This window comes from Hemicordylus capensis, chromosome 2 (genome assembly GCF_027244095.1).
Source record: "Hemicordylus capensis ecotype Gifberg chromosome 2, rHemCap1.1.pri, whole genome shotgun sequence".
Taxonomy (NCBI): domain Eukaryota; kingdom Metazoa; phylum Chordata; class Lepidosauria; order Squamata; family Cordylidae; genus Hemicordylus; species Hemicordylus capensis.
The window spans coordinates 229,026,659-229,153,094 of NC_069658.1; the positions used below are offsets into that span (position 1 = coordinate 229,026,659).

The following is a 126,436-nucleotide window of genomic DNA, read 5'->3' on the forward strand; positions in this document are numbered from 1 at the left end:
TTTGGTAGTGTGCAAATGTTTGTATAATCAATCGTTCAAACAGAATGTTTGACCCACTAGATTGTATTTCCCCCTGAGGTTTTATAACTTTCCCCCACTAACAATCCGCTGCCCATTGGCATGGAATCAAAATACACGCCCTGAAGAGTAAACAGCTGAGGTATGTTTCTTTGTTTCCCTAACATCCTTGTTCAACCTGCTCGAACGTTTCTCAGAAATGGCTCAGTGGGGCTATTTTCGTCCTGGTGAGATCTGCCCAGCAACCATCAGTGAGCCCGTGTCAGGGCTGTCCTTAGAAAGCTAGAGTGCCGGGAGACCTGAGTTCAAATCCCCATCCAGCCATGATACTAGCTGGGTGTCTCTGGGCCAGTCACTTCTCTCTCAGCCTAACCTACTTCACAGGGTTGTTGTTGTGAGGAGAAACTCAAGTATGTAGTACACCGCTCTGAGCTCCTTGGAGGAAGAGCGGGATATAAAATGTAAAAAAATAAAAAATCAGCCAGTGTGGGGCTCCCTTGCCAGGCTCTAAGGACAGCCCTGGCCAGAGCACATTGGTTTCCCCCCCTATTGGTCAAAGGTTTCCCACTCAGCCAATCCTGGTTCCTTTTCTGCCTTTCTCAGTGGCTTCCCACCACTTTAGCCTTTTGATTGAGAGCAAGATGGGATTTTTTTTTTCTGCCCTGAGGTTGCCTCTTGCCCCTGGGGACAGCTGCCTTCCTAATGGGGGTGCTGTTCTGCTGGGGAGTACTTCTAAAAAGGGCAAATTTCCCACCTGTAACTGTAGTCAGCAACGTCTGGGAATCCCTGTTACAGGGAACACTGGTCCAGAGGTGCTAGCTTCTGGACATGGGATCCTGTGTGCAGTAAGACTAGTGACTGTTAAGGGACACCAACAGGCTTGTGCCCCTTTTCATTTCCGACAGCACTGAAAGCAGCTATTCTGGCTAGCATCTTTGCAGGCTCCTTAGAATTCACTTTCCCTTGGCTCAACTCCAGTCTAAAGACTTTGGGTTGATCATACAAAAAGAAGGGCAGTAAATGCAGAACACCCCAAACAAATACATCTTAAGATCCTTCATTAGCCGTCTTACAGTGAATGAGACCTACGAAACACAGAAATCTGTATCACTACTACTACTACTACTACTTATATACCGCTTTTCAACAAAAGTTTCCAAAGCGGTTTACATTGGTAAATAAATAAAAAATAAATAATAAATGAGATGGTTCCCTGACCCAAAAGGCTCACAATCTAAAAGGAATCATAAGGTAGACACCGATGACAGCCACTGGAGGGATGCTGTACTGGGGTTGGAGAGGGCCAGTGTTCCCTCTAACAGGCATTCCCTGATGTTGTTGACTACAACTCCCAGAATCTCCATCTGCAATGGCTTTTGCTTGGGGATTCTGGGAGTTGTAGTCAACACCATCTGGGAATCCCTGTTAGAGGGAACACGGGGGGGGGGGCTAGTTGCTCCCCCCTCCCCCCCCGCTAAATATAAGAGAATCACCACTTTGAAAGGTGCCTCTTTGCTCAGTTAGCAGGAGTTAACATATTACTGTGCTACCATCACTTCATCTCCTCCCGAGACCAGGAGTAGATCAAGGAGGGCATACATCATCAGAGGCCCTTTGGAAACTGATGAGCCTCCCATAATGTCGATCTCCACAAGCTCTTTTAACTTTGTGCTCCTCTCCAACGCAGGAAGCAAAATGGACCATCTTGCAGCCTTAGATCAGGCGACTGTCAAAGGAGGGGTGCATGACGTGGAGAGGAAGGGCCGAGGTCTCCAGAGGCAGAATCCAGCACACAGTTGCTACATCTGAGCAGGAATCCCTATGCAAAGGGGAGAAAATAATTCAACTGAAAATATGTCTCTTTCATCCATCTTCTGTGTCTTTTGATAAGTAGTTGACATGGTACGCGCACGGGTACATCAGCCCAGTAACACTGCGTGCACCAGGAGCAGCCCCTACAGGTGGGCGACGGCAGCGGGGTGGGAGGGATAAGTGAGACACAGGTGCAGCTCGTTCCCACACTCCTCTCACTGACCCAACTGCCCTGCCATCAGGTTAACCCTAGACATATGGGCTGATTATTCACCCAGTTGGGGGAAAGGGCAAAGAGGCAGCAGGTGAAATGAGGCAGCTGGGGTGGGGAGAGAAAAGCGGGAACAAGCCACACCTGTGGCTCGTTTACCACCACCACCTTGCCCCGCCCAGATGAGCCACACAAGTTGCATAAAACTTACACAAGAATAAGCCCATTGGAAATTATGGGTTTATTCTTTTGCAACATCATTTGCGCCAGTTTGCATCTGCCCCATTTGCGCAACATTTTTCAGATTTGCCCCATTTGCATGCAGCATTGCTGGGCTGACATATTCTTGCACAGTACATCAGCCAGTAAGATTGGCGGGCAGGGATTGTTTGGCTTTTATGCTGCCAACTGGTTATTTAATGCATGGCTTTTATTGATTTTTTTAATTCTATGTTTTGGTTTTAAATTGTTGACTTAAAGAAAAAACAACCCTGAGAAGGAGTCATAAATAAATAAATAAATAAATAAATAAATAAATAAAACTACATAACTGGGTTTTCTCCCCATAAGACAAATGAATGCCAAGAACACTAGAGACCTGGGGAAGCAGAAGGCGGCACAGACCAGTACCTTCCCATTTGATATCCCCACATCTACATACAGCCCCTCTAGTAGGGATGTGCACGGAACCGCAGCGGGGAGGCTCGAAGGAGGCGGGGGTGCTGCTTTAAGAGCAGGGGAGGGTGCACTTACCCCTCCCGCCACTTTCCCCCCGCCGGCGTCCGTTTTTTTAAAGCCCATCTGGGCGGCAGCATACCTCCCTGCTGCCCCGTTGCTCCCATTTTCCGGATATGACCAGAAGTCTGATGCGCCTGTATGTGCCAACACGTGTGTGCCAACATGGGTGTGTGCTCATCATGCGCACGCCCATGCACGTGCTAGTTAAGAATAACCAGTCCTTGCCACAAAAGTGATAATGAAAAGAGGCAGGTTCTTCTTGTATTGTATTGCTATATTGAAGTTTGTTGGCCCAAATTCTTCCCTTACTGAACTCCAGATATCAGACTACCTCCTTAGGATCAAATGGAAAACAGAGGTAAGTAACATTTGCTTTATTTTATACTTGGCTTAGGTCCAAGTTATTTCATAAAGCGCCTTCTTCTGCATGCTCCCCACCGCACGTTAAGGTCATCAGAGGAGGTCCGTCTCCAGTTACCACTGGTTCATCTGGTGGCGACTCAGAGGCAGGCCTTCTCTGTAGCTGCCCTGGGGCTGTGGAATGCATTCCTGGCAGAAATCCGTAATCTGAGTTCATTACTGGCCTTCAGGAGAGCCCTTAAAACTACTGTAGCTGCTTGGCCCGGCCTTCCAGGGTTCTTAAATTGTTTATTTATTTATTTTATTTATTTATTTTTGCATTTTTATACCGCCTTTCGTTAAAATATAGCCCCAAGGTGGTTTACAAAAGTTAAAAACATACAATAAAAACACAATAAAAACAACATGCTAAGAGTATAAAAACATATAAAAACAGGCATAAAACAATACAACAAATAAAAACACCCAGAAGCAGCAGTAAAAACGATTATGTAAAAGCCTGGGTAAAAAGCCAAGTCTTTACAAGCTTTCTAAAAGCCATGATGGAGTCCGAGGAACGAATGGCCACTGGGAGAGCATTCCAGAGTCTGGGGGCAGCAACAGAGAAGGCCCTGTCCCGAGTGCACGACAGCCGGGCCTCTCTCATTGTCGGCACCCGGAGCAGGGCCCCCTCAGATGTCCTCGTCAAGCGGGCAGCAACCCTTGGGAGCAGGCGGTCCCTCAAATACCCCGGGCCCAAACCGTTTAGGGCTTTAAAGGTCAAAACCAGCACCTTGAATTGGACCCGGAAACGAACCGGTAGCCAGTGCAGCTCTTTCAAAATGGGGGTGATATGTTCCCAACGGGCAGCTCTGGATAAAACCCTCGCTGCCGCATTTTGCACTAGCTGCAGTTTCCAGATATTCTTCAAGGGCAGCCCCACGTAGAGCGTGTTACAGTAATCCAGCCGTGACGTGACTAAGGCGTGGGTAACCGTGGCCAGATCTGCCTTCTCGAGAAAGGGACGCAGCTGGCGCACCAGCCGAAGCCGTGCAAAGGCACCCCTGGCCACCGCCTCCACCTGAGCTTCCAAAAGCAGAGCCGGGTCCAGTAGTACCCCCAAGCTGCTTACGTGCTCCTTCAAGGGGAGTGCAACCCCATCTAGAATCGGTAAAATCTCCTCATCCCGATTGGCTCTCCTACTGACCAACAGTACCTCCGTCTTATCCGGATTCAATTTCAGTTTGTTAGCCCACATCCAACCCATCACGGCCTCCAGCCCCCGGTTCAGGACATCCACCGCCTCCCTAGGATCAGATGACAAGGAGAGATAGAGCTGAGGGTCATCCGCATATTGCTGACCACTCAGTCCAAATCCCCGGATGACCTCTCCCAGCGGCTTCATGTAGATGTTAAACAGCATGGGGGACAAGACCGAACCCTGTGGGACCCCACAGGCCAACGGCCACGGGTCCGAGCAGTAGTCCCCCAGCACCACCTTCTGGACCCTCCCCTCAAGAAAGGACCGAAACCACTGCAACGCAGTGCCTCCGATTCCCATACTCGAGAGGTGGCCCAGAAGGATACCTTGGTCGATGGTATCGAACGCTGCCGAGAGGTCCAGCAAAACCAACAGGGACGCACTCCCCCTGTCTAGTTCCCGGCGTAGGTCATCCACTAGAGCAACCAAGGCAGTCTCAGTCCCATACCCGGGGCAGAAGCCAGATTGAAAAGGGTCCAGATAATCCGTATCATCCAAGACCCTCTGCAGCTGGGACGCCACCACACGTTCCATCACCTTGCCCAAGAAGGGAAGGTTAGAGACAGGTCTATAGTTGTCCAGGTTGGAGGGATCAAGGGAGGGCTTTTTAAATAGAGGTCTTACCACCGCCTCCTTAAGGCACGATGGCATCCTGCCCTCCCTTAATGAAGCATTAACGATCACCTCCAGCCATCTGCCTGTCCCCTCCCTGGCAGCTTTTATTAGCCATGAAGGGCAAGGGTCAAGAGCACATGAAGTCGCCCGCACACTGCCCAGGATCTTGTCCACATCCTCAGGCCACACCAACCGAAAAGAATCCAACACAACGGGACCAGATGGTACCAAAGGCACGTCTGCCGGAACTGCCAAAACTCTGGAGTCCAGGTCAGCACAGATGCAAGCGACTTTATCTGCAAAGTGACAGGCAAACCAATCACAAAGAGCTGTAGATGGCTCCTCCCCCATTGTCCGGGGGGATGTCTGGAGCAATGTTTTCACCACACGAAACAGCTCTGTTTGCCTGCACTGAGCAGACACAATGGAGGCGGAGAAAAAACGTTTCTTCGCCGCCCCCACCGCCACGGAGTAGTCCCTAAAATGGGTTCTAGCCCGTGTTCGATCGGATTCGTGACGACTCTTCCTCCAGCGTCGCTCCAGCCGTCGCCCGAGTTGCTTCATCGCCCTAAGCTCCGAGGAAAACCAAGGAGCAGAACGGGCTCCACCAAGACGGAGAGGGCGCTTGGGGGCAACCGTGTCAACAGCCCGGGCCATCTCTCCATTCCAGAGATCAACCAAGGCGTCGACAGGGTCACCAGCTCTGGACACTGGAAACTCCCCGAGGGCCGTCTGAAATCCAAGCGGATCCATAAGCCTCCGGGGGCGGACCATCTTAATCGGCCCAACAGTTTGTTGCAAACTGTTTTAAGTGTTGTAACTGTTTGGTATGGTTCTCCAGGTTTTTTAACTGTTTAAATGTTTTAACTGTTAATTAGTTTTATGCTGTTTTTATTGTGTCGATTTTAATGGTTAATGGATTTTTATGGTTTTTATTTTGTTGTAAACGGCCCTGAGCCATTTTTGGAAAGGTGGTATATAAATCTAATAAATAAATAAATAATCATCTCAAAGGGAGGATGGGGGTCACTCACTTGATGCTGCTTTGTAGCCATCTCGCCGTTTTTCTGGAGAGAGAAAATCAGATCATCAGAAGTGGGAAGAACATGGTGCTTGCAGCCTCCAGGAAACACAATCCCACAGAGACCCTGGGCATCTTCTATAAGAGTGGTTTGACAGTGGAGAGGTCTGCCTCATGCCATGGTGGGCCTCTGTTCACTAGAGGTTTCCACACAGGCTGGACTGGCATCTGTCAGACATGCCTGAGTAGTTTCCTACATTGAGCAAGGAGTTTGACTAGAAAACCTCTTAATTCCCTTCTAACTCCATGGTTCTATGAGTCTATTATTGGGCTAATGATAAGGGAGTATCTCTGGGTATGAAGCCATCACTTTTTAGTTCTTTGATCACAGTGCCAAAAGATGCCATTTTCACAGAGGTGTCTGAAGATGGGGTCACAGCTCCATGGTAGAGTAGCTGCAGGGGCGTAGCAAGGTTGGAGTGGGTCCAGAGACAAGATTTTAAGATGGGGCCTCCGCTGATATACACACACAAACACACTTCACAATATATAGTGTACTCACACTCACATCCCCATTATGAATACGGCGAATCCTTAGTTCACATTGAATTGAGTTTCTTTTACTCTCTGCTCCTGCCGATCTCCAAGAGACGCAACATAATTCATAGGGGGTGCAACACGGGTGGGCGGGGAGTCATGTGGTGTGCCTCTGGGGCCCCCCTCAAGGCAGTGGGGCCCCAAGACGACTGCCTCCCCTTGCCTAATGGTAGTTACGCCCCTGAGTAGCTGCTTGGCATGCAGAACGTCCCAGGTTCTGAACGTCCCTGGTAGCATCTCCAGGTAGGGCTGGGAAAGATGTGATTCCTGTCTGTAACCTTGGAGAATTGCTACCAGTCAGCCAGCAACAGTGAGTCAGATGGACCAATGGTCTTGTGCAGTCGAAGGCAGCTTCCTGTTTTTGGGGAAGGACCATAGCTCAGAACATCTGCTTTGCATGCAGAAGGTCCTTGGTTTCTCCAGGTAGGGCTGGGAGAAACCCTTTCCTGAAACTCTCCTGACAGAGCTCCTGACAGAGCTCCTGACAGTCAGTGTAAAGAATACTGAGCTAGATGGATCAATGGTCTGACTCGGTAAAAGGCAGCTTCCTATGTTCCTAAGCCTCACTGGGACACCAGATTAGGGATGTGCACAAAATGGATTTTGCGTTCTGTTCTGAGCTCGGAATGGAACACCAAATCCCCAGATCATTCAATCAGAAGAACCGGGTGAGCAGGATGTTCCGACAGAATGACCCCAGCTCAGAATGTTCCAAGTTTTGGTTTTTAAAAAATTTATTAACATTTTATATCCCACTCTTCAAAATGGCACTCGGAACACTCAGAATGTTCCAACTCGAAGCAAGGTTGTTCCGTTCCGAGTTCAGAACAGGCCCGTCATTTGAAGGGTGTTCTGTTCCAAACTCAGAATGTTCAAAATGGTCCATTGCAAGTTGGAACATTCTACAGTCGCAACGTTCTGTACCTCCCTACACTGGATGGGCATGGGGCATGTTGCAAAGGCATGCATGGGTAGCTGGGAACTGTAATTCTTTCTAGCACTATAGCTCTGGGAAGAACTATAGCTCTCAGATGTCCACATGAGCCTATGCAGCAACGCAATGCACCTTCCTGGCCAGCTCCATGTGATCTGGTTCCCATAGATGCCCACCCACCCCCTGGCACTAGAAAGGAGTGGCCTTGGTGGGAATGGCCTCCTCTGCATGGCAGCATGGGGGTGCCGTAAATTCATTGGCATAGGGGTGTCAGCCCTATTGCTTATCACATGTAGGATAAGCAAAAGAGCAAAGGCAGTAAGTAGTGGCACACATTGCATTGAAAGATGTACAGGTGAATGATCCCTTTTGGAACGGTTGGTTTTGCTGCAACAACAGACAAGCAAGGCTACCCCACTGGAAAAAACGTTCCAAGGGAATTATTCCACCCCAAAGCATCTGCGGTTTACTTACTGAGGTACAAGAAGATTCCACCAATCAGCAAGATGACCGAAACCCCCAAGACAACTCCCACTATCAGTCCCACGTGGGACGAGGCTGAAATGAGAAAAATGATGGAAGGGAACTAAAAAACAAAACAATACAACACCACCTCCCTTAATTATACAGGAGTTCTGTATGTGTACAAAGAGTTGAGGGTCCTAGGATAAGGAAGGGGGACCACAGCTGAGTAGAAAGGTTTCAAGAGTCCTTGCAGAGCTGGTGTGTGTTGTGGGGTGTCTTTTACCAAAAAGGAGGCCATACAAAGAATTGATCCCAGATATTAAAGGGATGAGGATGAAAAGCTGGGACTCTTCTGTGGAAGCCCTGATCTTAGGGAATTCCTTCCACAAAGAAGTCAGCTTGAGACTTTATGCAAGACTGCATAAGACGTCAATCTCCAAAACGATCTTTAGTGACCATTGTTTTCCTGGATGCTCAGATAGATTTTATTGCTGTATATTATTGCTGTGTATGGACAATTCTGTTTTTATATTTTGTTGCATTTTCTTTGTTATGACCCTATTTTTATACAGCTGACTTCATTCTGAGTAGAAAGGGAGGTATGTGGCTCTTCTCATGCATTATGCTCAATGCATGTACATTCCATGTACATACAGATCTGCACACACATACAGTTATTCACACATTATGCTCAATACACATACAGTGATACATTTCCTATGTGTACCTTGCATTTGAGGGAGCAGGCACATAGTTTCATTTTTTAAGGTGAACCTGTTCTCTTGACCGTTGCCCAACTTGGCTTATCTCACGTGATAAATCTGGGAGAGATAATCAGGAGGTCTGGTGCTGGATGTTATCAATATGCTGATGACACCCAGATTTACTTTTCCATGTCAACCTCATCAGGAAATGACATATCTTCCCTAAATGCCTGCTTGGAGGCGGTAATGGGCTGGATGAGGGAGAACAAGCTGAAGCTGAATCCAAATAAGATGGAAGTACTGACTGCGGAAGGTCAGGACCCGAGAGATGGTTTAGATCTGCCTGTTCTGGATGTGGTTACATGCCCCTTGAAAGATCAGGTACGTAGCCTGGGAGTGCTCCTGGAGCCAATGGTTTCCCTGGTTTCTCAGGCTGAGGCGGTGACCAGGAGCGCTTTTTATCAGCTTCAGCTGATATGTCCACTACATCCATTTCTAGAAATGAATGACCGTAAAACAGTGGTACATATGCTGGTAACCTCCAGACTTGACTACTGTAATGTGCTCTATATGGGGCTGCCTTTGTACGTAGTCTGGAAACTACGATTGGTACAGAATGCGGCAGCCAGATTGGTCTCTGGGACAACACAAAAGGACCATATCACATCAGTTTTGAAAGAACTGCACTGGTTGCTGATATGTTTCCAGGTGAAATAGAAAGTGCTGGTTATTACCTATAAAGACCTTCGCTGCTTGGGACCAGGCTATTTAAGAGAGCGCCTCCTCTGTCATGAACCCGCCCACCTTTTACAATCTTCTGGAGAGGTCTGGTTGCTGTTGCCACCAGCTCATCTGGTGGCGACTCAGGACCGGGCTTTCTCTGTGGCTGCCCTAGGGCTTTGGAATATGCTCCCTGTTGAACTAAGAGCATCTCCTTCTCTGTTTGTTTTCAGGAAGACTCTCAAGACTTTCCTATTCTCGCAAGCTCTTAATTAGAATTTTAATAATTTTGATAATTTGTTTTATATTGTTTTTATCATGTTTTATGAACTTTATTTATTGCAACTGTTTCTTATACTTTTTTTTGGTAACTTCTTGCAATTTTTAAAATAACTTTATCTACTGTAACTTTAGTAACATCTTCCAACTTTGTGTAACTTGGAACCGACTGACAAGTCAGGCTGTGGTTTGTGGGGAAGGGCAGCCCTTGTAGGAATAGACTTCTTTCTGAGGACACCTGTCTGTGGCCTGACATTTCCAGAAATCCTCTCCAGGGGACTATTTCTAGAATTTCTAGAAATTGCTCTCCAGGGGACTATTCAAAGCAAGCCTGGAGATGTTAATGGTTTGATATTATTCAAAAATTTAGGCGCTGGTTTAACCAATCTAAACTGATCCAATCTAATCTAAACTGATCCAGTTAACTGGACTGCCAGATTAATTTTTACTCACTACACTTATCTGTCAAAGTCGAAGTAGCCAATTCCAAAGTCAATTCCAGTTCCAAGTAGCCAATTCAAAAGTCCAAGTAGCCAAAATATGTCTCATAACTGAACATGCACCACCTTCATATCTGGTCGAGCCAAACTCTCTTTTGGTTCCTTATCTTCCCTTAGCATACATAGCCTCAACTTCGTTAAAACAATTTACGTAATCTTCTAATTTTGATTGCATCTCATCTTAATTTCTTGATTAGCAACACATTCACTCAACCATGCAATATGCAGGAATTCATTTCAAAGCAAAGGATGTGTATTTCAAAGCAGTATTGCACCATAAGCATTTCAAAGCATCTCACTTCATTCTGGCTCCATCAGGTGTCTATTTTGCTGGAAATCTCTTTATGATATTAATAGTTTAATAGCCTGTTTCCAAAACTTGCCAAAGTGGTTTACATAGATATAAATAAAATAAAATGGCTCCCTGTCCCCAAAGGGCTCACAATCTAGAACATAAGAACAGCCCTGCTGGATCAGGCCCAAGGCCCATCTAGTCCAGCATCCCGTTTCGCACAGTGGCCCACCAGATGCTGCTGGAAGCCACAGACAGGAGTTGAGGGCATGCCCTCTCACCTGCCATTACTCCCCTGCAACTGGTACTCAGAGGCATCCTGCCTTTGAGGTTGGAGGTGGCCCACAGCCCTCCGACTAGTAGCCACTGATAGACCTCTCCTCCATGAAGTCATCCAAACCCCCTCTTAAAGCCATCCAGGTTGTTGGCTGTCACCATATCCTGTGGCAGAGAGTTCCACAAGTGGAGTACGCGTTGTGTGAAAAAGTACTTCCGTTCGTTGGTCCTAGACCTCCTGGCAATCAATTTCATGGAGTGACCCCTGGTTCTAGTGTTGTGTGAGAGGGAACAGAATTTCTCTCTCTCCACTTTCTCCACACCATGCATGATTTTATATGCTTCTAAAAAAGAAGAAGCATGAGATAGCATGAGATAGGCAACAGCAACAGCCACTGGAGGGATGCTGTGCTGGGGATGGATAGGGCCAGTTGCTCTCCCCCTGCTAAATAAAGAAAATCGCCACTTTACAAGGTGCCTCTTTGCTCATTTAGCAAGGGATTACTGCATTGTCCCTTGAATTGATTTAATTTATAAACCACCTAATGAACCTGGTTGGGCGGTGGGCTGCCCCCTTTCAGAACCAATCCTTGCAAGCTTTAACAGTACATGGGTGGGGAGCAAGGAGGAGAGATGGTTCCCAGCAGCCTCCTGGTCTCTCCTTGCACTTTTTGCAAACTTTGTAAGGAGTGTGAGAAGAGGTGCTCCTTGCAAAGTCTGCAAGGGTCAAATCAGTCCCAAAGATGGCCGCGGCAGTGGGGGCGGATATTGCAGTCCTGCTAGTGCCCCAGTAATCCTCCATCTGAGGCTACTTGCCCACCTTGCCTCATGAAAGGGTTGCCCCTGCCTGTAATATATGGTAACAGAAGGTGGATTATGGTAGGAAACATGAATTATTCCCTTTGCTAAGCAGGGTCCACTCTGGTTTGCGTTTGAATTTTGTTATTCCCCTTGCATCAAGGGGAATAACAAAAACTTCTTTAAATACATCAGAAGCAGGAAAACTGCCAGGGAGGTGGTTGGACTATTAGACAATGAGGGTGTGAAAGGAATTATTAAGGAGGAGGTGGAGGTTGCAGAAAAGCTAAATGAGTTCTTTGCGTCTGTCTTCATGGCAGAGGATACTGAGCATATACCTGTTCAGAACCAGGCTTTTTGGGGATGGAGGCTAAAGAACTGAGTCAGATAGAAGCGACGAGAAATGTTCTAAACTGTCTTGAAAAACGGAAAACTAGCAAATTGCCAGGTCCGGATGGCATCCATGCAGGAGTCCTCAAAGAACTCAAATGTGAAATTGCCGACCTCTTTGCTAAAATATATAGCTTATTCCTGCAATCAGGCTCTGTACCAGAGGACCGGAATGTAGCAAATGTAACACCGATTTTCAAAAAGGGATCCAGGGGCGATCTGGGAAATTACAGGCCAATTAGCTTAACGTCCATTCCAGGCAAATTGATGGAAAGCTGCCTGTTGCCTGTTCCCCGTGCCCAGCAGAGGAGCAAGACCATCCACCAGCAAGAGGCACAGGGTGAGAGCCTGTGCTGGGTGTGGCTCCTCTGCTGTTTGTCATCTGTTGCCATCTGCTGCTGTTGCTGTCTGCCTGTGGGACTTCTGCCTGCCAGCTTTGGTACAGCTTTGGTACAGCTGAGTGTTGGCAGGACTGGGGTCCTAGGCTTCCATCTGCCCGCCCCTGGGCTACTTAAGAGACTGCCAGTGGCGGCGGGACTGCCACTGGCGGGGCAGTCACCGAAGGGGCAGTCACCGAAGGGGCGGCACCAAAGGGGGTCGCCACTTTGGGGAGCCACTTCGGGGAGCAATGAGGGCGAGGGCCATCCCCCCTGCTTCAGTATTGCTTGGGTTGGGGGGGGGGCAGCAACTGAGATAAGGCTTGGGTAAGATTTGTTTTGAATATTTTGGAGCCTGTCTGGAGATGGGGAGATCGGAGAGCGTGTCCATTGGTCTTGGTGCAGCAATCCCAGTAGTGGTGGGGAATAGAAGAAGTTACGTTGGTAGGTCAGCAGGCCGTTGCAGGGGAAGGGAAATCAGAAACTTAATAGCTGTTTCCCCTTCTGGCTGTCCTGCCAGCTCTTTGACCTTGGGGCATAGTGCCAACAACCCACAGAACCTTGCCTTGCTCCTTTGTAACGCCAGGTCAGTACAAAATAAATCTGAAGTAATCTATGATTTGATCAGGGATGAAGGGGCTGACCTGGCGTGTATCACAGAGACTCGGTTGGGGGAGGCTGGGGGCCCAGTTTGGGCCCAGCTTCTTCCTCCAGGGTACTCTGTAGAGGAGCAGGTAAGGGAATGTGGGTGGGGAGGTGGAGTAGCTGTGGTCTTTAAGGATAATATCTCCCTTACCAGGATCCCTATCAGAGTGTCTGATCATATTGAATGTGTGTATGTACATTTGGGGACCAGGGATAGATTGGGACTTCTGTTGGTGTACCGATCACCCCACTGCCCAACAGAGTCCCTAACTGAGCTCGCGGATTTGGTCTCGGGTTTGGTGTTGGAGTCCCCCAGGCTTATGGTGCTGGGGGACTTCAATATCCACTTTGGGACTGGGTTGTCTGGTGCAGCTCAGGAGTTCATAGCGGCCATGACAACTATGGGCCTATCCCAAGTGGTCTCTGGACCGACACATGTTGCTGGTCATACTCTTGATTTGATCTTTCATTCTGATCAGGGTGGTGTTCCGTGGGTGGGGACTCCTGTGATCTCCCCATTGTCATGGACGGACCACCATCTGGTTAAGGTCGGACTCACAGTTGCGTCCCACCTCTGCAGTGGTGAGGGACCTATTAGAATGGTCCGTCCAAAAAGGTTATTGGATCCAATAGGATTCCAAGAAGCTTTGGAAAGATTTAATGTTGGCCCTGCCGGCGATCCAGTTGATGCCCTGGTGGAGAATTGGAATAATCAGCTCACCAGGGCAGTAGACATGATCGCTCCTAAGCGTCCTCTCCAACCCGCTTCAAAAATGGCTCCTTGGTATACGGAAGATCTACGGGAGCTGAAGCGGTAAGGTAGGCGACTAGAGCGCAAGTGGAGGAAGACTCTACTCGAATCCGACAGATTACGACATAGAGCACATTTAAAGATCTATGCTCTGGCTATACGTTCGGCAAAGAAGTGTTTCTTTTCTGCCCGTATTGCTTCCGCAGGCTCTCGTCCGGCGGAGCTATTCAGAGTTGTGAGGGGTCTAGTAGGGCCCCCTACTCCCCTGAATCCATCTTTGGAACCATCAGTTGCCCGCTGTGATGCTTTTAATGAGTTTTTTGTGGACAAAGTCTCTCGTATTCGGGTCGATTTATACTCCACAGTTATCGCAGTGTCAGATGCAGAGGTATCCAGCAACTCCTCTTGTGTGGTTAGACTGGATCAATTTCAGTTTGTGACTCCTGAGGATGTGGACAAGCTGCTCGGAACGGTACGTTCTACCACCTGTCTGCTTGATCCTTGCCTGACGTGGCTTATACTATCTGGCAAGGGGGTTGTTGTGGAGAGCCTGGTGGCAATTATAAATGCCTCTCTGAGGGAGGGCAGGATGCCTCCTTGTTTAAAGGAGGCAATTATTAGACCTATTCTTAAGAAGCCTGCCTTGGACCCCTCAGAGTTTAATAGCTACAGGCCTATCTCCAACCTCCCATGGTTGGGCAAGGTGATTGAGAGGGTGGTGGCCTCCCAGCTCCAGGCGGTCTTGGAGGAAACTGATTATCTAGACCCATTTCAAACTGGTTTTCGGGCGGGCTCTGGGGTGGAGACTGCCTTGGTCAGCCTGATGAGCCTGATGGATGATCTCCAATTGGGAATTGACAGAGGAAGTGTGACTCTGTTGGTCCTTTTGGATCTCTCGGCGGCTTTCGATACTATCGACCATAGTATCCTTCTGGAACGTCTGAGAGTGTTGGGGGTGGGAGGCACTGCTTTGCAGTGGTTCCGCTCCTACCTTTCTGGCAGATTCCAGATGGTGTCGCTTGAGACTGTTGCTCTTCAAAATCTGAGCTTTTATATGGAGTCCCTCAGGGCTCCATATTGTCTCCAATGCTCTTTAATATCTACATGAAACCGTTGGGAGAGATCATCCGGAGATTTGGTGCTGGGTGTTATCAGTATGCTGATGACACCCAAATCTATTTATCCATGTCAACATCATCAGGAGAAGGCATATCCTCCCTGAATGCCTGCTTGGAAGCAGTAATGGGATGGATGAGGGATAACAAACTGAGACTGAATCCAGACAAGACGGAGGTACTTATTGTGCGCGGTCGTCACTCGGGAAGCGATATTGATCTACCTGTTCTAGATGGGGTCACACTTCCTCAGAAGGAACAGGTACGTAGTCTGGGAGTGCTTCTGGATCCACACCTCTCCCTGGTTTCCCAAGTTGAGGCAGTGGCCAGAAGCGCTTTCTATCAGCTTCGGTTGATACGCCAGCTGCGTCCGTTTCTTGAAGTTCATGATCTCAAAACAGTAGTACACTTGCTGGTAACCTCCAGACTTGATTACTGCAATGGGGCTGTGTGGGGCTGCCTTTGTACGTAGTCCAGAAACTACAATTAGTACAAAATGCGGCAGCCAGGTTGGTCTCCGGGTCATCTCGAAGAGACCATATTACTCCTATATTACAGGAGTTGCACTGGCTGCCGATAGGTTTCCGGGCAAAATACAAAGTGCTGGTTATAACCTATAAAGCCCTAAACAGCTTAGGCCCACGGTATTTAAGAGAGCGTCTTCTTCTGCATGATCCCCATCGTCCACTACGTTCATCAGGGGAGGCTCGTCTGTGGCTACCTTCATGTCGTTTGGTGGCCACCCAGGGACGGGCCTTCTCTGTTGTCGCCCCGAGACTTTGGAACGCACTTCCCGTGAGAATAAGAGTCTCCCCATCTCTAGTGGCTTTTAAAAGGGATTTAAAGACTCATCTTTTTACCCAAGCTTTTTAACTTTTTAACTTTTTAATTTTTAAACTTTTGATTGTTTATTATTTGTTTTAAATTGTTTTTAGTATTTGTTGTTGTGAACCGCCCTGAGACCTTATGTTAGGGCATTATAGAAATGTGTTAAATAAAGCATCCTCAAGGATAAAATTGTAAAGCACTAACAGACCCTGCTGGGAGCTTCTAACAGGCTCTGCTGGGAGAGAACCAGCATGGCTTCTGCAAAGGTAAATCTTGCCTGATAACCTTTTTGGAGTTTTTGAGAATGTCAACAAGTGTGTGGATCAAGGTAATCTAGTTGACATAGTACACCTGGACTTCCAAAGAGCTTTTGACAAAGTTTCTCATCTCATCTCAGTTTCTCTTGAGGAAAGTTAGCAGTCATGGGATAAGGGGACAATTACATGTTTAGATTGCTAACTGGTTGAAGGACAGGAACATAAGAACAGCCCTGCTGGAACAGGCCCAAGGCCTATCTAGTCCAGCATCCTGTTTTGTACAGTGGCCCACCAGATGCCGCTGGAAGCCACAGACAGGAGTTGAGGGCGTGCCCTCTCCCCTGCCATTACTCCCCTGCAACTGGTACTCAGAGGCATCCCACCTTTGAGGCTGGAGGTGGCCCACAGCCCTCTGACTAGTAGCCACTGATAGACCTCTCCTCCATGAAGTCATCCAAACCCCTCTTAAAGCCATCCAGGTTGTTGGCTGTCACCACGTCCTGTGGCAGAGAGTTCCACAAGTGGATCATGCATTGTGTGAAAAGTACTTCCGTTTGTTGGTCCTAGACCTCCTGGCAATCAATTTCATGGAGTGACCCCTGGTTCTAGTGTTGTGTGAGAGGGAAAAGAATTTCTCTCTCTCCACTTTCTCCACCCCATGCATGATTTTATAGACCTCTATCATGTCTCCCCGCAGTCATCTTTTTTCTAAACTAAAAAGCCCCAGGTGTTGTAGTCTTGCCTCATAAGAAAGGTGTTCTAGGCCCCTGATCATCTTGGTTGCCCTCTTCTGCACCTTCTCCAGTTCAACAATGTCCTTTTTAAGATGTGGTGAGCAGAATTGTACGCAGTACTCCAAATGTGGTTGCACCATAGGTTTGTATAAGGGCACATCGCTGCTTACCTCTGCTTCTAGATCGTTTATGAATAAATTAAACATTCATACAGAGGAAACGGAGAGTAGGTATAAATGGAGAGTTTTCACAATGGAAGTAAGTAAGAAGTGGGGTCCCCCAGGGATCTGTACTGGCACCAGTGCTTTTTAATTTATCCATAAATGATCTAGAAGTAAGGGTAAGCAGCAAGGTGGCCAAATTTGCAGATGATACCAAACTCTTTCAGGTAGTTAAATCCATACCAGATTGTAAAGAGCTCCAAAAGGATCTCTCCAAACTGGGTGAGTGGGCTACAAAAGGGCAAATGCGGTTCAGTGTTGTCAAGTGCAAAGTGATGCACATTGGGACGAAAAACCCCAACTTCAAATCTACGCTGATGGGAACAGAGCTGTCGCTGACTGACCAGAAGAAGGATCTTGGGGTCGTGGTGGACAGCTTGTTGAAAGTGTTGACTCAATGTGCGGCAGCTGTGAAAAAGGCCAATTCCATGATAGGGATCATTGGGAAGGGGACTGAAAATAAAATTGCTCATATTGTAATGCCCTTATAAAAAACAATGGTGCAGCTACACCTGGAGTACTAATGGTGTGCATGGTTCGGTTCGGAGGCCATTGTCAAGGCCTCCGAACCGGTCCGGAATTCCGGGAGTTCGGTTCGGCCCGGGCGGGGGTTGTGTCTTTAAGGGGGTGGTGGTAGTACTTAACCCCCACCCCCGCCGCTCTTCCCCCTCTGGCGCAGGCGCTTTTCCAAACATTCTTGGGGCAGCAGAGTTCCTCCCTGCCGCCTAGCTAATGAGATTTTAAATGAATCACCATGAATCCACTCTAATTTGCTATCATAGAATCCACACTCAGAATACCTCTGAAACAACAGAACCCTGTACCCCATGGGTTAGAAACCCATGGGGGTGGTTGGCACCCTATGTGCACTACACTACCACTCGCTCTGGGCTACCCCAGCACCCCCCAAGTGCACTTATGGGGCTGCTGAAAGCTCCATGTATACCCTATGAGGAAAAACCTTAAAGACGCGTAAACTTTAACAATTCCCCAAAAATCAGCCCTCTGCCCAAATCCTTTGAAAAAATTCAGGTAGTTTCCTTGACCCTACCTGGCACTACCACCAACCCCACACTGCTCTAGGCCACCCTTTTGCCCCCCACGTGAAGCTATACATTTGCTGACACCTCAATGCTTCTCTATGGGGAAAAACCTTAAAGATGCGTAAACTTCAACAATTCCCCAAAAATCAGCCCTCTGCCCAATCACTCTGAAATTGGGGTGGTAGCCTCCACCCATTAGGCACTACCACGCCACCCCACTCTTTTCCCCCAGATCCCACGCTATGCCCCCGATCTGCCCCAAAGACACTAAAACTTCAAAAATTCCCCCAAAATCAGCCCTTTGCCCAATTCCCTTGAAATTTGGGTGGTAGCCTCCAACCATTTGGCACTACCACCCCACCCCACTATTTTGCCCCTGGGACCCGTTTTTCTTACCTGAATCGATTCGGGTTCAGATTCGGATTTAATCCGAATCCGAACCAAATTGGGGGTGATTCGGGTAGCCCAGATTCGGGCACAGAACAGAACGGGGATGATTTGGTTCAGGTCCCGAACTGAATCACCGAAAACCCAAATTGCACACCCCTAGCTGAAATGTGAACTCGCACCCTCCATTCCAGAGGAGATGTGAGCTAAAAGCCATGTGTGTAAAAGTCCTGGGGCTTTTAGGCTTGCTTCTCCTCCAGAATGGAGACTGTGCATTCACATATCAGCCAGATCTACCCCGAAGTCCCTGCAAGCTATTGGGGAGCACGTCACACATGATTCGAGTTTTTCATTGCTCATTAGAGTGTAGCCCGATTTATGTCGGGAGTTTAAAAATCCAATTTTTCCATTGGACTTGCAGTAAACCCTCGCAGTAAACCCTTGGTAAATCCTGCTGCCTGGAAATAGTCCAGGGGATCGGACCAAAAGACCTCCAAGGTCCCTTCCAATTCTGTTGAGCTGCTGTTTGCTTTAGGAAGGGGAGTTCAGGGGCAGGGAGTGAGTAACAAACTCACTCTGATTTTTTTTTTTCAACCCCTCTGAAAATATATCTGAACTAGGCTGAGACATTTGTCAGTAGGAAAGCCATTCTGGAAATGGATGGGGGCTCATATTTCCCCTTTCCAATCTTGCAAACTTAGCAAAGAGGCACCATTGAAAGTGATAGGGCTGTTCCCATAGTCCTCAATTGGGTAGGACAAGTGTCCTACCCATGTTCGGGAGCTGCGCATGCTCCCAATTTTTTATGATTTGCAAAGGAAAAGCAGGTTAGGATGGGGAAGAAATGATCATGTGTGAGGCTCATGCTGGGTAGGAGGGCTTTTTGTCCTGCCTCATTCAACATCTGAGTACAGCTCCTGGGTAGGACAGAGCCCTTGTATCAGTTTGTGAGCATCAACACGTTCACTTCCTCCGCCTCAAAAACCTTGCTTTTCCCTTGCAGATGATAAAATCGGGAACATGCACAGCTCCTGAACTTTGGTAGGACACCTGTGAATCTTTAGACACACATTGACATATATTTGGAGAGCAGGTCATTTGGGTAGGGATGGAGATCAGAGAATAACTCTTTCCCTGGTGAGGTACAAAACACCAACCTCTTTCTTTCGTAAGCAGCACTATGATGGAGGAAGATCACTTGGGCCCCCCCTTTTCATCTTGAGTCTGAAAAATCTCCACAGGAAAAGGAGATGGCCGAATAACTCTTGAAAGATGTCCAGTGCATATATTTTCCTCCATGTCAGTTTTCTCTTTCCAGAGGATGAAGAATCAGAGTTCCCCCAATGTGTTGAAAACCAGAGCAGGAGATATGAAAGGCCCAATGGGATCACACCTTTCAGGAAGGGGATCTGCAGTAGAAAAGAATGTCACACTAGGATGCTTTCCACACCTGAGCTGGAGGAAGTGGTGTAATATCCTAGTTGACCCTTATGTTTTGAAGCCAGTTGGCCATGTCAGATTTACACTACTGAGGCTTTGAGGGGAGAAAGCATAAAGGAGGAAGAGAAGCAGCAAAGCACCCCGCCCCCTCTGTGGCTGCCCCCATGGCTTTGGAATATGCTCCCTGCTGAAATAAGAACATCTCCTTCTCTGTTTGTTTTTAGGAGGACCCTGAAGGTGTACCTTTCCCAGACTTTTAATTGAAATCTAAATTTGAATGTGTTTTTATTTATTGAAATCTATCTGTTTTATGAATTTTAACTGTTTTATATTTTCTGTTTTAATTTGTACACCACCTGGAAATTTCTATATCTGGCATTATAGAAATACATTCAATCAATCAATCAATACTTGCTTTTGTGTCAGGCAGGCACAGAGGCAAACTGTTTTCAGACTTCAGATAAAATCTAATGCTGTGCGAACAGCACCTTATGCAAGACAGTGTCCAAACCCAGATCATGCGAACACACGCTAAGCCTACACATTGTGAAGCAATGTTAAGAAGCTGTCTGGAAACCACCCTGCAGCCTCTGACACTTTTTCTTGTATGTGTGTGTTTCCTGCAGGGCTTCACACCTGGCAGCTCATGTTCGGCTGTGAGCTGCACAAGGATGGGCAGAAGGAAGGGTATGACAAATACGGCTATGACGGGAAGGACTTTCTCATCTTCAACAAGGAGAACCTCACCTGGACAGCAGCTGATCAAGCTGATTCTGTAGCCCCAAACAACAAGAAGCAGTGGGATACTGATCCAAGAAGGACAGAGGAGAGAAAGTGGTTCTTGGAGGAGACCTGCATTAAGAGGCTGCAGTCATACCTGGGCTATGGGAATGAGACTTTGCTGAGGAAAGGTAAGGATGGGAAAGGGGCATGGAGCTTTTTTCAGATGGCAACTTCACCATGATTTTACTTTGGGAGTGTGGGTGTGCGTCCACGTATTGGCCAGATTTACCCCAAAGTCCGTGCAATATTTCAGAAAGCACCCCCCCCCCCGCTCCATATCACCTAGTCTGATTTTTGGCTGGGGTTAAAAAATCCTTACTGCGTTGGAATATCCATTATGTGCCGAACTCGCAGTAAACCCACAGTAAAGCCTGCTGACTGAAAAGCCTCATGGTAGGGGCGTAGCAAGGTTGGGGTGGGCCCAGAGACAAGATTTTAAAATGCCCCCCCACCGCCGCAGCTCAGCTCATGAAGTAAAGAAATCTTATATGAGGCTGAATAGTGGTAACAAAAAGCAAAGTAAAGTGTGTGTGTGTGTGCCACAACAGAACATCACCCTAAATTATTTTTTTAAAGGTTTTGTCAATTGTGGACCATGCAAGTCATTTCATGGTACTAGAGAAAGACATGCTGTTCTGGTAGCTCCAGGTCTTAACACTCACATCAATTTCGGAGGATGAATCCAACTGAAGGAAGCCCGGGTGTGTGTGCGGCTGGGGGAGTCTCTGACCCCTGACCTAGGGTCTTTTCACCAAACATCTGGCCAATCAGTTCAGACCCAGATGTAGACTTGGTACATGCCTGGCCCTCCCACCATCCCTGTCTGACTCCATCCATGTCCCTTAAATGACTTAAAGCAAATAATCAGACTTGAACCAATGGGGAACAAAAAGAAAGTGGGGGAAGGAGGCTGGGAGGAACTGAATGAACCACCCATCCCACCAGGGCTGTCCTTAGAGAGCCCTGGCAGGGAGCAGGGCCTGGGTCAAATCAGCCAATGCAGGGTCTCTTTCCAGTTAATTTTCATGGGGGCGAAAAGGACAGGTTCTTGGGTGGTCGCCCTGCTTGCCCTGCCCTAAGGACACCCTTACATCTCACAGTCCACCCAGCGACAGACTCAGCTGGCTTTCAAAGTCAGAACTTGAGCAGGAGATGCATATGTCTATACTAGTTTGGGAGCAGCGCATGATCCCATTTTCTCATCATGTGGGAGTTTAAAACAAGGTCAATGTTGAGAACCTTGATCCTTGGCTAAGCTCTAGCTGGATAGGACCAGCATACCCTACCCATATTCTGTCCCCAGCTTCAAAACAGGTAGGAGGAAAAACCATCCCACTGAGCTGGGGATTAGCACATGATAAAGCTCCCCACCTCCTATCTTGTTGCACATGATTGGAAAATGGAAGTGGGTATAGCTTCCAAAGGATGCTTTGGTAAGGTAGGATGCTTGTCCTACCATAATAATAATTGTCTGAATGAGCCTACTAATTTTATTTATTATTCAATTTCTATACCACCTTTTATAAAACTTATCCCAAGGCGGCTTCCAAAAGTGACCAGCAAAATGTCAGTCTTCCAGGGATGAGTGTCTGGGAGTCTATAGGTAATTTTAAAGGTCAGATTGCTTCTTGGCTGTATGTGATTGACTCACTTTTTTGAGTATCACCTGTGCTCTGAAGGACCTCTCTGTTGTACATTTTCTAAATCCTTGTAGTGCACTTGGGTTTGGGTTGTGTGACTTGATCTGTGATGGGTTGATGGAGGGTGTGTATAGTCCTATCTTAGAAGAGGGGTTGGCTTAAATAAATTTACTTATTTATTTAAAATACTGTAATTTTGCTTGGAGCAGCTCCCCAATATAATACATCACAATAAAATAATATAAAATAAAAATTTTTTTAAAAAGCCAAAACAGGAACCCAATTAAAACCAAACCACCATCACCCCCGATACAAATGGCAGATAAAAACACTAAAAACAAAACCCTCTTTAAAGAGAATAAAGGTTTTTAAATCTATATTATTAATTCTCCAAGATGGGCCATGCCTGGGGACATGTAGAAAGGAGGCGATTGGCTGACAGAGTTTGCAAGCAGAAGCACCTGATTGGGCTGTGGGGATTCCATATGCAGATAGGGAGAAAGAGCCTGTGAGAGCAGAAGCACCATGGTGATTGGGCAGTGGGGATTCCATGTGCAGATAAGGAGGAGGAGCCTATGATGGTTAAGGGCAGTTGGAATGCAGCTGTTACTGGTCGGAAAATGTTCTTGATTGTAGAGGAGAGGAATCGTGAGGGAGGAAAGAGCCCCTTTAGAAGAAGGAGGCTGCCGCTGTGTGAATTAGATGAGGAAACAAGATGAACAAAATCTGTTAACTCAGGGAGGGGAGGGAGAGAGAGAAAAAATATGAAGGGAGGGGGAAGAACGGGTGGAGGAGAGAGAAAGAGGGAAGAGAGACAGAAGGAAGGGCAAGGGACGGACCCGAGCCTGTCAGCAGCCTGAGGGGAATGAGCGGCCATGACAGCACTATTTTTTTTTAATATCCCGCTCTTCCTCCAAGGACCCCAGAGCAGTACTACATACTTAAGTTTCTTCTCACAACAACCCTGTGAAGTAGGTTAGGCTGAGAGAACTGACTGGCCCAGAGTCACCCAGCAAGTCTCATGGCTGAATGGGGATTGGAACTCGGGGCTCCCCGGTCCTAGTCCAGGACTCTAAACACTACACTACACTGGGTCTCTAGCAGCAAGGAAGGGCCCAGTCAACCACTGCTGCTGTTTCAGGCTACCGAGGCCATTGTCAGAGGGAAGCAGGCAGGCAAGGGACGGGCCCAGGCCTGACAGCGGCCTGAGGGGAATGAGTGGCCATGGTGGTGGCAGTAGTGAGGAACGGCCCAGTCAACCACTGCTGCTCCTCCTGGGAGGAGGAGCAGGAGTGGGGCTCGGGTGAGGAGGTCTCTGGGGATGGGGGCTGCAGTTTGGCCAACAGGCGGCAGCAATGCTGCAGCCATGACCAGGAAGGGTGAGGGGGATGGAAGCAACAGGTTAGAGGAGCAGGAGTGCAGCTCAGGTGAGGGTGGGGAGATCTCTGAGGTGAGGGGAGCAATCAAGTACTAACGTGCGGATGCTCTAAAGCATGCGAGAGTTCCATCATTGAAGTGGAGAGAAATAATGGCGGCGGTCATGATGCAGAGGTGGAGGGCCGGCGGGTGAAGCCCCACCGGCCAGGAAGAGGAGGCGGAGGTGGGCGGGTGGTTGGTGGGCAAAGCCCCATCAGCCGGGAGGAGGAGGTGGGAAGCGGCGGGATTTCCTAGCCCTGGCCCACCTACTGGGGTGAGGTGGCGGCAGCAGTGGGCCCTGGTCTGGCTGCATGGAGGAAGCGGCGGAGGGCAGGCCAGCTTAGCCTGGCCGGCGGCAGCAGGACGGCCTGGCCCAGGGGGACAGCAGTGGGGGGGAGTGGCCGGTCAGCCAGCCAGAAAGCCGGGCATGCCGGCATGGTGGGGGATGGCTGGGCCCAACTAGAGGCGCAGATGCTCTGCACCCGGGTCCACTAGTACTTTTTTAAAACCCTAAGACAGGGAGTGTGGCAAAGCTTATCCAGGAGGGCATTACAAAGCCAGGGAGCCGCAACTGCAAAAGCCCAGTCTCTTGTCTCCACTAATCGAATTTCAGTCAGTGGTGGGGCTGTGAGTGTTGGAAATTCTCTGTGGTGAGAGAATCCCTTTCTCATTATAGCAGAGTGCACAGAGGCACAACACACAGCGGTAGATTAGTTAGGCATGCGTGTATCCTGAGAGTAAAGTAACTTGGAGCCATTCATAGTTTCAAATCAATATAAAAGGCATTTATTAAGGAACTCCATTCTAGATAGGAAAGTGAGGAGTTAGGATCTCTAATCTATCTATCTAGCTGGATGCAGATGGATTCTGCATCCTCTCTGCACATATGGTGCAGGGAGAGAGGCTTGCCATGTTGCAAGGTAGGAGGCCAGGTAGGGAAGAGAGAGAGAAGGAAGAAAGTTGAATCCCCTAAAAGTAGCAATCTACATTTCAAAGGGATAGCATCAGAGCAGTGGAGAAGGGATGACCAATGTCTTGACTCTCTAGCCCTCTGATTTACTAATCTGTCCTCCACTGTCTGAAGCAAAGAGACAGCGCAAAGTCCTTTAACTTCCAACAGTGAGCAGGGCCTACACAGATAGAGAATGGAGGCCTCTTGCAGATTCAGATGTGCCTTTGCCTAGCTTTATCATTCCAATGTTCTCACAATTGTAGTTCCCACATAATTTGCTTCACTGTAGACTCTTTCTTAACAAAAAAAAATTCTGCAGAATGACATCAGTTTGGTGTGAGATGTCAGAGGGAATCTCCTCAGGTCTTGCTACAAGTCATCCATCATCCTCAAAAGCTCCTGCCATTTTAAAAATAATGTATATTTTATTGCCTGGTCCTGGTGCTGGCCCAGCAGCACCATCACCACATCTTCAGCTGGCACAGACTGTCTTGGATCTTGGTGGGAAACAGCTTTTTGATTCAGATTTGATCAGGTTTTGTTTTTCTGCTGATTTTCACACAAGCAATTTACCCAGAAATCTCTTGGGCCTACCTGTAATAAACATGCTAGCTATAGCAAGATGGGAGTCTCTGATAAACCCTGAGGAGGCAAAATCAGGCCATGTTGTGTGTGAGAAATCAGCTTTTATAATTGGGAGAATTATGGTTGCCTTCTTATCCCAGATAATATTAAAATGAGGATGGATAGTTGAGCTGAGGTTTGTTGTATTATGTTTTGCCATTTGTGATCAGATTAATTTTGTTTTGCATTGTAAATTTTCTTCTAATAAAATTTAAAAAGAAGTAAGAAAGAAATCAGCTTTCTTGGGGCAAAGCCAAGGGTGTATACCAGGGCTGCTCAACTTCGGCCCTCCTGCAGATGTTGACCTACAATTCCCATAATCCCAGGCTACTGGCCACTGTGGCTGGGGATTATGGGAGTTGTAATTCAAAAACAGCTGGGGGGGGCCTAAATTGAGCAGGCCTGGTGTATACAGACATGCATACAGATGTAAGGAGTTGCTGCATCTTTTTGGCTTCCTATCACCTTCACTCCTCAAATAACAGATTTCTTCTTTGCTCCTTCAAGTGGGCTAGCCACTTGTATAATTTTTTTTGAAGTACCTTGATAAAAAGAAGATAGCCAAACAATAGAGTGAATCATATTTTTTAAAAAAATCTCAAACTTCTAATCAAATTAACTTGTCTGTACTTTGTAAATGTGCCTCCAGCAGTAAGTCAGGCCTGTGATGGAAGCCTTCAAGTTCTGTCAATTAAAATAGAAATTAGGAACTAACTTCATTCTTATGTTATTCATATGATATTCATTCTTATGTTATTCATATGTCAGGGGTTCTCAGACTTGGGTCCTCAGCAGTGTTCCCTCTAACAGGGATTCCCAGATGTTGTTGACTACAACTCCCATAATCCCCAAGCAAAGGCTATTGCACCTGGGGATGCTGGGAGTTGTAGTCAACAACATTTGGGAATCCCTGTTAGAGGGAACACTGGTCCTCAGATGTTGTTGGACTACAACTCCCATCTGGAGTTGTAACCTACATCTTGTAGATGTAGTTGGACTACATCTCCATCACTTGGCTATGATGGCTGAGGATAGGAATCATAGTCCAACAATGAAGCTGCTTTTAATTTGCCCCCAGCCTTGGGGGATGGAGTTTCAGCCTCACAACAACCCTGCAGAGTTGCTCCGGAATGAGAGCAACCACCCCACCTACACCTCTTGCAGGAGAGGGACCTTATCTGGATCCAGCAGGGACTGAAGACTGCCCAAGCTCCACAAGTCTATTAATGGCTACTAGTCCGGTACTGGTACTACCTCCAGCCTCAGAGGCAAGTTGCCTCTAAAGTACATGGGGTGGGGGACCCTTTCAGGGGTAAGGAGCAGCCGGGCGGGGGCGGCAAGTGAGTAAGTAAGCTGCTTACCTGGCTGGTGCGGCTGCTGGTGCCACCACTTGCCCTCCCGATGGCCCCAAGCATGCAAAAGGGGGGAGTGAGTGTGCTCCTTGGGGCCACCGGGAGGGCGAGATGCAGCACCAGCAGCCATGCCAGCCAGGTAAGCAGCTTGCTTACTTACTCACCGCCCCTACCTGGCCCCCTTATCATACCAAACCAATTTGCCTGAGCCGGGCATGGTTTGGATCATTCACAGACCTAACCACCACAGGTTTGGTCCACGATCGAACCGACCTCGGTTTGAGGCAAACCAGTTCAGCATGAATAGTTCGTGCACACTCCAATGACAGATTTCGTATTGATGTGCGACTAATGGGAAAAGAGGGGGGAGGAGATGGTCAGATGATCTGTTCATGGAGAGCCCTTTTACAGTTGTGTAGCAGAGGCACTGAACAGAACCTTCAGTTAACTGGCACAGAACTCAGATTGCATTCCAACATCCTTTGCAAGAAGCACTAAGATGACTATGGGCCAGTCACTTATCTCTCAGCCTAACTTACCTTGTAGGGTTGTTGTGAGAAATATGATGAGAGATTATTTTCTAGAAGATTCCTAGTTGTAGCAAGTTGCATTTGTATGATGTGCAGGGTTCTTTCCTTTTTAAAATTAAATAATGTGTGTGGACAAGAATTTGGCATTTCTGTTGACTCAAATAAAATAATCTCAGGAAACGAGGCTGGAAAGGCTCTCTCGAGTCTAAGAGCTGCTGCCAGTCAGAGTTCTGCACTTGATGGACCAGATTAGGCTCCACATACGGCAGCTTCAGATATTCATATCTCAATTTGTTTAAGCAGATTTTGTGGACATGCTTTCCCCCTCCCTCTCTGTTCTGTTTGGCTTTAAGACTATTTTTAATTGGTCTTAGTTCTATTGCGGGGGTTCCCAAATTGTGGTACTCCCCATGTCGCTGAACTACAACTCCCATAATCCCCAGACACCATAAACTGTACCAGGGGACGGACGATGGAAGTTGTAGTTCAGCACAAGCTTGGGATTCACCCACTCTCACAGCTGTTTTTATCCCTCCTAGTGAGCAACACTAACCCCACCAAACTCTCTTCCTGAACCCCATGTTATTCCCCCTTTTCCTCCAAACGCACGAACCAGAGGCCCTGGGAGTCTCCCATCATGTAGGCAACGACCAAAGCCAGCCCTCGTGAGCTTCGGTCAGACCGCAGTATCGCCTCCCAGGCTATAGCTCGGAACATTGGCTCCTCCCACTGCCCAAACGAGGCTGGCCTAAGTTCGCTTTCGCTTTCTCTTATGCGGAGTCTCAACCCGCCCAGCAACCAGTGACGAAAGCAGGGCTCCCTTTTCCCTATTGGTCGGATATTGCCTTCTGCTGCTCCGGGAAGGCTAGTTCTCCCAGACTGTCCCAGCTTAGCACTGTTCAGCCTGCAGGTAGCACGCGGAGCCTCTGTCTGTCCGGGTCGTCGCTGGCTTCTTACCTGCGGGAGCTGCTCTGGTGAGTACCTGTGGCAGGGGCTGAGTTTCCGATTTGTGGTGGGAGGAAGGAAGGAGTCTGAGGCTGAGCAGAGCCCAGTTTTCCCCGCGGAGCGTCTGTGCGACGCATGGCAAAAAAGAGAGACAGGTTTGATGCCCCATCCGGAGCCTCTTGCAAAAAGGAAAGAGGCGTGCCTTTGAAATTCATTGATTAATGGAGGAAAAGGCGATTAATCGACGGAGATGTCTTCCAAAGGATGCGTGTCAGCCCAGATGCACGAGTGGTCACCCTCCCTAGGAAACCGATATCAGGTTTCCCCCACTATGTCTTTGGGGTCCTCGGCGTCCTGGAGACTCCACATTTTCCTTTGCTCAAAACGAGGGCGGGGGGAGAACATATGCCTTGAAGGAGTATGGCGGCCGTCTCCCTTCTCCTGGCTTACTTTTTGAAAAGTAGCCATTGGTTTCCGTTTCCCCCCTCCCCATTTCCCTTTGCTGTCCCTCGCTCTTTCTGGCTTTTCCCTTCTTGGCTGCCTCCCCGCTTCCCAGGGGGGACCCATCCCTACATATGCACATAAACACAATCCAAAGCCTCACTTTGGTGGAGTGGAAGAAATAGATCAGTAAATAATAAGAAAAATATGGGGGTCTGCTGCATTAGTGTTGAGGAGTGGGGATGAAAAGAGGAACTTGGAGGACAGGTAAGGGGATTTGGGAAAGGTGGGCAGCTGGATGGTTAGAGAAAGATCATCAGAAAAGGACTCAGGAATTCTCAGAGCATGATCAGAGGACACTGGTGGAGTTCTGGGGGAATCCAGAAGAAAATGATCCATGATCCACCTCCCTGTCCACCCAAGAATCAATTGTTCTCTCTTTTCTGTGAAAGTTCTCCTGCCCTCGGTACTTTCTGGTAAGATTCCCTCTAAGGCAGGCCTGCTCAACTTAGGCCCCCCAGCTGTTTTTGAACTACAACTCACATAATCCCCAGTCACAGTGGACAATAGCCAGGAATTATGGGAGTTGTAGGCCAACATCTGCAGGAGGGCCGAAGTTGAGCAGCCCTGCTCTAAGGGTTAAAGGAAGTGAGTCTGGATTTCTCCAGAGAAGACCTGAGAACTGGGACCCTGTCTTCCCATCTTGCCTCCTCTGATGGGAAAGTAGCTTTTGATATCCCCACCTACAGCATCTGTGGTCTCCAAAGGGGTCTGTGAAGTCAAAAGGGAGTCCCAGCCAGGGATGCAGGCAGAATGTAGTGGGGGGAATAGAAGGGAAGGGGGGCAGGGAGAGGCAATTGGAAGTGCTGGTGGGGTTGTTTAGCCAAAAGGATGAGAGGCCATTCTGGGTTGGTTGAGCAGAAAAGGTGAGGAAACCCCCCCCCACACACACACACCATCCATCTCTCCCCAAAGGGAGGGGTCCCATACATTCAGAGACCTTCCACAACACCCACATGAGGGAGGCTCTTTCCTCCTCCCTGCTGAGGGTGCCAGACAGTAAACTTCTGGAACAGAACACAATATTATATACCATGTGAGTTTGGGCATATTGGAACTGGTTTCAAACTAGTTTTAATGTGTAGACCAATAAGAAGAAAAGGAGAGCTCTGGGTGAGTGTTTAGGGGGACACCTATTCATGGGAAGTCTGAGAGTGAGTGCTTGTTTAAGTTGATGGGAAGGGTTTGTTGGGGTTAGTCAAGTAGGGCAGGGGTACTGTTTCATGAAAGTTTCCCTCTGTAGACTCAGCTGGCTGTTTTTCTTCCAATATTCGTGTTTCATGAGTCTTTGCATCAATCTGGTTTCCCAGTGAACAGAGTCATCCGGCTTTGTTTCTAAAAATCTGTCCTGTCCCTAGCATGCAAAGTGATAATTCAGCCCTGTTTGAACTTGCCTAGAACAATTTGTCCAGGTTGAAGATGGAAACGCTAGATTCATCTGGCCCTGAAGCAGGAGGAGGCCATGTGGGAACTGGGAGAAGAGAGGAATTCTGGGGGGAAACAGTACTGAAGATCTTGGGAGAGGACACCACCAGCTCAGATGCCCAGCGCCAGCACTTCAGGCAGTTCTGCTACCAGGAGGCCGAGGGGCCCCGAGAGGTTTGCAGCCAACTCCGCAGACTTTGCCACCAGTGGCTGAAGCCGGAAAGTCACACAAAAGCTCAGATCCTGGACCTGGTGATCCTGGAGCAGTTCCTGGCCGTCCTCCCCCCAGAGATGGAGAACTGGGTCAGAGAATGTGGAGCAGAGACCAGTTCCCAGGCAGTGGCCCTGGCAGAAGGCTTCCTCCTGAGCCAGGCAGAAGCCAAGAGGCAGGAAGAGAAAGAGGTGAGTGTCTCTCTTTCATACTGGTAGCTCCAAGGGGCTGAGAAAATGTGGAGAAGACTCTCCCAGAAATCCTAATGGTAGCCCTCAGTTATGACTCTTCTAACCTTTCCCAGCTATTTGTCTTCATGATTCCTTTACTTAGTAGTAGTAACATTAATTTAAATGTTTATATTTCTCCTTTTGATTAAGAAAATACAAAATAGCTAGCAAAATATATAAAGGACCTAGTTAGAGAACAAAACCCCTCAGTGAATACAGATTAAAACCCAGCAGCCATAGCTAACAATGCAGCAAAACCTAATGACGTCAGATGTTTTAACTTTTCATACCTGCAGAAGTCCTCTGCAATAAAACTACTTTGCAAATTTTCAGACACAACCCAAAAGGCCCCCTTGCTGAGAAGATTCTAAGGTGGGTCTCACGATCCGTGAGACTTGCTCTTACAAAAACTGCAGGGAGAATGGGCTAAGCCTGCTCTTCCTGCAGACAAGCAGGCAGGGAGCCCTTGGCAGCCAGATTGGCCGCCCACATGGTTGCCGGCTCCGTGACAGAGCCGGTGGGGGGAGTGGGGGCCGCACGGCCCCCACAAGCCCCAGTATGCCCTGTGCGAGCACGCAGGGCACACTGGGGAGACCCCCGGAGCCGGGAGGCGGCTTTTCACCTCCCGGCCAGGGGTCTACTCATGAGTAGGCGTGGCGCGAAGGTGCGCCACGGCTACTCACAATTGTAAAAAGCAGGTTTGCTGGAGCGCTCGCTCCGCAAACCTGCTTTTTAACAGGGGTTCCACAGCGGGTTACCCGCTCTAGAACCACCGGGCTTGCAGCCGAGCCCGGTGGTTCTGACGATCAGCAAAAATCGGGCTAGCCTCCGCTAGCCTGATTTTTGCTGATAGTCAGAATAGCCCCCATGACTCTCCTTCCTGATACAGTGGGGAAGACTGAGCAGTGACCCCAAGAAATATCTTAATGTCATGTTGATATGGGAGAAGGTGGCCCTTGTTTTACCCTTTTCCTAATCCCACTTTTCTTTCCATCTTCATTCGATTCTATCTCCATTAGGAGAGGAGAGCTGGTCTCGTGGTAGCAAGAATGACTTAGCTAAGCAGAGTCTGTCCTGGTTGCATATGAATGAGAGACTAGAAGTGTGAGCACTGGAAGATACTCCCCTCAGGGGATTAAGCTGCTCTGGGAAAAGCAGAAGGTTCTAGATTCCGTTCCTGGCAGCATCTCCAAGATAGGGCTGAGAGAGATTCCTGCCTACAACCTTGGAGAAGCCACTGCCAGTCTGTGGAGACAGGACTGAGCTAGATAGACCAATGGTCTGACTCAGTATATGGCAGCTTCTTATGTTCCTCTTTCAGAAGTTGACAGGTGAAGTGGACACTGATTTCCCTCAGGCAGAGAAGGCTCCATTGGACATTAGACTGAGGCCGCTTCCCAGGTGGATCATGCAGGATGGTGAAGAAGGGACCACCTCACTGGGTAAGAAGTAACATGGTGCATGCCAGCTTGGTCTCACTTTCTTGCATGGGGCTGAAACCCATCTGGTGCTTTGATTTTCCCCTTGAGCCTATATGAGGGAGACACTTGTCTACAAACCGCCCTGAGACCTTTGGTTAGGGTGGTATAAAAATGTGCTAAATAAATAAATAAAATAATAAATACAGCCTCTCCTACAACTTTAAAATGTGTTTGGTTTCCATCCTTGAAGACTTTAGATGTCCAAAGAAAACCAAAGAAGCCAGGAGTCAGTCATAGAAAATGAAGAATGTGTTTTTATTACAGGTGGACCTCATTATCTGTCGGGGTTCTATTACTGTGGGTAACAAAACCAGGGATGATGAGTCATTGAGTCTGTGGGAACGTGGCGGTTAGGTCCCCAGACTTTAAAAACTCACACACAGAATACAAAAACAGGCCAAATAAAGTGCCCTATCATGCTCCGTGGGTTGCTTGGCATCCGGCAATACCTCCCACCATCTCAGATGGTCCCCAAAATCACGGATTTTTCCTTCTTACTTTTCTTCTTCTTTTTTGCCAAAATGAGCCACAAAGTGGCTCTCATGGACAAAATGGTGGCCATAAATGATCTTCACGGTCATTTCTGACCTACTAGGAACCACGGATATGTGGGTTTGGATATGTGGGTTATCTGCGGATAAGGAGGTCAGGTGTCTATTTGACACCCGCGGATACACGAAGCCACGAATAGCGGTTCGGCATATGAGGTTTGTACACTGTTTGTTTATACAGCAATGTTATGGAAAGTAAAATATACAAAGTTACAGACTGGTGCAATAACCCCCACCCCACCCCCTAAAAGAAACAGACACTGAACCATGGCCTCATCTCTTCTGCAAGAGCTTCTGAAAGGTTAGGGACTGAATTGGAGAGGCCGTTCTCTGCACACGCTCAGCTCTGAACACAGACGTTGGAGAGGTGCGAATGAAGGACTCTTCAGGGGGACCAAATGAGGTGGGGAGATGCTTGGGTGAGAACGTGCTTTCTGAAGTATGCAAGTCCCAGGTGCGTTCAAGCTTTGAAGGGAAGAACCAACACCGTGACTCCTTGGAGCTGCCATCTACTGACCCGTAGTGCATTTTACTGCGTATTGTGTTCACCATCTGGGAATAGGTCTCCAGGGTTTCAGGAAGGGGTGGTTCATCTCCTACCTGGAGATGTTGCCAGAGACTGAATTGGGGACCTTCTAGGAACTCTGCTCCTAAGCTATGGATGCTCCTCTTGAATTTAGAGGAGGCCATGAACGGGATATTTAAGAATTGCTACTTCCTTTATCTCCCTCACAGGTAATGGAATAACACTGGAGATTCATCCCAGGCCTTCCCCTCTTTGTGGTGAAGTGGAAACGGTTTCTCTGCAGCAAACGGATCAGGTAGGAGGAGTATGACTGGGGAGATGGGCAGGAATCGCCCTTGTGTGCCCCTCTCCACTGAATATCTCCCCAGGAGTGTAGCTGTAATTGAACAAATATTCCTTGTAGAGTTATAGCTACAATTGTAGAGTGTAGAGCAGGACTGCTCAGCTTCTGCCCTCCTGCAAATGTTGGCCTACAACTCCCATAAACCCTGGCTATTGGTCATTGTGGCTGTGGTTTATGGGAGTTGTAGTCCCCAAAACAGTTGCGGGGCCAAAGTTGAGCAGGCCTGGTATAGAGCTATACTAGAGTATAGCTACAACTGAACAAATATTCTTGGGCCCCTAAGGGGCGGGGGGCAACTGACCGGGTGACAGCTTGTTCTACACTCTCCATGGTTGATGTTGAATGAATATATGAGGTGATTTTAGTCAGTATATATGTTTTTTAAATGTCACTTAGCCAAGGGAATGTCTGTCAGAAATGTGTGAGAGAAAGGGAGGAGAGCTCTTATAAGAACAGCCCTGCTGGATCAGGCCCAAGGCCTATCTAGTCCAGCATCCTGTTTCACACAGCGGCCCACCAGATGTCTCTAAGGAGCCCACAGACAAGAGATCTGTGCATGCCCTCTCTCTTGCTGTTGCTCCCCTGAAACTGGTATTGAGAGGCATCGTGCCTCTGAGGCTGGAGGTGGCCCACAGCCACCAGACTAGTAGTCATTGAAAGACCTGTTCACCATGAATTTGTCTAAGCCCATTTTAAAGCCATCCAAGCTGGTGGCCATCACCACATCCCATGGCAAGGAATTCCATAGATGCATTATGCACTGTGTGAAAAAGTACTTCCTCTTGTAGGTCCTAAATTTCCCGACCTTCAGTTTCATGGGGTGGCCCCTGATTCTAGTGTTGTGTGAGAGGGAGAAAAGTTTCTCCTTGTCCACCCTCTCCACTCCTTGCACAATGTTATACACCTCCATCATGTATAGAAAACAAGAATTGTCCCCTTTGTTAAGCAGGGTCTGCCCTGGGTTTCATTTGAATGGGAGACTGCATGTATGAGCACTGTAAGATATTCCCCCTTAGGGGATGGGGCCACTCTCGGAAGAGTGCCTTCCTGCTTGTATGCAGAAAGTTCCATGTTCCCTCCCTGGCATCTCCAAGATAGGGCTGGGAGAGACTCCTGCCTGCCGCCTTGGGGAAGCCACTGCCAGACAATACGGAGCTAGTTGAAGTAGTATAAGGCAGCTGAGAATGTTTTGTTTTCCACCATGTCCTCACTGTTCTTTTGCAGCATAGACATGGGGTGTGGGGAAGGAGGCGGCGGCAAAGGGGCCAAGGGACCCATCTTCATTTCTTATCCCAGGGCCCACTCTAACCTTGCTATGCCCCTGCCCTGGGTCCTGAAACCAACTCCCTCTTTCCCTTGGCTTCTGGAAAGCTGCCCCCCACCCAACCCGGGAAGCTTTAGATCCTGCAGGAGAAATCTCGGCCACCTCACCTTTCTTGACTTCTAGGATTATTGTATTCCCTTCGAGGAGAAAATGGTCTCTGCTTTTTCTAGGGCCTGATATCTTTTGAAGACGTGGCTGTGTGTTTCACGGAGGAGGAATGGTCTTTGTTGGATGCAGGGCAAGTTGCTCTGTATAAGGAAGTCATGGCTGAGAATTGCAGGCATTTGACCTCTCTGGGTAAGCCTAAGTAGAAAGTGCTACTGCTCTTATTTTCAATCTGGGCCCAACGTGGTCATCTTTTGGCCTGTTCTACTGACAGAATTATGGGGCTTCGTCAGAGGAAGTTGATGTGGTAGCAAGCATGAACTGTCCACTTTGCTAAGCAGGGTCTTCTCTGGTTGCATTTGGATGGGAGACTACATGTGAGCACTGTAAGATCTTCCCCTTAGGGGATGGGCCCGCTCTGGGAAGAACATCTGCAGGCTTGCATGCAGAAGGTTCCACATTCCCTCCCTGGCATCTCCAAGATAGGGCTGGGAGAGACTCCTGCCTGCAGCCTTGGAGAAGCCGCTGCCAGACTGTATAGACAATGATGAGCTAGATGGACCAATGATCTGACTCAGTATAAGGCAGCTTCCTGTGTTCCTATGTTCCTCCTTTCTTACCTTTTGGATGACATGGGATGTTCTAAGGTAGTATTTTCCTTTGGGCTGATGCTTTCTGTTGCTGTGCTGGATCATGGCCAGGAAGGGCACTGCTGGCTTCTTATCCATAATAGTCTTCATCATATCTTTTTGGGCCATGCTGGGCCGGCACTGCCAGACTGATGTGTCTGATGAATGTCCAGAGGTCACTCAATGATCCTCATGACTGGGGGCAGAACCTGGGTCTTCGTGGACCAAGGCCAATATTCTGGCTTTAGCAGAAAAAAGGCTAATCACCCACAGCTGCTTAACCGTGGCAGGGTCCTCTTCCCAACTCAGTCTCTCTATTCTGTAGTTCAGAATGGCTGTTCCTTGGGGTTGTATTCTCACTGTGAGGCCTTCTTTCCCACTTGGGCTATGATCAATTTCCTCTCTCTGTTTCAGCATGCTGGGAGAGGGAGAATGGGGAAGAACTCTGCCAGGTGTCCTTGAAGAGAAGAAAGAGTATGGAGGTGAAAGAGCAGAGAAGGAAAACTGAATCGGGACAGACAAGGCAGCATAAACGCTTAACTTCTCTGGGCGGTAACTTCCTTGAAAGCGCAGAACAAGAAAAAACAGACAAAGGAAAGGAAAGGAGACAGTGCAAAGTGTGTGGGAAGAGCTTTAGCTGTAAATCAACACTTACTACACATCAAAGAATCCACACAGGAGAGAAACCATATCAGTGCTTGGAATGTGGAAAGAGTTTCGGAGATAGGAACAGCCTTAGGTCACATCAAAGAACCCACACAGGGGAAAAACCATATCAGTGCTCCGTGTGTGGAAAGTGCTTTGGCTACAGCTCCAACCTTACTTCCCATCAAAGGATCCATACTGGAGAGAAACCATATAAATGCTTGGAGTGTGGAAAGTGCTTCAGTCAGAGTGCAAATCTTACTTTGCATCAAAAAATGCACACAGGAGAGAAGCTGTATAAATGCATGAAGTGTGGAAAGAGCTTCATGTGCTTTACGCAGCTTACGTCCCATCAAAGAATCCACACTGAGGAGAAACCATACAAATGCTCAGAGTGTGGTAAAAGCTTCCGTCACAATGAAAGCCTTACAGAACATCTTACAATCCATACAGGGGCCAAGCCATATAAATGCTTAGACTGTGGAAAGAGCTTCGGTCGTAGCACCCGCTATAGAGCACATCAAAGAATCCATACAGGTGAGAAACCATACAAGTGCCTGGAGTGTGGACAGAGCTTCAGACAGAGGACAAGGCTCATGTCACATCAGAGAATCCACACAGGGGAGAAGCCATATCAGTGTTCAGTATGTGGAAAGAGCTTCAGTGACAAGTCCTACCTGACTTCCCATCAACGAATCCACACAGGGGAGAAGCCATATAAATGCTCAGAGTGTGGGAAGGGCTTCCTGCAGAGCTCTAATCTTACTCTTCATCAACGAATCCACACAGGAGAAAAGCCTTTTTCATGCTCAGAGTGTGGAAAGAGTTTCAGTCAGAAGCCCCACCTGACTGCCCATCAGAGAGTCCACACAGGAGAGAAACCTTTTAAATGTTTGGAATGTGGAAAGAGCTTCAGTCGGAAGGGCCACCTTGCTTCCCATCAAATAAAACACACAGGGGAGAAACAACATCGGTGCTCAGAGTGTGGAAAAAGATTCAGTGAGAAGTACCGCCTCATTTCCCACCAGAGCACTCACACAAAGGACAAACCTTTCAAATGCTCAGAGTGTGAGAAGAGCTTCTGTCACAAGACAGGCCTCATTAGACACCAAAGAATCCACACAGGAGAGAAACCATATGAATGCTCAGAGTATGGGGAAAGTTTCAGACAGAAGCCTCACCTTACTTCCCATCAAACAACTCATACCAGGAAGAAAGCATATAAATGCTCGGAGTGTGGAAAGAGCTTCAGCTGGAGTTCACAGCTTTTGTCACATCGAGAAATGCACACGAGGGAAGGACTGTAATTGCAGATACTGTGGCAAGATTGTCAGTTGTGCCACAAACATTAAGGGGTGTGTTAAGGGCATCAAGAGACTTGAGTTGCTCCACGTCTCTGCTTGACTAAAAAATTTACTGCCTTGAAGACAGTGCTGGAAAGGGTGGAGAGAGATTGAGTAGCATCAAGGTGGTAGAGCTTGTGTTGGGTGTGAAGGAGAGTTGGCAATCTGTGCATCCCCAGTTGAAAGACGGAGAAGAGACTGGCTATTCACATGGCAGGGAATATAGCGGGGAAAGCTGTGCTGTACTTACCTCCTCCACACACACCCAGACAGTCTCCGTGCCTGCCTGGCCACGTGGCACTCCTGGGAGCCATGCGGCTTGCCAGTCCCGACCTCCAGGAATCCCTGGGCAATGCATCAAGGTCTACGGGAATCTCAGAATGCACCAAGTATGATGCATTTGGGGGATTCCCCTGTCAGACAGGCACTCGAGGTGCCCGTCCCTGCGTCTGCTCAGGCTGGAAATAGCCTGAGCAAACACACGACCACAGCCCTGGGGTTAAGAGCACCCTTGCACCCTTAACCTCGGCCAAGAGCCAGTGCAAAAGCAGGATTAGGCTGGGTGGGAGTGATCCCGGTGCTCCACGCAAGCAGCCTAACCCAGGATGGGCTGCCCTAGCCTGGGTTAGGCTGCTCACGAAAACAGCCTTACTACGAGGAAAGGGTACTACAAGCGAGTCTTGTATTTAGATCAGGGCTGCTCAGTTTTGGCCATCCAGATGTTTTTATACTACAAGGCGGTTCTCACGATTACCAAAAACCAGGCTAAGGGAGTGTGCTGCAACAGGAGCCACGCAGCTCCCGGTAGCAATCCACGCTAATTCTCTTGTGTGTTGCCGTGGCGCATGGCGACATGAGTAGACCCCTGACAGGGAGGCTGCAAGCAGCCTCCCGGGCTCAAGGGTCTCTCCAGGATGCCCTGCACGCTCACGTGGGGCATCCTGGAACTTCCGGGGGTCGCATGGCTCCATGATGGAGCTGGCGGTCATATGGGCAGCCGCCCAGGGCTGCCTGGTGATTGTCTGCAGGGAGAATAACCTCCTTACAGCGAGTCTCATTGATCGTGAGCCTCGCCTCTACATCTCGCATCTGTTGTTATTTCTGTTTATCTTCATTCTCTCTCCTAATTGGTTTTCACCTAACGAATTACCTTACTTCATTTGTTTGTGCTGTTTTATATTGATGATTTAGTTGATCTGATATTGGTTTTTTCGTACTGATTTGACTCCTCAATAAGAGCAGAATTTTGCATTATTTGTACTGTGAAGGTTGTGTAATCTGTGTGAGATGTTGTAAGTCTTCATGGGCACCATGTTTTGGGAAAGCAGCATACAAAGAAGTGCAGCAAATCAAACAATGGACAGCTGTCAATATGCGCAGAATCCTGTGAACCCCAGAACTGCTGTATGGAAAGAACTCCAAGAGAAGAGGCTGTAAAAATGCTCAAAATATGGCAGAAATGTCCATATTCTGTACATCCCTGGCTCATTAATGACTATTGGCTAGCTATAAAGAACCTGCTAGCTGTACTGGTTGCTTTATTATTTTTAGGGGTTTGTGTGGTTTTTTACATTTGTATTATTTCAAATTTGATTTTAATGTTAGTTGTTTCTTGCTTTAATACCATCCATATGGTATATAACTTGTACATACACATGTAGGGACAAGTTACAAATATGTAACTTTTCCCTTCAATCAGGCTCTGTACCAGAGGACTGGAAAGTAGCCAATGTGACTTCAGTTTCAAAAAGGGATCCAGGGGGGATCCGGGAAATTACAGGCCGGTCAGCTTAACTTTGGTGCCTTTAAATTGAGTTTGCCTTTAGTGTAGAAAATAATAATTAAAGGGGTGTGGTAGATGTTTAGGGAAATTATGATTGGTTCAAAGGCAGTGGGTGGAAGCGTTTTTGCCACTGCTGTAGCACTAGAGCTAATGGTCACTTACGTTTTGAAATTGAAGTGAACAAAGCATGCAACATAACTCCTTGGCCAAAGACCATTGTGGCTGCAGATGATGGGAATTGTAGGCCAGCATCTGGTACCCAAGTTTGCAGATCCCTGCCTTAAAACCTCAGCTTTGTGCCACTCTTAACTTTAAAAATGTATATATAACAAATCATCTGTCCATGCAAGAGAAGAGGTGTGTGGGCATTCTTGGAGCTGGGTACCCCCATCCATTGCATGCATTTCTTTTAAACTTAAGTCTCAGCTGGTGGGTGGGGTGGTGGTGTTGAGAAATATAACAAAGTGTGCTACAAGTCGAGAACAGCCATGTCATTTAAAGGGGCCTGCAAAACAAAGTGTCCCAGAGATTACTCCAGCAAGCCAGGAGAAGGCTGGAAAACAAGTACAGGTTGAATATCCCTTATCCGGAATGCTCCAAAATCTGGACATGACGCTGTAACAAAAAATAAAATGCCTCAGCTCACTTGCTCACAGATTCCCAATTTTGCTGCTTTTAAACATGCAGTCAAAACTTATTCCAGAAGGCTGTTAGTGACAGGGGTTCTGTCTGTAATTCTCTCTAGTTGTGGCTCTGTTTTTATTGTGAAGCTTTTTAATGTTTTTGATGTTCTCGCTTGAGGGAAAAGAGAAAGCCCTCCTCCTCCACTCCCTGCTCACTTTGGTGCCTGCTCTGTTGGTGTCTGTTTTGGTGCTCTGTTGGTGCCTGCTCTGTTTGGTAAAGGTACAGTACAGGGTAATGTCGAAAATGTCAAAAAGGCCTATAGTTATTGTAAATTCAATGCTTATTTGTTTTTATACTTTGAATAAAACTTTAAATACAGTAACCTTTCATGTTTAGACTTGGATCCCCTGCCTAAGATATCTCATCATGCAAATATTCCAAAATCTGGAGAAATCCGGATCTGGTCCCAAGCCATCCGAATAAGGGATACTCCACCTGTATTTTGTGTGGATGACTGTGCTTGATTCATTAATAAAGAGAATGTGAGTGCAGACCCCTTTCAAGTGCAGGCACAGTTGGGATGCACTGCTGTTTGTGTGTTCAGCATAATGAGACTGTTCAGACAATCCCCACTGAAGCAGGGGGAAGGCAAGATTTTGCCTACCTCCCCCCCACCACCACCACAGATGATCCATTGCTGGGTTTTTGGTGCACCACTGCATGCCCAGACAATCCACACAGATAGCTTGAGGCTGGGACTTGTTTCCCTGGGCTCTGGATATCCCTCACTGCACCGTGCGAGAAGCGTGGTGCATGGGGGGATACCCCTGTGAGATGGGTGCTTGGGCAGCCCAAGCTCACTCAAGATCCCAGCACCAGGGTTAAGGCCACATTTGTGCCCTTAACCTCGGCTGAAGGCCAGGCTTCCAAGTGGAGTTAGACAGGTGGGCAGCACCGGGATCCTGTGTGCTGCACACAAGCAGCCTAACCTAGGCTCCTCATGAGAACAGCCTTAATACATGAATAAGGCTTAAGTAGGTGCAGAGAGTGGTTGTTTTCTGGCAGGGCTGCTTACTTTCGAAGTGCCTCAAGTCAGGCAGAAATCAAACTGGAAAGGCTCACAGGGGGAAAGCCCACATAGAGTTTTTAAGTGTGGAAAGAGTTTCGGTCATAAAGTGTGTCTTATTTTACGTCCAGTGCTGGATTTAGGCACAAACTGAGCTACAGCTCATATCCTCACATTATGAGGGACCTCTTTGTTTTAAAAATTACTTGTTTCAAGATTTTTAGAATGTATTTTCATTTAAATATATTTCTAATGCAAATAGGCTTATTGCAAGATTCTTAGGTTTTTTTGTTGCATCTTTCCAAGTAAAAATAAAGCTTTGTTTCTATTTTCATTGTCCTTTTTGTGACTACTACTTTTTGTAATGCTATGGGTCATAAGAACAGCCCTGCTGGATCAGGCCCAAGGCCCATCTAGTCCAGCATCCTGTTTCACACAGTGGCCCACCAGATGCCTCTAGGGAGCCCACAGGCAAGAAGTATGTACATGCCCTCTCTCCTGCCATAACTCCCCTGCAACTGGTACTCAGAGGCACCCTGCCCTTGAGGCTGGAGGTGGCCTGTAGCCCTCCAACTAGTAGCCCATGATAGACCTCTTCTCCATGAAGTTATCCAAACCCCTCTTAAAGCCATCCAGGTTGTTGGCTGTCACCACTTCTTGTGGTAGAGAATTCCACAAGTTTATTATGCATTGTGTGAAAAAGTACTTCTGTGTTGGTCCTAGATTTCCCTGCAATTAATTTCATGGGATGACCCCTGGTTCTAGTGTTATGGGAGAGGGAGAAGAATTTCTCCATGCATGATTTTGTAGACCTCTATCATGTCTCCCCGCAGTCATCTTTTTTCCGAACTAAAAAGCCCCAGGTGGTGTAGCCTTGCCTCATAAGAAAGGTGCTCTAGGCCCCTGATCTTCTTGTTTGCCCTCTTTTTAAGCATGGCATAATTTAGAGCCTCATAATGCTATCTTATGTTTCTTTTTAGATTGTGAGCCCTTTGGGGACAGGGATCCATCTTATTTATTTATTATTTCTCTGGGTAAACCACGCTGAGCCATTTTTGGAAGGATGGTATGGAAATCGAATAAATAAATAAATAAATAGGTCCTGTTTACATCATGGAATCTACATAGCAGAGAGACCATATTAATGCTCAAAGTGAGAAAAGCTTCAGTTAGACCACATATCTTAAGGCACATAAACTAATACAAAAAGCAAATCCTGGGCATGCTACTAATGCTTGCAGTGTAAAAAGAAGTTTAGATGGGCCACAGAGCATCATATTAAATGATTCATAAGTGGGCAGATCTGTATAAATAATTGGGCTTCTTACTGGTCAGATCTAACCAGTCAAAAATCTGCATGTTTTGAGCTTTATAAATACAGAAATTGTTGCAAATCTCTGTTACAATGGAGAGAATGAGTGAGTGTAGTAGTGTTTCCAGAGAGAGAAATAACTCCAGTTAAAAACAGAAGTCCTTGCCAGCGTGGTGTAGTGGTTAGAGTGCTGGACTAGGACTGGGGAGCCCCGAGTTCAAATCCCCATTCAGCCATTATACTAGCTGGGTGACTCTGGGCTAGTCACTTCTCTCTCAGCCTAACCTACTTCACAGGGTTGTTGTGAGGAGAAACCTAAGTATGTAGTACACCGCTCTGGGCTCCTTGGAGGAAGAGCCGGATAGAAATGTAATAATAATAATTTCTCCAGGAGGCGTTGAAATGATGTTGTTGACCATCTGCTGGCCGTTTGCTCTCAGTCTGTGATGAGGACTGGGTTTCCTTTGAGACTACCTTAAGACTTGGGCACTTGGCAGCAAATGGCCAGCAGGTAGCACTGCAAAACAGCATCTGAGTAATCTTGTGAATTGTCTAGTCATGTGTATTGAATAAACCTTGCCTTCCAGAAAGTCCCCAGGACTGCATTATCATTGGGCCGTGACTCAGAGTCCTTACCCAGAGTCCTTGAAATCAGCCCTAGTCAGCTTCTGCAGCAAGTCTGGCTTGTCCCTTGTTCAGCCTCCGGTCCTGCTTTTCCTTCCCAGTTCTGGGGGTTCAGTCCCAGCCTGTTTTTGCAGCTGCTTTAGGAGTGATTCAGTCTCCCAGTGATTTCTCAGTGATTTCTCTCTCTCTCTCCCAGGGATTTCTCAGCTCTCTTTCCAGCACCAGCTCTGATTCTCTCTTGACTGTGACAGACAGCAACTTGCACTCCTTGGAATGCTTCACTTGAACTCTCTTCAGCTCTCCAACTTGACTAAGAAAACCACAGGGCTCTGTGGGCGCCAGGAGTCGAAAGCGACTTGACCGCACACTTCACCTTTAATAATGCAGGATCGATTGGACAAATTTTTGCTCATCGTTTCTTTCTTCCCTGTGCTCATATGGTTGCTGCTTTGTGCTAAATTTTCCAAAAAGAGACATTGTTTTGAACTGAACTATTTTAGAGTAATGTTTTCCTGTTTTGGAGTGAAAACTTTGTAGCTTCTGTCATAGGTCCACTGAGGTAATTTTTCAGCTTGGACCTACAGGGGTTTGGAGCCCACCCACCTCCCGCTTAGGAGGGCGCGCACACACACACCCCGTGACGCACACAGTATTTTTAATACGTGGGTTCTTGAGGGCACAAACAGCAACTGAATTCACAAGAATGTAAGAATATATAACAGGTATATTTATGCAAATAAGCATTAGCAGAAACATTTCAGCACACAACTTAACATAATCCCACTCCACATATTTTCTCCCCACTCCTCCCCCTCTCTAAAGCAGAGGTCACACTCAGCCAGCTAGCACAGTAGCACCCCAGCGCCACCCAAGACAGACTAAGGAGGATTTGGAGGCTCCCAGGGGGTGTGGAGGCCCGGGACTTTGGCCCGGAGGTCCGGGGTAAGAGCACCTCTGGCTTCTGCTTCCCCACCCCACGCTTAGAAGCCTTTGAACGAGACAGAGCTTTGGAAGTAGGGCTGCCGTATTCGGGCTTTCCAAATCTGGGTGCCTAATTTGCATATTATGTAAATGGACTTGAAAATAATTTTTGAGCAGAATAGTGACTGTGTGTTTTACACCATAATGCTGCTTCTACAAGGGCTAGAGCTTAGCTTTTCCCCCCTTTTAAATGAAAGCTGAGATCTGGGCAAATCTGGGTGGGCTAAGCAATCTGGGTGAGATGTTTAAAATCCGGGTGAAACCCGAAATTCCGGGGGGCATGGCAACTCTATTTGCAAAGCTGTTTTAGTAGACACAGCCAGAAAGAAAATACAGAAGTCTGCTTGGTGGGAGTGGTGAAGCTTAAGATCACGGGGCTGTGGAGACCAGGCTGTGACACGTGGTGGAGGCACAGTAGGATCTGTGACACCCTTTATTCCTGCCTCGGGTCCTTTCCAGACAGTCATTTTACTTTGGAAGGGCAGGTGTGTGCTCACATATCATCCAGACTGAAGCCAAAGTCCCTGCGAGCTGTCTGGGAGCACTCCATACATAATTCGGGTTTTTCAGTGCCCAAACTATGTTTGGGTAAAAAACATCCACTTTTAGCATCAGGTATTTTGGGCAAATTCGAACTCGCAGTAAACCCACGGTGAATCTACTGACTGGGAAAGCTATAGGTAAAAAAAAGCATTGACCTGAATCTGTTCTCCCCCACCCTCCTCAAAAGGAGCCAGTCCTCTATCCTTCCAGTTTCTCACCAGACTCCTCCAAAACCAAGCCAAGAGGCTCCAACAGGATGGCGTGCTCCACAAGGCAGCTGTAGCAACCCCTGTCCTTTAGCTCAATCTGGATGCTGATGGAGGTATAGAAGGTTCCATCTGAGTTGGGGAACGCTCTAGAGACTTGGGGCACTGCTCCCAGAGCTCTCCAGCCTTTCTCCAAATAGCATTGAGCTCCTACAATAGCTGGGGATGACGGGAGTTGTAGTTCAGTGAGATCTGGAGGCCCCCAGGTTGGGCACCACTGCTCTGGAGTGCAGAGAAGAGCTCTTCCTCACAAACGTGGCTGATATCTTATTATCCCTCACATGAGGAGGCAGAGAGGAATAGAGCGGGGTATCTTAAAGGTATTTAATAAGTGGGTCTCATTAAGAGCAGAAGTTAACAATGCAGAGCAGGTGCTGCTTCTCTACTATGCACTTAGAGGGGTGGGGTTTTCTGTTAATATGGAATTCTTTCTCTCCCCCGCTCCCCATTCTGCGTCTGCAGTGTGAAACTGTGCAGCCCAAAGACTGCCCACGCGACTGCTCTGATTGTGTGTGAATGTCATTATCGCTTTCTGCTGGCTCCATCTGTACAACAGCATGAGATGACTGTACCACTTCAGACTGCAGGTTAACGGGGAACCACAGTCTCCTCTACAAACAGAAAACAAAGGCAAGCCTGGCCCACCAAATGATCTTCGCTCGACCAGCTTGCCCCTCTGAGGCGGTTTTTTAATGAATACTAGCTGACCCAGGCGCAGAGCATCTGTGCTCCTAGTTCTCCCTTCCTCTCCCTCCATTTCAGGGCTCAGCTACTTCTCCTCCCATCCCTTCAGCCAGTCTCCCTCGCCGCCCGCAGCTCCCATCCTCCTCGCAAGGAGGCCGGTGGCCTCATTTTCTCTGCCTGCTCGACCACTCTCTGTGGCTGCAGCGGCTTCACCTCCTCCTCGACCTTCCTCCCCCCTGCAGCTCCCATCCTCCTTACAAGGAGCCCGGCGGCTCCATTTTCACTGCTTGCTTGGCTTTCCTCAGTGGCTTGCAATGGCACCACTGCCTCCTCCTCCTCAGTCTCCCTCCCACCTCGGCAGCTCTCACAGCTCCTGCTGGGTGCTGGTGCCACTACTCTCTGCCACTTGCCCTCCCTGGCGTGGCCCCAAGCATGCTCCCCTTCCTTTATCCAGCTGCCGGCTTGGCGGCAGCTCATTTCTGGCCTCTGCACATGCACAGAGGCCTGAACCGGGCCACAGCCAGCCTGGGCTGCTTTTGGAAGGCCAGCGGGGGGGGTGGGGGTTGGAGGAGCCCCCACTGCTACCAATAGCTCCATCACCGATTTGAACCGAACTGGTTCCATGCACATCCCTAGTGGGCCCTCTTCTCTGGGCCGGATTAAGACATGCTCAGACCCTACGCTATGTTAAGGTTAAGATGCTCCATAACATTACAAAATGGGTTGCAAATGGGTGGCGTACCCCAGCACACCACTCACTCATACAGGGGCGTAGTCACCATAGTGCAAATGGGTTCAAAGAACCCAGGCTGCCAATGAAAAACGGCACCGAAGACCTGTGGCTCGGGCTCCAGAGGAGCCCAGAGCGAACTCCCGCCTCCCATGCCCAGGAGAGCCCGGGCGAACTCTCTGCTAGTTATTTCAGGCAGTGCTGACTGCCCGATAGAACGTTTTTCTGGAGGGAGAGAAAGGGGAAAACATCCTGTCAGGCAGCCGATGCTGCCAGAAATGACGAGCTGAGAGCTCTTTTGGGCTCTGGGCAGCCCAGGCCACGCCCCCTTTGTGCGTGACATCACACTCGTCACCACCACTGCACTGCTCACGGGTACAGCAGCATTCATTGGAAGAGACAAACGGTGTCTGTAACTGTGGCAGGCATTGGCCTAAGCCAGGACTGCCCAACTTCAGCCTTCCTGCAGATGCTGGACTAGAACTCCAGCCCTGACTATTGGCCTCTGTGACCAGGGATGACGGGAGTTGTAGTCCAGAAACAGCCAGAGGACTGAAGTTGGGCAACCCTGGTCTAAACTGAGCTCTGGACTAATCACATTTCTATATAATTTGCAATTTCTGCACAGATTTATAAACGCTAAATGATAAATACTTATGTAGCCTATAAGTCTATTTTTGTCTTATCAGAATGATAATGTCTGCTTTAGAGTATTTTCCCCACTTTCTCCTTTGTTTTCTAACCAGTTATGTAAAACTTGAACTTCAGTCATTTTGGGGTATCCAGAGGCCCTCAGAATAGGAGGCCCTAAGCTCTAGCTTCCTTAGTTTGTGCCTAAATCTGGCACTGCTTCCTCTCCAAGGCCTGCGGCACACCTAGCAACCACAGGCCACTTCTCTGGTTCTTCAGGATAAAACTCCCACATTTCACTTAACCAGCAGAAGGTGGAAGTGGTTATATTGAGCACTGGTGGAGGATGCAACAGAATGTTGTTACTTCCTCTTGTCAGACAATAATGCAAAGCAAAAAAAAGTTGTTAATATTACTGTTATTAGCAAGAATATTACCAAATTGCATTTCAATGGCTTGGGCAGTTTTGTTAACTCATTCTCTTTCCTAGAAGCAGAACAAATACATTGCTATTTTGTGGATTTTCTTTCTTTCTTAGCATCCTGCCTTTCTGAGCATACCATTAAAGCTAACCATTTAATTCCCCTCACCTTGCAAAAGCACTTTTAACTTCTTCCCTAGCCTTTTGGGAAGGTTCAAAGGATTTAAACTCACCATTCATCACCAGACATCACAGCACAAAGTGTCCATCATAGGAAGATGGACAGAAATAAATTCTTCTCCCTCTCTCACAACACTAGAACCCGGGGTCACCCCATGAAACTGAAGGCCAGGAAATTTAGGACCAACAAAAGGAAGTACTTTTTCACACAGTGCATAATTATTCTATGGAATTTTCTGCCATAGGATGTGGTGATGGACACCAGCTTGGGTAAAAAGGGCTTGGTTAAATTCATGGAGGTCAAGTCTATCAATGGCTACTAGCCTGGTGGCTCTAGATCACCTCCAGCCTCAGAGGCAGGATGTCTCTGAATACCAGTTGCAGGGAGTGATGGTGGGAGAGGGGCATACCTTCACCTTCCTGGTGTTGGCATCCCAGAGGCATTTGATGAGTCACTGTGGGATCCAGGGTGCTGGAACAGATAGATCTCAAGAAGTGTTCCCTCTAAGAGGGATTCCAAGATGTTGACTACAACTCCGAGAATTCCCAAGCAAAAGCCATTGCAGCTGGGGATTCTGGGAGTTGTAGTCAATTATATCCAGGAATCCCTCTTAGAGGGAACACTGATCTTGGGCCTGATCCAGCAGGGTTATTCTTATGGACTACAGCACATGTGTGGAATTTGCAAAATGAAGTGTTGGAATCTGCAACAGAATAGCTCATAGCAAGGGTGGGGTTCTTGTTTTGTATGACATTTGGAGAACAATTTCAAGACATTTTATGAGGCCAGTGGGCATGATCCTGCTGCTGCCTTATGCACTCGGTTTCCCCAATGTAACAGCTGCACCTTCCTTCAAAGGAATGGATTTGGAAACCAAGAGCAGCTTAAGTCCTAGAGGAGCAGCTGCTGTTAAAGGACATGCAGCTAGTTCTGAGTACATGCAGAGCCATTTTCCACCACCACAAAGCAGCCACAGTAAGGTCATGCCTCTAAGATTGGGGAACTGGGTTTCTGAGTACAAAGGAAGTGGTTTCCAGGAACAAATGTGCTCAAATATTTCTGTTTCAGCAATGGCTGTATGCAGAGTTTTGGAACTTGGGGATATTTTATCTAGGTTTGATGCCATGAAAGTTACCAGCAATGAAGTGATTAAGCGAATCTATGCCAAGTTGGTTTATGGCCCAAGATTCCCACCTTGGCATGGGTTCACATAATCACACCAATGTTGGTAACTCACATCAAACCTAGATTCAAACAAGTGTGTGAACAAGCCTACTCACTCTCTCACGTACAGGTAACATATATAAGACTGCTGTGAGATTGAGCTAGTTAGCTAGCCAACCAATGGAAAACCAACCCTCAGCGGTGAGAGGACTTTTTGGGTTCTGAGCCTTACAGATGAGAGATAAAAGTATTGAACATTAGGGATGTGAGGAACCGGTTCGGAGGCCCTGGTTCGAAGAACCGATGGTTCCGCCGATTCGACAGCGGGTGGTGTCTTGCTTTAAGAGTGGGGGAGGGTGCACATACCTCTCCTACTGGCATCAGTTTTTGTAAAAGCCCACCAGGGCAGCAGCATACCTCCCTGCTGCCCTGTTGTCCGGATATGACTGGAAGTCTCTGATGTGCCTGCATGCGCCTGTGGGCACGTTAGAGACTTCCAGTTATATCCGGACAATGGTGGCAATGGGGCGGCAGGAAGGTACACTGCTGTCCCGATGGGTTTTTACAAAAACGGACGCTGGTGGGAGGGTAAATGCACCTTCCCCCACTCTCAAAGTAGCACCCCCACCGCGGTTCTCTGCAGATCCCTACTGAACATACTGTAACATTCACATATCATGCTGGGTGCAGGTAGACCTCCTATCTGTATCCTACATTTCAGGGGACCAGGTCCACTTTTAACATGAACACAGGTGCAGAAACAAGTCTTAATTATCCCAATGGTTGTGGAGAGGGGAGGCTGTGGATCTGAGCCCTATGGGCTCAGGCCCTGGATCTTTTAAATTCCCTAGCAATGCCTCTGACCTGCAGGATCTTTAATGCTCAAACTTTGAAGCACAGGGGTGTGTTAAGCTGTAACTGACCTTGGGCCTTTTTGCTGAAGCTCCATAAAAGCAGAGAGGGCCGGAGGGCGAGGGTGCAAGCCACATCAACACTTATTCACACTCATTCCTCACATGCAGACAAGCTCATTGGCTACACCAAGCAGGAGAGGGGAATGTAGCTCAGTAGAGGAGCATCTGCTTTGCATGCAGATTGCAGAATGTCCTCCTGGGATCAATCTCTAGGTAGGGCAGGATGAGGAAATCAGGCTCACGGCAGGTAGGAGGGGCAGCTTATCCGGCCTTTTTAAAACAACTTGTGACCTGGGGCAGTTATAGAGTTGAATAAAGGTGCAGAAATACAAAAATCACATGCACATACCTTTAAAAAACCCCACAGAAGGGCAGGAGAACACATTACAAACCTCAAATTAAAAAAAAAAAAGCAGGAGCAGCAGAGGCACTTCCGATGTTCAAGACCCCCAAGGCTGGTCTGTTGTTCCTGCTCTTGGCTGACAGTGGCTGCCATTCCCACGGGGCCCGTGGCTGCTGCACTACTCCCTCTGCAGGGAACCCGGCACCCTGGCCAAGAGCATCCTGCTGTTTGCACCACTATCATGCCTCTGATCACAGGCACAATGGACTGAACCGGCCCAGCAGGCGCTGGCAGGAGAGACAGTATGAAACCAACCTGAGTGCATTTTGTTTTGTTTAAGATTCCCCCATCTTCTGTTTGGATCTTAGGGACTGGCTCACACTCTGTGCTAAAATCCTTTTGATGAAAAAGAAAATTTCTCATTTATGTTTCCAGAGGAGGGTAAAAAACTGGTCCTTTTTTTTAAACCCCCCCCCCACGGGAACTTTCCCACATGCTGTGCTATATAATGAAAAGTTGGGAGATTCTTATCTATCTATATATCTATAAAGAGAAAGGGAGAGAAAGCACGCACATACACAAATAAAAAGGATAAATAACAAAGAGCCTAGGAGCAGTGTTCAAAGCCTGTTTTATTAGAGAAGGTTTCTCAAAGGTCAAAGAGAAACAACATTAGTTCTCTTTTTAAATTATGATTTCTATAGTGCCACCATATACATGGTGCTAGTCAAGGAAAGATCCCTGCCCCTGAGGAGCTTACAATCTAGATATTGACACAAGGGAGGCAACAGGAAAGGGAGAGAAATAAGAGAAGGGATAATATACAAGCATCTTAGTTATGCATATTTAGGCTTAGTTACAAGTAGAGGCTAGGTACCTCAGAGAGTTTTATTCTCCCCATTCTGAAACCTTGTTTTATGGTGTAAGGAAAGATTTTAATCTCCGGCTGAACATCTGCCACACCCTAATCCCTCAGTCTCTCCAAGAGGCAATAAGCCATGTTCTTCATTGTAAGGCCCTTGGGTCAGTGGCAGCCTCCGTCAGCCCCAAGTACAGCTCCCCGACTGTGTGATGCTTCAGTCAAAGCAAAATAGCCTCTACCTTTAAATGGTTTCTCAGGTTGAAGTTCTTTCCACTAACTGAGCACTGATAGGGTTTCACCTGTTTGGATTCGTGGATGCTTAGTAAGATCTGGGCTCTGATTGAACCTCTTTCCACACTCTGAGCATTTAAATGGCTTCTCATTTGTGTGGATGGTGTGATGGGAAGCCAGGCTTCAGCACTGGTTGAAACTCTTTCTACACACTGAGCATTTATATGGTTTCTCCCTGAGTGGCTTCTTTGATATCACCCAAGGTCTGAGCCCTGGCCGAAACTCTTCCCACATCCTGAGCATTTATATAGTTTTCCCCCTTTGTGGATTATTTGATGGGAAGGAAGGGTGGAGCTCCAGCTGAAGCTCTTTCCACACACTGAGCACTGACTGATGCTTAGCAAGACTTGTGCTTTTGCTAAAGCTCTTTATGGACACCGTTGTAATTAGTTTATTGTTGTAAGCACAGGTCATCACACACCTATCCTCTCTAATAAAAGCCTTGGTGTCCGTCCGTGGACACCAAGGTGTATGTCCGTGCCTCCCTTGGCCGTTCTGGGCATGCGCGGAGCGCATGCCCAGAACATGCCGAGGGAGACACGACCGCTGGGACCAGGCGGCCATGATGGCCGGGAGGAGAAGCGGTTGCCGAGGAGAAGCGGCCGCCGCGAAGCCGGGTGGGGGGAAGAGGCGGCAGGGGAAGCTGGCCGGGGCGGTGGCAGAGCCGCCGCCTCGGCCAGAGGACGCGGTGCGGCCGAGGCGGCGGCGGAGCCATGGCCGAAGCCTGGCTGCGCTGCCGTAGCCGGGTGGGGGGAAGAGGCGGCGGGGGAGGGCTGGCGGCGCCGCCGAAGCCGGGCAGGGGCGAGACTTTGGGGCCCTTGCCCGGCCGGGGAGACCGGCCGCGGCATGGAGGCTGGCGGCAGGAGGGGGAATGGCGGCGGGGGGCCCGGAGCGCTTACTAGCGCCCGTTATTTAACGGGCCGAAAATCACTTGTTAAAGCATAATAAAATAGCATAAAACACAACAGCTAAAACAGCATGCATAAAAGAGATCGATAAAATGACAATCCAAATTAATACATTCTGTTTAGGAACCCAGGAAATTATCAATAATCTGGCCCAGCATTTTTCCTCCTATTGTTCCATAAAAGGGGTAGTGTGGGATAACATGTCCAATGTCCTCCACTTGCCCCTGGCTACAGGGGCAGAGGTACTGTTCCATGGGAAATTTGTGAAATCTGCTCTTGAGGAACACTGAGGGTATGGTTTGGAAACAAAGGCTGGTAAATACCAGTGTGCTGGTGAGATTAAGCTGGTACTGTGAAATGGATCTGTTTTTCTTGAAGTGAGGATACCATAGGGAGAATTGTGAACATTAGACCTAACTAGCATCCTGCTCAAGGAGTCAATTGCAGATTCTACCCCCCACCCCATCCATCCCAGGACTTCCTCAGTGAGAGCAGAGAGCATTTTTGCAAAATATGAGACAGCACGTTTGGCCACTGATTTCCCCCTCGATAGTGCCAGTGACAAGATTTAATTAGATGATGTTCCAGAAGGCTTTCATATTTCTTGAAAGATTTGAGCAGTGTCAGATAGTCTCTAAAAGAGATTGAGGACAACCCTGCCTCCATTCTTATATGCACAGCATATATTGCCCAGGGCAAGACCCAGAATTTTCCTCAGAAAACGATTCTGGAACATTTCTAAATTGTCAACCACATTGGCCTTTCACCCCCAAATCGTTGCCCTATACAAAAGCTACGGAACCACTTCCCCCTGAAATATTTTAAGTGCAGGGGCTATTAATTGACACTCCCCACCTGAGAAGAAGGTTAAAATAATCCCCACTGTACGCCGTGCAATCAATAGGGCTGCATCAAGTTATACTGCCCAAGACAGCGATTTCTGAAAAGAGACACCCAAATATTTAAAGGAGGGGCATAGCTCTATTTGCTGAGAGTAAATTCTCATATATTTGATTCTACTGATACCAAAGACTACCACGTTTGTTTTATCGTTGATCCTGAACTTCTCTTCCTCACAGTAATCGGCCAATCTAACCAGCATTTTTCTGAGTCTGATCTTGACATAAGATATAAGTGTCATATCATCAGCATACATCGAGACTTTGCGCCCATTAGGAAAAGGGGAGAAGAATTTCTGGGATTCCATCGCCTGCACTATGTCATTGATATGAAGACTAAATTAAAAGGGAGCCAATAGACAGCCCTGTTTGATTCCTCTGTTTAATAAAATGGGGCTGGATAGTGATCTTTGTCAGGCTATTCTCACCAGGGCGATGAGATTAGAGTGCAATTCAATCAGTAACCTAAGAAGCCGTTCATCAGCATCAGTCCCCTCAAGCTTTACCCACATTCTAAATCTATCAGTAACACCGAAGACTGACAAAAGTTCAGTAAACAAAATATAAAGGTGTTGTTTTTTAAAAAAAATGGCTATTAGCATATTTCTGGATCAAGGCTTTCAAGGCAATACACTGATCTATTGTGCTGGGACCCCTATGGAAGCCTGCCTGCTCTAGGTGAAATTTTTTTTGGGGGCATACCTGCCCAATCCTCCGGCTTGTTTAAAAGTATCGAGTATATCATTTGGAGATACATCCAGGAGGCTGACTGGGTGATAATTAAAAGGCTCCTACCTATTGCCTTTCTTGTATATTGGATAAATAATAGTTTGTTTCAGTTTGGGGAACGGCACAAGTTGTGTCAATTTCATAGCAAAGCCTCACTAGAATGGGGGTCCATCAGTGGGCATTCAATTTAAATATCACAGGAGGCACCACTGTCTTCCCCAGGGGTTTCCCCAAGGGTCAAGGCACCAATCATCTGCTTGCACTCCCGTCCTGAAATGGCAGGCCACTCTGGGAGAAGGCCTGGCTCAGGAAGTGGGTAATCGTAAGTGGTCTCATTCTGGATGCTATCATAAATAGCTGAGAAGTACTGAAACCATGTCTCAGCTGGAAGATAAGCATCTGAGGTGGAATCAGACTGTGGGCCAGTTGCCCCCCAAGCCCAGAACTTCCTATCATTTTTTTCTGGATTAGACAAAGACCCAGCTCTCTCCATTGATCTTCAAAATAGGAGAATTTCTTGACTTTCCAGAACTCCTTGTATTGGAAATGAAACTGAATCAATGATTAAATCAAGGGGCCAGCTCCTTCTCAAACTCTGGCCTGGAGGTGTCACAGGCTTGTCTCTTAAGCCTGCATTCCTCTCTTCAACCTGTTCCCTCTAAAGTGTGCAGGTGTGTGCATGCCCACAAAAATCCACCCACCTACTCGGAGGATTCCACGCTGTCTTGTGCTGCATTCCAATGGATGCGTAAAGTGCCAGCAGTCTCCCCCCACCCCCACATGGCCACTGCATTAGATTGTGCTGTGGCCAGAGTGGGGAAACTGCCTTCTCCTGCAAGAGAGCAGATTCTCCCACTCCAGCCTCGACAAGAACCTACTGAAATGGAGAGGCTTGCAATACGACACCCCTTCTCAATCCCAGGCAGCCAGAGGCTCTTTCAGAGTTGTGGGGACTGGCTCTATGCTCCAGGGGTGGATGTGGTTGTTGAATAGCTCAGAGAAGCTTCCCTTCCCTTCTGCCTCCCACCCCCACCCCCGGCTCTCTGCAGACTTCCTTGTCCAATGGGAAAGCCGGGGGAGGGACTTCTGCTGGGAGCTCCAGTGGAGCATCATGGGGAGAAAAAACAAGGGAGAGCCATGTTCAAGTCAGTATAAAACTTAAGAGGGGACAAGACACTGTGTGTAGATAGATAGACAGATAGATAGGGGAGGGAGGGAGGGATGTGGGGTGGGAAAGAAAGGAGCATACCTAGAGGGACTCTGTGTGTGTGTGTGTGTGTGTATATATATATATATATATAGAGAGAGAGAGAGAGCACTAGATAGATCTATCTCTATATCTATACACACACCCCTCTAGGGCCGCCCAGAGATGTATGTTTGGGCGGGATATAAATCAATCAATCAATCAATCAATCAAATAAATAAATAATACAGCAGGGATTCTCAACCTTGGGTCTCCAGATGTTATTGGACTTCAACTCCCATAATCCCCAGCCCCAGTGGCCTTTGGTTGGGGATTATGGGAGTTGAAGTCCAATAACATCTGGGGACCCAAGGCTGAAAACTCATGTGTGTGAGTATATACATACATAGAGGGAGGTGTGTGGGATGGGAAGGAAAGGAGTGTACCCAGATGGACTGTGTGTTCATGTGTCAATATCTATACAGACATCTATATAGAGGGGGAGGGGGGGAAGGAGTGTACCTAGAGGGATTCTGTGTGGTGTGTGTATGTAAGAGAGAGTGGGGGGGGGGAGGGTGGTGTGTGGAGTGGGAACAAAAGACATATACCTAGTGGGACCCATGTGTGTGTATAGAGAGAGCGGGGGAGGTGTGTGGGGGGGGTAGGAATGAAAGGCGTGTACCTAGAGGGACTGAGTGTATGTGTGTTGTGTTTCTATAGTGGCACATAATAATGCACATGTGCGCACACTGCCTCGATACTGCCACCCAAAACAAAACTAATTCCTCTCTCTGATTAAAAAAACTAAGAGGGGACACTGCTGCATTCCTGGCCAAACCAGCTCTTCCTTATATGGCCCCTCCAAATTTGACCTGCTGTGGTTAGATGGGGGTTCATTATAAAGATAATTTCAGGAAAAATACAAAAAATGTCTGAACAAGATAGTACTGCAAGTTGCCATGGTTTCAGCATCTGCTGAGAATTTAACAGGGTTGTGATCATCTCGTTAAGACCAATAACCCTATTTAAGGTGTCGTTTTTCTTGGGTAAGACCCTTCAATTAAGACCCATATTACAGAGTGGCGTGCAGTACATGCAGAAAAGGTCAAGACCAAATGCAGATGGCCACTCGCTGATCTATTATGTATGTCAAAAGAGCAAACCTGTGAGAGAAATGTCAGAGATATCAGAAAGTAATCTATGACACTGGCACTGTTGGCACTTAAGAAGATGTAGAATCCACATGAGTTAACACAGTCAGTAATGTGGAGACTGGAGAGACCAAATCTAAAGGCCAGATTGAGGAGCCATGCTTATTCAGCACTTCATCTAAGGAGGTCCACAGGAGATACTACAAACGCTATTACAAGAGCTGCTTGAATTGAAAACAGAACTGTATCAAGGATTGAATGGAGGGGTCAGATCTTCCCACCATAACTCTGATCTGGAGTTGTCACAAGGCTTGGCTCGTGCATTCCCGCCAGTTGTCACAAGGCTTGGCCTGCATTCCCGCCAGGAGTCTCCCACAAAAGCTGTGAAAGTTCTTTTTAGAGACTGGGGGCATCTCAGAAAGAAATGAGTGACTTAAAACTGAGGCTGTAAAATGGGCTGTTCTGTCACCAACTTGGCTCCTCCTCAAACTGAAAACTGATATGCTTTCTCTCCTGTGTGAATTATTTGATGTCTTGTAAGATTAGCACTCCGGTTGAAGTTCTTTCCACACACTAAGCACTGATAGGGTTTCTCCTCTGTGTGGATTATTTGATGCGCAGCAAGACCTGAACTCTGGCTGAAGCTCTTTCCACACACTGAGCACTGATATGGTTTCTCCCCTGTGTGGATTCTTAGATGCCGTGTAAGGTTTGCACTGCAGTTGAAACTCTTTCCACACTCTGAGCATTTAAATGGTTTCTCCCCTGTGTGGATTATTTGATGTCTTGAGAGGTTAGCACTCAGGTTGAAGTTCTTTCCACACACTGAGCAATGATAGGGTTTCTCCTCTGTGTGGATTCGTTGATGTTGCTTCAGTTTTGTGCTCTCGCTAAAACTCTTTCCACACACTGAGCACTGATAGGGCTTCACCCCTGTGTGGATGATTTGATGCTTAGTAAGATCTGTGCTCTGGTTGAAGCTCTTTCCACACTCTGAGCATTTAAATGGTTTCTCCCCTGTATGGATTATTTGATGTCTTGTAAGGTTAGCACTGAGGTTGAAGTTCTTTCCACACACAGAGCACTGATAGGGTTTCACCCCTGTGTGGATTCTTTGATGCACAGCAAGGTGTGTGCTCTGCTTGAAGCTCTTTCCACACACTGAGCACTGATATGGCCTCATCCCTGCATGGATTATTTGATGTCTAGTGAGATCTGTGCTCTGCTTGAACCTCTTTCCACAATCTGAGCATTTAAATGGCTTCTCCCCCGTGTGGATTCTTTGATGCACAGCAAGACTTGTGCTCCCATTGAAGCTCTTTCCACACACTGAGCACTGATATGGTTTCAACCCCGTGTGAATTCTTTGATGCACAGCAAGATTTGTGCTCTGGTTGAAACTCTTGCCACATATTGAGCACTGATAGGGTTTCACCCCTGTGTGGATTCGCTGATGCTTAGTAAGATCTGTGCTCTGGCTGAAGCTTTTTCTGCACACTGAGCACTGATATGGTTTCACCCCTGTGTGGATTCTTTGATGCACAACAAGACTTGAGCTCTGGCTGAAGCTCTTTCTGCACACTGAGCACTGAAAGGGCTTCACCCCTGTGTGGATTCTTTGATGCTTAGTAAGAATTGTGTTCTGGTTGAAGCTCTTTCCACACACAGAGCATTTAAATGGTTTCGTCCCCGTATGGATTATTTGATGTCTTCTAAGGTTAGCGCTTCGGTTGAAGCTCTTTCCACACACTAAGCATTTAAATGGATTCTCCCCTGTGTGGATTATTTGATGCTTAGTAAGATCTGTGTTCTTGTTGAAGCTCTTTCCACACACTAAGCATTTAAATGGATTCTCCCCTGTGTGGATTATTTGATGCTTAGTAAGATCTGTGTTCTTGTTGAAGCTCTTTCTACACACTAAGCATTTAAATGGATTCTCCCCTGTGTGGATTATTTGATGTCTTCTAAGGTTAGCGCTCCGGTTGAAGTTCTTCCCACACACTGAGCACTGATATGGTTTCACTCCTGTGTGAATTCTTTGATGCACAGCAAGATGTGTGCTCTGGCTGAAGCTTTTTACACATACTGAGCACTGATAGGGTTTCACCCCTGTGTGGATTCTTTGATGCCTAATAAGATCTGTGCTCTGCCTGAAACTCTTTCCACACTCGGAGCATTTAAATGTCTTTTTTTCTGTGTGGATTCTTTGATCCATGAGATGGTTTGAGTTACAAGTTAAAATTTTTGCATGTAGAGGGATTTTATTCCTTCTCTTTTCCTTGTGATTTTCTTTCAGGATAGGCATTTCATGCACATCAGATCCTTTGGGGAAAATGGATTTTTCTCTCCACTTTTTATTTCCTTCAGATTTTCTCCATTGCATTTCACACACTCTCTCGTCACCTACAAGAATAATGAGACAAACCTTGTGATAGTTAAACACAGCCTCATAGTAAGGAGCAGACACCCCATTAACTGTTCAATGAATAACAGGATATAGGAGACGTTGAGCAGAGGCAGACCCTGCCACAAATTAAACAGCCTCTGTTGGTTGTGGTTAAAAAGCAGCTTCTTCCATGTAGGTTACTGAACACTGGATTCACCAACTCTCAGTTTCAGTCCTCAACATATCTAGTTGAAACAGCTCCTGTTCAGTTTGAAGCCTACTGTAGAGGAAAAGGAGCTGACCTGAGAAGTTAAGCAAGCCTTTCTATCACAAAACCCCTTTTTTCCTTGAAACGAACAGGAGGAAGGGGATATTTTGAGGGGCTGGTTTCTCTTAAGGGGAGAAGTCCCAGTGTGTGTATGTGTGTGTTTTGCCAAGGCTTGTTTTGGGGGCTGTTTGGGCTTTCAGTTTTTGTTCTCTCCCACCTGCTGAGAGACAGTGGGAGGAGACAGTTAGGGCTGTGAGGTGAGTCACACCTGGTGGAAGAGGCCGCATTCCTGCTGAACCACATTCCTGTTCAGTATAAAGCCAACTCTCTATATAAGAAGCAATGATCAGGGAAATTAGTGAACAGAGATTAGCAAACAGGGATTAGCAAACAGGGTCATTGGCTCCATTATCACAAGGAGGCCAGTAGGAAGAAAAGCTAAGTTCTACTCCCTCTTTCATAATCTCAGGAAAGTAAGTTTAATCCGCTGAATAGCTTACAACTACATATAAGGCCTTACTTACCAATAAACAATTCCCAAATATTCTGAAACAGCCAACAAAACCAGTTATGAAGATAGAAAGCCAGCAGGGGAGGGGGCGTTTCCCAGTGTATTGCACAGAGTGCTGCATGTGGGACTCTTTGCTTGACAGGCAGAAGTCATGGATGTGTGCTTGGTCCAAGGAGCTCCTGGCTCTCAGGGAACAAGTTCGTTCCCTGGAAACCAAGGTGGTGGATCTGGAGAAGCGCAGAGAGTCATGTGGACGAGACCTTTAGGGACGTGACAGATGCATCCCACTACCAGGCTGATGGCTCCTCTGCTGTCAGGGAGAATGAAGGTCTCGGGGGAAGGAGGACATCATTCGGACAAAGAGGAAAATGCTCCCTTAGAAGGGACCCCTTCTGTGAATGATAAGCCCATATCCTCTCACACAGAGGATACTCCTTGGGGGCCTTCTAGTAGTGGGTGATTTGATCATTAGGGGTATAGACAGATGGGCATGTGACCTGTGTGTAGATCGCACGCTAACTTGCCTGCCTGGTGCGAAGGTTGCAGACATCACATGGCATCTAGATAGGCTCTTAGGCAGTGCTGCAGAGGAGTCAGCTGTTGTGGTGCACGTTGACACCAATGATGTTAGGAAATGCACTCAGGAGGTCCTGGAAGCCAAATTTAGGCTAGGTAGCAGAATGAAGTCCAAGAGCCCCAAGGTATCTTTCTCAGAATTGCTACCTGTTCCATGTGTAGGGCCAGCAAGACAAGTAGAGCTGAGGGGTCTCAATGTGTGGATGAGATGGTGGTGCTGGGAGGAGGGGTTTAGATTTGTTAGGCACTGGGATACATTTTGGGACAAGATGAACCTGTACAAAAGGGACAGGCTCCACCTGAATCAAGATGGAACAAGACAGCTGGCACTTAAAATAAAATAGGTTGCAGAGCAGCTTTTGGGATGATGCCAGGGGGATAGCCGACAGAAGCCGGGCAGTATCTGTTTCGGCAAATGCCATCCCCTAAGATGAGAGAGTGTAAATTATTTGGATAAAACGGAAGGGGACAGAGTAGAACCACATAAAGAGAGGACAGAAGGATGTGCTAGCCAGTCAAGGAGATCCCATGGCCAAAATAAAGATTTAGCATCTAGGTGCTTGTATGCCAATGCCAGAACCCTCTGAGTCAAGCAAGATGGGCAAGCAGGAGTGCTTGGTTAATAATGAAAATATAGATATAGTGGGCATAATGGAAACATGGTGGAACAGCGAGAACCAGTTGGACACAGTTATTCCTGGATATAAAGGACAGAGAGGTGTGAATTGGGGGTAGAGTAGTTCTGTATAATAAAGATGGGATAGAATCTCACAAGCTAGAAAATGTAGGAAGACCAGAGTCCTCCACAGAAACTCTGAGGGTGACAATACAAGCCCTGAAAGGAAATGTGCTACTAGGGACGTGCTATCACCCTCCTGATCAGAATGCTGACTGGGAGTTGCAGAAGGAAATCGGGGAGGTGTCAAAGAGAGACAGAGCTGTAATAATGGGTGACTTCAATTAAGGCCTACTATTTCAGTCAGATTGGCTTAAGCCTACCACTGTTTTGCTGGTAACACCAACCTCAAAGAAATTAAACCAAGCAGGAGAACTGTGAGGTTTATGTGAAATTTCTGGGAAGACAAATGACCAATATTTATATACCACTTTTTAACAAAAGTGAATCTGTAGTTTTGAAAATGGTTGTTTGGGGAAGCTCTTCCCCATAGTGTCTAATCAGATTTTCCTTTTTAGAATGCCTGAAAATTCAGAATTCCAAAAACCTTGGTTTAAGATGAGAGTTAAGATGCTTTACATTTTCACTCATGCTCTAAAAAGAATGAAAATTGCAAGTTAAGATGCCCATCTTTAACTTCCATGCCTAGAAGCTGTAAAGACTTTGTACAGTCTGGTATCTACCCACATTTCACCTTGGTCTTTCAGTTGGACATTGGGCTGGTGAGGGATGCATCCAGGCAGACATTTAACAGGTGCAGTTTCCCTAATCACTTCCTAGAGATGCCCCTGATGAATGTCTGCCACATGCATCTCTGATCAAGGCAAAGTGTGGGTGCATGGAGCCTCATTTCTAAAGCCATCATCATATACCAGACTGTTCAAAGTCTTTCCAGCTTATATGGTACTAGTATTTTTAAGCCCGTTTTAATAACGGGCGCTAGCTGTCTTTCCCCCCTTTAAGCTTTCTTCATATCTTTTGCCCTTTTTTTGTGTGTGTGTCCCTGTCTCTCTTCCTTTCTTTTCTTTCCTTCCTTTTCTTGCTTTCCTTTTCCTTTTTAAAAAAAATATGTTTTATTCTCTACGTTATCTTTTTCTCTCTTCTTTCTATTATGGGCATGTTTGTTGGGGTTTTTTGTGTGTGTGTGTTTTCCTTTTTCTCTTTTTCTATCTTTCCCCCCCACCTTTTTTCTTCACTTTTACCTCTCTTCTTTTTCCTTCCTCTTTGTTTATTTTGTTCTTTTCTTTCCTCTCTCTCTCTCTTCTCTCTTTTTCCTTCTTTATCTCTTTTCTTTTCTCTATTGTTCTGTCTCCCTCCCGCATTCCTTGTTTTGTCTTTTGCTGTCTGTTTTTCTTGTTGTCTCTCTCTCTCTCTCTCTCTCTCTCTTTTTCTCTCTGTCTTTGTTTTCCTCCACCCTGTTCTAATTTTCCCTTCCCTCTGTGGTTTTTTCCCCCTCTGGGGGACGTTGTTGGGGGGGGGGGTGCTTGTGTGTGACACAGAATGGCTCTGGGCTCTCCAGAATGGCGACCCCCCCCCACATGATTAAGGGCCAAATCGGCCCATGTAAATGCCGCTGCGGCCACCGCCGCCGCCGCCCACCCGCCCTCCCAACTGCCGAGTCCTCCTCACCCCCGTGTCCTCATCCCCGGCCCGAGTCAGTTGGGCGATGAAAGTCCTTAATTTGATAGGGAGAGAGGAGCTCGCAAGCAGAGCTCCTCTCTCTGCAAAGCCTCTTCCCGAACTGGCGCTTTGGACGCAAAGGACGCAATAGGCGTCCTTTGCGCCCAAAGCGCCAGTTCGGGCAGAGCCTTTGCACAGAGAGGAGCTCTGTTTGCGAGCTCCTCTCTCCCTATCAAACTAAGGACTTTCATCGCCCGACTGACTCGGGCTGGGGTATGGAGGACTCGGCAGTTGGGAGGGCGAGCGGGTGGTCGTCGTCGTCGGCGACCGCAGCAGCAATTTCGCCCATGGGGCTGGGAGAGGAGGACTCGGGCTGCTGGGAGGGTGGGCGGGTTAAGGGCAATTTCGCCCTGGTTTTCCATCTTTCTGATGTGCTGCCTCTTCACTCTCGGCGGCTGTCCTGGAGCCGCTGCCGCCTCTGTCTCTCTGCGTCCGCCGCAGCCGCTTGGCAGCTCCGCGGCACGGTAAGGCAATGCCGCCCGCAGGTGTTTTGGTGCCGCCGCCGCCTCTGCCTTCCAGCGGCTGTCTCAGCCGCATCTTTATCTGCTGCCCGCGGGTGGTCTGGTCCCGCCGCCGCCTCTGCCTCCAAGCGGCTGCCGGAGCCGCATCTGTCCTCCCCGCGGCCGGGCAGAGTCAGAAACATGGCCGCCTGGTGCCTGTCTCCATTTCTGCCTCGGCTGTCCTGCGCATGCGCTCTGCGCATGCATAGAACAGCCGAGGGAGGCACGGACACACGCCTTGGTGTCCACGGACGGACACCAAGGCTTTTATTAGAGAGGATGGAAATTAAGATGGGCACCTTATCTTACAATGCCCATTCTTTTTAAAGTATGAGTGAAAATCTAAAGCATCTAAACTCTCATTTAAACCAAATATTTATATTACTCTGTCATCCTCACTGACATACTGACTGTGCATTGAGATGGATGAACAACAGATGCAGTTCTTGCTTTCAGTATCTAGCAGCAGAGGACAAGGAGGGAGCCTTACCCAGAGAGGCCAGATGACCAGAATTCTCCTCCATGACTTCCTTGTGCAGAGCCCTTTGGGCAGCATCCAGCAGAGCCCACTCCTCCTCTGTGAAGTACACAGCCACCTCCTCAAAGGTCACCCAGCCCTGAAATTAGAACAAAATTATTTCTCTTCTTCAGTCATGCAAGAATCTAGTGGCAACTTTGGCAGAAACACAGGGAAATGGACAGGGGAGAAAAACACCAGGGCTGTACTCTGCTGATCTCCTCCACTCACCCTTCTCTTACCTGTTCCAGTGATGGCATGGCAACAAAATCCTTTCCGCCACTGAGAGGAGAAGGCCTGGAAGGGGGCCCCGGGGTCTTTCCAATACCTACAAGGGCGACAAGGGAGGTGGGGAGATGTTGGATCCCGCTAGCTGCCTGGCCCAGTTCGAGGAGCTTCTTGCCATTAAACCACTACAAGACCCAACATCTGCATACCCCAGGAGTCTTTTTGTCCCACAGGGAAACCCATATACATTAGGGTTGCTTGGAGAGGCCTCATCCAGTGAAAATCTCTTTTTCTTAAAGCGTTTACTGTTTTTGGCTTATCCTGCTGATTTTGTATCTGAAATCAGTCTAATTTTAATGGATGATTTGTTTAAAATACTCACAACCCAGTCCTCCAGGACAACGCTGCTTGGGGCGACTCACAACAAATTACAAATCAAAAGAAAACAACATAAAATATTATATGGTAAAGCAGTGCAAAACCAGGGTGAAAAATCTGCATTGGTCTAGCCTTCCTGCTTGAATTGAGAGGAGCCATGTTTGTGGCAGAGCTGCTTGGAAACGGGAAAGAAAAACCTTTGTGCATATGTCCTGACGGTTCAGAAGTTTCTCTCCACACCTGTCAAGGCCTTCCATGCCATTGAGCAGAGACCGGCCTGACCTTAATGAGGAGAAAGGACGCAAATACCCCAAACAATATTTCTGTCTCCACTTCTTCTGTCTTCCAAGGACTAAATAAACTAAACTAAATTGATCATTTTGGATTAGGTGGGGCAAATGAAGTGAATGCTCTCTATTTATGCGAAGCACACACAGAGAAAAAGCTTTAATCATGAGTTGATCAGGCCTGACCTAGGGCTGGCTGAGAAAATGGACTTTTAAGGAAGCAGGGTGGACCTGCCACCTATTTCAAGATGGGGCCAGTCTTTAATGAGACTAGAAACAGCAGCTTTGAATTATAATTTTTCTTTTTAAGAATGCTTTTTGCAGATGCCAGGAAGAGCTAAAGCAATACCTTTTGTCTGCAAGCTAGAGTTAACCTTTTGGGCCAAAATACTGAAACTTTCAAGTACTTTTTGAGATCAAGAGGGGCTGGTGGAAGAGGGGTTCAAGCCCTGATTGTTTCTTCTCAAAGAAGATATGTTTTAACCTTTGCATTGATTTGGATGCAAGCATTTTGTGATGGCAACTTATTCTTTTAATACAAGACTTTTCAATGTAAACATTTTTTTTCAAGAAAAGCCTTTTTATATCAAACCCCTGTATTATAATGTTTATAGTAGTTTTTGGGGTTTTTTTACAATAAAAGCTATGTAAAAAAGAGGAGCCCATGCTTATAACATACCCTGGCAATGTCCAAAGGGTCCTTGTTTCAGTCAAGGAGGGTCTGACTAGGACAAAATAAGTTCTCAGCAGATAAACCCCACTTACATGGAATAGTCTTATCTTAACAAAGCCTGCTTAGCAAAGGGGACAAATCATGCTCTCTACTGGGTCTAAATTCAAAGTTCTGGTTTAGACATATATTATATTCTTCAAGAACTAAAAATAAATCCTTTTGTAAACTGGCTGAAGAGGCTGGAGAGAGAAATGCTTTCCCATTCACTAGCTAAAGAGCAACAGGAAATCAGCCCACGGATTTCATATACAGTAAAGAGAGAGAAACCCAGTTGAAATAGGCACATTACCCAGCAAGCCGCCACCTCGGTCACCCTCCTGCACCATCCACCTCAAGGGTGGCTTTTCTCCAGTGTCCAGTGGAGCCTTCTTGGCCTCAGAGGGGTCAGCAGCCACTTCTGCTGCCAGTCTCTCCAGCTGAAAGCACAGAAATCCCAGAGAGAAAATGTGGAGAGTCAAGAGGAAGGAGTTGACATCAAGGGGACACCACAGTAAACCTCAACTAAGAACTTCTTCAGGGATGCTGATTAATGTTCCTGTACAGTCTGAGGAAACTGGGACAAGACCTTCTCAGGAGGGGCACTGAGATGATGGAGTTTCTGTCCTCAGGAGTTCTGCTCTGCATTCGCTAGCTTTTGGGCACAAGGCAACAGCAACTTTATTCTGGGGGCAACCAAGTTCAAAAGGAAAATGGCTGATGCTGGTCTAAGGTTTTCCTGCTCAGTGAGCTCACTATTGGGTTTTTGTCTTGGCTGGTTTTTCCTTATCCTCTATTGTAATGTATAAAATATGCATATAATATGCCTCTGGATCCTTCCTCAAAATGGTGAGATATGAACTGCTTTAAGAATAAAAATAAGAATTAGTTCAGGTAGAGAGCTGGAGGTGGGGAATGGGTGTGTGTGTTGTGCACTAAATTGCCCCAGCCTAAATCTGCATCAGGACTTTCAGGCTAACACCTAGGATGGCTGCTATGCTTGTTCATGGACTCTGTGTAAGCTTGTTGGGTCCTGGGAAAGGCCTGACAAATGGGATTTGTTTGCTGTTGTTTTTCAGTAGTGCTTTGATTGCCTGCACCTCCTTCTGGGATGTGCATGAACGGTCGGTCGGACACTTCCCCCTTTACACTGACCAGGGTTGCAAGGAGGCATGCAGCAGCCCAGAGCCAGCGGTTTTGGCTGCAGCGCAGGTGGGGAAACACGGCAGCTGGGGGTGGGGGTGGGGGTAAGGGCACCCTTTCTGCTTAAATTGTTGCATTGTTTTAACTTCTTATATGTGTTTTAATTGTTTTATGTTAACCGGCCAGAGACAAAAGTTTGGACAGTACAGAAGTTTGATAGATAGATAGATAGATAGATAGATAGATAGATAGATAGATAGATAGATAAATGTGACCACCACCACCACCCTGGCGCCAAACTGGTCCGAACGCCAGACCTCCAAACCAGTCTGGCAGTCCAGAAAAGGACCGCCAAACCGGTTTGTGCACATCCCTGCCTGTATTATGCTTAACCTGTAATGTAACCTTATCTGGCAAGGGTTACGTAGTGAAGATTAATACTGAAAAGGAATTGTCAATTAAGCATCAATGCTCTTCTGTCCTCTCTCTGCACCACCACCACCACCTCCTCCCTTCTCCCCTCTCTCCTTCATCCATTCCTTGGAGCTAAAAAGCTGTCTTGTTAGCTACCCAGAGAAAGAAGTCACAAGACAGCCCAAATTCCTGCTGTTCCTTACTCACGGATCACAGCTACAGAGAACAATCGTGACTGTATTAGGCTGGCAGAAAAGATTTTTTTGCCGCAATAATATGGTAGAATTCTGTGTGAAAGGCCTACTCCGAAGGGAGGGGCAGGAGCAGCTTTGAGCTGAGACCGCACGGAGTGAAATGAGTACAAGGAAGGCAGAGAGAGATATGGGGGCTCTTTTTTGCTTTGACTTCAGACACTTTTGGATGGCACTGCAAGTGTGGTATCAAAGGAGATGGTTGTTAGCCGGGCCTTCATCTACAGCATGAAAGCTCTGCTTGGGATATCTGCTGAAGGGCAGAGTTCAGAGTAGAGATTTACCCTGTCTTAGATCCTGTGTTCTGGGCCAATGCTCTCAAAGGTCCCGAGACTCTTCAGCATCCATGGTCAGGCTCCAGCAAGACCAGCCTCGGGTCCTAGCCTCAAGCCAACTCATCAAGCTGCTGAAGCTTGGTAATATGAATGCTTCCTGGAGAAACTCAGCTCCACTCCCTCTCATACAAGTCTCTCTCTCTCCCCCCACTCTTTCCCCCTTCTCCTCAATGTTACTATATTATTGGTTGGTAGTTTTTATGTACTAGTTATTGCTAATCATTAAGGCAATGCGCGTGCATACACACACACACACACACCCCGATTGCCAGCTATTTCTTTGTAATTGCTTTTTATTAAGTAAGTACTCAAAAGTCATATCGAGTCTCTCTTTTCTCATGTCTTCTGCCAAGAAATTGCCATATCTCGCAAAATGACCAGAGAGAGTCCCCGGAGGATAGTGTTCAGTTCCTTTGATTCTGATGTATCTCTGGAACATATAGAGTGCAAGGTGGCTGAGAACACAGCATCTGAGAAGCACGCACCCTTTCTCAGAACAATGTTCAACTCAAAGTTGAAGACCTAGGACTTGATCTTAAGAACTGAACAGGTCCTTGGGAGTTATCCTGAAAGAATCTCATCTTTGTGACACTGGAATTGGTCAAGTCTGTCTCTGCTCTAACAAAGCGTGGTCTCAAATCAATCGGTCAAGTATCTAGTTTGTGGGTTAGATATTTTAAATTGACCCTGTTATATTAGAGATAAATTGGACAAGACTTTCAGTAAAGTTTTTTTAATCGATAGGTACATTACTGACACACCACCTTAAGTGGCGCAGCGGGAAAATGCTTGACTAACAAGCAGAAGGTTGCCGGTTCAAATCCCCGCTGGTGTGTTTCCCAGACTATGTTTCCCAGACTATGGGAAACACCTATATCAGGCAGCAGCAATATAGGAAGTTGCTGAAAGGCATCATCTCAGACTGTGTAGGAGGAGGCAATGGTCAACCCCTCCTGTATTCTACCAATGAAAACCACAGGGCTCTGTGGGCGCCAAGAGTCAAAATCGACTCAATGGCATACTTTACCTTTACATTACTGACATCTAGTGGCATAACATAACACAACACACACACACACACACACCCGCCCGGCCATACAAAGAAAAAGGTCTTCTGAATCCAGGTACCCTCTACAATCACTAGCTTAATGGCACAAGGCAAAAGCAACTTCCCCCCACCCCCGGAAGGGCTTTGGGAGGCACCCAAGTTTAAGAGGAAAATGGCTGATGCTGGTCTGAGGTTTTCCTGCTCATTTAGCTGTGACTATTCAGTTTTTGTCTTGACTGGGTTTTTTTGCTTATCCTCTGTTGTACTGTATAAAACAGACACATAACATGCCTATGGATTCTTGATCAAAAGGTGAGATATAAACTGCTTTAAGAATAAGAATTAAAATTATTTCAGGCAGAGAGCTGGAGGTGGGGAATGGGGTTGCAGCAGTACTTCTAGTGATTTCAAGAAATGTCAATTATGGTATGTGCCTATTGGGGAAATATTGGGATATCCCTGCATTGGAGTGACCAGGATGAAACACTCCTTTATCTACTGCTCATTGTGCTTCTACTAATTTTGTTAGCTGCTCTGCGAATTTTCAATCAAAAGATGAGATATACGCATTTCAAATTGTCTTCAACAAAATATGGTGAAGTTTTAAAAAAAAACCTTGGGACAACCCTTCCTGGAACATTTCCACCCCAAAACTTTGCTACCTGTTGGGATTTCTAAATCAGTCTCATTCACATTTTCAGTCCCTTGATGCTAATAATGCTAATTATTATTATTATTATTATTATTATTATTATTATTATTATTGATGCTACTAGGATGAGAGAGAGATGCTCACCTGTTGCTTCTTGGCCTGTGCCTGGCTCAGGAGGAAACCTTCTGCCAGGGCCACCGCCTGGGAACTGGTCTCTGCCCCACATTCTCTCACCCAGATCTCTATCTCCAAGGGCAGGATGGCCAGGAACTGCTCCAGGATCACGAGGTCCACGATCTGAGCTTTCGTGTGTCTCTCTGGCTCCAGCCACTGACAGCAAAGGCTATGGAGTCGGCTGCAAACTTCTCGAGGCCCCTCAACCTCCTGATAGCAGAACTGTCTGAAGCGCTGTGCATCTGAGCCAGTGGTGTTGGCACACAGGCTGTTCTGGACAAATCCTTTTTCAGTGCTCCTAACCTCGGCTGCATCAGGGCTGCTTTCAGCTTGTGGACCACCTGAGTCATTTCCTTCCATTGTCTCCCTCTTCAAGCAGGAGCCAACCAAATGGAAGTGATGACTAAGTCCTGCAAAGCCAAGATGTTACTCAGTTTGCAAATGATGACACTTTGGGGGCAAGGAATTTCAGAGGCAAAAGTGGATCATTGCAGCTAGTGACTGGGACTTCTCTCTGTAGAAAAGACAGGCAGAGGCCAAGAGTCAAAGAGCATCAGGGATCGGGAAGAGGATGCTTCACTTGGGGGACTCACAGCAAACCTACAAGAGGTTGAGAATCAGTCAAAACTTTTCTCATTGTTATCTACCATTTTTCCATCAGCTAACATAATGCAACTTTTGCATGAATTGAATTTTCCAACCACACTAACATTTTCAGTTTCCACCCCTCTCCACTGTCCAATTTGTGATAATTCCCCCTAACCACTCCGCCGTCCTTGCCAATATAGACAAATATTATTTTAGAATGGTACATTTTTTGTCTTGTTACACTTTTTTTAAAGTCCTACATCCCCTTGAATTTAGGTGCATTTTGGAAACGTTCATAAGTTATGTTCAGAGCATACACAGTAATACATTTCCTGTTCCCAGGTTTACTTTTAAAATGAAGGTGTGTGAAGGTCTGTATGGGCATTCATTTTAAAAGTAAACCTGGGAACAGGAAATGTATTACTGTGTATGCTCTGAACATAACTTATGAACGTTTCCAAAATGCACCTAAATTCAAGGGGGACTTTTCTGCTGAGGGATGTACTGATGGGGTCTTCAGGATGAGCTGCGAGGGGGGGGGGTGAAAAGAGGGCCCCCAATGTGGGTGTCAGGGAGGAACCCCTGAGTGGGTCAGTTGCCTGGGCCACCTGCCTGGGGGGTGAGTGTAGCAACCCCTCCATTTCACTTCTGAGTCCTCTACACCCACCCCCCAGTCTGTAGTTGCCTCCTTGTCGTTCACTGGAGACAAATGGGGGTCACTCCGCTGCCCGTCATGAACTGCCTTTCTGACTTCTTACTCCATCTTTTCATCCAAGTCCCCATCCAGCCGCCATCATCCCAAAATGAAACCAGTTTCACTAACTGTACTCAGTGCATCCAAATTCAAAAAAGAGCCCTCCTTGGGGTTCTCTCCTCAGGATCTGATTGTGGCTTAGCAGAGGGAGGGGTGACAGGCTCCTTCTTGGGGGCGTCCCAGCAGACACGCCCCCTCCCCCAGTGATCTCTCAGTTGCCCAAGCCGACAACAATCAATTCTATTTATTCATTTATTTAGGAAATGTCTATACTGCTCTTTCAAAGAGAGAGAGCGAATCCCGGGGAGGCTAAGAATATCGAATCTGGCTACACGAACACCAATATTCATTTTAAAGCATACAAAACTAAAAAATACGATGAAATCGAAAAGCATCTGCAAAGGACGAAATCACACGCTGCTTCTTGCAGCCTCCCCAGCGCGGAGCAATGAGGGAGGCACATTTAATTCCGCCCACCCCATCCTCCTCCTGCCTCCGGGCTCCCCGCTGCCCCCCACCCCCCGCGCTCCCCTCCCCTGCATCGCCCCCCTCCCGCTCCCGGCTCTCCTGCCCCGCACCCGCCCTTTGCACTCACCCGCCTCTCTTGCCCGGCAGTGGGGGGTACAGACGGGGAGGAAGCGAAACCTCCTTTCCCGGGCAGAGAAGGGTCCGCCCAGTCCTAGTGGGCGCTTCCGAGGGGGCCCCTCTAGCAATCGCTCCTCTCTCACTTTAACCCTTAGACGGACCTTCCCCTGGCAGCAAAGGGGACTCCTCCAAAGAGAGAGTAAAGAGCCATTCACATGGAAGAACTCCTCACTCCGGACTGTACGCCGAAGTCTGGCCGTGCGATCTCGCTTTGGCAGGATAGCCTGGAGAGAGATCCAGAGGGACGTGGCAGGAGGAGGGTTAATTGGAGCAGTAGAGACTGCTAGAGAGAGCGCGGGAGGGGATGGCCCCGAGAGGCTGAAGATGTGGAGGGGCTGGAGGGGAGGCAGTGAAGGATTTCCCACCCTCCCTGGCCCTGCTTTTGCATGGGGGAACTGCTTCGCCCCCGGCCCCGCGCCTTCCGCCATAGCTTCAGTTTCTCTGCATACCTGAGGAAGGGCGAAGGCACGATGTGCCCAAGATGATCTGAAAGGCAGAGAGGGATCAAGGGGGTCTGGGGGAATGGAGAGGTCTTGGCTTCCTTCCTTTGAGAAGCGAATAAAATGTATGCCCTTTCTTTGATGGGAACTGAGGTTTTGCTCTAGAGATTAATTGTGCAGCCTTATTTCAGTAGGGATGCAAATCTATTTATAACAGCTCATAAATGACAACTGATCAAGATGGGTATTTTTCATTGATTGCATTACATATCTATAACTTCCTCCAAGGAAGAATTGTGTGCCGGTTTCTTCCAATTACAGCTTCAAAGAAATCCTGTGAGGTAGGCTAGGCACCGAAGTAGAGGCTTGCTGAATGAGGATTTCAACCCAGGTTTCCTCAGTTCTGGTCTAGAACTCTCCCAGCTAAGCTCTGTGCTTCATCCCAACCTCTTTCAACATCCTCCACAATTAAATATTTTCTATCCTTGGTGGAGTCTTAGATGTCCACCCATTAACTGCTCTATGAATAACAGGATAATAGAGAAGTCAAACAGAGGCAGACCCTGCCACAAATTAAACAGCCTCTGCTGGTTGTGATTTAAAAGCAGCTGAGGCCACGAAGGGCACAGAATGTTGGATGCACCAACATCTCCAGTTGAAACAGCTTAAATAGCAGGGCTGGGAGGAGCCCTGTAGGACTTGGAAGACCCCTGTCAATCAAAATAGACACCATTGGGCAAGATGGGCCAATGGCAAATTCATAGATTAGGATACTCAATAAGGAGAGGAGAGCTGGTCTTGTGGTAGCAAACATGACTAGTCCCCATAGCTAAGCAGGGTCCGCCCTGGTTGCATATGAATGGGAGACTTGATGTGTGAGCACTGCAAGATATTCCCTTCAGAGGATGAAGCCGCTCTGGGAAGAGCAGAAGGTTTCAAGTTCCCTCCCTGGCTTCTCCAAGATAGGGCTGAGAGAGATTCCTGCCTGCAACCTTGGAGAAGCCACTGCCAGTCTGTGAAGACAATACTGAGCTAGATAGACCAATGGTCTGACTCAGTATATGGCAGTTTCCTATGTTCCTACCTGACATTGCATACACCTCTCCCCACAGAGTTAAGACACCCATGAGCATCCCCCTTTCCTAGCTGGCAGAATCTTGCTTAGCCTTATGTGTCTGACAAAGGTCCTTGTCCCACAACTTGTGAGCTACCTGCACATCTCTCTCCTTCCTCGGAGCCCTCAAAAAGTGGTCCTTCCTCTGCTTCCTGCCAGGAGGGGAGGAGAGGTTTGGAAACCAAAAGCCATTCTTGGAAGGGAGCAAAGAGGGGGGGAAATACTTCAGGCACATTTAGCAAGAACAAATATTCAGAGAAGCCACTCGAGCCTCTCTCGATTCCTGCCCCCTGCTCCATTCAGCCCAATGAATTGAAAAGACAACATAGAAACACATCTTAACTCCTTCCCAGGGATGAGACAGGAGAGCAGTGGTTACTGCCTGGGACCAGAAGGATCAGCCTGGTAGCAGAATGCAAATGCCGCTTGCCCAGAATGCTAGAAAGACGACGAGGTTGGAGGAGGAGCCAGGAACTTCATTCTCGACCACAGTCCAAGGAAGGGATCTCTGCTAACTGGGCAAAGAGCTCCTTGTCCAGTGGTGGCTCTTTTGTATTGAGCAGAGGGAGAGCAACTGTCCCTGTCCAGACCCAGCACGCACTGTGTCCCACAAACTGCCTCTGGTTAGATGCCTCTTTAATTCAGTATTGAGATTAGCCCAAAGCTCTTTCAGGAAATTGCAAGATGCACGCTGTTTCACGTTTCTCACAATATTGTATTGACAAAAAAGAACTTGAGAGACACAGTTTCTATCAAGAATCTGGTCAACATACATGATTTCTAGTAGCATGGGAGGGGCAGGGAGCACTGTGCCTTTCTTCTAACCCAAGCAAACAAATGTCCTTGTTAAGAAGGGAAATTTACAGATTAATCAGAAGGAGAGAGCCATTTTCTCTGAAGAGAAGGGCCCTTCTCTGCTTCAGCACCTCCACCCTGCAGCTGTAGCCTCTTCTCTTCTATGATTGGCCCGAATAGGTGTCAGTCAAACTACCCTGTCTTCTGATTGTTTGGGGGCTCCTTAAGCATTGCCCACCCCGGGGGAGAAAAATACAGGCCAGTTGCCACAGCCTATGTATTGTTTCTAACTCTTTCCCTCTAAAAATAATGGGGGGGGGGAGTAAAAACAAATATACAGGCTGATTGCCACAGCCTGAGTATTTTTATTTTTCCCTCAGTGGGGTAGGCAATACACAGAATGGGGTGCTTTATGTTCCCGGAAAGTGGTGGTGTGTGTCGGGGGGGAAGCCCCTAAGCGATTAATAACTGGGATGTACTAAAACAAATTACAAGAATGCCCATTGAAAAAACAGTGGGTGCTCCTTCAAGGCCCACTGGAAATAATGGGAGGTACGTATGATGACCACGTGATTTTATGAGTAGTCTCTCTTCTCTCCTGCCCTCTGCCCCATCCCGATTCCCGACACCTCCATGTCAGTGATCAGCAGCCACCACTGCTGTTATAGGCATCAACACAACAAACCACGAGGCACCAAAACGGAATTGCTTGCAAAGAGCTTGAATGACCAGCCATTTCAAGGAGAACCACCAGAGTTACAAAAGAGCCTGGTGGGGTGCTAAAAGCAACCTAGCTCAGCATTTGGGGTTCTGGTTTTTGATCCTAAGATTGCTCATGACTAGACAGAACTCAGAACTAGAGAAATATGCCAGCATTCCAATCCTCTCTGAATAGAAAACTCCTTTCACTCAGAACCTATTTGAGTCTTCTTCTTTGATCTATTGTTAGATATACACTTAACCTCTGAATTCCTTCTCAAATTCTTACCTTCGAGAGCCCTAGAGAACCAGTCTAGATAGCTAACTATCTTAACAGATACTGAAATATATATATATATTCGTGTGCAAAGGTTAGGCAATAAGGTCATCTTTTTTCTAGGCCTGATTTTAATCAAATGACTAAAGGAAAGAAAGATTATTCTTCATATGCATTATTCTTCATTTGATTTTAATCAAATGACTAAAGGAAAGAAAGATTATTCTTCATATGCATGACTGTGTGTGTGTGTGTGTGTGTGTGTGTGTGTGTGTGTGTGTGTGTTTCAGACTGTGAGACTTTTGTGGGCAGGAAACCAACCCACCCCCCATTTCTTCTATTATGCAAACCACTTTGAAACCTTTTTGCTGAAAAAGCAGCATTTTTGTTGGTTTGTTGATAATAATGCCCCAACCTAGATAGACAGTTCCTCTTAGACCAGGGGTGGGCAAACCTGGCCCTCCAGCTGTTTTTGGACTACAACTCCCAGCATCCTCAGCCACAATTTACTGTGGCTGGATGCTGAGAGTTGTGGTCCAGAAGCAGCTGGAGGGCCAGATTTGCCCACCCCTGTCTTAGATCATCCTGTTGCATGCACAGAAGAGCAAGGAGGCAACTTCTAACACTTCAGGATCTGCTGCCCAACAGCTGCAACAAGGTCACCAGCTCAGAAGACAGAGGATGCGTTTTAGCCATTATATTTAGAGTCTCCTAGCCACAAGTTGTGGACTTTCATTGGAATAACAATTGCACTTTTAAGAGTAAATTAATGGATCATCCAAGGAATATGGAGCAGCCAGTATCAACCCCACCAACATCCTGACTGTGTATTGAGATGGATGAACAATTGCTGCAATTCTTGTTCTTCCTATCTAGCAGCCAAGGTCAAGGAGGGAGCCTTACCCAGAGAGGTCAGATGCCCAGAATTCTCCTCCATGACTTCCTTGTGCAGAGCCCTTTGGGCAGCATCCAGCAGAGCCCACTCCTCCTCTGTGAAGCACACGGCCACCTCCTCAAAGGCCACCTGACCCTGAAATTAGAACACCCAAACTATTTCCCTTCATAGGCCATGCAAAAATCCAGACACATCCTCAGAGGAGACCCTCTGCTGGACCCAGGGATTCCACCGTGCCATCCAAAGCAAAGGGAAATGGGCAGGGGAGAAAAGCACCCAGGGCTGTCCTCTGCTCAGGGCTGTCCTTATGGCGGGGCGACCACACCGGGCCCTGAGCCTAGACAGGCCCCACGCTGCTCCCTCAGTCTGCAGGAGCAGCAGCTCTTCAGGGGCATTGCCCTTCCCATTAGTGATGTGCCCGCACCGGTCCGGAGGCCATTCTACAGGCCTCCGGACCGGTCTGGACATGGGCGGTTCAGATTCGGGTGGATTGGGGTGGGGGGTTCCTTTAAGGGCGGCGGAGGGTTTACTTACCCCTCCCACCGCTTTCTCCCATCTGGCGCCCATATTTTCTTTAGTAACCGGGGCGGCAGGATACCTCCCTGCTGCCCCTTCCCCCGCTTAGTGCAAAAGGCTTTTAGAACCCTTTAGAAGTGCACCCGTACTTTCTTCAGTAATCATGGGCGGCAGGATACCTCTGCCGCCCCTTCTCCCGCTTAGCTGCAAAAGGCTTTTGCACTAAGCGGGGGAAGCAGTGGCAGGGAGGTATCCTGCCGCCCTGATTACTAAAGAAGTTGCGTGCGTGTGTGCGCACAAAAGGCTTCTAAAAGCCTTTTGCACTGCAGCCAAGCGCCGGGAGAAGGGGCGGCAGGGAGGTATCCTGCCGCCCCAATTACTAAACAAAATACGGGCGCCGGACGAGGGAAAGCGGTGGGAGGGATAAGTAAACTCTCCCCCGCCCTTAAAGGAACCCCCCACCCCAGTGCTGTACCGCAGCTCCGTGCACACCCCGACTTCCCGCCCCCGCAGCCGTGCCAAAACAGCAACAACGCTCAGCAGGACACAGAGCAGGACAGGCGGCTGTTGTTTCCCTGGACCCTGGCTGACACTGCCTCTACAGTAGGCTGGGGGAAACAATGCCAGCTCTGCCCAGATCACTGGGCTTGGCCAAGGGCGGTGTGTGTGTGTGTGTGTGTGTGTGTGTGACTGAGAGCAGGAGGCGGAGCAGCCCGAGTCACTTTCCCACCCGACCATCACAGCCAGGGCGCCTGCACAGCATGCCAGCAAGCGTCAGGTGACGCAAGCAACACGCACGCGTCGGCACCGTGTTGCATCGCTCGCTGTTTCATGCGAGCTCCCTCAGCTGCTAGACGATCGATGCCCATACTGTTTAAGAGGAGAAAGGGAAGGAAACACCACCTCTGGTGGGTTGAAGCAAGGAGCTGGCATGGATCCTGTGAAGCAGTAAACTCTCAGTGGTGAGGCAAATGGACGGATTGAAGAGCTACCGCTTGGCCGGGGCTGGGGAGAGAAAAGGGCTTGCTGGAAGCCAGGCGAGAGTCCAGGGGTGGATCAATGAAACGGAACGGGATGGAATCGGAGCGAAAAGGGCACACAGAGACTGCTGGCTCTGCTGAGGAAAGGGAGGGAGGGCGGAGGCGATTAACATGAAAGACGGGTTTAAACACAGGGGCGGCCATTGTGGAAGGAAGGACGGGATGGAAAAGAAAGGCTTGGGTTCTCTTGGTTAAACATTTTTAAATTGTAAACCGCCCTTTTAATTGTAAACCACCCAGAGACGCACGTTTCTGGAATGAATGAGACGGATTGAACGTTATGCAAATGTGTAAAAATGTGTTTGTGTCTGTTACATATAATATTTATTAGATTGAAATGTTGAGCGGGCTGCACACATGCTGATTCGCGGCTAGCCCCGCACCCCACTAGGGATAGCCCTGCCTCCGCCCATCTCCTCCACTCATCCTTTATTTTCTAGGAAAGTCTAGGACCAACAAACGGAAGTACTTTTTCAGACAACACGTGATCCACTTGTGGAACTCTCTGCCTCAGGATGTGGTGACAGCCAACAACCTGGATGGCTTTAAGAGGGGTTTGGATGACTTCATGGAGGAGAGGTCTATCAATGGCTACTAGTCAGAGGGCTGTGGGCCACCTCCAGCCTCAAGGGCAGGGTGCCTCTGAGTACCAGTTGCAGGGGAGCAATGGCAGGAGAGAGGGCATGCCCTCAACTCCTGTCTGTGACTTCCAGCGGCATCTGGTGGGCCACTGTGTGAAACAGGATGCTGGACTAGATGGGCCTTCTTGGGCCTGATCCAGCAGGGCTGTTCTTATGTTCTTATCCTTGACCTCACCTGTCCTGGCGCGGCAACTGCATCCTTTCCGCCACTGACAAGTGAAGGCCTGGGATGAGGCCCCGGGATCTTTCCAATGCCTACAAGAGCGACAAGGGAGGTGGGAAGATGTTGGATCCTGTTAGTTGCCTGGCCCAGTTCAAGGAGCTTCTTGCCATTAAACCGCTACATAGCCAAGGGTCCTGCATACCCCAGGAATCCTTTTCTCCCACAGGGATACCCTTAGTCATTAGGGTTGCTTGGAAAGGCCTCGTCTAGTGAAAATCTCTCTGCTTCTTAAAAGCATTTACTGTTTTGGGCTTATCCTGCTGATTCTGTATCAGATTCTATTCTGATTTTAACATACTTGATTTATTTAAAATAAATCCCAGCCCCTCCAGAACAACACTGCTTGTAGTGAATCATAACAATAATATAATAAACAATAAAACATTAAAGGAGGACCTCGTTACAAGAGGACCTCGTTACTCACGGATTTGTTATCTGTGGTTTTGCGTATCCCCGGTCAGTAATTGGCACCTGACCTCTGTATACGTGAGGGGGGAAAGGATTACATCTGCGTATCCTTGGATGGGGGGCAGCCAGAAAGGATTGGGGAGGTCATTTGTGGCTGCCATTTTTTAAAATCGGAGCCATTTTGTGGTTCTTTTTCTCTAAAACTTTTATGAAAAAGGGCAGGAAAAGCCTCAAAAATGGACAGTTTCTGGCTTCAGAGGGGCATTGCTGGAAGCCCGCAGAGCACAGTAGTGCATTTTATTTTGCCCCTTAAAAGCCCTTTTCTGCATTTCCCCCCACTGATTTTCAGGCCTCCAGGAACCTATCCCCCTGTGATCCCATTGCCCTAATGACTTGATATTTGTTGTTTCCGTATCCATGGTAAATGTGGAAAATTAAACCCCACAAATATTGAGGTCCTCCTGTATATATAGGTTTTAGGCAAGAATCTTCCCTAGGGATGTGCATGAACTGTTCACTGAACACTTTTATTTGTATCAGGGAACATAGTTTTCACAATGGAGAGAAGTAAGAAGTGGTTCCCCCCAGGCATCTGTACTGGGACCACTGCTTTTTAATTTATTCATAAATGATCTAGAAGGGGTAAGGAGTAAGGTGGTCAAATTTGCATATGACACCAAACTATTTAGGGTAGTGAAATCCACAACAGACTGTGAGGAGCTCCAAAAGGATCTTTCCAAACTGAGGGAATGGGCAACAAAATTGCAAATCCTGTTCAAAAAACCCCAACTTCACATATACACTGGTGGAGTCTGAGCTGTCATTCACTAACTAGGAGAGGGATCTTGATAGATCATTGAAAGTGTCAACTCAATACACAGCAGTTGTGAAAAAAGGCCAATTCCATGCTTGGAATCATAATTTATTTATTTTATTTATTTTTTTACATTTATATCCCGCTCTTCCTCCAAGGAGCCCAGAGCGGTGTACTACATACTTAGGTTTCTAGTGGCCACTACCACATCCCATGGCAGAGAATTCCACAATTTATGCAGAATTCTGCACTGTGTCAAAGAGTACTTCATTATGTGTTGTGTGAAAAAGTACTTCCTTTTATTGATCCTAAATTAGCTTTTTCCACAGCTGCTGCACATAGATTCCACACTTTCAAAGAGCTGTCCACCATGACCCCAAGATCCTTCTCCTGGTCAGTCACTGTTCGTTCTTGTTTTCAAGAAATGTTTGTACTGAAAATGGAACTGTATCAATGATTGAATTAAGGGTCAGTTCCTTCTAGAACTCTGATCTGGAGTTGTCTCAAGACTTGTCTCTTAAGCTTGAATTCCTGGTCACACCAGCTTTTCCTTATATGGCCTCTCCGAATTTGACCTGTTGAGGCCAGAGCGGGGTTCATTATAGAGATAATTTCAGGGGGGAAATCATAAATGTTTAAACTGGGTAGTATTGCCTCTGTTTCAGTATCTGCTGAGAATTTAATAGGGTTGTGATCTTCTCATTAAGACCAGTAACCCATTTACGTTGTTTTGTCTTGGGTAAGATCCTTCAGTTAATAACGGATTACAGAGTAGGGTGCAGCACATGCAGAAAAGGTCATGACCAAGGGCAGATGGTCATTCTCTGATCTATTATGTATATCGCAACAGAGTGAACCTATGAGAGAAGTATAGCAAGTAATATATGAAATTGGCACAGTTGGCACATTAAAAAGGTGTAGAATCCACACAGGTTATTGCAGTCAGTATTATGAAGACTAGAGGGTGTTGCCAAAACAGCCTGGCTGGGGACTCCCAGCAACACCTCTAATTGGAACCACATTCTTGTGGTCTCCATCTTGGATTACTTGGACATGTAGGCCAGCAAGTCCTCAATGGCGTACAAAGCCAAACACAAAAGTCATTTGGCAGGCAGCTCAGGGAAAGTTACTCCAGAACTTAAAAATTAAGTTAAGAACATCTTAGCTTAAGATCCTCTGGTGAGGTTTGTCTGCGGTTGCCACCAACTCGTCTGGCTGCTACTCGGGGACAGGCCTGCTCCGTTGCTGCCCCTGGACTTTGGAATGCGCTCCCTATTGAAATGAGAGCCTTTCCATCCCTGGCAACTCTCAAAAAGGCACTGAAGAAACATTTATTCATCCAGGCTTTTAATTAGATTTATAGTTTTAATATTTTTGGGCACTATATTTTAATGTCTTAAATTATTTTAATTGTTTATTTAATGTTTTATATGACTTTAATTGTAAACTGCCCTGAAATGCAAATTCTGGGCAGTATAGAAATATTTTAAATAAATAAATAAAATGTGACTGCACGATGAACTATCCCAAAAGCGTCGCTCACAGTGTTACCCACTAAAAACAAGGCTAGGCAGACACAAGTTAAACTAATCATAGGTTTCCCCCCTCAAGGGCAAAAAGACTCCTTTGATTGTTGACAAGACCAGCCTTAAGAGGCATGCAGACCTGAGATCAAGCTGATAAAGATTGTGACTGGTACTTCTCCCCCTAACAATGTGGTAAGCATTTGGTTCGGGGACCAAGGACATTGTCTTTATTATACACAGGATACTGCTAGTTCCATGCTAGGAAGAGCATTCCCAGCATGAAAGAATCTCTAACTGCACCTATTCGGAAAAATTACACACAGGTTGCTAGACCTATTCACGATCATTGACATACTAGCTCAGAAGGTGTCCGCAATGCATTAGATTGGGATGTGCACCTTTGTTCAAGACGATCACTCTCTTCCAGCCTTGGAAATGGTCCCTATTTGTCCCCAGGCACATTTTACAATATTAAAGACCCAGTTGCCCAAATGGCAGTGTGGTGGTGTTATGGTTGTTGTTACCTTTGACGACAGTTGCAATATCATCATCCCGTGTGGTATCGTTACTCTGCATTGGAACTACACAAGTTTCCAGCTCCAGATTGTACCCACTGCCTAGGTCAATCTGTGCATTACACTGGGCTGCTCCAGAGTGCTGATCTCCCAAGACTAGGCTACCTTGGAACCCTACCTAACCCTGCTACTGGCGAGTGGCACACTGGTCCCCATCCCTCGGAACCCGAATCCTGTGCAGAGGGAGGTCCATCAACAATCAGTTCAGCCGACAATAATCGGTTCGGCTGACAAGAGCACACACACCCCATCAGAATAAGGGATTCAGTATAATTAACAAGCCTTTCCTCCAAACCTTCGCTCACTCCTCTCCTTCTCCCTAAAAGCCTTTTCTCTTAAGATCTGTTTCTCGGGTCAAGCATTGGGTTAATTTAAATTCAGAAAACCTAAGCTAAAACGCCTCTTCGCAAGTTTCTATTTTAAGTTTATTAAGTCTTATTAGTTAAATATGTTTATCATTGCTTAGTTTAAAGTTTATCCTTTGCTTTGTACCCCAAAACCTTTAATAAACCTGACTTTGCTTCACTCCAAGAAACTCTGTCAGTCATTTCCACAATCCAAAGCTTTGCACAAATTTATTCTGGTAAAGGGAGATGCTCATCTCTAACACAGCTGATTCTCCACTTAAGTCAGTTATTGGGTTGTAGCCAAACCCCAGAGCAGTTCCCCAAACAAGTTCCCCAGACGAGGCCAGATTCAGAAGGGAAACCCCATACTTATTTCAGCACTTGATCTAAGGAGGCCCAGATGAGATACCACAAAGTCCTCTTAAAAGAACTGCTTTTATTGAAAACAGAATTTTATCAATAACTGAATTGAAGGATCAGATCTTTCCACCCTAACTCTGGTCTGGAGTTGTCTCACAAGGCTGGGCTCTTAAACCTGCATGCCTGTCAGAAGACTCCCACATAAATAGTGAAGTTGAAGTTCTTTTTTAAAGGCTGAGGATATCTCAGAAAGAAATGTTACTTAAAACTAAAAATACAGAACAGGCTGTTGTTCCACCGAAATCTTGGCTCCTGCTCACACTGAGCACTGATATGGTTTCTCTTCTGGGTGAAGTCTTTGATGCACTGCAAGATGTGTGCTCTGGTTGAAGCTCTTTCCACACACTGAGCACTGATATGGTTTCACCCCAGTGTGGATTCTTTGATGTTGTGTAAGGCTTGAACTGTGTCTGAAGCTCTTTCCACACGACGAACACTGATACGGTTTCTCTTCTGTGTGGATTATTTGATGTCGTGTAAGTTTTGCGCTGCAGTTGAACCTCTTTCCACACACTGAGCACTGATATGGTGTCTCCCCTGTGTGAATTCTTTCATGTTGTGTAAGATTTGCGCTGAAGTTGAAACTTTTTCCACACACTGAGCACTGATACGGTTTCTCCTCTGTGTGGATTATTTGATGTTGTGTAAGGTTTGCACTGCGGTTGAAACTCTTTCCACACACTGAGCACTGATACGGTTTCTCCTCTGTGTGGATTGTTTGATGTCGTGTAAGATTTGCGCTGCGGTTGAAACTCTTTCCACAGACGGAGCACTGATATGTTTTCTCTTCTGAGTGGATTCTTTGATGTTTATTAAGCTCTGTGCTCTGGTTGAAGCTCCTTCCATATTCTGAGCATTTAAATGGTTCCTCCCCTGTGTGGATTATTTGATGTCTTGTCAGGTTAGTGCTCCGGTTGAAGTTCTTTCCACACACTGAGCACTGATAGGGTTTCTCCTCTGTATGGATTATTTGATGCACAGCAAGACCTGAGGTCCGGCTGAAGCTCTTTCCACACACTGAGCACTGATATGGTTTCTCCCCTGTGTGGACTGTTTGATGCACAGCAAGACCTGAGGTCCGGCTGAAGCTCTTTCCACATAGTGAGCACTGATATGGTTTCTCCTCTGTGTGGATTGTTTGATGTCGTGTAAGGTTTGCACTGCAGTTGAAACTCTTTCCACACACTGAGCACTGATAGGGTTTCTCCTTTGTGTGGATTATTTGATGTTGTGTAAGGTTTGCACTCCGGCTGAAACGCTTTCCACACATTGAGCACTGATATGGTTTCACTCCTGTATGGATTCTTTGATGCAGAGCAAGATCTGTGCTCCGCTTGAAGCTCTTTCCACACTCTGAGCATTTAAATGGTTTCTTCCCTGTGTGGATTATTTGATGTTTTGTAAGGTTAGTGCTGCGGTTGAAGTTCTTTCCACACACTGAGCACTGATAGGGTTTCTCCTCTGTGTGGATTATTTGATGCGCAGCAAGACCTGAGCAATAGTTGAAGCTCTTTCCACACACTGAGCAATAATATGGTTTCACCCCATTGTGGATTCTTTCATCCATGCTTTGATTTGAGTTACAAGTTAAGGTTTTTGCATGTAGAGGGATCTTATTCCTTGTCTTTTCGTTGTAACTTTCTTTCAAGATAGGAATGTCATGCATGTCATGCAAATCTGCTTTGGAAACAGTAAATTTATCTCTCCACTGCTGATTTCCTTCAGGTTTTCTCCACTGCAATTCACTCTCTCTCTCATCACCTACAAGAATAACGAGAGAAACCCTGGGATAGTTAAACACATAGCAGGGAGAAAATGCCACATTAACTGATCTTTGAATAACGGGATGTAGGAGATGTAGAGCAGAGGTAGATCCTGCCGCAAATTATTTATGATCTTTGATCACAAATAAAGGTTGGTTTGCTTTGGACATTGTGAGGTCTCACTGAAATAGCAATTGCACTCTTTAAGAGTAAATTAAAAGAAACAGATCATCCAAGCAATATTATACCAGCAAAGTATTATACCGGCAAGATCGTGCATACTGTACATGCCAGTATAGTTAAGATGAGACTATACTGGTCATGGTAAGTCTATACTGGTCGTGGCAAGACTATACTGGTTGTGCCACTATAGTTAAGATTAGAAGTGTTTTCAACATTCTGCCATTATCAGCCCTGAACATTCTATTGCTTATAAATATAAAGTCAAATGTATCCATGCGATCCCTTTGAAACTGAGCACAATCAAATAAGGGACTCCTCCAAATTTGGTGAAAATCTGTTGCAAAAGGGCTGAGATACAGCAGTTTTTAACTCCCAAAAAGAGGTTTCAAAGTGGTGGTAACGTTTTTTCACAACAGACACTGTGTGTTTTTAAATGGTTGATGTATTTTTTTTAACTTTCCCCAAAATGAGAATGGTACCTTTTGCCTTGATCAGTATGCATCAGGCAGAAATGCATTGGGGGCATCTTTAGTAAGTGATTAGGGAAACTGCATCTGTTAAATGTCTGCCTGGATGCATCCCTACCCAGCCCAATGTCCAACTGAAAGACAAAGGCAAAGTGTGGGTGCGTGCAGCCTCATTTCTAAAACCATCAACATACAGCATACTGTGCAAAGTCTTTACAACTTCTATAGTGCAGAAGTTAAGATAGGCACCTGAACTACGATTTCCATTCTTTTTAGAGCATGAGTGAAAATATAAAGCATCTTAACTCTCATCTTAATTAGGCTTACTGAATCATCCTGACTGACATCCTGACTGTGCACTGAGACGGATGAGCAACATTTTTGCTTTCTCTATCTAGCAGCCAAGACAAGGAGGGAGCCTTACCCAGAGAGGTCAGATGACCAGAATTCTCCTCCATGACTTCCTTGTGCAGAGCCCTTTGGGCAGCATCCAGCAGAGCCCACTCCTCCTCCGTGAAGTACACAGCCACCTCCTCAAAGATCACCTGACCCTGAAATTAGAACAAAATTATTTCTCTTCATTGGTCATGCAGGAATCCAGACATATATGGGGTTCCTCTGCTAGGAAGATTCCATAGAGATTCCACAGTGCCGTCCAAAGCCTTCCTAGCAGGCAACTTTGGCAAAGCAAGGGGAAATGGACAGGGGAGAAGAGCACCCAGGGCCGTCCTCCACCCATCTCCTCCACTCATCCTTCTCTTACCTGTTCCAGTGATGGCGTGGCAACTGCATCCCTTGTGCCACCGAGAGGAGAAGGCCTGGAATGAGGTCCTGGGGTCCTTCCAATGCCTACAAGAATGACAAGGGAGATGGGAAGATGTTGGATCCTGTTAGCTGCCTGGCCCAGTTCAAGGGGCTTCTTGCCATTAAACCCCTTCTAGGGATGTGCATAGAACCGGCCAGCCAGGTCCAGTTCAAAAGTGGAACGGATTTGAGCCACCCCCAGGTGGCTCGGTTTGGCTCAAATGAGCCAGTTTAGGTCTACTCCAGCTGTTGAACCGGCTTGAGGGCTCAACAGCTATACTTGTAAAGGAGAATTCAGCAAGGATGCCCCTTTACAAGTAAAGGGCTGTGGCAGGGAGAACGAGGTGAAAGTCCCCCCTTTTACCTTTAAAAAAATGCCACTGCACAGCAGGATGGGGTGGCAGCATTTGGGCATCTGTGTGCACACTCATGTGTGGAGAAAGGCCCAAATTGGGATGCAGACTGGCCCATGCAGTCATTTGGAGGGAGGCAGGAGGGGAGCTGTTTTAAAAGGTAAAAGGCAGAAGTTTTCCCTTGCCCCACCCCCACCGCTTCTCTTTTATTTGTTTGTTTGTTTGTTTGATGTCTATACCGCCCTCCCAAAAATGTCTCAGGACAGTTGTACTTGTACTTTACTTGTAAATACAAGTTTACAGGTATGGTCCTTGAGCTGGAGACCGACACGCCTCCCCACTGGTGAACCAGTTCGAGGGTCAACCAGTTCACACATTCCTAACCGGTACAAGACCCAGCATCTGCATAGCCCAGGAGTTGAGTTCTACCACATGGAAATCGTTAAGCATTCGAGTTGCTTGGAGAGGCCTTGACTGGTGACAATATTTCTTTCTTAAAGCATTTACTATTTTCAGCTTATCCTACTGATTTTCTATGCGAATACAGTCTAATTTTAATGGACTTCATTCGTTTAAAATACTTACCTCCCAATCCTCCAGAACAGTGCTGTATGGTGCAACTTGCAACAAATAACAAATCATAAGAAAACAAATTAAAGGTTATATGGTAAAGCGGTGCAAAAACAGGGTGAAAAATCTGCATTGGTCTAGCCTTCCTGCTTGGCTTGAGAGGAGCCATGTTTGTGCCAGAGCTGCTTGGGAGCGGGAAAGAAGAACCTTTGTGCATATGCCCTGACGGTTCAGAAATTTCTCTCCACAGCTGTCAAGGCCTTCCATGCCATTGAGCAGAGACCAGCCTGACCTTAATGAGGAGAAAGGACGCAAATAACCAAAACAATCTTTCTGTCTCCACTCTGAGAAACATCTCAAATAAACTAAATAAACGAAATGGATTGTTTAGAATTAGGCGGGTCAGATCAAGTGAATGCTCTCCATTTAGGTGAAGTGTGCCAAGCACACACAGAGAAAAGAACTTTAATCCTGAGCTGATCAGGGCTGACCTAGGGCTGGCTGAGGAACTGGATGTTGAAAGAAGCAGGGTGGACCTGCCACCTATTTCAGAATGGGGTCAGATTCTTGTGAGACTAGAAACAACCATTTTGAATTGTTCTTTTTTCTTTGTAAAAAGCCAGGAAGAGCTAAAGCATTATCTTTCGTATGCTAGCTAGAGTGAACCTTTTGGACCAAAATTCTGAAACTTTCAAGTACCTTTTCAGAGAGAGGGTTTTTCAAGATCTGATTGGTTGTTTATTCTCTGTTTTAACTTTTGCCTTTATTTTGATGTAAGCCTTTTGTGATGGCAATTTATCCTTCTTTTTCAAGAAAAGCCTTTTTATATCAAGCCTCTGTATTCTAATATTTATAGTAGATTCTGCCTAACAATAACAGCTAGGTAGAAAAGAGAAGAAGGGACCATGCCTATAATATACCCTGGCAATGTCCAAAGGAAGTCTGTCTCACATCAAAGAGGGTCTGACTGAGATGAAATTAGTTCCTGGCAGGTGAAGCCCCCATAAACAGAAGTCTCTTATCTCAGCACACCATGCTTAGCAAAGGGGACAATTCATGGTTACTACTGGGCATAACTGAAAGTGTTGGTTTAGACAAATATTATAGTCTAAACCAGGATTTTTAAATGAATTAAAAATACATTCATTTGTAAACTGGGGGAAAAGGCTTGAAAGACAAATGCTTTCCCCTACACAAGCTAAAGAACAACAGGAAATCAGCCCATGGATTTCATATACAGTAAAGAGAGGAAGAGGCCAAGTTGAAACAGATTCCATCCATCCTTACTCAGCAAGCTGGCATCTTGGTCACCCTCCTGGAACATCGGCCTGAAGGGTGGCTTTTCACCAGTGTCCAGTTGACCCTTCTCAGCCTCAGAGAGGTCACCACCCACTTCTGCTGCCAGTCTCTCCAGCTGAAAGAGAAAATGTGGAGGGTTCTGAGCAAAGAGTTAACATCAAGGGACACCAGAGCAAACCTCGACTAAGAACTTCTTCAGGGATGCTGACTGATATTCCTATACAGTCTGAGAAAAATGGGACTAGACCTTCTCAGGAGGGGCAATGAGATGATGGAGTTTCTGTCCTCGGGAGTCCTGCTCTGCATACGCTAGCTTTGGGGAACAAGGCAAAAGCGACCTTTTTTACAAAGGGCTTTGGGAGATACCCCAGTTCAAAAGGAAAATGGCTGATGCTGGTCTCAGGTATTCCTGCTCAGTTAGATGTCACTACTGGGTTTTTGTCTCGACTGGTTTTTCCTTATCCTCTGTCGTAATGTATAAAATATGCATATAATATGTCTCTGGATCCTTCCTCAAAGGGTGAGATATGAACTGCTTTAAGAATCAAAATTAGATCAGGTAGAGAGCTGGAGGTGGGGAATGGGGTTGTGTTGTGCACCAAATTGTCCCAGCGTAAATCTGCATCAGCACTTTCAGGCCAACACCTAATATGGCTGCTATGCTTGTTCATGAACTCTGTGTAAGCTCACTGGGTCCTGGGAGAGGCCTGCCAAATGATCACGTAACCAGAGAACAGCCAGTACAGCCTTTTTAGAATCAATGTATTGAGAATAGCTTAGCTGGGCTGTCTCAGACTGAGAGCCAATAAAGCACTGGCTCCTCCTTTGCTTGGTCCCTTCCCCTTTTCTCTGCCAGTCCTGCCAATAGCAGAATAGAGCCCTCTCTGGGAAGGAGGCCAAGAGGCTGTCAATCCTCACCTGAACCCGGCTGAAGACAATGGTCTTTCAACCTAATGGGTTTAATGTCCAAGGATCACCAAGCGGAATGACCAAATTTTGAGGAAACTACATGAAATCATCTGATGTTCAGAAAAAAGACAGAGAGAGATTTGGGGGCTTTTTTGGCTTTGGCTTCTGACTCTTTTGGTTGGCACTGCGAAGTGTGATCCAAATGGAGATGTTTGTTAGCCTAGCCTCCATCTACAGCACTGACTCTTTGTTTGGGATCTCTGCCGAAGGGCAGAGTTCAGAGTAGATTTACCTTGTGCTTGATCATGTGTTTTGGGCCAACACTCTCAAAGGTTCCAGGACTCTTCAGCATCTGTAGCCAGCCTCCAGCGAGACCAGCCACGGGTCCTAGCTTTAAGCCAACTCATCAAGCTGCTGCAGCCTAGGGATGTGCGTGGGTCCGGACCGGCACGGGGGGGTGTCTACCTTTAAGGACAGGGGGGTAGAACTTACCCCTCCCGCCGCTCTTCCCCCTCCGCCGCTGCGTTTAAAATTGAAGTTTTCGGGGTGGCAGCGTTGCCTGGAAGAAGCTGTAATAGAAGCACGCATGCGTGCGTCGCGTTTCGCAATATTCAAAAGTCCAATTGAGTCTCTCTTTTCTACCAAGAAACTGACATATCTCGTAAAAGGGCCAGAGAGAGTCCCCAGAGGGTAGTGTGCAGTTCCTTTGATTCTGATGTGTCTCTAGAACATATACAGATTTCAAAGTGGCTGAGAACACAGCATCAAAGAAGCACCCTTTCTCAGAACAATGTTCAACTCAAAGTTGAAGACCAAGGACTTGATATTACTACTACTACTACTAAGAATCCAACAGGTTCTCTAGAGTTATTTTGCAAGGATCTCAACTTCGTGACACTGGAATGGGTCAGGTCTGTCTCTGCTCTAACAGAGAAAGATCTCAAATCAATATTTAGAATATATAGTCTTTGGCTTAGATATTTTGAATTGACCCTGTTATATTAGAGATCAATTGGATAAGACTTTCAGTAAAAGTTTTTGAATTGATAGGTAGATTACTGACATCTAGTGGCATAACATAACACTCACACCCCAAAACAGTACAAAGAAAAAGGTCTTCTGAATCCAGGTACCCTCTACAATCACTAGCTTAAGGGCACAAGGCAAAAGCAACTTTCCCCCTCCCAAGGGCTTTGGGAGGCACCCAAGTTTAAAAGGAAAATGGCTGATGCTGGCCTAAGGTTTTCTTGCTCGGTTAGCTGTCACTATTTGGTTTTTGTCTTGACTGTTTTTTACAACCCTCTGTTGTAATGTATAAAACAGGGCTGCTCAACTTCAGCCCTCCTGCAGATGTTGGCCTACAATTCCCATGATGCCTGGCTATTGGCCACTGTGGCTGAGGGTTATGGGAATTTGTTTGTTTATTCGATTTCTATACTGCCCTTCCAAAAATGGCTCAGGGTGGTTTACACAGAGAAATAATTAATAAATAAGATGGATCCCGGTCCCCAAAAGGTTCACAATCTAAAAGGAAATAGAAGATAGACACCAGCAACAGTCACTGGAGGTACTGTGCTGGGCCCGGATAGGGCCAGTTACTCTCCCTCTGCTAAATAAAGAGAATCACCACGTTAAAAGGTGTCTCTTTGCCAAGTTAGCAGGGGTTGTAGTCCAAAAACAGCTGGGGGGCCTAAGTTGAGCAGGCCTGGTATAAAACATGCATATAACGTGCCTCTGGGTTCTTCATCCAAAGGTAAGATATGAACTGCTTTAAGAATCAGGATTAGAATTGGTTCAGGTAGAGAGCTGGAGGTGGGTCTTTCTCCTGATTTCAAGAAATGTAAGTTATGACTCTCCTGAGGCAATATTTGGATATCCTTGTATTCATGTTCTGCCACTTGGAGTGACCAGGATACAACACTCCCATACCTAATGCTCTCTGTCCATCTACTAATTTTGTTAGCTACTCTGTAGATTTTTAATCAGAAGATAGGATATATGTATTTCAATCTTATTTATTTATTTATTTATTGTTAAATTTCTATACTGCCTCTCATTAAAAGGATCTCAAGGCGGTTCACACAAAACTTAAATTACACAATTAAAATATTAGCTAGAACCACCTTCAACAAAATATGGTGAAGTTTAAAAATGGGGTGGGGAGGACCTTGGGACAACCCATCCTGGAACGTTTCCAACAGAAAATTCTGCTCTGGGTAGGGATTTCTAAATTAGTGTTGTTCACATTTTCAGTCCCTTTGATCTACCAGGATGAGAAAGAAACACTCACCTGCTGCTCTTCCTGCTTCTTGTCCTCCGCCTGGCTCAGGAGGAAACCTTCTGCCAAGGCTACTGCCTGGGAACTGGTCTCTGCTCTGCATTCTCTCACCCAGCTCTCCAGCTCTGGGGGCAGGATGCTCAGGAACTGCTCCAGGATCACCAGGTCCAGCATCTGAGCTTTTGTGTGTCTTTCTGGCTCTAGCCACTGATGGCAAAGGCTGTGGAGTTGGCTGCAAACCTCTCGGGGGCCCTTGGCCTCCTGGTAGCAGAACTGTCTGAAGCGTTGACGCTTTCCATCTGAGCCGGTGTTGTCAGCACATAGGCCTTTCTGGACAAATCTTTCTTCAGTGCTCCTAACCTCAGCTGCATCTGGGCTTCTTTCTGCTTGCAGGCCACCTGAGTCATTCTCTTCCATAGCCTCCATCTTCAGGCAGGAACTGGCCAGATGGAAGAGGCGACTACATCTTGCAAAGCCAAGGCGTTACTCTGTGTGCAAATGATGACACTTTGGGGCAAGGAATTTCAGAGGCAAAAGTGGATCATTCCAGCTAGCGCCTGGTAGTTCTCACTGCAGAAAAGAGACATAGGCCAAGACTTAAAAGAGCATCAGGGATGAGGAAGAGGTTCCCTCACTTGGGGGACACACAGCAAACCTATAAGAGGTTGTGAGCCATGTGATTCAGCCCTTTCCCTCCACTAACCCATCCCCAAGAACTCCCCCCATTCACTCTCTCTGCCCTCCTTTGAACCACCTCCCAGAAAAGCTGCCTCTTTTGCTGCCCACCTTATTCGGCATGCATTCTTTAGCCCCATTCAGACATTGCATCAGGGCTTTTAAAAGGAAAATTCAGAAATGCACCATGTTGTCAGATCAATTCACACACTCAGAATGCACTGCTACATTTATGCCTGTGCATTTCATTTTTCTGTGCACCAATACACTATTGCTTCAAGTCACAGTCCATAATATTTAGGAGCCTCAATAGGGTAGTATTCAATTTATTTATTTATTTTTACATTTATATCCCGCTCTTCCTCCAAGGAGCCCAGAGCAGTATACTACATACTTGAGTTTCTCCTCACAACAACCCTGTGAAGTAGGTTAGGCTGAGAGAGAAGTGACTGGCCCAGAGTCACTCAGCTAGTATCATGGCTGAATGGGGATTTGAACTCGGGTCTCCCATCAGCACGCATGAGTGCAGAGGAGATTCCTTGGTAAACCAGTGTCTGTTGCTGGTGTCTACCTTATGTTCCATTTTAGATTAAGAGCCTTTTGAGGACAGGGAGCGATCTTATTTATTTATTATTTCTCCATGTAAACCGCTTTGGAAACTTTTGTTGAAAAGCAGTATATAAATATTTGTTGTTGTTGTTGTTAAAGGCTCTGTGAGGAGTAGCAGTGAGTGTGTGTGTGTGTGTGTGTGTGCGTGCACCTCTTTGGCAGGAGGAAGCTATATGGGGAAACCTGATCACAGTCTGGTGTCGTAGAGGAGCTTGGACCAGTCACTTGAGTCCTCTCATTGTTATCCACCATGTTTATATCTAACTTAATGCAAATTTTGCATAACATAACATCATGCAACTTTTGATTGAATTGAATTTTTCAAACCCACATTCTTTAAAAAAATTTCTTCACTTTCCAATCCTCAATAATCTCCCCTAACCACTCTCCCTGCCTTCCTCCCACCCCAATATGTACAAATATTCTTTTCAAGTTGCATATTTTCTGTCTAGTTGCACATTTTTTTAAAAGCCCTATGCTGAATTGCAGATGTGTGCAGCTGTCTGTAAAGTGTGTGCAGGACTGTAGAGACATTCATGATAAAACTGCACAGGAATTGTACTACAGTGTGCGCTCTGATCATAATTTATGAAGAGGGTTTTTGAAAGTTTCCAAAATGTACCTAAATTCAAGGGGAACCTCTCTACAGAGGGATGTACTGATGGGGAATTCAAGATGAGCTGTGAGGGGAGAAAAGAGGGTACCCAATGTGGATGTCAGGGAGGAAGCCCTAAGTGGGTCAGCTGCCTGGGCCACCTCCTTGTGGGGTGAATGTAGCAAATAGCAATCCCTCCATTTCACTTCTTAGTCCTCTACTCCCACAGTCCGTGGCTGCCTCGTCGTTCATAGGGGAGAAATGGGGTCACCCCACTGTCCAACAGGAACTGCCTCACTGACACCTCTTTCCCCATCGATTCCTAAAAGCCCCATCCAGCCTCCTTCATCCCAAAACGGAGAAAGAAACCAGATTCTAGTTGTATTCAGTGCATCCATATTCAGAGGAGAGGCTTTCTTGGGATCTCTTGTCGGGATCTTTGAGAGCTTCACAGAGCGGGGCGAACAAGCCCCTTCTTGGGGGTGTCGCAGCAGACACACATACCCCACGATCGCTCAGCTGCCCAAAATGACAACAATCAACTCTATTCTATTTAGGAAATGTATGTGCTGCTCTTTCAAAGAGAGAAAGAATCTCAGGGAGGCTAGAAATATCGAATCTGGCTAAACTAGTACCAGTATTTATTTTACAACATCTAAAATCTCTAATACAGTGATAAAATTAAAAACACACAAACACCATCCTTGGGAGACGAAATCACACACTACTTCTTGCAGCCTTCCCAGCCGGGAGGAATTAGGGGGGGGGGTCACATGTGATTACCCCACTTCTGCCGCCGCCTTGCCTTTGTTCTCCTCCTGGCCCCTCCGCGCTCCCCTCCCTTGCATCGCCTCCCTCTCGGTCCCCACTCGGGGCTCTTCGGCCACCCACCCCGCCCTTTGCACTCACCCGTCTCGGAGGGAAGAAGCGAAGCCGACGGAGAGAGGAGGGGCCGGTAAGGCCGCCCAGTCCGAGCGGCAGCTTCCAAAGGGGCCCCTCTAGCAATCTCGCCTCTCTCAGTTTAACCCTTAGACGGGCCTTTCGCCGCCCGCAAAAAGGGCTCCTTCAAAGGGAGCGCCAGGAGAGGCGGAAAGAAAGGCCATTTATATACAAGGAAAAACTCCTCACTCCGGAGTGTGCACCTTGAAGAAGGCTGGCAGTGTACGCTGCGCACTCTCGTTCTGGCAGCAGGACGCGTCTGCAGGCATCCAGAGGGACGGGGCAGGACAGGAGGAGGGTTAAAGGCAGCGAGTAGAGACTCCTAGAGAAAGAGCAGGAGGGGCGTGGGGGGGGGGCGCACCCTGCAGGGGAAGATGTACCTCCCCTCCCCCTCCCCTCTCCCCCCACCCCAAAAGGATCCTTTGCTTTTTCTTAGCTTAGCATAGCATTGCCTCAGTCCGGGAACCTGGTGGGTGCAGCTTGGCAGCGGCAGCAGGGAAGGAAAGGAGAAGGGAGGTTGGGATTCGGAAGGGCCCAGGGAGGCTGCAGATTTGGAGGGGCTGGAGGCAGTGAGGGATCCACAGCCTCCTTGGTCCTGTTTTTGCTTGCGTGGGGGGGGGACTACTCCCCCGCTCGCCCCCTCAGCCGTAGCTTCAACTTCCGCGGACCTGACAAAGGGCCAACGCAGGATGTGTGTAAGATGATCTGACAGGCAGAGAGAGGGATTAGAAAGAGGGTGTGGGGAGTAGAGAGGTCTCTGCTTCCTTCCTGGACAGATTTAGTTTGGGCAGATGGAGAGGAGAGCTAGTCTTGTGGTGGCAAGCATGTATAACTTGTCCCCTTAGCTAAGCAGGGTCTGCCCTGGTTGCATTTGAATGGGAGACTAGGCTTGGGGCCTCAAAGGTGTTGGAGCACGGTGGTCCCTCCCGGGGGACGGGTCTAGACAATGCACAGCCGAGCCCATCGGCCAGAGAGCAAGGGATGCTGCTGGCAAGCGGAAGAGCAGCCCAGGCCGCTGCATACTGTCGGGGTGCCATCGCCGTGCCCAGGAGGAATCAACCCTGTGGAATGGGGTAGCTGCCACCACGCTTGGCCAGAGAACTGCAGGAGGGGAGGTGCGCCCTGTTGGGTTTGGTGGCTGCTGACTGAGTGGGAGCCACTGCCCTCCTGGCTGCCCAGCAGCCTCGCTGGAGGAGAGGGACCCTTGCTCTGCCTCCTCCTCCTCTGCCACCCCCACCTAATCCTTCCAAACTTGGCAGGCCCAAGGGCAAGAAAAGTGGAGGAGCAGCCTGCCAAGGGAAGCCTGTCCCACCTGCAGCTGCTTTTGGCAAGTCAGTCAGGTGCACCTTGATGGATGGACAGTGGAGTGTTCCAGGCCAGGGAGCCCCTTTGATACTTTGATAGGTACCCCACCCCCTTGTGTCTGACATCAGACGCAGGGGACATGGTTTGGGGCGCGCGCACGCACGCACGCTTTGCCCGCGCGAGGGGGGGAAAGGGAGACCCCTTGGATGAACTTTGTCCCCTGGCCACCGGGAAGCTTGCTACACTACTGTTAACACTCCCTCTCTTTTTAGAGCACTGCCCCAATGTACTGCTGGTTCCACAGTCTCCACACATAAACCAATCAAGTCTCGTACAAACCCCTGAACAATCTCTCTGCTACGTTCTGTCCAACTTCTCGCTCTTAATGCTCAGCTCCAACTACCTCCACCTCCGACTCCAACAGTCTTCTCCTAACCTACTGTGCTTATGTAAATCCCTCCCTGCAAACATTCCAGTGCCTGGTTACTATGGCAACACACTCACTCTCCAGCTCCTATATGTACATTCCATCACAGAGGCTATCAGGATTGATGGTGGGGCTAGCTACTAAATATGGAATGGAGTTCCTGTAACGTGATTAATTTAAGGACCTCCCTGAAGCTCTTCAGGATTGCCACCTTCTGACCCGAATCTTGGATCATGATTTTGGCACCCATCAGTGATTTTGGCTTCCCACTGGTGTCTCTGCTGGGTTCCAGCCCTAGCCTGGACTGTGCTTTTGGCCACCCAATGGTATTTCCTGCTTAGTTGAGGATCCTGCTGCTGTTTTGCAATCATTCTGCTGCTTTGTGTGCAGTAACTGGCAAGTTACAACATGCTAATGAAACTTTCAGCTTTACGTTTAATGTGAGTGTTTTGTTCTCTGGGCAGGGGGTACTCAGGTAGAGACGGACTCATAGATTTTGGGATCGGTGGTTGGGCAACTGACCAGGGCTCTTGACTATAGGCCTAATGATAGGGGCGGGGGGCTTATTAAAAGCACCTATGAAATGAAATTTCATTTGGGGAGGCAGAATTTTCATTTGGGGAGGCAATACCTCTATTCGCATCTCTGCCACTGCACCCATATTTGCACATCTCATTTTTAAAAACCAGAGTCGAACTACATGCAATGCAAGCGATCCATGAACAGAATATCCTGAGTTGTTGTGTGTGTGTGTGTGTGTGCGCGCGCAGTCCTATCTATCTATCTATATCAGTCACATGAAAGAGAGATTCAGATGAGGACTACAGCAGAGGGGGAGCAGTAGGATACCCCTTCATGCAATGCCGTTTCCTTGATTTATTTATTTATTACATTTTTATTCTGCTCTTCCTTCAAGAAGCCCAGAGCAGCATGAATGCTTGTGTTTACCCTCACAACAACCCTGTGAGGTAGGTTAGGCTGAGATATAAGTGACTGGTCCAAGGTCAATTTCATGACTGAATAGGGGTTTGAACTTGAGTCCCCCCAGTCCTAGTCCAACACTCTGACTATGTGGTGTAGTGGCTAGAGTGCCAGACTAGGACCAGGGAGACCTGAATTCAAATCCCCATTCAGCCATGATACTTGCTGGGTGACTCTGGGCCAGTCACTTCTCTCTCAGCCTAACCTACTTCACAGGGTTGTTGTGAGGAGAAACTTAAGTATGTAGTACACCGCTCTGGGCTCCTTGGAGGAAGAGCGGGATAGAAAATGTAAAATAAATAAAATACTATACCTTTCCCCTTCCAAGGCTGCTATTAACCTCTCCACAGGAAATCTTCCTCACCTCTGTAGAGCCCCGGGAAAGGCTTAGTCTCAGAGAGGGAGATTCTCTCTGATCTTTAGTCTCTGAGGAAAGGCGGAAGGCAATTTATCTGCCTTAAGCTGTTCCGTGGCCACATAATGGTGTAGTGGGGAAGTAACTTGCCTAGAGAGCAAGAGGTTGCTGGTTCGAATCCCACCTATATCAGGCAGCAGCGATATAGGAGGATGCTGAAAGGCATCATCTCAGACTGTGCAGGAGGAGGCAATGGTAAACCCCTCCTGTATTCTACCAAAGAAAACCACAGGGCTCTGTGGGTGCCAGGAGTCAGTAGGGATGTGCACGAACCTGTTCGGCGTTCTATTCTTAGAACGCCGAACAGTTTCGGAACCCTGCATTCGAACCAGTTCAAACACGGGGGGGGGGGCTTTAAGGACAGGGGAGGGTGCACTTACCCCACTGCTGTGCTTCCCTCTCCAGCACTCTGGATAAAATAGTCCAGCAGGGCATCAGCGTACCTTCTTGCTGCCCCGTTGTTTTACTGACCGGAAGTGCCGTGCACTTGTAAAGGAGGTACGCTGCCACCCCGCCAGACTGTTTATCTACAGAGCGCCCTGGGTGACTCTGGGCCAGTCACTTCTCTCTCAGCCCAGGGGGAAGCACGGGGAGGGGGGAGTGCACCCTCCCCCGTCCTTAAAGCCGCCCCCCCATCAGCTTGAAGAGAGCTGGTTCTGTGCACATCCTTAGGAGTCGACACCAACTCGACAGCACAACTTTACAACTTAAAGCAGTTCTGCATTGCTCTGTGTGAGTGAAGAAGGAAATTTCTCAGAATGCTGAGAAAACAACTCCCAAATATGGGGTGGTTGGTATTATATGGGAGGACAAATGCTCACTGTGATGTTTGACAAGATCTCCAGACCCAGAGATGAAAAATAGGCGACAGCATTGCAATATTTTCAGCGTGTGATCATGCTTTTGTTGTCCCGACCACAGGGTCTGCAGCAGCCCAATTTACAATGGTGTTTTAAAAGCTTTTTAAAAACAAGACTCCTTGAAGAGAGTGCAACAATTTGGGTATCCTAAACCCTACCTAACCCTTGTGCAAAAATTACCATACTTGTTTGGGGGAAAGGGATAAAGAAGGGGTAATAACACAGAGAAAGCTGTCAGTGTAGCAACATTTTTCTATCTCTAGAGAGGAAGATCCACAACTCACACATGCAACCCCCAGTCCCTCTGTCTCTCTGCCTACCCTCGAGCTCCCTTCTTATAACTGCTGGGTATGCTATTAATTCTGGACTCACTCTACCAGGCAGATCATCTCAGTCTGTTCGCTGACGAGCCTACAGTAGGGAAAGGGAGCCTGTAGCATTCTCAGTCCCTGCCTCCAGTTACAAAATATAGTGGCCCCAAAAACGCAACCCAAAACGCACACACTGATAATATGTAAGATAGACAGGTGGAAACAAATGTGGGAACTCATTGCCGACTGCCTCCCTACTTCTTCTCCCTACACACTGTCAGGGAATCTCCACCTCAGAGCACCCCCTGCCTACATTCCAGCCAGGCACCCCGTCCCCTGCCCCCCACATGCCCTTTGCTTCCCCCAGATACCCAATGGGTAGGAATCCCCAAGGTCATGTTTTCTCAAGGCCTGTGCAGGAAGTGGGGGTGTCCCAATGCACAGTCCCTCTTTCATGCAAATGCAACCCTCGAATCTCTCTCTTTTTTTAGGCCTCTTGGACTAAACCTGCCCAGGAAGGAAGCAGAGACCTCTCCATTCCCCAGATCCCTCTGGGGTCATTTACGCTATGTTCCTGCATAGGAATGGGGAGGTAAGATGTGACCAAGAGATACACGTGGATAAGACAGTGAGTTCTTTCTGGAAGAGAATGCATGGTTACGTGCAGAAAGACAAATGTACCTCTTCCAAAAGGCAATGGGACAAGTTGTGGAAATGGTCCCTAGATGTGACACCTCCGAGCACCTGATTTGTTTTAAACCCTTTTCCCGTTGGCTACAGTATTGTTGACATATACCTCACAACTCGGTTGTTCTCCAGCTTCATATCTGTAAATCTGTGTGTGTGTGTGTGTGTGTGTATACACATTCACACACATACAGATCCTTTGTATATAATTGTGCTATGGTAATGTACTGTATGCTTTGGTAGTTTGTTGGTTCAATTTAAAAAAATGTCTTCCTCCCACCAAAAAGAAAAAAAAAAATTGTCTTCCCAGACCACTCTCTCTCTGCCGCACATCCTGTGCATATTCTGCACTGGCCCTTCGTCAGGTCTGCAGAAGCTGAAGCGATGGCGGAAGGACCAGGGGCGGGGGGAGAAGAGAGCTTCCCCGCCCCCATGCAAAAACAGGGCCAGAAAGGGTCAGGGTGAGTGAGGATCCTTCACTGCCTCCCGGTGCCTCCTAGTCTTCAGCCTCCCGGGGGCACTTCCCAACCTCCCTCCCTGCGCTGCGCCCTCCTCCCCTCCCTCCTGCTGCCGCCGCCAGCCTGCCCTTTGCGCCCACCGGGTTCCTGGACGAAGGTGAGAAGTAAAGGATCCTTGCGGGGTGGAGGAGGGAGGGAGGGCCGGGGTGCTCTAGGGGCATCTTCCCTTGCAGAGCCCCCCTTTCGCGGTCCCCCTGGGAGTCTCCACTCGCTGCATTGAACCCTCCTCCTGCCCCGTCCCTCGGGATTCCTCCTGCGGGCTGTCCTGCCAAAAAGAGAGAGCGCCGCGCACACGGCCAGCCTTCTTCAGGGCACAACCCGGAATGAGGAGTTTCTCCCTTTGTAAATGGCCTTTCTTTCTTCCCGCCTCTCCTCGCGCTCTCTTTGGAGGAGTCCCTTTTGCTAAAAGGGGAAGGTAGGTCAGTCTAAGGGTTAAACTAAGAGAAGCGAGATTGCTAGAGAGGAAGATCTCCTTCGAAGCTGCCACTAGGACTTGGCGGCCTTCCTTCCGTCCCCATTTCTGCCCCGGAAGGAAAGCCTCACTTCCCTCCCTGCCTGCAACCCCCCACCCCACCCCGGGACCGGGGAGGCTGGTAAGTACAAGGAGCGGGTGAGGTGCAGGGGAGTCCCGAGCCCGGCCGGGAGGGAGGGAAGCGCGGAGGGGGCTTGCTTGGGGGGGACCTCCGCCCCCGCCCAGGGGGAGCCCAAAAGGCGAGGCAGGAGTGGGGGAGGCTGCAAGAAGGCGCGTGTGATTTCGTCATTTACGGATGCTTTTCGATTGTATCTTATTTTTAGTTAGTGTTTTTAGATGTTTTGAAATTAATATTCGTAGTAGTTTAGTCAGCCTTCACTCATCCTGAATTCCCCGTCAGTACATACCTCTGCAGAGCAATTCTCCTTGAATTTAGGTACATTTTGGAAACTTTCAAAAGCCCTCTTCATAAATTATGATCAGAGCGCACACAGTAGTACAGTTCCTGTGCAGTTTTACAGTGAATGTCTCTATAGTACTTCATATTCTTGACAGACAGCTGCACACATCTGCAATTCAACACAAGGCGTTTGCAAAAAATGTGCAACCAGATAGAAAAAAATCTGCAATTCCAAAAGAATATGTGTACATATTGAGGTGGGAGGAAGGCAGGGAGAGTGGTTGGGGGGGTTATCGAGGATTGAAAAGTGAAGAGAGACTTCAAAAGAATAATTATGGGGCTAAAGAATTCAATTCATGCAAAAGTTGCATTATGTTAGGTAGAAAAATGGTGGATAAGAATGAGAGGAGTCAAGTGACTGGTCCAAGTTCTAGGACTCCGGACTGTGATCAAGATTCCACATATCTCCACCTCCTGCCAAAGAGGCATGCAAACACCCACTTTCACTGCTGCTATTCCCAGAGTCTTTACCAAGGAATCTTCTCTGCACTTGTGCTGATGAAACCCTAATTCCAATAATTCCATTAAATCCCACTCTGTGGAGGCTCCTAAATGTTATGGACTGTGACGCGAAGCAATACAGTATGTTTGTGCACAGAAAAATGAAATGCACAGGCATGTATGTAGCAGCACATTCTAAGTGTGTGACTTCCTCTGACAACATGGTGCATTTCTGAATTTCCCTTTTAAAAGCTCTGATGCAATGTCTGAATAGGGCTAAAGAATGCATGCTGAATAAGGTTGGCAGCAAAAGATGTGGCTTTTCTGGGAGGTGGTTCAAAGGAGGGCAGAGTGAATGGGGGGAGTTGTTGGGGATGGGTCAGTGGAGGGTAAGGGCTGAATCACGTGGCTCACAACCTCTTGTTTGCACACAGAGTAATGCTTTGGCTTTGCAAGACATAGTTGCCCCATCTGGTCGGTTCCTGTCTGAAGATGGAGGCTATGGAAGAGAATGACTCAGGTGGCCCGCAAGCAGGAAGAAGCCTTGAAACAGCTGAGGTTAGGAGCGCTAAAGACGGATTTGTCCAGAAAAGCCTATGTGCTGACAACACCAGCCCAGATTCACAGCGCCAACGCTTCAGGCAGTTCTGCTACCAGGAGGCCGAGGGGCCCCGAGAGGTTTGCAGCCGACTCCACAGCCTTTGCCACCAGTGGCTGGAGCCAGAAAGACACACGAAAGCTCAGATGCTGGACCTGGTGATCCTGGAGCAGTTCCTGACGGTCCTTCCCCCAGAGATGGAGAGTTGGGTCAGAGAGTGTGGAGCAGAGACCAGTTGCCAGGCAGTGGCCCTGGCAGAAGCTTTCCTCCTGAGCCAGGCACAGGCCAAGAAGCAAGAAGAGCAGCAGGTGAATGTTTCTCTCTCATCCTGGTAGATCAGAGGGACAGAAAACGCGAATGTGGCTGATTTAGAAATCCCTACTGGAAGCGAAATTTTCTGTTGGAAACATCCCAGGAAGAGATGTCCCAAGGTCCCTTAAAAAACAAAACTTACCCCTGCTAACTTGGCAAAGAGGCAACTTTTAATGTGATGATTCTCTTTATTTAGCAGGGGGAGAGTAACTGGCCCTATCCACTCCCAGCACAGTACCTTCCGTGACTGTTGCTGGTGTCTATCTTATGTTTCTTTTTAGATTGTGAGCCTTTTAGGAACAGGGATCCATCTTATTTATTTATTATTTCTCTGTGTAAACTGCCCTGAGCCATTTTTGGAAGGGTGGTATAGAAATTGAATTAATAATAATAATAATAATAATAATAATAATAATATTTTGTTGAAGGTGATTGTAGCTAATATTTTAATTGGGTAATTTAAGTTTTGTTCGAACCATCTTGAGGTTGTTTTAATGAAAGGCAGTATAGGAATTTGACAATAAATAAATAAATAGAAATACATATATCTTGCTCACTCCAAACTTGGGTGCCACCCAAAGCCCTTCGGGGGGTGGGGGGAATTGCTTTTGCCTTGGGCCCTTAAGCTAGCGATTGTAGAGGGTAGCTGGACTCAGAAGACCTTTTTTTTTGTACTGTTTTGGGGTGTGTGTGTGATGTTATGCCACTAGATGTCAGTAATCTACCTATCAATTTAAAAACTTTTACTGAAAGTCTTGTCCAACTGATCTCTAATATAACAGGGTCAATTTAAAATATCTCACCCACAAACTAGATACTTGACCAATATTCTAAAGATTGATTTGAGATCTCTCTCTGTTAACACAGAGACAGAACTGGCCCATTCTAGTTTCACAAAGTTGAAATCCTTGCAGGATAACTCCCAAGAACCTGTTGAATTCTTAAAATCAAGTTCTAGGTCTTCAGCTTTGAGTCCATACATTGTTCTGAGAAAAGGTGCTTCTCAGATGCAGTGTTCTCAGCCACTTTGCACTCTGTGTATGTTCTAGACACACATCAGAGCCAAAGGAACTCAACACGTCCCTCCGGGGACTCTCTCTGGTCCTTTTGCAAGATGTGGCATTTTCTTGGTAGAAGACATGAGAAAAGAGAGACTCAATAGGACTTTTGACTAATTTAACTAATAAATAATTATAATTATAATTAACTAATAAAAAGCTTTTACAAAGAAAAAGAGCTGGTGCGTGGTGTGTGTGCTGTAATGATTAGCAATAACTAATACATAAAAACTACCAATATTATCTTCTCAACATTTATTTATGTATTTATTTGTTTGTTTAATTTCTTAAACATTTATTTATTCTTAACATTTTATTTATTTATTTATTTTATTCAATTTCTATACCGCCCTTCCAAAAATGACTCAGGGTGGATTACACTGAGAAATAACAAAGAAATAAGATGGATCCCTGTCCCCAAAGGGCTCACAATCTAAAAAGAAACATAAGATAGACACCAGCAACAGTCACTGGAGGTAGTGTGCTGGGGGCAGGTAGGGCCAGTTACTCTCCCCCTGCTAAATAAAGAGAATCGCCACGTTAAAAGTTGCCTCTTTGCCAAGTTAGCAGGGATGACATTAAGGAAGGAGAGACAGTCAGACATGTAATAGGAGAGGGAGTGGAGTTAGGTTTCTCAAAGGAAGTGTTTATATTACCAGGCTGCAGCAGCTTGATGAGTTGGCTTGAGGCTAGGACCTGTGGCTGGTCTCGCTGGAGGCTGGCTGCAGATGCTGAAGAGTCTCTGAACCTTTGAGAGTCAACCCGGAACACAGGATAAAGCACAGGGAAAATCTCTACTCTGAACTCTGCCCTTTGGCAGAGATCCCAAAGGAAGAGTCAGTGCTATAGATGGAGGCTAGGCTAACAAGGGTCTCCCTGATTACGTGATCAGCCTGCTTCTGGTTCATCTAACAACATAGACTAAATTGTTCTTCTAAAGTTACATACACCAACATAAAGTCTAACAGTGTTAACCTGGCTTGCTACTTGCCTGCATACCAAACTTGTGGTGCTGTGGAGGCAGCACAGTCGTCTTTGAAGGCATTTCACTCCGTGTGGTCTCAGCTCAAAGCTGCTCCTGCCCCTCCCTTCGGAATAGGCCTTCCACACAGAATTCTACCGTCTTGTTGTGGCAAAAAGTATATTTTGGCTGTCTCTCTCTGGGTAGCTAACAAGGCAGCATTTTAGCTCCAAGGAATGGATGAAGGAGAGAGGGGAGAAGGGCATGAGTGCGGGGCAGGGGGCGGTTTGGGAGAGAAGAGAAGAGCAGAGCATTGATGCTTAACTGACCATTCTTTTTCAATAGAAATCTCAACTACATAACCCTTGCCAGTTCAGGTTACATTACAGGTTAAGCATAATACAGGTATTTGCTTCCAGAAGCAGGTATAGGCAATCAAAGCACTATTGAAAAATAACAGCAAACAAATTGCATTTAGCAGGCCTTTCCCAGGACCCAGTGAGCTTACACAATGTTCATGAACAAGCGTAGCAGCCATATTAGGTGTTGGTCTGAAAGTGCTGATTCATATTTATGCTGGGCCAATTTGGTGCACAACACAACCCCATTCCCCGCCTCCAGCTCTCTACCTGATCTAATTTTGATTCTTAAAGCAGTTCATATCTCACCCTTTGAGGAAGGATCCAGAGGCATATTATATGCATATTTTATACATTACGACAGAGGATAAGGAAAAAACAGCCAAGACAAAAAGCCAATAGTGACATCTAACTGAGCAGGAAAACCTTAGACCAGCATCAGCCATTTTCCTTTTGAACTGGGGTGCCTCCCAAAGCCCTTTGAAAAAAAGGTCGCTTTTGCCTTGTTCCCCAAAGCTAGCGTATGCAGAGCAGGACTCCCGAGGACAGAAACTCCATCATCTCATTGCCCCTCCTGAGAAGGTCCAGTCCCATTTTTCTCAGACTGTATAGGAATATCAGTCAGCGTCCCTTAATAAGTTCTTAGTCAAGGTTTGCTCTGGTGTCCCTTGATGTTAACTCTTTCCTCAGAACCCTCCACATTTTCTCTTTCAGCTGGAGAGACTGGCAGCAGATGTGGGTGGTGACCTCTCTGAGGCTGAGAAGGGTCAACTGGACACTGGTGAAAAGCCACCCTTCAGGCCGATGTTCCAGGAGGGTGACCAAGATGCCAACTTGCTGGGTAAGGACGGATGGAATCTGTTTCAACTTGGCCTCTTTCTCTCTTTAATGTATATGAAATCTATGGGCTGATTTCCTGTTGTTCTTTAGCTTGTGTAGGGGAAAGCATTTGTCTTTCTAGCCTCTTCCCCCAGTTTAGAAATGAATTTCTAATTCATTTAAAAATCCTGGTTTAGACTATAATATATGTCTAAACCAGCCCTTTGATTTATGCTTACTCTTCTGTGTAAAGGGGGCTTTACCTGCCAGGAATTTATTTTATCCCAGTCTGACCCTCCTTGACGTGAGACAAGCTCCCTTTGTACATTGCCAGGGTATAGTATAGGCATGGGCCTTTCTCCTCTTTTCTACGTAGCTGTTATTGTTAGACAGAATCTACTATAAACATTAGTTTATAGGTAAACTGCCCGGAGCCATTTTTGGAAGGGCAGTATAGAAATCAAATAAGTAATAATAAATAATAAATAGAATGCAGAAGCTTGATATAAAAAGGCTTTTCTTGAAAAAAAGAAAAAGTTTACATTCTTAAGGCTTGTATCAAAAGAATAAGTTGCCATCACAAAAGGCTTGCATCACAATAAAGGCAAAAGTTAAAACGGAGAATAAACAACCAATCCCGGCTTGAAAAACCCTCTCTCTCTCAATCTGAAAAGGTACTTAAAAGTTTCAGAATTTTGGCCCAAAAGGGTCACTCTAGCTAGCATACAAAAGATAATGATAATGTTTTAGCTCTTCCTGGCTTCTTATTTTAAAAAAAGGGGGGGGGAAAGAACAATTCAAAATGGTTGTTTCTAGTTTCACAAGAGTCTGGTCCCATCCTGAAATAGATGGCGAGTCCACCCTGCTTCTTTAAACGTCCAGTTCCTCAGCCAGCCCTAGCTCAGCACTGATAGGTCAGGATTAAAGCTTTTTTCTCTGTGCGTGTTTTGGTGCACTTGATCTGACTCACCTAAATCTAAACAATCCATTTCGTTTATTTAGTTTATCTGAGATGTTCCTCAGAGTGGAGACAGAAAGATTGTTTGGGTTATTTGCGTCCTTTCTCATCGTTATGGTCAGGCCAATCTCTGCTCAATGGCATGGAAGGCCTTGACAGGTGTGGAGAGAAACTTCTGAACCGTCAGGGCATATGCACAAAGGTTTTTCTTTCCCGCTCCCAAGCAGCTCTAGCACAAACATGGCTCCTCTCAAGTCAAGCAGGAAAGCTAGACCAATGCAGATTTTTCACCCTGTTTTTGCACCGCTTTACCATATAATCTTTAATTTGTTTTCTTATGATTTGTAATTTGTTGCGAGTTGCCCCAAGCAGCATTGTTCTGGAGGGCTGGGATGTAAGTATTTTAAATAAGTGAAGTCCATTAAATTTAGACTGAATTCACGTACAAAATCAGTAGGATAAGCTGAAAATGGTAAATGCTTTAAGAAAGAAAGAGATTTTCACCGGTTGAGGCCTCTCTAAGCAACCCGAATGATTAAGGATTTCCATGTGGGAGAACTCCATGCCTGGGCTATGCAGATGCTGGGTTTTGTAGCGGTTAGAGATGTGCGAACTGGCTCCTTCTTGAGCCGGTTCGTCCTCAAGCCAAGCTGGGGGAGTGGGGGGGCTCATTCTGGCACTGAGCCAAGCCAATACCCCCACTCGCCATCTGGCCAGAGGGCCATGCTCGTAGACTTGCATTTACAAGTCAAGGGCTGTGGATTGGGGTGCCGGGTGAATGGAAACTTCTGCCTTTTACCTTTCAAAACAGCTCCCCTCCTGCCTCCCTCCAAATGACTGCACGGGCCAGTCTGCATCCCATTTTGGGCCTTTCTCCACACACGCGTGTGCACATAGAGGCCCCAAACAGGCTGCAGACTGGCCCATGTAGTCATTTGGGAGGCAGGAGGGGAGCTGGAAAGAGCTCTTGCCGCCCCCATGCAGTGGTGCTTTTTTAAAGGTAAAGATGGGGACTTTGCCCTCCCCCTTCCCCCACAGCCCTTTACTTGTAAAGGGGGATCCTTGCCGAATGCCCCTTTACAAGTATGGCCGTCAAGCCCTCAAGCTGGCTCAACAGCTGGACCAGGCCACCTGGGGGTGGCTCAAATACATTCCTGTTTAGAATTGAACCTGGCTGGCTGGTTCCATGCTCTGTTGCCAGATTTGGCTTTTTTAAAAGCCAAATTTTGGGTTACGGCCCATTTGACTCACGAGTCTGCACATCTCTAGAAGTGGTTTAATGGCCAGAAGCTCCTTGAACTGTGTCCAACATCTTCCCATCTCCCTTGTCATTCTTGTAGGCATTGGAAGGACCCCGGGACCTCATTCCAGGCCTTCTCCTCTCGGTGGCACAAGGGATGCGGTTGCCACGCCATCACTGGAACAGGTAAGAGAAGGATGAGTGGAGGAGATGGGTGGAGGATGGCCCTGGGTGCTTTTCTCCCCTGCCCATTTCCCCTTGCTTTGCTAAAGTTGCCTGCTAAGGAGGCTTTGGATGGCACTGTGGAATCTCTGTGGAATCTTCCTAGCAGACGAACCCCATTGAGTATATGTCTGGATTCCTGCATGACCAATGAAGAGAAATAATTTTGTTCTAATTTCAGGGACGGGTGACTTTTGAGGAGGTGGCTGTGTACTTTGCAGAGGAGGAGTGGGCTCTGCTGGATGCTGCCCAAAGGGCTCTGCACAAGGAAGTCATGGAGGAGAATTCTGGGCATTTGGCCTCTCTGGGTAAGGCTCCCTTCTTGTCCTTGGCTGCTAAATAGAATTGCATCTGTTGCTCATCCATCTAAATGCACAGTCAGGATGTCAGTGAGGATGATTCCGTAATCCAAAAATCTTCGGTTTAAGATGAGATGCTTTACATTTTCATGCTCTAAAAAGAATGAACGTTGGAACTTCTGGTGCCCATCTTAACTTCTGCACCAAAGAAGCTGTAAGGACTTACCACAGTCTGCTATATGATGATGTCTTTAGAAATGAGACTCCATGCACCCACATTTTGCCTTTGCCTTGGTCTTTCAATTTGACATTGGGCTGGGGAGGGATGCATCCAGGCAGACATTTAACAGATGCAGTCTCCCTAATCACTTACTAAAGATGCCCCTGATGAATTTCTGCCTGATGTATCACTGATCAAGGCAAAAGGTACCAGTCCCATTTGGACCTGACCTTTTGGGAACATTTAAAGACACACATTATCTGTGGTGAAAAAATGTTGCCACCACTTTGAAACCTCCTTTTGGGAGTTAAAAAGTTAAACTGCTGTATATCAGCCCTTTTGCAGAAGATTTATACCAGATTTGGAGGAGTCGTGCCCCATTTGATCGTGCACAATTTCAGAGGGATTGGGTGGATACATTTGACTTTATATTTATAAGCAATAGAATGTTCAGGGCTGATAATGGCGGAATGTTGAAAACACTCCTCATCTTAAACTATACTGGCTGGTCCATATTGCTTGGATGATCTGTTTATTTTAATTTACTCTTAAGGAGTGCAATTGCTATTTCAATGAGAGCTCACAAAGTCCAATTGGATCCAATCTTTATTTATGATCAAAGATCAATACAAAATTTAAGAACAGCAACAAGCACAAAAATATCGCATCCAGAGGGATCATAACTGAGTCAATTGTCATATTTTTCTCCGCTGCTACACAAAATCTAGCTCCTATACAGGCTATAGACTGATTTTAATCTGAAAGTAGTAACTTGATATAAAACCCTTTTCCATCCCTGCCTGATGACCTTGTTGAGGTTGCTACACAGCAGATCTGGAGGTGTTGGAAGTTGCCTCCTTTCTTCTCCTTAGAGGCAGCAGGATGGTGTAAGAGGAACTGTCCTCCTGGGTTGGAGCATATATATATTTTGTACACATCCTATTTTTCAACAAAAAGCTTTCAAAGTGGTTTGCCTAGCAGAAGGGGTGAGGGGAAGCTTCCCTGTCCACAGAAGGCTCGCAACCTATACACAGGCACACTGTTAGGCAAAGGATGACCTTATTGCCTAACCTTTGCACCTGAAACTCAGTGTTTTTCAGGATGTGCTTAAGTTGGTTAGCTCTCTAGATTTGCTCTCAACTCCTCAGACATAAAGATTTGAGAAGGAATTTAGAGGTTAATTATATATCTGAGTTAAAGTAACAATAGATGAATGAAGGAGAATCAAATAGGTTCTGTGTGACAGGAGTTTTCTATTAAGAGAGGATTGAAATGCTGGCATACTCAGATTTCTGTATAGCTGTGAGGAAGGATCAGAAAGCAGAACCCCAAATGCAGACCTGGGTTGCTTTTAGCACCTCACTGGGCTCTTTTGTAAGTCTAGCGGTTCTCCTTGAAATCACATTTTTCACCTAAGTTCCAAGTTCCTTCCCTGGCATCTCCAAGACAGGGCTGAGAGAGATTCCTGCCTGCAACCTTGGAGAAGCTGCTGCCAGTCTGTGTAGACAATACTGAGCTAGATGGAGCAATGGTCTGACTCAGTATATGGCAGCTTCCTATATTCCTATGCTTTTGTAATCAGTTCTGTTTTGGTGTCCTTATGTTCTACAACTGCTTTCCTAGAAACCATGTTAGTAAAGCAGGATCATGAAAAAGACATGGCTTTGGAGTTTTTAGTTGTGATTGTTAATCCAGTGCCCTTGTAAGAAATACAAAGCAGTGAATTCAGGAACTGGAGCAATTCACAACCTGCAGTTTGCAGATAGAAGCTTTGGCTAAGCTAAATACTGAAGAGAGAACTGGCAACTCATGGAAACTTGTGGGTCACTGTGCTGGGGCTGGACAGGGACGGTTGCTCTCCCCCTGCTCAATACAAAAGAGCTGCCACTGGATGAGGAGCTCCTTGCCCAGTTAGCAGAGATCCCTTCCCTGCACTGTGGCCAGGTTCCTAGATCCTCCTTCTCCATTGTCTTCCTTCTAGCATGCTGGGCAAGCAGCATTTGCATTCTGCCACCAGACTGATGCTTCAGGTCCCAGGCAGTAAACACTGCTCTCAAGTTTCATCCCTGGGCAGGAGTTAGTTTCTCTGTCATGGGGCTAGAGGGAGGGAGGGTGGGGCGTAAATCAGCGAGACTCCATCGGCTTTCCTGAATATTTGTTCTTGCTAAACGGGCCTGAAGTATTTTATCGTTCTGTTTCCTTCCAAAAAGGACGTTTGGTTCCCAAATGTGACCTCTCGTTCTGGCTGGAGAAAGGGGAAGGACTACTTGACGAGGACTCCAAGGAAGGAGAGGGATGTGCAGGTAGCTCACAAGTTGTGGGATAGGAACCTTTGTTGGACACATCAGGCAGGAAATTATCCACCAAGTGGGAAAAGAGGATGCTCATGGGTGTCCTAACTCTGGGGGGGGGGGGATGTGTATGCAATGTCAGTCCTTATTGAGCATCCTAGCCTATGAATTTACCATTGGTCCATCTTGCCAATAGTGTCTCTTTTGATTGACGGTAGCCCTGCAAGTCCTAGAGGGCTCTTCCCAGCCCTACTGTTTAAGCTGTTTCAACTGGAGATGCTGAGGGCTGAAACTGGGAGTTGGTGCATCCAGTTCTCAGTGCCCTACACAACATCAGTTGCTTTTTAAATACAACCAACAGAGGCTGTTTAATTTATAGCAGGATCTGCCTCTGCTCTACATCTCCTGCATCCTGTTATTCATAGATCAGTTAATGTGGCATTTTCTCCCTGCTATGTGTTTAACTATTCCAAAGTTTCTCTCATTATTCTTGTAGGTGATGAGAGAGAGAGAAAAATGCAGTGGAGAAAATCTGAAGGAAATCAGCAGTGGAGAGAGAAATCTTCTGTTTCCAAAGGATCTGACATGCATGAAATTCCTATCCTGAAAGAAAGTTACAATGAAAAGAGAAGGAATAAGATCCCTCTACATGCAAAAACCTTAACTTGTAACTCAGATCAAAGCATGGATGAAAGAATCCACAATGGGGTGAAACCATATCCTTGCTCCGAGTGTGGAAAGAGGTTCAAGCACAGCACAGATCTTACTAGGCATCAGATAACCCACACAGAGGAGAAACCCTATCAGTGCTCAGTGTGTGGAAAGAATTTCAACCGGAGCACTAACCTTACAAAACATCAAATAATCCACACAGGGAAGAAACCATTTAAATGCTCAGAGTGTGGAAAGAGTTTCAAGCGGAACACATACCTTGCTCTGCATCAGAGAATCCACACAGGGGTGAGACCATATCAGTGCTCAGTGTGTGGAAGGAGGTTCAACCGCAGCACAAACCTTACACAACATCAAATAATGCACACAGGGGTAAAACCATATCAGTGCTCAATGTGTGGAAAGCGTTTCAGCCAGAGTGCAAATCTTACACGACATCAAACAACCCACACAGAGGAGAAACCATATCAGTGCTCAGTGTGTGGAAGAAGGTTCAACCGCAGCACAAACCTTACACAACATCAAATAATCCACACAGGGAAGAAACCATATCACTGCTCAGTGTGTGGAAAGAGCTTCAGCCAGACCTCAGGTCTTTCTGTGCATCAAAGAATCCACACAAAGGATAAACCCTATCAGTGCTCAGTGTGTGGAAAGAACTTCAACCGGAGCACTAATCTTACAAGACATCAAATAATCCACACGGGGGAGGAATCATTTAAATGCTCAGAATATGGAAAGAGCTTCAACCAGAGCACAGACCCTAATCCACATAAAAGAATCCACACAGAGGAGAAACCGTATCATTGCTCAGTGTGTGGAAAGAGCTTCAACCAGAGCACACATCTTGCAGTGCATCAAAGAATTCACACAGGGGAGAAACCGTATCAGTGCTCAGAGTGTGGAAAGAGCTTCAGACACCGTTCAAGCCTTACACAACATCAAAGAGTCCACACAGAGGAAAAACCATATCAGTGTTCAGTGTGTGGAAAGAGTTTCAACAGCAGCGCAAACCTTACACGACATCAAACAATCCATACAGAGGAGAAACCATATCAGTGCTCAGTGTGTGGAAAGAGGTTCAGCCGCAACACAGACCTTAATGCACATCAAATAATTCATACAGGGGAGAAACCATATCAGTGCTCAGAGTGTGGAAAGCGTTTTAGGCAGACCTCAGGTCTTGCTGTGCATCAAAGAATCCACACAGGGGAGAAGCCTTATCGGTGTCCGTTGTGTGGAAAGAGCTTCAGACACAGTTCAAGCGTTAAAAAACATCAAAGAATCCACACTGGGGTGAAACCATATCAGTGCTCAGTGTGTGGAAAGAGTTTCAACTTCAGCACAAATCTTACACGACATCAAAAAACCCACACAGAGGAGAAACCATATAAGTGCTCAGTGTGAGTAGGAGCCAAGATTTTGGTGGAACAACAGCCTGTTGTGTATTCTCAGTTTTAAGTAACATTTCTTTCTGAGATGTTCTTAGTCTTTAAAATGAATTTCCCAAGCTTATGTGGGAGTCTCCTGGCAGGCAGGCAGCTTTAAGAGCCCAGCCTTGTGAGACAACTCCAGACCAGAGTTAGGTGGAAAGATCTGATCCTTCACTTCAATTATTGATGCAATTCTGTTTTCAATAAAAGCAATTCTTTTTAGAGGACTTTGTGGTATCTCATCTGGACCTCCTTAGATCAAGTGCTGAATACGCATGAGGTTTCCCTTCTGAATCTGGCCTTTAGATTTCTTCCACATTTTACTCCACTGTCTCTTCTATAGGGACTTACGAACTTGTTATATTTCCTCATTACTGACTGATTTCCCAGGACATACAGATGCATTTTACGTCAACTATCTGCTCTCAGATCAGAAGGCGGAAGTAACATTTAAAGTTGCTAAGTTCTGTGAGGCAGCTAAGAAGGCTAGACAACAGATGGTAAACCAGATTATCCAAACGGGAAACTGCTGATTAGGATGAGTCCATGTTCCTGATTATATTATGTATATATTATTGTTATATCTACTGTATTATTATGTATGTAAATTTTGGTCTATGACCGTAAATAAACATGATACTTGATTTACTCTCTTGTTAAGGGAACTGCTCTGGGGTTTGGCTACAACCCAATAACTGACGTAATTGGAGAATCAGCTTTGTTAGAGATGAGCATCTCCCTTTACCAGAATAAATTTGTGCAAAGCTTTGGATCGTGCAAATGACTGACAGAGAGTTTCTTGGAGTGAAGCAAGGTCAGGTTTATTAAAGGTTTTGGGGTGCAAAGCAAGGGAGAAACTTTAAACTAAGCAATCATAATCATAATATTTAACTAATAAGACTTACTATACTTAAATAGAAACTCGCGAAGAGGCATTTTAGCTTAGGTTTTCCAAATTAACCCAAGGCTTGACCCGAGAAACAGGTCATAAGAGAAAAGGCTTTTAGGGAGAAGGAGAGGAGTGAGCGTGTTTGGGGGAAAGGCTTGTTAATTAAACTGAATCTCTTATTCTGATGGAGGGTATGTGCTCTTGTCGGCCGAACCGATTGTTGGTGGACCTCCCTCTGGACAGAGATGGGGACCAGTGGACAGTGTTCCAAGGGATGGGGACCAGTATGCCACTCTCCAGTGGCAGGGTTAGGTAGGGTTCCAAGGTGGTCTAGTCTCAGGAGATCAGCGCTCTGGAACAGCCCAGTGTAATGCACAGATTGACCCAGGCGGTGGGTACAACCTGGAGCTGGAAATGCATGTAGTTCCAACGCAGAGTTACGATACCACACGGGATGATGATATTGCAACTGCTGTCGAAGGTAACAACAACCATAACACCACTACACTGCCATTTGGGCAGCTGGGTCTTTAATATTGTAAAACATGCCTGGGGACAAATAGGGACCACTCCCAAGGCTGGAAGAGAGTGATTGCCTTGAACAAAGGTGCACATCCCAATGGAATGCATTGTGGATGCCTGCTGAGCTAGTGTGACATTGAACCTGTATGTAAATTTACCGAATAGATGCACTTAGAGATTCTCTCATGCTGGGAATGCTTTTCCTAGCACGGAACTAGCAGTATCCATTGTATAATAAAGACAACATCCTTGGTCCTCGAACCAAATGTTTAGCACATTGTTAGGGGGAAACGTACCGATCACAATCTTTATCAGCTTGACCTCACGTTTGCATGCCTTGTAAGGCTGGTCTTGTCAACAATCAAAGGAGTCTTTTCGCCCTTAAGGGAGGAAACCTATGATCAGTTTAACTTGTGTCTGCCTAGCCTTCTGCTTAGTGAGTAACACTGTGAGAGGAGCTTTTGGAATAGTTAATCCTGTATTCACATTTTGAAGTTCTGGAGTAACTCCCTGATCTGCTTGCCAAATGACCATGTTTTGAGAGAGAGAGAGAGAGTGTTTGGCTTTGTAAGTAATCCATGATGTAGACCACAAGCGCCAACTGTGCCTATCTTGTAGATTACTTGTTACACTTCTCTCACAGGTTCACTCTTTTGAGATATACATAATTGATCAGAGAATGACCATCTGCCCTTGGTCATGACCTATTCTGCAAGCGCTGCACCCTACTCTGTAATACGATATTAATTGAAGGATCTTCAATTAATAATTAAGGATCTCCAAGACAAACAATGGAAATGGGTTACTGGCCTTAATGAGAAGATCACAACCCTGCTAAATTCTCAGCAGATGCTGAAACTGAGGCGATACTACCCAGTTCAAACATTAACTATTTTCCCGATGAAATTACCTCTATAATGAACCCCCCTCTAGCCACAACAGGTCCAATTCGGAGGGGCCATGTAAGGAAAAGCTGGTTTGACCAGGAATTCAAGCTTAAGAGACAAGTCTTGAGACAACCCCAGATCAGAGTTCTGGAAGGATTTGACCCTTAGTTCAATCATTGTTTCAGTTCCATTTTCAAAACAAACATTTCTTGAAAACAAGAACAAACAGTGACTGACCAGGAGAGGCATCTTGGGGTCATGGTGGACAGCTCTTTGAACGTGCCAACTCAATGTGCAGCAGCTGTGAAAAAAGCTAATTCTAGCTTGAAATCATTAGGAAGGGAATTGTAAGCAAAACTGCTAATATTATGCCCTTATACAAAATGACGGTGTGGCCACATTTAGAGTACTCCGTACATTTCTGGTCAGTGTATCTTAAGGACACTGTAGATCTGGAGAAGGTGCAGTAGAGGGCAACCAAGATGATTGGGGGCCTAGAGCACCTTCCTTAGGAGGTAAGGCTACAATACCTGGGGCTTTTTAGTTTAGAAAAAGACGACTGACGGGGAGACATGATAGAGTTCTATAAAATCACGCATGGTGTTGAGAGAGAGAGAGAAGTTTTTCTTTCCCTCTCATAACACTAGAACCAAGGGTCATCCCATGAAACTGATTGCCAAGAAATTTAGGACCAACAAAGGGAAGTACTTTTTCACACAGCACAGAGTTCTGCATAACTTGTGGAGTTCTATGCCACGGGATGTAGTGATGGCCACTAATCTGGATCATTTTAAGAGGGGCTTAGACAAATTCATGGAGGACAGGTCTACTAGTCTGAGGTCTATAAGCCACCTCCAACCTTAGGGGCAAGATGCCTCTATATACCAGTTGCACGGAAGCAACAGTAGGAGAGGGCATACCTTCAGCTCTTGCCTGTGGGCTTCCCAGAGACATCGCTGTGAGCCACTGTGTGAAACAGCATGCTGGACTAGATAGGCCTTGAGCCTAATCCAGTAGAGCTATTCTTATGTTCTTATAAAAGTTGAGTAACTCTTTCATTGTAAAGATCAATGGAGAGCGCTGGGTCTCTGATAATCTAGGTACAATGATAGGAAGTTCTGGGAATGGTTGGCAAACTGGCACACAGTCTGATTCCATCTCAAATTCTCATCCTCCAACTGAGACATGGTTTCAATACTTCTCAGCTCTTTGTGGGAGCACCCAGAATGAGACCACATGATTACCCACTTCTTGAGCCAGGCGTTCTCCCAGAGTGGCCTTGCAATTTCAGTGCAAGCAGTTGATTGGTGCCTTGACCCTTGGGAAAGCCCCTGGGGAGGCCAGTGGTGCCTCTTGTGATACTTAAATTGAATGCTGACTGTATTGATAGACCTCCCTTCTAGGAAGGCTTTTCTCTGAAATTGACAACACTTGTGTGGCTTCCCAAACTGGATACAAACTATTATTTATCCAATATTCAAAAAAAGCAGTTGTCGTGAGCCTTTTAACTATCACCCAGTCAGCCTCCTGGATGTATTTCCATGGGATATACTTGACACCTTTTTTTTAATTTTAATTTTTTTTTAATAGAAGGTAAACCTAAAAACATAGTTAAGTCCAGACATTCCAAATTACAGATGGTATTACAAAATGCCAATACATAGCCATCAAATCACCGAACTCCCAGATAACAAATTAATAAAAGTGTATCTATGAAGTCTAAAGGAAAAACCCTTGACACCTTTTCAACAAGTTGAGGGATTGGGCAGATATGACAAAAAAAATTTCACCCAGAGCAGGTGGGCTTCTGTAGGGGTGACAGCACAATAGCTCATTGTATCGCCTTGAAAGCCTCGATCCAGACATTGGCGTATGGTATATTAGACAAGGAGAGACATTTGTCTCCCGGCCCGACTGCCTCAAAGAGTGCCCCCCCCCACGAGGCCAGTATCCAATGATGCACGCATGCACTCACCCTGCTGGCACCTGCCCTGAGAGCAGGCCTGGCTGCTCTGCCTCCTCCTCCAGAGTGGGGAGAAACAGAAACACACAGAAAATGCCCCTCCGCCCCATGGAGGGGCTCAGAGCCTTTCAAGCAAAGTCCCCACAGGGGAGGAACTGTTTAACGCCCCCTCTGGCTCCTTCTCCATCTCCCTGCTCATGTCATGAATGAAACGTCCCCACCCCCGCCTTCCAGTTAGGGCGGGAAAGCAGTCGATCTCCCCCTATGGCTCTTCTGCTTCACGGTGAGTCGGTTACAGCCACTTGACATGATGTCTGAACTTTCAACACTTCTTCAAACCAGACTGAAGGGGAGGAGCAGAGGGGATTCTCTCCATGCAAGCGGCTCCTGGCTGAAAGTCCAATGTGCTCACTCTCAATGCAGGGTTGCCCTCGAAAAGATCTTCCCCTTCTAGCTAGGCTGGGTGCAAATTCTGCCCCAGTTCTGCAAACAGAGGGTACGGAGACATCCCCCGCCCCCCGCGACAGCTACTCAGCAGCCTCGGCCTCCCAGCACTAGGAGGATGGCTAATCTCAGGAGCAAGAGGTACTGAGGTAGCCGTGTAGTTCTCATTCCTTTTTATTTTATTTTATTATTGATATAACAAAAGAATACAGAAATACAGAATACCGAAAAAAAGAAGAATGCACGAGTACAGTAGATACCATCTCATATATGTTTTGTACATCAAACCCGAAGACAACACTTCCTCCTAACCACCTATCAGCATCTTCTCCTAACCACAGATATTCACCACCAATCCTAAATGTTCAAACAGAACATCCAACTGAATAACTAAATATCAAAATTAACAGTATCAAAATTAAAGGAAAGTTGCTCAAGGATTCATTAGCAGAATCCCAATCTTGGATGAAGTATCTGACCCTGTGACAGATTATAATGTATAAAGGGTTCCCAATTTTTTTATATATGAAGTAATCTTAGCCATTGAAGCGTATTCCCAAAGTTTAAGATGCTACTCCTCTATTGTTGGTAACAAATGAGTTTTCCAATAAGAAGCATAAAGAATTCTAGCCGCAGTTATCATGTAAAAGGACAACTCCGTATATTCTGCAGGCTTAGTAATATTTAACATAAAAATCTCTGGAGAAAAATGAAAATTTATTTTTAACATTTGTTGCATCTGACTGTGATTTAACTTCCAACATTTCCGAGCTTTAGTGCATGTCCACCACATGTGATAAAAGGTTCTCGGCTGATTCATACACTTCCAGCAATTTTTGGGATACTTATTGTCTATCTTCAAAATCATCATTGGAGTAATATACCAATGGAAATAAATTTTGTACCAATTGTCTCTTAGTGTACTATTCTCTGTAAATTTAATATTCACTTTCCATTGATATTCCCATTGTTACATATTAATTGTTTTATTCATATTCTGCATCCATTTCATCATACAGTCTTTAACTTGTTCTGTTCTGAGTCATATTTCACTAATAGTGAGTAACACCCAGTAAGTGTTCATCATTTTTAGTTATTAATATTTCAAATTCTGTCAAATCGCTGATGTTTCCACCTTGCTTTTGTATTTCCTTCTGTACTATGCTATTTATCTGTGAATATTGAAACCAAGAAGGCTTACTCGTCCATTCCAATAAAAGAATAGACTTCATTTTTGTTTTTCCTGTAGTCAAACTTTGTATGTTATATACCAGCTCTCTCCAATGTTCAAATCTTTTAGTATGTTCTTCTTCATGGGAAAAAAATATTAATACTGACGCCAAAGGAGATAAAGGTGGGTTTTTTTTTAATGTTTATTCCAAACACTTAATAAACTACTTCTAATGGAATGACCTTTTATATCTACCACCAATCTTCTAATATCAGTCCATAAATATTTATGCAATCCTTCTGAAAGACTTGTTTCCTCCATGTACATAATCCAGCCGTATAGTTCTTTTATTCATTTTGTAATCCATGCAAGGCAATTAGCCTAAATATAATTTCCCAAATTATAATATAATTTGAATATGTTTGATGGGGGTTAGAAAAATAAGTATGTCCCTTTTCCAAAGGGTATTTATATCTCCAGGCATCGACCAGAAACAATAATGATATGTAATCTGCTACATTTTTTGGCAGTTTACCAGAATTGTTTTTGTATTGTCCAGATTTCTCAAGAGATTTAGAAAAAAACCGCCATTCATGTCTCCCATGATTATAACATCTCCTTCAACAATTTCCAATAAAGACTGAAAAAAAAGTTCAAAAAACTTTGTTTTGTTATCATTTGGAGCATACACAGAAGTTATGGTAATTTTATTATGTTCTCATTCCCATGCATCAAAACCGTCTCTCTGTCTTCAGGAACTCTTATTGACACCGAATGCTGGCTAGGAAGCTCTGAAGCAGCTAAAGAAGGCGGCCAATACAAAAAGGGGGATCCGATGACACGTCACCCAGACTGAACTCTCAAAAGTTAAAAGTTCTCCACAGCAACAGGAGTCAGCTGGAGGAGCCCTCCCCTGGAAGGCACTAAGATTGGTAAGCAAACATTATATGGGAGGGGAAAGAATTGTGTAGAGCCCCTGGTGGCGCAGTGGTAAAACTGCCGCCCTGTAACCAGAAGGTTACAAGTTCGATCCTGACCAGGGGCTCAAGGTTGACTCAGCCTTCCATCCTTCCGAGGTCGGTAAAATGAGTACCCAGAATGTTGGGGGCAATATGCTAAATCATTGTAAACCGCTTAGAGAGCTCCGGCTATAGAGCGGTATATAAATGTAAGTGCTATTGCTATTGCTAGATGGTATGACCATTTGTAGTATTGGCGCTGGAGCAGAGGAACTGCTGCATGGGGAAAAATATCTTCCTGAGTCTGGTTTTGGTGGGTTGGGGTAAGGGGCTAAGGAAGGAAAATGTAAAACTCCTTGTAGTTCAGATTCCTGAGAAGAATGCTTTTGTTCATCACCCCAGACAGACTTATACAGCAGTCTGGTGTGCGTCTGCACGTTGTGTTGATGGGGGGGGAAAGGTTGGAGAGGGGAAGGAAAGGAGTCCCAGGAGGCAAAAATGAGACTCTAAAAAACAAGTCCTAACGAATGCATTCTGGATATTGTTAAAAACCTTTCTTCTCAATGCTGTTAGCAAACATTCTCTTAAAATATCAAACAGCCTTTAGTTTCAGATGAAAATTAATGTCTGTATGATTGTCACTTATTCTAAAAATGTGGAAATGGCACCTTAACTTCTGTGCCATGATTTAAGCAGTCAATACTTGTATATTTTGTTGGCTTTACAAATTAGGGTCCATTTGTTACCTGTGACTTAGCCATAGTAACGCCATTTTGAGTCTAGCTGAACAGAGCAAGATTTCTCCTCCATTTTATTTTCCTGCCTGTATGTCATTTAGAAAGAATTTGCCTAGTGCTTTGATTCTCACCCTCTCTGCCTTGCTAGGCTTGTGAACTTGCAACATATTGTTTAACTGCTATGCCTTCCAGCTCTGGTCTACTTATCATAAGAGGGAATGATGCTGATAAAGAAACAGCCCACTAGGGGCTACAAAGGTAGAAACTTTAACAATGGCAGCATTGTGATTTTGGAAGCCTAATATGGTATTGCGCTACCGGCAGGGGCATAACTACCATTAGGCAAGGGGAGACAGTTGTCTTGGGGCCCCACTGCCTCGAAGCCCCCCCCAAGGCACGTCACATGACTCCCCACCCACCCATGTTGCACCCCCTATGAATTATGTTGAGTCTCTTGGAGAGCGGCAGTAGCAGAGAGTAAAAAAACTAGATTCAATGTGCACTAGATATTCACCGTATTCATAATGGGGATGTGAGTGCACTATATATTGTGAAGTGTGTTTGTGTGTGTATATCAGTGAGGGGCCCATTTTAAAATCTTGTCTCTGGGCCCACTCCAACCTTGCTACGCCCCTGGCTACCGGACTACCTAGCTAGCTTGTTGTAATTGATGATCATGCTAGAATTGTATCAGTCTTGTATATAAACCCTGGGCAGTCACCATTATGGGCTGCCCTCTCTTTCTGGAAATGATCCCCAGTGTCTAGCCTGGCTCTTTTTTACTCTGCAGAGTCAAATCAAACTTTTGAAATGATCTCTCTTGGTGTGTGGAATTAATTGGCTAACGTGCACCAGGCTAACAACCTGGCGTTGCAGTTATCACACGCATACACCCACTTGTTGCCATCTTCATTCAGTTTGACATCAAGCCAAGGAGGAGGGATGTGTCCAGGCAGAAATTCAACATCGCATTCTCACTCTCTTGCTAGAGATGCATCTGATGAATTTTTGTCTGTTTCAGTTCTACAAGATGCTGTGCTTCCCCCAGTGTCACCTACTATAGTATATGCCCAGTCAGAAATTCAACAGATGCAGCAAATTTAGCCATAACTCACTCCATAGATCTTTCTCCACTCTATATTCAGATTGATTGCAAGGGAAGGGATTTCTGGGCCCTCCATTTCAATGGAAGAAGGAGGATTGATTGCCAGATCTCAACCCTTCCTACTGGCTTTCTGTGGAGGAGATAAGATGTCAGTGAAGTACAGTGGCGCTCTTACTCCTGGACTATGGGGCCAAAGAGGTCCAGGGCCTCCACACCTCCTGGGGGCATGGGCGCACCAAGATGATTTGGGCCCCCGGGCCCCCCTGTGCATGAGGGTCCCTGAAACCTCCAGTTTTTAAAAACTCCCCCCTTACCATGGCTGAGGAGTGCCTGTAGGGGGAGTGGAGCAGTCCTCCCCCCACTCCCCTGGCAGCAGAGAAACCGGAGGGATGCTGGGCGCGTTTGTTCAGGCCAGTGTCTTTAACAAAGTGCAAGGCGCGCCTACACAGTTTAGAGGTCCCCTCCGCAGGCACCCCTCAGCTGCGGTAATGGGAAAAAAGTTTAAACACACCCACAACCACAAAGGTTTGTCTGGATGGGCATAGGGTGGCTGCCGAGGCCCCCCGGCAATTTGGAGCCCCCCGACTTGGGAGGACCACACCATGTCCCCAAGGTCCGGGGGTTAGTGCACCTCTGCCTAGGGGCCCCCAAATCCTCATTTGACTGTCCCGGGTGGTGTGGTTGCTGCTGGCCTACACTGCGCAGGGTGGCCGAGTGTGATTATGACCTGTGTTGGATGCTTTAGAGACAACTGAGGGAGTGGGGAAAGAAATATGTGGGATGGGACTATGTTAGGTTGTGTGTTTAAAATGTTTCTGCTGCTGCATATTTGCATAAATATACCGGTTTCATAGTCTTACATTCTTGTGAATTCGATTGCTGTTTGTGCCCGCAAGAATGTTAAAAATACTGCCTGAAGGCCATTGTAGCTTAGGGGTGTGCACAGAACGGCCAACTGCGGTCTGGCACTGGGGTGGGGGGTACCTTTAAGAGCGGCGGGAGGGTATACTTACCCCTCCCGCCGCTTTCCCGCTCTGGCGCCGTAAACTCACGAGTAATTGGGGCGGCAGGATACCTCCCTGCCATCCCTTCCCCTATGTTGCTTGCAAAACCTCACAGGAGTACTTTGTGCACGCACACACACATCACAGAGACGAGCGTGCATGCGCGCAAAGCACTCCTGGGAGGTTTTGCAAGCAACATCGGGGAAGGGACAGCAGGGAGGTATCCTGCCACCCCAATTACCTGTGAGTTTACGGCGCCAGAGCGGGAAAGCGGCGGGAGGGGTAAGTAAACCCTCCCGCCGCTCTTAAAGGTACCCCCCACCCCGAACCGAACCACCCAGGTCCGGACCGGTCCGGAGGCCTTTTCAATGGCCTCTGGACCAGTCCGGGCCCATCCCTATTGTAGCTGTGGATGATGGGAGTTGTAGGTCCAACAATAATTGGGGACACAGTTTGACAATCTCTGGGTCAGATATAATTTTTTTATCCATTTCTGAACTTGGAGGCATATGTTCTTTACTCATCTCCCTGGGTTGGGCGCAATAAACAGTTCAAATTATGCTTCAAACTAAGCATAAGCACTTAGCACACAACATGTAAGCACCCCCTCCACCACCACCTATGAGCTTCAGGTTGCCATTCAAAAGGGGCTGTTGTTGCCTGTTTAAATAAGAAAGATCCACTTTTAATTTAAGAAAAAAGGGGAAATCTGAGCACAGATCTTGTGCCATTTTTACTTCCCCCCCCGACACTCTTTTGACCCCCAGATCCTCCTTTTACTGGTCCTTCGTGGTTTCAGAGACAGAAGGGGGAGTTGGTAAAGAAATATGTGGTGATGCTCTTTATTTAGCAGGGAGAGAGCAACTGGCCCTATCCATCCACGGAACAGCATCCCTGCAGTGGCTGTTGCCACTGTTGAAAAGTGATATATAAATAAGAACAGCCCTGCTGGATCAGGCCCAAGGCCCATCTATTCCAGCATCCTGTTTTGCACAGTGGCCCACCAGATGCCTCTGGAAGCCACAGGCAGGAGTTGAGGGCGTGCCCTCTCTCCTGCTGTTACTCCCCCGCAACTGGTACTCAGAGGCATCCTGGCTTGGAAGCTGGAGGTGGCCTGTAGCCCTCCGACTAGTAGCCATTGATGGACCTCTCCTCCATGAAGTTAACCAAACCCCTCTTAAAGCCATCCAGGTTGTTGGCTGTCACCACATCCTGTGGCAGAGAGTTCCACAAGTGGATCACGCATTGTGTGAAACAGTACGTTCGTTTGTTGGTCCTAGACCTTCTGGCAATCAGTTTCATGGAGTGACCCTTGGTTCTAGTGTTGTGTGAGAGGGAAAAGAATTTCTCTCTCTCCACTTTCTCCACACCATGCATGATTTTATAGACCTCTATCATGTCTCCCTGCAGTCGTCTTTTTTTCTAAACTAAAAAGCCCCAGGTGTTGTAGTCTTGCCTCATAAGAAAGGTGCTCTAGGCCCCTGATCATCTTGGTTGCCCTCTTCTGTACGTTTTCCAGTTCTACAATGTCCTTTTTAAGATGTGGTGACCAGAATTGTACGCAGTACTCCAAGTGTGGCCGCACCATAGTTTTGTATAAGGGCACTACAATACTAGCCATTTTATTTTCAATCCCCTTCCTAATGATCCCTAGCATGGAATTGGCCTTTTTCACAGCTGCCGCACATTGAGTCAACACTTTCAATGAGCTGTCCACCACGACCCCAAGATCCCTCTCCTGGTCAGTCACCAACAGCTCGGATCACCTTACACTTGCTAACACTGAACCGCATTTGCCATTTTGTCACCCACTTCCCCAGTCTGGAGAGATCCTTTTGAAGCTCCTCACAATCCGTTTTGGACTTCACTACCCGGAAGTGTTTGCTATAATCTGCAAATTTGGCCACCTCGCTGCTTACCCCTGCTTCTAGATCATTTATGAATAAATTAAAAAGCACCGGTCCCAGTACAGATCCCTGGGGGACCCCACTTCTTACTTCCCTCCATTGTGAAAACTCTCCATTTATACATACCCTCTGTTTCCTGTCTTTCAACCAGCTAGCAATCCACATATGTACTTGTCCCCTTATCCCATGACTGCTAAGTTTCCTCAGGAGTCTTTGATGAGGAACTTTGTCGAAAGCTTTTTGGAAGTCCAAGTATACTATGTCAACTGGATCACCTTGATCCACACACTTGTTGGATCAAGTTGATATACCTCGAAATATACCACGAGGGGCCCAAAATTTCGTCTCCAGGCCCACTCCAAACTTGGTACACCCCTGGATCCAGAAATATGCTAACAGCCATTTAAAAACCCCACAATATTGCATTTACTGACCTTTTGTCAGTTTTTGATACTATTGCTAGATTTAGACTGTGGGTAAAGCTTGAGAGTCACTTTAAGTGGTGCAGCGAGGAAATTTATTTACTTGTTTATCTATCACACTTCTAAACCACCCAGAACTCATGTCTCTGGGCGGTTTACAACAAGCAAACAAAAAGTTAAAACATTAGTTAAAATAAGTGACAAAAACAACAACAACAACAAAACCTTAAAACAGTAGTAGCTCAAGGTTGACTCAGCCTTCCATCCTTCCGAGGTCGGTAAAATGAGTACCCAGAATGTTGGGGGCAATATGCTAAATCATTGTAAACCGCTTAGAGAGCTCCGGCTATAGAGCGGTATATAAATGTAAGTGCTATTGCTATTGCTAAAACAAAATAAATGGCATAGTAAAAGTTAAAACATTGTTAAGACAATATTTAATAAAAAGCCTGGGTGAATAGGTGCGTCTTTCAAGACTATTAAAAAGTTGTCAGAGATGGGGAGGCTCTTATTTCAGCAGGGAGCATGTTCCAAAACTCTGGGGCAGCAGTGGAGAAGGCCTGTCCCCAAGTAGCCACTGAACGAGCGGTGGCAACTGCAGACGGACCTCTCCTGATGATCTAAATGGACGGTGGGGTTCATAACAAAGAAGACGTTCTCTTAAATACCCAGGGCCCAAGCCATTTAGGGCTTTATAGGTTATAAACAGCACCTTGTATTTTTGCCCGGAAACTTATTGGAAATGCTTGACTAACAAGCAGAAGGTTGCTGGTTTGAACCCCCATCCCACCCTCCTCCTCTTTGGAGGAGTCAAACAGGGATGTCTATTGGCTCCTTTTTTATTTCTATAAACTAAAAATATATTGATGAGATGGTGCAGGCAATGGAGTCTCAGATATTCTTCTCCCATTTGTTTAATGAGCAGCTTAGGAGACAGCTCCCATGGTGTCAGCACCTCACATGGTCGCCATGACGCCATTCCTCAGCCATGTGCTTCTCTTTGTACACAAAAGCCCATGGATTCTGACATCTGGTATGTTTCCTAAACTACTCATTAAGCAAGTGGGAGAAGAATATCTGAGACTTCATGGCCTGCACCGTGTCATCAATATAAAAAATAAATAAAAAGGGAGCCAATAGACAGCCCTGTTTGACTCCTCCAAACTGGGGTTGGATAGCAATCCTTGTTGGGCAACTTGTTGAAAAGGTGTCATGTATATCACATGGAGTTACATCCAGGAGGTTATTTCCAGGATACATTCCACAATTTATGCAGAATTCAGCACTGTGTAAAAAAGTATTTGATTATGTACTGTGTGAAAAAGTACTTCCTTTTGTTGATCCTAAATTTCTTGGCAGTCAGTTTTCACCAGATGACCCCTGGTTCTAATGTCTCTCTCTCTCTCTCTCTCTCTCTCTCTCTCTCTCTCTCTCTCTCTCTCTCTCTCTCTCTCAACACCATGCATGATTGTATAGACCTCTATCATGTCTCCCCCTCAAAACTTCTTTTTCTAAACTAAAAAGCCCCAGGTGTTGTAGCCTTACCTCCTAAGGAAGGTGCTCTAAGCCCCCAATCACCTTGGTTGCCCTCTTGTACACCTTCTCCAGTGTCCTCCTTAAGATACAGTGACCAGAACCGTACAGAGTACACTAAATGTGGCCATATCATCATTTTGTATAAGGGCATTACAATATTAGCAGCTTTGTTTTCAACCCCCTTCCTAATGATTTCAAGCTGAAATTAGTTTTCACAGCTGCTGCACATTGAGTCAACATTTTCAAAGAGTTGTCCAACATGACCCCAAGATCCCTCTCTTGGTCAGTCACTTTTGTTCATTTTCAACAAACGTTTGTACTGAAAATGGAACTTTATCAATGATTGAATATGTATTAAGGTTATATTAGACAACAAAAATGTATTTTTACTAGAAATTGGTCATTAAATATAATCTTCTTGACTAGTGATTTAAATTGTGATATAAATCATGGTTTAAGAACTGTATGTATTGAAAATGGAACTTTATCAATGATTGAACTAAGTAAGGGTCAGATCCTTCCAGAACTCTGATCTGGAGTTGTCTCAAGACTTGTCTCTTAAGCTTGAATTCCTGATCAAACCAGCTTTTCCTTAAATGGCCCCTTATATGGCTTTTCCTTATATGGAATTTGACCTGTTGTGGCCAGAGCAGGGTTTATTATAGAGATAATGTCAGGGAGGAAATCATAAATGTTTGAACTGGGTAGTATTGCCTCTGTTTCAGAATTTGCTGAGAATTTAACAGGGTTGTGATCTTCTCATTAAGACCAGTAACCCATTTCCATTGTTTGTCTTGGGTAAGATCCTTCAATTAATAGCATATTACAGAGTACTGATTGATTGACATTTATATTCCACTCTCCCTCCAAGGAGCCCAGAGCAGTGTACATAGTTAGGTTTCTCAACAACCCTGTGAAGTAGGTTAGGCTGAGAGAGAAGTGACTGGCCCAGTCAGCCAGCAAGTATCATGGCTGAATGGGAATTTGAATTCAGGTCTCCCCGGTCCTAGTCCAGCTGCAGAAAAGGTCATAACCAGGGGCAGATGGTCATTATTTGATCTCATACATACATACATAATATTTATTCGGTCCTTGACTAGCAGTGTGATCTATTATATCTCTCTCAAAAGAGTGAACCTGTGAAAGAAGTGTAGCAAGTAATCTATGACATTGGCACAGTTGGCACTTTAAAAGGTGTAGAACCCACACGAGTTATTGCAGTCAGTAATATGTAGACTGGAGAATGTTGCCAAAACAGCCTGGCTGGGGGCTCTCAGCAGCACCTCTAATAGGAACCACAGGCTTGTGGTTAGGGTTAGAATTGGAACCACAGGCTTGTCGTCTCCATCTTGGATTACTTGAACATGCCGGCTTGCAAGTCCTCAATGGCATACAAAGCCAAACACACTCATGCTCTCTCAAAACTCAGTCACTTGGCAGGCAGCTCAGGGAAAGTTACTCCAGCCACTGACAGCAAAGGCTGTGGAGACGGCTGCAAATCTCTCGGGGGGCCCTCAGCCTCCTGGTAGCAGAACTGCCTGAAGCGCAGATGCTTTGCATCTGAGCTGGTGTTGTCAGCACATGGGCTTTTCTGGACAAATCCTTCTTCCGTGCTCCTAACCTTAGCTGCATCAGGGCTGCTTTCTGCTTGCAGGCCACCTGAGTCATTCTCTTCCATGGCCTCCGTCTTCAGGCAGGAGTTGACCAATTTGGAGGGGCAACTACATCTTGCAAAGCCAACATGTTACCCTGTGTGCAAACCTACAAGCATGAACTCTGCAACTAAGTCAGTCTGCTCAGTTAGGGACTCTGTTGGGCAGCGGGGTGAATGGTACACCAACAGAATTCCCAGTCTGTCCTTGATCTCCAGATGTAGGTACACACATTCAATATCAGCCAATTCCTTGACAGGAACCCTGGCAGGGGAGATATTATTCTTATAGACCACAGCCACTCCTCCTCTCTCCCCACAACCTCTCACCTGCTCTACAACAGAGTATCCTGATGGAAGAAACTGGGCCCAAACTGGACCACTAGACACCCAGGTCTCTGTAATACATA

General features: G+C 46.7%; 3 protein-coding genes across 21 annotated transcripts; 2 read left to right on the plus strand and 1 right to left on the minus strand.

Annotated features, from left to right (window-relative positions):
• Nucleotides 1-27,903: 27,903 nt before the first annotated feature.
• Nucleotides 27,904-38,853, plus strand: LOC128341633 (zinc finger protein 345-like). Of its 2 annotated transcripts, XM_053288002.1 has the most exons (6): nt 27,904-28,039; nt 29,910-30,338; nt 31,699-31,819; nt 33,145-33,230; nt 34,773-34,899; nt 35,751-38,853. In XM_053288002.1, the coding sequence occupies exons 2-6, from the start codon at nt 29,931-29,933 to the stop codon at nt 37,286-37,288; spliced, it is 2,280 nt and encodes a 759-aa protein (XP_053143977.1). In that variant the 5' UTR covers nt 27,904-28,039; nt 29,910-29,930; the 3' UTR covers nt 37,289-38,853. The 2 variants fall into 2 exon arrangements, with proteins under 2 accessions (XP_053143977.1, XP_053143978.1); XM_053288003.1 differs by lacking the exon at nt 27,904-28,039 and having other exon boundaries at nt 29,678-30,338.
• An 11,351-nt stretch (nt 38,854-50,204) lies between these two features.
• LOC128341620 (zinc finger protein 883-like) lies at nt 50,205-94,258 on the minus strand. Of its 11 annotated transcripts, none has more exons than XM_053287974.1 (7): nt 92,481-92,682; nt 89,705-90,262; nt 86,494-86,620; nt 84,243-84,328; nt 83,904-84,030; nt 81,372-82,827; nt 50,205-57,745 (listed from the first exon to the last, which is right to left on the minus strand). In XM_053287974.1, the coding sequence occupies exons 2-7, from the start codon at nt 90,116-90,118 to the stop codon at nt 56,101-56,103; spliced, it is 3,855 nt and encodes a 1,284-aa protein (XP_053143949.1). In that variant the 5' UTR covers nt 90,119-90,262; nt 92,481-92,682; the 3' UTR covers nt 50,205-56,100. The 11 variants fall into 11 exon arrangements, with proteins under 11 accessions (XP_053143949.1, XP_053143936.1, XP_053143938.1 ...); XM_053287961.1 differs by lacking the exons at nt 81,372-82,827; nt 83,904-84,030; nt 84,243-84,328; ... (1 more) ...; nt 89,705-90,262; nt 92,481-92,682 and adding exons at nt 62,704-62,830; nt 62,973-63,058; nt 64,646-64,772; ... (1 more) ...; nt 74,565-74,691; nt 75,976-76,039 and having other exon boundaries at nt 50,205-58,019; XM_053287963.1 differs by lacking the exons at nt 81,372-82,827; nt 83,904-84,030; nt 84,243-84,328; ... (1 more) ...; nt 89,705-90,262; nt 92,481-92,682 and adding exons at nt 62,704-62,830; nt 62,973-63,058; nt 64,646-64,772; ... (1 more) ...; nt 74,565-74,691; nt 75,548-75,631 and having other exon boundaries at nt 50,205-58,019.
• On the plus strand, nt 92,871-111,477 carry LOC128341625 (zinc finger protein 345-like). 8 transcript variants are annotated; one of them, XM_053287984.1, is made up of 9 exons: nt 92,889-94,682; nt 97,301-97,401; nt 97,807-97,957; nt 99,850-100,293; nt 103,390-103,516; nt 105,793-105,878; nt 106,096-106,222; nt 108,644-108,736; nt 109,221-111,477. In XM_053287984.1, exons 4-9 carry the CDS (start codon nt 99,880-99,882, stop codon nt 110,801-110,803), a joined length of 2,430 nt encoding a protein of 809 aa, XP_053143959.1. In that variant the 5' UTR covers nt 92,889-94,682; nt 97,301-97,401; nt 97,807-97,957; nt 99,850-99,879; the 3' UTR covers nt 110,804-111,477. The 8 variants fall into 8 exon arrangements, with proteins under 8 accessions (XP_053143961.1, XP_053143959.1, XP_053143954.1 ...); XM_053287979.1 differs by having other exon boundaries at nt 92,890-94,682; nt 99,822-100,293; XM_053287986.1 differs by lacking the exon at nt 108,644-108,736 and having other exon boundaries at nt 92,871-94,682; nt 99,822-100,293.
• The last annotated feature ends 14,959 nt before the right edge of the window (nt 111,478-126,436 follow it).

What these genes read in the sequence shown, in the direction of transcription:
- LOC128341633 (XM_053288002.1), top strand. Translation starts at nt 29,931, where the DNA reads ATGGAAACGCTAGATTCATCTGGCCCTGAAGCAGGAGGAGGCCATGTG. An exon ending in AGAAGGGACCACCTCACTGG is followed by an intron (nt 31,820 to 33,144) that starts GTAAGAAGTAAC and finishes TCTCCCTCACAG; the next exon opens with GTAATGGAATAACACTGGAG. An exon ending in CTCTGCAGCAAACGGATCAG is followed by an intron (nt 33,231 to 34,772) that starts GTAGGAGGAGTA and finishes TGCTTTTTCTAG; the next exon opens with GGCCTGATATCTTTTGAAGA.
- LOC128341625 (XM_053287984.1), top strand. Translation starts at nt 99,880, where the DNA reads ATGGAGGCTATGGAAGAGAATGACTCAGGTGGCCCGCAAGCAGGAAGA. An exon ending in AGAAGCAAGAAGAGCAGCAG is followed by an intron (nt 100,294 to 103,389) that starts GTGAATGTTTCT and finishes TTTCTCTTTCAG; the next exon opens with CTGGAGAGACTGGCAGCAGA. An exon ending in TGGGCATTTGGCCTCTCTGG is followed by an intron (nt 106,223 to 108,643) that starts GTAAGGCTCCCT and finishes CCTTCCAAAAAG; the next exon opens with GACGTTTGGTTCCCAAATGT.
- LOC128341620 (XM_053287974.1), bottom strand. Translation starts at nt 90,118, where the DNA reads ATGGAGGCTATGGAAGAGAATGACTCAGGTGGCCTGCAAGCAGAAAGA. An exon ending in AGAAGCAGGAAGAGCAGCAG is followed by an intron (nt 86,621 to 89,704) that starts GTGAGTGTTTCT and finishes TTTCTCTTTCAG; the next exon opens with CTGGAGAGACTGGCAGCAGA. An exon ending in CCAAGATGCCAGCTTGCTGA is followed by an intron (nt 84,329 to 86,493) that starts GTAAGGATGGAT and finishes TCATTCTTGTAG; the next exon opens with GCATTGGAAGGACCCCAGGA.